This window comes from Notolepis coatsorum, assembly GCF_963971535.1.
Source record: "Notolepis coatsorum genome assembly, chromosome: 7".
Lineage (NCBI taxonomy): Eukaryota > Metazoa > Chordata > Actinopteri > Aulopiformes > Paralepididae > Notolepis > Notolepis coatsorum.
Window position 1 is genome coordinate 120,322,331 of NC_140171.1, and position 131,593 is coordinate 120,453,923.

The 131,593-nt window shown below is 46.2% G+C and overlaps 1 protein-coding gene across 1 annotated transcript; it reads right to left on the reverse strand.

Moving 5' to 3' along the window:
- Positions 1 to 33,634: 33,634 nt before the first annotated feature.
- LOC311231982 (uncharacterized protein) lies at positions 33,635 to 73,240 on the reverse strand. The gene is made up of 13 exons (XM_084318629.1): positions 73,178 to 73,240; positions 70,908 to 71,015; positions 64,866 to 65,027; positions 51,110 to 51,187; positions 48,993 to 50,904; positions 48,417 to 48,470; positions 48,206 to 48,307; positions 46,791 to 47,859; positions 46,150 to 46,368; positions 44,312 to 44,372; positions 37,314 to 37,435; positions 35,909 to 36,060; positions 33,635 to 35,242 (listed from the first exon to the last, which is right to left on the reverse strand). The coding sequence occupies exons 2-13, from the start codon at positions 70,980 to 70,982 to the stop codon at positions 35,142 to 35,144; spliced, it is 4,107 nt and encodes a 1,368-aa protein (XP_084174755.1). The 5' UTR covers positions 70,983 to 71,015; positions 73,178 to 73,240; the 3' UTR covers positions 33,635 to 35,141.
- Between the last annotated feature and the right edge of the window lie 58,353 nt (positions 73,241 to 131,593).

Below are 131,593 nucleotides of genomic sequence, written 5' to 3' on the forward strand. Positions count from 1 at the left end.
AACCCCACTCAAGCGACCACCTTTTCACCTCATTTACTGCTTCTTGCATTTTACATACTATATAATTGAGATTCCTCCCCCTTTTCCATATAGCCCCATCATCCGCAAACAGCGCTACCTTAATGGACCCTTCCAAATTCTTAAAAACATCATTAATCATTATCGCAAATATCACTGGACTAATAATACTTCCTTGTGGAGTCCCATTCTCTACTATATATTCCTTACTAAACACACCATTAATTCTTACCACTATATCCGGGGTTACGTCTTAAAGGGACAGTGTTATTTAAAGCGACGTAAGGGTTTTTATGTTCTAGAACGCCCCCCCCCCCAGCCTATTCTCAACTGAATAACCTACAAAAAAAAAAAAAAAAAAAAACGACTTAAAAATTGCAGCTTCATATAACAATTTTAACTCCCGTTTAGCTACTAATTAAAGGGGAATGTCACCCATTTAAAAAAGAAAATCACATAAACATTGATTGATTGATTGAATTGATTGATTGAAAAGTTTATTAACAGATTGCAGAATGGGTACAGTACAGTACAGCTCAATACATACAATTGTTAAGAGGATGCAGACCTGAGAAAGACTTTCGTCTTGTTTCCATCAGGGTCCCCCATTTTCAATTCATCATATGACACACATGACATACAGATAGACAGTACTGCTACATCTATACATTTATGACATACCAGATTTGCAAATACAGTACTGTTTGTGATACTAAAAAAATCCAGAAAAAGAGTGTATATACATTTGACATAGAAACTGTGCATTGGGGGAGGTTGGGTAGGTGGGGTGGGGCTGTACATTGGAGGTGGGGGGGGGGTGGTTGGGTAGGGGGGGGGGACACTACATATGGCACTACATAATCTGACTGCACTCTCTTGGGTCCTCAGAAATACACCCCCCAAGTGTGAAGTCAATCGGACTATTCTCCTCAGTTTCTAGTGAACTTCTACTGGTTGCGCTATAGAAAGCATATACTCACTAACTGCATCAGTCTAGTATGGCAACTGCTCTGCCTAAAATGCAAGTCTCACACAGACATGCAGAGATTTCTTACAATATAGTTAGATGGAGGGCGGTCAGGTGGCGTAACGGAGATTGCATTCGTCACCAAACCCCGGAGCGTCTAGATTCGCCTGTTCGAATCCAGCTCACAGCTCCGGGGTTGTCACCAGCTTGGCTGGCCGTTCACACTAATACAATTGGCAGTATTAGAAGGTGGGAGAAGCTGGCGGGGTGGGTCCGGGTCGTTGTAAACAGCGACTCCTACAGTTCGGTCGGGGCGCCTGCTAAGCGTGGATAGGACTTGAGTGGGATAGTGCATGTGATCCTTCCACACGCTACGCCCTCTCAATGAGAATCCGCGCTGCCAGGTGAAAAGAAGCGGTTGATTGGCTGGACGTGTGTCGGAGGAAGCACGTGATAGCCTCCACTCTCCCAGACCGACTGTGGGGGGTAAGTGCGCAGCGACCAGGAAGGGGGATTGGGAATTGGCATAACAACTAACATTGGGATGGGAGAAAAATCGGAGGAAAATGGAGGGGGAAAAAGACCAATAAAAAAAAAAAACAATATAGTTAGATGTTCTTCCTGTGCCCCAGGACATGCATTCTGTATTTGTGAACACATACCGCTCTCCTAAATCTAGGAATCAGAAAGGCCTTTCACACCGGCTGGGCTCCGTGCCGGAGCCGGTTCCTGAACGTAATCTCGAACCGGCCGGCGCGTTCACACCGGGAATAATTGGTTCGGAACATGAAAAATCGGTGCTCAGTATTTTCTTAGAGGGCCGAACTAAAGCCTCCGTCATGTTCCGAACCAATTATTCACGGTGTGAACGCGCCGGCCGGTTCGAGATTACGTGAAAGGCCTAACAGAGAACCAATCACGGATGTCAAAGAGGCAAATCTTTCCTGTGACAAAATGGTATCCAATGTAATAAAAAAAGTCAACCAACAAACTAGATTCTTGTACCGGATCTCCTCTCTGGTCAACAAGAATACCCTGAAGACTCTAGCAGGAGCACTCATTCAAGGGTACGACGACTATGCTTGCACCTCATGGTACCAAAGCACCTCAAAGTTGCTAAAAACAAAATTACAAACATCACAAAATCACTGGTCAGACTACTGCTTGACCTTACTACTAGAACCCACCTCACCCCTGCCCACTTTGACAACCTAGGATGGCTTAGAGTAGACGACAGAGTACAGCAACTTGCAATGGGCCTGGTCTACAAGATACACTACACCACTAAGGTACCCATGTACATGTCAAAATACTTCCCAAAGGTCAGTGAATACCACAAACACAACACCAGAGGGAGCTCCACAAATCATGTTAAACCCAGATTCGGCTCAAACAAGGGACTAAACACGTTTCGCAATTATGCCACATCAATGTGGAACGCCCTACCCACAGCCGTAAAATAATGTGAGTCCCTACCCATGTTTCAGGCGGCTGGGTGGCGCAGCGGACATTGTGCTCGTCACCAACGCATGAGACACCGGTATCGAATCCGGCTGTCGGCGTTGCCCCCGGCTTGGGCCGGCCGTCATACTAACTCAATTGGCAGAGTTAGCGAGTGGGAAGTCGATGGGTGGTAATCTGGACGTTGTAAACAGCGACTCCTACAGGTCGGTTGGGGCACCTGCACAGCAGAGACAGGAAAATGGCGGGGGCAGTGTGAGCCTCCTACACATTACTCCTCGCCAAATGAGAGTCCGCGCTGGCAGGTGAAAAGATGCGACTGGCTGCCTACACATGTATCGGAGGGGACATGCGATGGGCTTCTATCCTCCCTACAACCGGCCAGTGGGGGGCACATGCGAGCAACGATCAAGACAGGGGAGGGGAGAATTGGCACGGCTAAATTGGGATGGGAGAAAAATAGAAAAAGAGGAGAAAAAGTGGATACAAAATAAATAAAATGTGGAACGCCCTACCCACAGCTGTAAGGGAATGTGAATCACGAAACTGGCCCCTGTAAACGTCCAAACTCAACCCCCTCCAATGTACAGCCCCCCCCCCCACCTCCAATGTACAGCCCCCCCCCCCCCCCAACTACCCAACCCCCCCCCCCCTCCAATGTACAGTTTCTTCCCCCTCAAATGTATATACTCTTTTTTTAGACTCTTTTTGTATCACAAACAGTACTGTATTTGTAGATCTGGTATGTCATAAATGTCTAGATGTAGCAGTACTGTCTATCTGTATGTCATATGTTACGATGAATTGAAAATGGGGGACCCTGATGTAAACAAGACAAAAGTCTTTCTCTGGTCTGCATCCCCTTAACAATTGTGTGTATTGAGCCGTACTGTATTGAATTTGTACCCATTCTGCAATCTGTTAAATAAAGTTTTCATTCATTCATTCTCATCTCCTCTCTCATCTATGCGTCTCCTCTCCGACACCCGAGACAGCAGGGACCACTTTTTTTTTTTCAAGTCAAGAGTTTTATTTGTCACGGCATACGAGTATACAATGAAATGCGGGTGGTCTTGCCCGCAACGATGTGCAATACAGTAGTACAACATATAATAGAATCCAATACAAAAAACATTGTGTAATAACAGGTAACAGGCAACATGGTGTGACATCTCGGCATTTGTACATAGTTATTTACAGAGTATATAGGACATGCTAGGTAGCTTTGGTAGTGCAATACACTGTCAGCTGTACTGTATTGTACCCATTCTGCAATCTGTTAATAAAATTTTCAATCAATCACTGGGATGTAAAATCTAGGGCTGCTCCACAATGTATAGGACTCTGACTTTATGAGGCCATAACATTTTTGTGAGCTCTTACACCCAAATGAGGTTTATATTCGAGCATTGCTGTGCGTGAACCAGAATGAATTAAAAACTCATTCCCATCAATAGCATTTAAAGCTAAAATCCAGTCAATATAAGTCAGTTGAAAGAATTGGCAACTGTTGTGCTCTTTATAACAGTGGAGTTATAGGAATGTGTACCTCTCCCTTGAAGCCCTGGGCTCTTTTCCTGCTTCTCCTTTGTTGAACAGCCTATCTGTGAGGTTTTGTCCGCTGCTCACCTACTCTCTCTGTTCCTTTAAGCCTACTGTTTAGGAATTCCCTTCTCACTCACTCTCACTAGCCCCCACCCTCTCGTTCGTTACTCTCGTTTGCTCTCAGCGGCCACACCCTTGTACTACCTGTCATTATGTGTTTGATTGGTCTGGTGCCGAACTCACACTTTTAGTTCGATTATCAATTACCTCTCGCACCTGTGGTGCATTTTAATTAGTTCCCCTGTGGCTTTTAAGTACCTGGCTCTTCCCCTCTGTTCCTCGTGGGGTCGTGTTGTAACATGCCGTAACATTCGGTATCATATTCTCTATCATCAAGACTCCTTCGGGAGGTCCTCTGTTCTGTCTATGCTGTTTTTATCTCCGGCGTAAAGATGTGCTCCAGCCTTCGCCTCCTGTCGCCGTTGCCTGAGGGAGAGACTGGACTGCGCTCCCTAGACTTCCACGGGAGGTATCCCAGTGATCCACTTCAGACCTCCGCGCAGCAGTCGTCCTGACGCACATCCAGACCTCCGCGCTGCAGACGCCCAGACACCATCCAGACCTCCGAGCTTGGCACGCTCTTCCGCGCAGACGCACTCCAGATGCGTCCTCTGTACCGGCGCGCACTCCAAGCAGTGGCGCACCACTCTGACCTCCGCTCGGACAACCGGCTCCCCGGTGGCGACGCTCTCGCCCCGCTGCTGTTCCAGCACTCATTACGCACTACGTCTGGGTGAGTTTTTTACTGACTGTCTTGATCAAATTCCGTTTTCGTGTGTTTCTATAACACTGAAGATTACTACCTTTTTTATCAGACAGTCACTCACCCAGCGATCGCCTTTTTGTTGTTCTCACTGGGATAATATTTTGGGACTTTACATCTCCCACTGTGTGTTGTTCACACCGAAGATATTATTCACATTGGATTGTTTTTTGGACTTCACTCTCAGTGTCTATTTTTACACGAAGATATTCACTTGGGATTGTGTTTTGGAACTTTGCTCACTGTGTGTATTTACACGAAGATTAGTTCACTTGGATAACTTTTGTATTTGGGTCCAAGTCACCTCTCCTGTTCTCCTGCTCGTTCTACCTGCACCCTTGTTGACTCGCTCCCTCTCTCTCTCTCTCGGTCCCGCAACACCTCGGAGATTCTGCCGAGAGAAGTCTGCAGAGCGGCTCAGACGTCAGCATCTGCTACCCCCTTCTACCACCACGGGAGAAGCTGCAGAGCAGCAGAACATTTTCCCCCTTGCTTGTGTACCTGTCTTGTTAGACTTGCCTATTTCTGTGCTCATTATTGCTTTTTCCAAGACCTGACCCCCTTTACTCTTTCCCAGTTATGCAGCTCCTGCCCTCGCCCTGTTCCAAGGCCTTACCCTGTTTTTCCCTAGTCCTCCCAGTCCTCCCTGTCCCCAGCCCGCCTCCGCGGGCCTCTGTCCCTTTCTCCCCTCTCTAGTCCTCCTAGTCCTCCCCCTCCGGTCCTCCTAGTTCCGCCCTGTTTCCTTTAGCCTTCCCTTGCCTTCCCCTTAGCCAGCTCGCCTCTTAAAGGCACTGTACCTTTCCCTTCTTGTTATTCCAGTATTTTGTGTTTCTCCCTTAAAGGGACAGTGCCGTTTTTTCCTTCTGTTCAATAAATGCCCTGTTCTTGGCTTACTCTCATACCTGTCTTGTGTTGTGCGATTGGGGTCGGTTACAAACCATAACAGTACGACCCCACCAAATCGACGACCCCAGCCAGCACAGACGGTGTATGTTGAGTTTGCGCTTTTTTTTTTCTTGTTCCCTCTAGTTCCCCTCTAGCTTCCCTGTTAGCCCTGTTAGCTTGTTAGTCTCCCCGGTTAGCTTCCCTGTTAGCCCTGTTTGGCTCCCCTGCAGCGTGTTAGGCCTCTTCTACCAGCATGGCCCCTGTCTGCTAGCTTTGCCCCGGCTGCTAGCACAGCCTCTATGTTAATGCAGCCCTTGCTGCTGGCATGGGCCCTGTACCTAGCCATGCCCTGGCAGCTAACCCAGTCCCTCAGCAGAGCCCCAGTCTGCTAGCTTAGCCCCGGCTGCTAGCACAGCCTCTATGTTAATGCAGCCTTTGCTGCTGGCATAGGCCCTGTAGCTAGCCATGCCCTGGTAGCTAATCCAGTCCCTCTGCATGGCCCTAGTCTGCTTGCTTGGCCCCGGCTGTTAGCACAGCCTCTATGTTGATGCAGCCCTTGCAGCTAGCATAGGCCCTGTAGCTAGCCAGGCCCAGGCAGCTAACCCGGTCCCTCTGCATGGCCTCCACTTTTTGTGTAGCTTTCCCACTGCTAGGACTGCCCTTTCAGCTAGCAAGGTCAGTTTTCCCACTGCTAGGACTGCCCTTTCAGCTAGCAAGGTCAGTTTTCCCACTGCTAGGTCTGCCCCTTCAGCTAGCAAGGTCGGTTCCCCACAGCTAGGACTGTCCTTCCAGCTAGCTTGTTCTCTCATGCTGGTCCAGCCCTGTCTGCTAGCCTAGCTCCGGCAGCTTGCGCAGCCTCTATGTTGATGTAGCATTACAGCTAGCATAGGCCCTGTAGCTATCAGTGCCCTGGCGGCTAACCTTCCCTCTGCTAGCCCTTTTCCCAGTGCTCCTCTTGGTTACCACTCAGCTCCTCTAGTTACCCCTCAGCTCCTCTGGTTACCCCTCGGCTACCCTGTTCTTTTGCTAGCCCCACTTTTGTTGTGGCTTCCCCTGCTGGCTTGGCCCAGTACCTTTTGTTTTTTTTTGCCTTGTTTTGCCCCCTGCCGCTCTGTCTGTATTTTTGGGTCGCCGGGTGGCTCCCGTTGAGGGGGGGGTACTGTGAGGTTTTGTCCGCTGCTCACCTACTCTCTCTGTTCCTTTAAGCCTACTGTTTAGGAATTCCCTTCTCACTCACTCTCACTAGCCCCCACCCTCTCGTTCGTTACTCTCGTTTGCTCTCAGCGGCCACACCCTTGTACTACCTGTCATTATGTGTTTGATTGGTCTGGTGCCGAACTCACACTTTTAGTTCGATTATCAATTACCTCTCGCACCTGTGGTGCATTTTAATTAGTTCCCCTGTGGCTTTTAAGTACCTGGCTCTTCCCCTCTGTTCCTCGTGGGGTCGTGTTGTAACATGCCGTAACATTCGGTATCATATTCTCTATCATCAAGACTCCTTCGGGAGGTCCTCTGTTCTGTCTATGCTGTTTTTATCTCCGGCGTAAAGATGTGCTCCAGCCTTCGCCTCCTGTCGCCGTTGCCTGAGGGAGAGACTGGACTGCGCTCCCTAGACTTCCACGGGAGGTATCCCAGTGATCCACTTCAGACCTCCGCGCAGCAGTCGTCCTGACGCACATCCAGACCTCCGCGCTGCAGACGCCCAGACACCATCCAGACCTCCGAGCTTGGCACGCTCTTCCGCGCAGACGCACTCCAGATGCGTCCTCTGTACCGGCGCGCACTCCAAGCAGTGGCGCACCACTCTGACCTCCGCTCGGACAACCGGCTCCCCGGTGGCGACGCTCTCGCCCCGCTGCTGTTCCAGCACTCATTACGCACTACGTCTGGGTGAGTTTTTTACTGACTGTCTTGATCAAATTCCGTTTTCGTGTGTTTCTATAACACTGAAGATTACTACCTTTTTTATCAGACAGTCACTCACCCAGCGATCGCCTTTTTGTTGTTCTCACTGGGATAATATTTTGGGACTTTACATCTCCCACTGTGTGTTGTTCACACCGAAGATATTATTCACATTGGATTGTTTTTTGGACTTCACTCTCAGTGTCTATTTTTACACGAAGATATTCACTTGGGATTGTGTTTTGGAACTTTGCTCACTGTGTGTATTTACACGAAGATTAGTTCACTTGGATAACTTTTGTATTTGGGTCCAAGTCACCTCTCCTGCTCGTTCTACCTGCACCCTTGTTGACTCGCTCCCTCTCTCTCTCTCTCGGTCCCGCAACACCTCGGAGATTCTGCCGAGAGAAGTCTGCAGAGCGGCTCAGACGTCAGCATCTGCTACCCCCTTCTACCACCACGGGAGAAGCTGCAGAGCAGCAGAACATTTTCCCCCTTGCTTGTGTACCTGTCTTGTTAGACTTGCCTATTTCTGTGCTCATTATTGCTTTTTCCAAGACCTGACCCCCTTTACTCTTTCCCAGTTATGCAGCTCCTGCCCTCGCCCTGTTCCAAGGCCTTACCCTGTTTTTCCCTAGTCCTCCCAGTCCTCCCTGTCCCCAGCCCGCCTCCGCGGGCCTCTGTCCCTTTCTCCCCTCTCTAGTCTTCCTAGTCCTCCCCCTCCGGTCCTCCTAGTTCCGCCCTGTTTCCTTTAGCCTTCCCTTGCCTTCCCCTTAGCCAGCTCGCCTCTTAAAGGCACTGTACCTTTCCCTTCTTGTTATTCCAGTATTTTGTGTCTCTCCCTTAAAGGGACAGTGCCGTTTTTTCCTTCTGTTCAATAAATGCCCTGTTCTTGGCTTACTCTCATACCTGTCTTGTGTTGTGCGATTGGGGTCGGTTACAAACCATAACACTATCGCCTGTGACAATCATTTGAATGAATACCAATGCCCTTGATTGTTGTTGCCACCATTTCATCAGCCACTCTTTGTCACAAGTTCAAGTTTCTTTATTAGTTGTCATACAGAAGTACAGAATACTTTTATACAAAATGCTTCTTTCTGTTACGCTCCAGAGACTGTGCTAGACAAAAAAGATAAGTATAAAATAAAATAAGTATAGCAGTAAAAAATAGAAGTCACGTACGTAGACACAAGTGTTCAATATGTACATATGTACAATGTTCAATGCAGAGTAGAAGTAACTGAGTTACCATACAATATACTATACAATATACTAATATACAATATACTATATAGTGCAAAGAAGAAATGGGATGAGGTACAATTTACAGTAAGGTGTACTGAGGTATGGGTTGTAGTGCAAATTCTTTGCCAATAAATATAGTGTGTTTAGGTGTTCTAAAGTGTGTAAGTGGGTGCTGCAGTGAGTTGTTTGTTTAAAGTGAGTGTGTGCGTGTGGATGTGTGAGCTGTGAGTGCATTTGATGGTTGTTGTATAGTGTTATTGTTCGTTGAGCAACCTGATGGCCTGGGGATAGAAGTTTCTCCTGAGTCTTTCTGTGCTTGCCATGAGACTCCGGTATCTGTGCTTGCCGTTTGATCAATATGCGCATGCAGTGCAGCTGAATGGTTTCGTTCCATTTGTCAACACTGCCCTACTATAGGTTAATTAGCGGGTTTTGTATCAGATTTTTATCATCAATTACTAACGTCCTCGTATGGAATCCTCCCCCTAGACTTAGTCTGGAGGAGGGATATACCAGACCTGGAAATAAATTTTGATTGGCAAGAAGTCTGGGCAAACGTTCGAATTGCGTCACGTAACCCGGACCATCAACAAATTAATCTTAACTATATTCATAGGACATACCTGACTCCTATAAGATTGAACAGAATGGGACTTAAACAAGACTCCAGATGCTCCTTATGTACAAATGGGGATGAGGGTACATTTATGCACATGTACTGGGATTGCCCACCAGTTAAGATATTCTGGAAAGAAGTGTCCCAGCAATTATCAAATTTCTTAATTCTGAATATACCTGTACACCCCTCTGTATTGCTGTTGAATGATGTTTTTGAGTTTGCAGTCCCTATACAGCTAAAGAGATTAGTTTTATCTGGTATCACAGCGGCTGAAAAGCTGATAGCATCACGATGGTTTCAACCGGAAAAAATTTGTCGGAAGGTTTGGGTTCTTACATATCTCGATGTGATTTATCTAGAAATATATACAGCAAGAATTTTAGGTGTCAGTGAAACCAAAATTGCAATGTGGTTAGAAGTGGTGGAGAGAATAAAAGCTAGCATATGAATTGTAGTGCCTGGTTAGGAGCAAATGATAATGGATGGATTATCCAAGTGGGGGTCCGGGGGGGGGGGGGGGGGAGCGAGCGAGAGCATATGTATGTAGGGTATTAGATAGCAAGTATTAGGTGTATATCTCGTATACTACATTTATTTAAATGGTGATTTCATTGGATATGTACTGTTAATTAATGCTTGTATATCTAATTTTATGTTATGTTTAAAAAAATAAATAAAAAGAAAACACAAAAAAAAAAAGTTAATTAGCGGGTTTTGTTTATTATTATTATTATTATTATTATTATTATTATTATTATTATTATTATTATTATTATTATTATTATTATTATTATTATTATTATTATTATTATTATTATTATTATTATTATTATTATTATTATTATTATTATTATTATTATTATCATGATCATTATCACTTGTTCTCTTTTTTTTTAACTATTTGCATTACTATTGCAGCTTGTTATTATGCGTTTTCGCGTGAGAAATTAAATAAAGTATGCAAACTCTGTGATTCAAGTATAATAATATAGTCTATCAAAACGAATATTGTAAAAACTGCAGTTTGTCACACTAATCTTCTTAGTTTCAAGGCTCATTTCATGCACATAGCTTTTTTTTTTTATCCACTTTTTCTCCCATTTTTCTATATTTTCTCCCATCCCAATTTCGTAACATCCAATTCAACCCTCCCCTGTCATGAACGCTGTTTCTTGCCTCCCACAAGCCGGCTGCAATGTGGACTAAGTCATACATAGCACAAGTCCCCTCCGGTACTTGAGGTAACAGCAGTCGCATCTTTTCACCTGCGCAGCTCGATCTCTCAGTGGCGAGGAGTAACGCGTGGGAGGCTCACGCTGCCCCCGACACTTCCTGATTCTACTGCGCAGGCGCACCAACCGACCTGTAGGAGTCGCTGTCCACAACGCCCGATCCCCACCCATCAGTTTCCCACCCCCTAATACGGCCAATGTGTATTAGTACGGACGACCAGCTAAACTGAAAGCTAATGTGGAGCGCTGGGCTCGAACAGGCAAGCCCAGCGTCTCCAGATTTCGTGGCGAGCGCCTTGCCCACTAGGCCACGTAGCCGCCCCTATCATGCACATAGCTTTATACGTCGACGCCGTGATCGGAGGCCCGATGACCGGGCCACACTGTCTAACAGACTCATATTATTAATTTAGCAAAGATATATGGCTTAGGTATTTAAAAACATTGTCACGAGCCCAGACTGTTGTTCTTGACTTTGTCTCACAGACCAAAACTCATTAAACTAACTACTAGGGTTTAAATTCTGCACGTCAATCCGCCGAACATATGACTAAAACACATTATTCATCTTTCTCTTTTCTTTTTCTTTCCCCCCCTCTCGCGTTCTCGACCAGATAACAGATTGTCTAACATTCAAGGTGGACTGAGGGGAGAGAATCTAAGTATTTTGGCATTGTATCTTGAATCTTGCGTTTGCATGCTTTTGTGTGTGTGCATTCATGCATATCTATTTATTATTTCACCTAAAGCCTATGTGTGTGTGTGTGTGTGTGTGTGTGTGTGTGTGTGTGTGTGTGTGTGTGTGTTTGTGTGTGTGTGTGTGTGTGTGTGTGTGTGTGTGTGTGTGTGTGTGTGTGTGTGTGTGTGTGTGTGTGTGTGTGTGTGTGTGTGTGTGTGAGCACACATGCATATCTACTTCCTATTATTTAATCTAAAGCCTATTCGAGTATACTGTGGACATATACTTTATAGGCTAAATGTGGCCATCATGTTATTGGCTCTCCAAGTATGCGGGTTTTTGACAATTAGGGTGGTGTTAGGCTTGCAAATGCATGCACATGGCTGCATGAATGTGTGTGAGTGCACATGCATTCGTGCAGTGTGTGTGTATGTGTGTGTGTGAATGCACAGTTTAAGAAGCATGCACTTATTATTATTTCACCCATAAGCCCATTTACAGCGAATGTATGTGCAGTATGTATGTGCAGCATGTAGGAATGCATTTAATTTATTTAGCTTAAAGCCCCACTGCGTTTGTAAGTGCAACACGAATACAGAATTTATTCTTTCATCTAAAGTATTTTTCTCTTTTCTTTCTGTATATCTTTTTTTGCGTATATGCATGCATAAGCATGCACTTATTTTTATTTCACCAAAAAAAGCCCATTTACAGCGTATGTATGTGCAGCGGAATGCATTTAATTTATTTAGCTTAAAGCCCCACTGCGTTTGTAAGTGCAACACGAATACAGCATTTATTCTTTCATCTGCACAGTGGGTTTCGCGGAATAGGTTTTACTCGGGCTGAGTCCATTTGAGCCCAGGTGAGTAAAGTTGTGCTCAGTTTGGGTGGGGTTTACTCAGTTTGAGTGAGATTTGCGCAGCGAAATTTACTGTGTAAAGTCTTTTTCTCTTTTCTTTCTGTATATATTTTTTGCGTATATGCTTGGGCTGCAGGTGTAAGCACGCACTTATTATTATTATTTCACCCAAAGCCCACATGCGTGTATGTGCAGAATTAATGCATGCAGGCATTCATCATTATTTCTCTTAAAGCCCATTTACTGTATACACGTGCAATGCACTCATTTATTATTTCATTTAAAGCCTGCTAATTATGTTACATTTACTCATGGCCACGCATGTCTGATGTCATAGCTTCAGTTTAATTAGATTTAGTTTAAAAAGTTGTAAACATTTATCTGCTGGACAGAGACCACGGAAATCGGGAGACACAGGGGTGACAACATGCACATCCCACACCAGGTGGGATGGTTAGTTTGTATTGTCAACTAATGTATGTTTTGATGTTATGTTTTGTTGGATGTGTCTGTCTCTCTCTCTCCCCTCCACCCCCTCCCCCTCTTTTTCCCCTTTGTTTTCTGTTATTGCCCTTTGTTTTCTGTTTTATCTCCTTTTGTATACAATGCGGACACAGTTTGTATTTATTCAATGCGCTCACCTCACCTCTACCTCAATTTTTATTTATCTCTTAGATGTGATCTATGAGTAATCCTAATGTATTTCAAAGAGGATCAGTCGGGGCTCCTATTAGGATGGTGAGTTGGAATGTGCGCGGACTCGGAGGGCTACTGAAACAAGTCAGAGTGCTGTCACACCTTAAGAGCCTTAACACAGACAGGGGGGACACAGGGACCCCCCGAACGCCTTGGGAGCACTTTATGTAGAGTTTATGTTTTTTATTTATGTTAATCATTATATGTATTCAGTAAAGAGAGCGGAGGCTACGACCGGAGGTAAAAATATGTGTGACATGGGGGGGACTGACAGACGAACAAAGAAGAAAGATGACAAAGGTTAAAGGTATAAAAATTATGTCGTTAAATGTTAATAGAATGAATAATCCGATAAAGAGGAGCAAAGTGATGTTGAAATGTAGAAAAAGTGAGATGAAAGTGATTTTTTTGCAAGAGACACATTTGATAGCACAGGAACATGAGAAACTGAAAAGATTTGGATATGAGAATGCATACTATAGTTCCTTTAAACGGACCCTGAGGAGAGGAGTAGCCACGTTAATCAAGAACACAGTAAAATTTGAATTGATCAAAGAAGTAAGAGACAAGGAGGGGAGATTTGTTCTGGTGAAGGGGAAAATGGAGGGTCAAATGGTTATGTTAGTGAATGTTTATGCACCCCCAGAGAGTGAGAGGTATTTATATGAGACCATTTTTGATATGATAGCGATGGAACTAGAAGGGATATTGATATGCGCGGGAGATTTTAATGTGGTATTGAATCACGACTTGGACACCACGAGTACTAGAAAAGGAAGGCCGCAAATCAGCAGGTATATGAATATACAAATGACGGAAATGGGAATTACAGATGTTTGGAGGGGGATGCACGCCCTGGACAGGGAATACACACATTACTCACACCCACACGTGACATATGCGAGAATAGACAATTTTTTTATGACGACGGGGGACAGTTACAGGGTGCGGGAGAGCAGAATAGGAGTAGCGGACATATCGGATCACAGTGCCATATATCTGACAGTAGATCTGGAGGGGAGACAGAGGAACACGATCTGGAGACTGAATGTGTTATGGTTTGTAACCGACCCCAATCGCACAACACAAGACAGGTATGAGAGTAAGCCAAGAACTGGGCATTTATTGAAACACACAGAAAACGGCACTGTCCCTTTAAGGGAGAACACAAATTACTGGAAAACAAGAAATGGGAAAAAGGCACAGTGCCTCTAGGAGGCGAGCTGGCTAAGGGGAAGGCTAAGGGAACAGGACAGGGCAAGGGACAAGGGCAGGAACAGGGAGGACTAGGAGGACTGGACGGGATGACTAGGAGGACTAGGAGGACTGGACAGGGAGGGCTAGGAGGACTAGAGAGGGGAAACAGGGACAGAGGCTCGCGGAGGCGGGCTGGGGAGAGGGAGGACTGGAAGGACTAAACAGGGAGGACTAGGATGACTAGGAGGACTGGAAGGACTGGACAGGGAGGACTAGGAGGACTAGACGGACTGGACGGACTGGACAGGGAGGACTAGAGAGGGGAAACAGGGACAGAGGCCCGCGGAGGCGGGCTGGGGACAGGGAGGACTAGGAGGGCTAGAAGGACTGGACAGGGAGGACTAGGAGGACTAGAGAATGGAAAACAGACAAAGACTGGGATACAAGCATTAGAAGAATGTTGCTGCTCTGCAGCTTCTCCCGGGAAGGTTCGTCTGAGGAATCAGACAGTGACGTCAGAGCCGCTCTGCAGAATCCTCTCGGCAGCTCTCAGAGGTGGTAACGGGACAGAGAGGGAGAGAGAGAGCGGGTTAGCTCAGAGTACAGTTGGGAACAGAGCAGGTGACAGGAGAAGTGACTTGTCCCAAAACAGAGTAATCCAAGTGACTGAATCTTCGGTGTAAATACACACTGTGAGTAATGTCCCGACAACAATCCACGTGATAGAATCTTCGGTGTGAATACACACAGTGAGCAAAGTTCAAGCAAATATTATCCCAAATGAACAATCCAAAAAGCAGGCACAGGGTGAGTGACAGTCAGAACAAAAAGCAGGATCTCTTCAGTGTTTAACACACACGAAAAATGATAGGGTCAAAAAGACAGTCTTGCAAACTCACCCAGGCGCTGTGCGTAAAGAGAGCAGGATCAAAACAGGGGGAGCGCGTCGCTACGGGGAACGGGTTGTCCAGCGTCGTTACCGGGAACGGGTTGTCCAAGCGGAGGTCTGAGTGGTGCGCGACTAGAGTGCGTCAGGATGCGCGTCTGGATGCGCGTCTGGAGTGAAGAGCGCGTCAGGCTCGGAGGTCTGGATGAGCGTCTGGAGTGCGTCTGGATGCGCGTCTGGATGCGTGTCAGGAGTGAAGAGCGCGTCAGGCTCGGAGGTCTGGATGGTGCGCGTCTGCTTGGAGTACGCGCCGGTACGGAGAGCCCATCTGCTGCGCGGAGGTCTGGAGTGGAACACCGGAATACCTCCCGTAGAGGTTTAGAGAGCGCAGTACGGTGTCTCCTTCCAGGCAAACGGCGACAGGTGGCGAAGGCTTGAGCGCATCTGGCGCGGAGGTCTGGGGTGGAACACTGGAATACCTCCCTTAGAGAATTAGAGAGCGCAGTACAATATCTCCCTCCAGGCAACGACGACAGGTGGCCAAAGCTTGCACCTCGTCTCACGCCGGAGATAAACAGCATACAGACAGAAACAGAACTCCCGTAGGAGCCTATAGACAGAGAACCTCCCGAAGGAGTTAGGTGATAGAGATATGATACGGAACGACCCGACAAGGCCAGAGGGGAAGAGCGAGGTACTTAAAGCCCAAAGGGGAACTAATTAGAATACACGTCAGGTGCGTGAAGGTAATTGATACTTGAAACTAGAAGTGTGTGTTCGGCACCAGACCAATCAAACACATAATGACAGGTAGTCCAAGGGTGTGGCTGCTGAAGAGCAAACGAACGTGAGGGTGGGGGCTAGTGAAGTGAGGAGACAGGGAATTAAAGTACAGGGAACAGGAATTAAAGGTCCAGGGAGAGGAGAACCTCACAGAATGTGGGAATATTAAATAACAAGGGGGTGGTGAGTCAGATTAAGGAAGAGATAGCCAGGTATAAGGAGGAAAATGACAACGGGGAGGTCGACCCGAACATTCTATGGGACACACTGAAGGTGGTGATAAGGGGGAAATTGATGGAGAAGACAGCACTGCTGAAGAAGGCCAGAACGGAGACATATCACAATCTGATAGGGAAGCTGAAGGATCTAGAGGGGAGACACCAGATATCGAAAGAACAGGAAACGCTCGGAGAAATCAAAGAAGTAAGGGCCAGGATAAATAGGGAATTATTGACGGAAATAGAAAAGAAAGCGAGGTTTATGAAACAGACGTACTATGAAGGGGGACCAAAGGCGACCAGACTGTTGGCTAGGAGAATCAGGACGCAACAGAAGTTAAACACGATACACACAATAAGGGATACAAAGACTAATGAAATATTGAGGGACCCAGCTGAAATAGAGAGGACATTTAGAGAATACTATGAGACACTATACACACAACCAAAGGCAGCGGGAGAAGAGGAAATAGAAACTTTTCTGGAGAATCTGGAGTTACCATCGATAGGGAGAGAACAGAATGAAGAATTAAATAAAATAATTACGGAACGGGAACTGGAAGAGGCAATTAGTAGAGCTAAAAACAACAAATCTCCGGGGAGCGACGGATTCCCATCGGAATTCTACAAGACATTTAGAACAGAATTAGCGCCCATGTTAGGGGCGGCATTCAGGCACACGATGGAAGAGGGCAAAATGCCTCCCTCGTGGAAGGAAGCCGTAATCACCACGATACCGAAGGAAGGGAAGGATAGAGAATTATGTAGTAGTTTCAGACCTGTGTCCATACTCAACGTGGATTATAAGATGTATACATCAATAATATCAAAGAGATTCGAGACGTTTATGCCAGACATTATAGATGAAGATCAAACTGGATTCATTAAAGGGAGACAGACACAGGACAACGTGAGAAAGACATTACACATAGTGGAGGAGATACAAAAACAAGGTGGTAGTGCGGTACTGATTAGCCTAGATGCAGAAAAGACATTCGACAGTGTGAGTTGGAAATTTTTATATAAGGCATTGGTGAAATTCGGGCTAAACGGAAGGGCAATGAAGATGATCAAGGCACTATATCAGGAACCGACAGCGAGAATTAAGGTGAATGGCAGCCTGACGGATAGAATCAGATTAGAGAGGGCTACCAGACAGGGATGTTGTCTCTCACCAACGCTCTTCGCCGTTTTCATAGAACCACTGGCACAACTGATCAGACAGGCCGAGGACATCAAGGGAGTAAGGATAAAGGGAACGGAATATAAACTAGGCCTATTTGCGGACGACGTGATAGTATACATGAGGCAACCAGACAAGAGCTTCCCGGCACTGATGGATCTACTGAAGGAATACGGCCACTACTCAGGATACAAACTAAACGTGACAAAGACACAGACATTAGCATGGAACTTTACCCCAACGACGGAAATTAGGGAAGAGTACGGGATAAGGTGGGACATGGACAAGATTAAATACCTAGGGGTGAACATCACGAGAGGGGTGGGGAAACTGTTTGAGGCAAACTATACACAGATAAATCAGAACATCAAGAGAGACATAGAGAGATGGACAGTAATGCCCTTGGACTTCAATTCAAGAATAGAGGTCATTAAGATGAACATACTATCAAGGTTACTATACCTGTTTCAGTCACTACCGATACAAATACCACAGAATCAATTCAGGGAGTGGGACAGACTGATATCGAGGTTCATATGGGCGGGGAGAAGACCACGGGTCAGATATAAAACACTACAACTACCAAAGGAAAAGGGAGGGATGGCAGTACCCAGCCTACAAGACTATTATTATGCAGCACAACTGAGAGCAGTGACGTGCTGGTGTAACGACAGATATGAGGCAAGATGGAAAGACATTGAAAAAGAAGGGGAGGGATACAAGGTACAGGCTCTGGTGGGGGATAGGGAACTATTCAAAGAAAAAGAGGGACTGTTAGATCCAATCACCAAGTGCACCTTGACCATATGGAACAGAGTAGTAAAAACACACAAATTGGAGAAGCAGTCAGGGGTTCTGAGATGGGTAGCACATGACAAGAGATTCAAACCAGGGAGGTTGGACCATGGATTCAGAAGGTGGGAGAGGGGGGGGGGGGGGGGGGGGCAACAGCGATATGCAAAATGATAGAGAAGGGGGAAATGCAAACCCTACAAAAATTAAAGGAGAAATTTGGACTAGAAAACAGGGACCACTTCAGATATCTACAGGTTAGAGATTACTACAATAAAGAAATAAGAGGAGACAAGGACGAAGAACAGAATGGAATAATCGAGATGATAGTGTGGGCATACGAAGGGGGGAAAGGAAGGGTAATTTCAGCACTGTACCAGGCTATAATGAACAGCAAGGGACACACGACCGATTATATAAGGGAGAAATGGGAGAGAGAATTAGAGATAGAAATAACAGAGAAGGAATGGGGTAGCATATGCGAGGTACAGCATTCAACAACAGCATCAAGGGTATGGAAAGAATTTGGATGGAAAAACATAATCAGATTATTTATAACCCCAGAGTTGAAGGGAAAGTATGCACCAACACAAAGGACATGCTGGAGGATGTGTGGGAAGGAGGGGGCAAATCACACACACATATTCTGGGGATGTCAGAAGCTGAAGGGGTATTGGGAGGAGATAGGGGAGGCACTGATCAGAATATTAGGATACGGGTTACCACAAACGGGACTGGTGCTTTACTTAGGGGACCTGACGCACGAGGGAATACAAGGGGGGGACAAGTATTTAATAAAGATAATGTTGATATCGGCCAGAAAAGCAATAACGAGACTGTGGTACAAAGAAGATCCACCGACAATAGCACAATGGGTAGGGATAGTAGAGGAGATACAGGATATGGAGAGGATAACACAGATGCTGAGGCTACAGGAAGAGAAATTTGGGGAAAGATGGGGAAAGTGGGAGGATTATAAGGGGAACGAAAACGACATCACAGAGGAAGAAACAAATGCAACACAAGAGGGCGAAGGGTAAAGGAGGAAAGAGGTTCAAGGAGGGTCTCTGAACCCATGTCGCACATTTTTGCTTTAGTTAGTATTTTCTATTTCTATTATTTGGGTATGACAATTGTTTTATGTTTTTTCAATTTATTATTTATGTCTGTGGAACTTTTGCTTAAGTCGGTATTTTTTATTTCTGTTTTTGGGTATTCAAATCTTTTCTTTATTGTTTATGTCTGTTTAACAGTGTTGTACATTATGTCTATGTATTATGTACCTGGAAGACCGACTGATATGAAAATAATATTCAGAGATGATGTTGTTTGTATGCTTGTAATCCAAAAATGCAAATAAAAATTGAGTAAAAAAAAAAAAGAGAGCCTTAACACAGACATTGCTTTCCTGCAGGAGACTCACTTGCGTCTAAATGAGTCTAACAGAATGAGCAAACCCTGGATTGGACAAATTTTCCATTCTGCCTTTAACAGCAAATCCAGGGGCGCCTCAATTTTGGTCAACAAGAGAATTCAGTTCTCCCCGGCACAGACTATCTCCGACCCAGAAGGCCGATATGTTATAGTGAGTGGGAAACTATATCAGACCCCAGTAGTTCTGGTGAGTGTCTATGCCCCTAACTGGGACAATCCAAATTTCATGACATCCCTCTTCTCTAAAATTCCTAATTTGGACAATCATAATCTTATCTTGGGGGGTGATCTGAATCTTGTGATTGACCCTAAGGCAGACCGCTCTCACCCTAAAACATTAATACCCTCGGCCATGTCAAAGACATTGTCATCCATCATGAGTCAGCTGGGTTGTATAGACCCGTGGCGATTTCTTCATCCGTCTGCAAAGGAATTCTCTTTTTTTTCTAAGGTCCACCAATGCTACTCCCGTATCGATTACTTCTTTGTAGACAAAGATCTTCTCTCTTCTGTTAAGTCCACCGAATACTCTGCCATTATTATATCGGACCACGCACCTCACATCTTAGACGTGAGACTTTTGCCCAATACAAGAAGACAATGGAGGTTCAATATAGGATTGCTTGCCGATGACAAGTTCTGTGATTTTATCATGGAAAAGATCAATATTTATCTGGAGTTTAACAGGAATGACTCAACGTCACCCTCCTTGCTGTGGGAAGCTTTAAAAGCCTCAATGAGAGGTGAGATTATGTCATATAGTGCCTATATGTCCAGGAAGAGTAAGCAGCGACAGCAAGAGCTAATTGATGCAATCCTCAGATAGAGAGTATGCCAGATCCCCCAGCCCAGAGCTATATGCCAGCAGAGTGAAGGTGCAAACAGAATTCGACTTACTCTCCACAAGCAAAGCAGAATACCTTCTTAGACAGACTAAAGGCACATACTATGAGTATGGCAATAAAGCTAGCCGACTACTAGCTCTCCAACTTAAGCGTCAGTCAACCTCACATGTTATTTCTCAAGTCTATGACTCCAGTCATTCTCTAACCAACGACCCCTCTGAGATAAACTCAGTCTTCACTTCTTTCTATTCAAATCTCTATAAATCCGAACCACCTGCCAATAATACTAGAATGGATACTTTTTTTGATGGTCTAGATTTCCCCACTATAGATCCGAACTGTAAGAATAGCTTGGAGAGCCCTATACAATTAGAGGAAATTGTTTCTTGTCTTAAATTAATGCAAAACAACAAAGCACCAGGCCCAGATGGTTTCCCAGTTGATTTTTATAAGAAGTTTTCTCAGTTATTCGCCCCTTTAATTTTTAGACATGTTTAATTACTCATTGGAACAAGGCTCCCTTCCTCCACTTCTGAATCAGGCCACAATCTCACTCATACTCAAGAAAGACAAGAAACCAGAAGAGTGCAGCAGCTGGAGACCAATAAGTTTGTTGAATTCAGACGTAAAGCTGCTGGCAAAAGTTCTGGCACACCGTTTGGACCCTTGTCTCCCAGATATCATTTCTGAAGACCAAACAGGCTTTGTCAGGGGAAGGCAACTATCAACCAATATCAGTAGGCTGTTAAATATTGTGCTCTCCCCTGACAACTCGCAAACGGCGGAACTGTTTATTGCACTGGACGCAGAAAAAGCCTTCGACCGCGTTGAGTGGGAATATTTGTTCTCGGTTTTAAGGAAATTTGGTTTCGGGCCGAAATGTATCTCTTGTGTAACTGAGGGGTTACAAAACCCTGACTGTAACTGAGGGGTACAATTCCCTGACTATTAATCAAGTATTGGTATCATTAAACCACTACCGTGTTATGTACATTACTGGCCTTACTGTACACAAGTATATGATGAGAACTTCTCCACAATGAAACGGTTTCCACACAAATACTTGTTTAGAATATTTATTACATCAAATGGTATTACATAATATACTTTATATTGAATGCGCTTATAAGGCAAAGAATGTGCGTAGGCAAATCAATAATGAATATTAGTAATTATCTCTGGTACTCAGGGGAGATACTGGAAAGGGGTACTACCGGTTGTAAGCCAGCAGGGGGAGGCAATGCTCCATACAAAGTCAATGGGTTCAACAGGGGCTTCAACAAGGCAACTGGATACGGTATATTACTCCCTGCTCCGCGGGGAAAAGCAGCCGCTGTAATTCCAGTGTGCAGCAGCGTAGGTGGAAGCCGTGGAGTCTCTGCTCCAACAGAGACGGGCTCGAATGATGTCCTCACGGGCATGTGTAGATCCCACAGTAGCAGCGGGTGTAGACGGTTCTCTGCTCCAGCAGCTTGGTCAAAGCAATGAAGAATAATAATCCTTGCCGGAAAGTGGCTCTGCAATCACCGGTGTAGGTATCCTCCGTGGTGCGTGGTGGTTCACAGTTGAACTTGACGTTACTATCCTTATTAGCACGCGGCAATAAGTGCTCTATGTAGACACACAATTACCCACTTCACGTGGTCTTTGACTCGTAATGAAGGCTTTTACTATTAAGGAGTGAACGATACGTTGAACAAACGTATTAGGATAACACGAGACTCTATCTTGGGGCAATACGAGCCCTACTCTGCCCACGTTGCGTAGTGGGGAGAGACGTCACTTGGATAACTGGAACTGAACGAGACTGAACGGGACAAGGGACTAAGAGGAATTCTACATTTCTTGCGCCCTATTTATATGTACGGTGGACAAGTAGTGCCGCTCTGCTTTTGGTAGCCGTATTCCTACGCGGAACCGGGGCTAGTTGGGACATGTTCGTCGGCACTATTGAACTTGACTCAAGGGGCCTGTCTGCTGGCGCCAGGTTCTTGTCCAATGAGAGAATGAACTATTATGGGCTGTAGTAGACTAAAGGGATATTCAGTGTATATGTACAAAGAATATACAAGGGATATCAAACGATATACAAATATTATGCAATATATATCAATCAATAAATACATATATTCGGTTTAATCTGACCCTTTGTAACACTGACTGTATTAAAGATTGTGATAGATTAAACCACTGCTAGGTATGTACTTTAATTACTGGCCAGACAGTACATCGAATATAGATGGTGAACACTCATAATAACACGGCATTGACAAAGAAATAGTATTTGAGGGTATTTTATTATTATGCAACATTAGGTTACAGAATGAGAATTAGGGTCGCGCTTGTATGGCGAAGAATATGCATAAAGTCAGTCAGTAGCATGAGTCACTGGGAATAGCAGGATTCCTACGATGGGTCTAGGCTGACGCCACCTGGCGTATAATAGCAATTATAGAAGGCAACGCTGGTACCGCCTGGAGACACTGGGTTCCTCTCAGAGTTGTAAGGTCTAGAGGATAGAGGAATGTTCGGATACTCAGTCTGATTCAATGAAGAATAAAGGGACTCCACGTACAGAAGTCAGTCCTTGTACATCCAACGATCAGCAGCAAAAGCAATAACTGTAATCCAAATGCTCGATAGCAAACGATGATAGCTAGCCAGCCTCTGTCCATGAGGCCAGCCCGAGTGTAATCCTCACGAGGTTAAATCCCAAACGATAGTGGAAATCAACGAGGCTCTTCTCCGGGTAACACGTTCCAAATCAATATAATCCAACCAGTAATGGTTCTGCAATCGCCGCCGCTGGTTCTCCTGTGCACATGTCCAACAGGTTCTCCGACTAGGCCTCCTCGGGTACTAGCGACGTATTTAGGCCACGCACCCTGGCTAAGGTTCACTAGCTAACACGAACGAACCGTTAGGTAATGCTACACACGAACGAACTGTGGTTGCACGATATACAATAATGAACGACTATTTACTTCACATTAAACTAGGTCGAACTTGACGTTACTGCATTAAACTCTGACACTTTACTATTCTATTCGCACATGTTCTCAACGCACGGTTGCTCACTTCACTGTTACAGAACACAGACATACTTTAGACGAACTTGTCACACTGCTTGCTTAGACAAACTGCTGCTGTTCGCACCTGCGCCAGCATATATACTTAAGTGGTTATCTAGTCCCAAACCTCAGTTCTTGTCTGGAATCAATACGCTGTCTCCGGGCATGTTACGACATGCCTGGGCTTGTCTTTGAACCTGACTTTGGGGGAGACTGCTTGGCGCCACCGTCAGGGGGCATTATCCATAAGGAAAGCGAATATTACTATGGTTCGAACGCAGGTTTAAAGGGATATACCGTGTATATATAAATAATATACAATGTATATAAAACAATAAATGTAGATTCTCAGCTTTAATCTGGCCCTTCACAACAGCCGCCTCCTAATTAGTCCGCACCTAATTAGTTAAGGGAGACAGATTAATAGTCCAGTCAACTGATCAATATCTGTTGTGAGGAGTGGGTCAATCTACAATGTCAGTGGGTCATGGTCGTCATCAGGGGGGTCAGTGAGCTCTGGCAACTCTATCAGCTTCGCCAAGGGCCGGGTGTAAGTCCGCCCTTGGACAATAACTTCTGCCGCTCTGACATTCCCGTCGGCACCAGTGATCACTTTGCTTACGCGGCCGGCCACGCCACGCAGCTCGGGGTAGTGACTGGTCCATGATCATAACGACTGTGTCCACCTTCAGGTTGTCCCTGTCCTTTACCCACTTCTGACGGGCTGGACGGGAGGGTAGGTCGCTTAGGAGGAAGCGGGCCCGAGACTGGTTGATCTGTGCTTGGCTGTGTCTCCACATCCTCCGTCTGTTCCTCTTGTTCGGTCTGTACCCCGTCTGAGGAGGGGCCGGTTCCGGCCGCCCCATCGAGAGGTAGTTTGGGTTGCTGGGTTCGAGGTCAGCTACGTCGCTTGGAGCGCAGCTGAGGGGGGTGGAGTTCGGAACTCCCTCTTCTTGAGCCCACGGTTCTCTCCCAGGCTTCTCGTCTAATGTCAATAGCCTCTCAACGGGCTGTACGAGAGAGTGGCCTGTGTCGCTCACCTTTGCGTACAGGCAGCGTGTAGACGTGGGTTGGCTGGAAGGCCCGGAGAGAGGGCCTTGGAGCGTCCAGCCCAGGCGGGTCTTGACCGCGACTGGGCATCCTTTGGGTCCGATGTGGGCCGCCTCGATTGGGGTCGGTGTGGCGCCGTCGATGAGCGGTATAGGTGTGCATACTTCGCCATCAGCTGTGGGATGGGGTAGTTGTAGCTTGACAGACCTATGTCATGGCCTGTAAATGCTTTAGTGATGCTGTACCGCTTCTCGGGCTGCCCGACCGCTGCTATTGTGAATGAGACGTTCTTGCCCTTTATGGTTTTTAGGTCTCTCTGAATAGTGCGGATTGTCATTGTTTCTTTGGTACCCCGCAGGCCCAACTGGGCTGCGGCGGAAGCGAGGAGGAGAGTCTTTTCCGACCCATCATCTAGGACGGCGTAAGTGTCCATGACCTTGTCCTCGTAGCTCAGGAGCACTCTGACCACTTTGATGAGCACTCGGGGGCTCCCGCTATGCTTGGGGTCTATGTGGAGCACTCCTGTTGGTCGGTTGCCTTGTCGGGCTAATCTTCGCTGGTGGGCCCCGCACAGTGATGCGCAGTGAGCGGCGCCCGCCATGTACGCCTCACGCCACTGATAAATTTCGGCGGGGTTCAGTGTCTTGTATTCGTTGCACTGTGCCAGCCGGTGTCCGCCGTCGCAGTAAGTACAGGCGATCTGCCATTCCTCTTTAGCGAAGGACCCACTGTAATTCGTCGGCGGTGGCGCCGACTCGTGGTAGTACGGGTGGTGCTGTGGGTCCCCGTGTCTGCTGCAACAGTCAGGACACCAGGGGGTGGTTTCAGGACTGGTCTGTGGTGACACCGCCTCGGCCTGGTACATCACCGTGACGGGCCTACTTTGTGGTCCTGGCGGACGCTTGTTGGTCTCATGCAGGACGTCTAGATGGGCGCCGTCACACTTGCCGCATCTTTTCTTCAGGCGGCAATCGGCTGCCATGTGGCCGCGCGCGCAGCGGAAGCAGCGGCGTTTGTCCTTAAGCCACTGACCTATTTCGGCTGTGGTTAAGTCTTTGAAGGCGTCGCACTGTGACAGCTGGTGTTCACTGTCACAGTACTGACAGACAGCCTTCCACTTCTCCTTGTGGGGGTTGTGGCTCGTGTGCCGTGACACAACCTCGGCCTGGTGCATCACGGTCACGGACCGGCGGTTGTCGTTGAACCTTCTCGGTCCATCTCTAGGGTCAGACCCACTCCACACGAATGTGTCCAATCGTAGACTGCCGACCTCCCTGGCGAGGAAATCAGCCAGGTCTAGGAGGGATGGTTCTGGGCCGTTGGGGTCACTGTGGTCTCTCTGCCGCCGAAAACGCTCTTGACGGGCTGGAGGGAGCTTCTCCAGTATCCGCTCCACGTTAGAATTTGCATACAATTCATATCTCCCCTTCTCCTTTTGGGACCCCAGCATCCCCACAAGGGATTGTACCTTGATAGAGAGGTCATCGAGTGCTCTATTGTCTTTGGCTGGGGGGAGGCGGTCGATATCTCGTATTTCTTGGATCACGTAATCCCATATGCGTCCATAGCGCGCGTCGAGGGCCACCAGAGCATCTGAGTAGGGGGTTCCTGAGTTCGAATATGCCAGCGCTATGTTATGCGCTCTGGGCACTTTAAGATGCTTGAGGAGGATGGCATATTTATAAGACTCGTCGTGGACATCAGACATTATAGTCTCTAAACACATGCGTAATTCTGTGTACTGTGCTCTGTCCTCGCGCGTAAAGTCTGGGAACGTCGGTGTTCCAAGGTAAGATGCCATGGATGGCTGGGACACCGATGAGCGTAGGGGGAGAGGCCTCCTTGGCGAGTCTCCCCGTACGTGGGGTCGTGGGTTAGTGCTGGGTGGGTACCAGAGGCCGGGCCCCCAGGTGCTGCTCCTCGGTGCTGACTGTGTATTAAACTCAACCCTGGGTTGGATCGGGGGTTTGTAAGGCAGTGGCTCGGGGCTGAGGTCGGGGCTGTACTGGGCCTCTTGGTCCAAAGTAGGTTCGTGCTGGTGGGCTCGATGTCCCTCCTCTTCCTCCGCGAGGTCTTGGAGTCTTCTAGTTAGTCTCTCGGCGACGTAGGCCGGTTCCTCCCGCTGGCTGGGTCCCGTATAGACCGGTCGGGGAGGGGGCTCGGCGACGTAGACAGGTTCTTCCTGTTGGCTGGGTCCCGTATAGACCGGTCGGGGAAGGGGCTCGGCGACGTAAGCAGGTTCTTCCTGCTGGCTGGGTCCCGTATAGATTTGTCGGGTAGGGGAAGGTGCCCTCGACCCGTGTCGTGATGATCTCCGGGAGCTCCGTGTGGAGGAGTGGGGGGTCGCCCTCTGGATCAATTGTTCTATCATCTGCGCCTGCAGACGGTCTCTCTCCGCTTCGCGCTGTGCATTGGCGGCGTCGCACTGTGCATCGCGTTGCGCGTTGGTGCGGTCTCGCTGAATGTTCTCTTCAACCTGGAGGCGCCTCTCTTCCAGTCTGATAGTCATCGCTGCGTCAGCCTGGAGGCGACTCTCTTCCAGTCGGATGCGTTCTCTTTCGTTCTGTTGTTGCGCTTGGAGATGTTCGCGCTCCACTGCAGATTGTTCGCGCGCACTAAGGGCTTGTGCTTGGAGTTGCCCGTGGAGGCGCTCTCGTTCCGCTGCAGAGTGTTCGCGCTCACTAAGCGTCTGTGCTTGAAGACGGTCGCGCTCACCCTGGATACGGTCTCTTTCGGTTGAAGCTGTCAGCGTGGCGATGAAGGCTTGCGCCAGTCTCTGGTCAGCCTCGCTGGGGGATGACACTGACGGAGGTGATCGGGCGCTGACAGGGCTTGGTGGAGACCTGTTCTCCTGGCGCGCTCCGAGGTCTATCTCTTGAGCGCGGTACTCTTCTCTTGGTTGCGCGCCGAGGTCTGTCTCGGGTACGCGCTCTTGGGTTGGTTGTGCGCCGGGGTCTATCCCTGGAGCGCTTTCTTTATCCTGGGGCGCTCCGGGGTCTATCCCGGTGACGCTGTCTGGAGGTATAGTCACGTCATGTCCCGCTTGGTCCCCCCCCGTGAGCTAAGTCAGTTTCGTTTGAACCCACTGGGGTCTCTACTGGCAGGGCCGCCAAGTCGATAGAAGTGGGCATGCTTAAACTATCCGTTTTATCCGTATTTAACGTCTGTTTAGATAAGCTAGGGGGTAAAACGAAAACGAAGTCCTCCAGATATGGAGGTGGCTGACGTTTGCGCTGCGGGCGTTCTAGCTTGGGGGAGCCGTTTGGAGAGTGTCCACCGCTGGCCATGTCAATATTAATATTATATTAAATATTACTGATACCCTCCGGCTCGAAGGACCAATTGTAACTGAGGGGTTACAAAACCCTGACTGTATTAAAGATTGTGATAGATTAAACCACTGCTAGGTATGTACTTTAATTACTGGCCAGACAGTACATCGAATATAGATGGTGAACACTCATAATAACACGGCATTGACAAAGAAATAGTATTTGAGGGTATTTTATTATTATGCAACATTAGGTTACAGAATGAGAATTAGGGTCGCGCTTGTATGGCGAAGAATATGCATAAAGTCAGTCAGTAGCATGAGTCACTGGGAATAGCAGGATTCCTACGATGGGTCTAGGCTGACGCCACCTGGCGTATAATAGCAATTATAGAAGGCAACGCTGGTACCGCCTGGAGACACTGGGTTCCTCTCAGAGTTGTAAGGTCTAGAGGATAGAGGAATGTTCGGATACTCAGTCTGATTCAATGAAGAATAAAGGGACTCCACGTACAGAAGTCAGTCCTTGTACATCCAACGATCAGCAGCAAAAGCAATAACTGTAATCCAAATGCTCGATAGCAAACGATGATAGCTAGCCAGCCTCTGTCCATGAGGCCAGCCCGAGTGTAATCCTCACGAGGTTAAATCCCAAACGATAGTGGAAATCAACGAGGCTCTTCTCCGGGTAACGCGTTCCAAATCAATATAATCCAACCAGTAATGGTTCTGCAATCGCCGCCGCTGGTTCTCCTGTGCACATGTCCAACAGGTTCTCCGACTAGGCCTCCTCGGGTACTGGCGACGTATTTAGGCCACGCACCCTGGCTAAGGTTCACTAGCTAACACGAACGAACCGTTAGGTAATGCTACACACGAACGAACTGTGGTTGCACGATATACAATAATGAACGACTATTTACTTCACATTAAACTAGGTCGAACTTGACGTTACTGCATTAAACTCTGACACTTTACTATTCTATTCGCACATGTTCTCAACGCACGGTTGCTCACTTCACTGTTACCGAACACAGACAGACTTTAGACGAACTTGTCACACTGCTTGCTTAGACGAACTGCTGCTGTTCGCACCTGCGCCAGCATATACTTAAGTGGTTATCTAGTCCCAAACCTCAGTTCTTGTCTGGAATCAATACGCTGTCTCCGGGCATGTTACAACATGCCTGGGCTTGTCTTTGAACCTGACTTTGGGGGAGACTGCTTGGCGCCACCGTCAGGGGGCATTATCCATAAGGAAAGCGAATATTACTATGGTTCGAACGCAGGTTTAAAGGGATATACCGTGTATATATAAATAATATACAATGTATATAAAACAATAAATGTAGATTCTCAGCTTTAATCTGGCCCTTCACAACATCTTGGATACAACTTCTATACTCCGCCCCTACTGCCTGTGTAATCACCAATTCTCAGAGGTCTGATTATTTCCCCTTAACGAGAGGAACACGACAAGGCTGCCCACTCTCTCCTCTGCTCTTTGCCTTAGCAATTGAACCACTATCAATCGCCCTCAAGTCCTCCCTGCTTTTCACTGGTATTTATAGAGCTGGATGGGAACATCGGGTATCTCTCTAATAGTCTCTATGCTGAAGACCTCTTGCTCTATGTCTCGGATCCGTGCAACTCTGCAGAAAATATCTTACAAAGTGTTCTCCTATAAATGAGGCAGCTAAGCAAATTCTCAAAAGCTCTTTACCTTTTCGTTTGTCGCAGAATGGTTTCCGTTACCTGGGCATTAACATAGCTCACTCCCTCTCTTCGTTAATTAGGGACAACATCACAAAATTAGTTGTGGATATTAAATCTGACTTGATACGGTGGGACTCTCTCCCTATCTCTTTGGCAGGCAGAATTAACTCTGTTAAAATGAATATTCTGCCAAGATTTTTGTTCCTTTTCCAATCCCTTCCGGTGTTCTTACCTAAATCATTTTTTAAAATGTTAGACAAAACTATTTCTACTTTCATTTGGGCGGGTAAGAGCCCAAGGGCACGCAGAGCGCTTCTCCAGAGAAGCAAAAGTGAAGGTGGTCTTGCACTGCCCAACCTTTTACACTACTCTTGGGCAGCAAACCTTCAGAGAATTCAAAAATGGTACAATTTCCCTAATCTCAACTGGTGCATAATGGAGAGCCACTCTGCGTGTCTGTCATCTCTAATGGCGCTTGTCTGTGCCCCCCTGACCTCTCGTTGTCCTGATCACATAAAAAACCCGGTAGTACTTTCCACACTGAAAATCTGGAACCAGTTTAGGAAACACTTTAGGCTTAAGACAGCTTCTCTGCACAGCCCAATCTGCAACAACCACCTTTTTAAACCTTCCAGCTCAGATACAGCTTTTAACCTATGGAGAGAGAGAGGCCTGACCTGTTTTGTAGACCTATATCTAGAGGGCTCATTTGCCTCTTTCGAAGATCTCCAAGCTAAGTTTAACTTACCCCATTCCAGGCACGTTGGAACTTTAAATCGGCAGGGGGTGCGGCCTATCTGAGATTTCTTTTTCAGAACGCTGTGAGAGGAACGTTCGTTGTTTAGAATGGCTTTGAAATAAGTTATTTCTAATGACCCTTTAACTGAAAATGACGTGAGACGTGAGGCAAACGAGAAGAACATAATAATTGTTTTATTTGGACTTTTCAAGCCTGAAGAAATAAAAACAAACACACCTCTGAATACCTCACTTGGCTCCATCTCCAAGTCTGTATGACACATTTCTATGGGTTAGCTTCAATGTTAGATTGAATGCATCTCCTACAACGACACTGTCATGCCTAAATTAAGACGTTGCAGCTGATACCAATTGTATTATCAATGCACGGCTAATTAAGTGTTTTATATTACATCGGTCCGCAACCCGATGGTTGGGGACCCCTGCTCCGTTATGCACAAGTTTATAGACTTTCGGAGTGCGTATATTATTCAATGAGACTGCCAGCCAGCTTTTGCTCGACGGAAAAATACAATTTCAATTGTGACGAGAGAAGATCATCTCCCGAGTCAGATACAATTGAACACAATTAATGTTTTGCGGCAAATTTTCACCCCGCAATGGATTTTGGTGCGTCTATGAACACACACACTATGAATTGAAAATGGGGGACCCTGATGTAAACAAGACAAATGTCTTTCTCTGGTCTGCATCCCCTTAATTGTGTGTATTGAGCCGTACTGTATTGAATTTTTACCCATTCTGCAATCTGTTAAATAAAGTTTTCATTCATTCATTCTCATCTCCTCTCTCATCTATGCGTCTCCTCTCCGACACCCGAGACAGCAGGGACCACTGTCAGCCAGTGGCCACTCCCCTCAGACGCAAGTGTATTCCACACAGCGAGGAAAATAATACAGTCCGGCAATCTAACAAGAATTAACGTATTTACAAGTGTGTCAGTGTAATGGTGAAGTCAAGTGCTTTGAGCAGGATCAACTTATAACTTATATTATATATAGTTACAGTATATAAAAATACCGTTTTTACTTTTGTGCAGTAACTGAAGCTGCCACTAGGGGGGGCTGCCGCACCTGCCGCACCCCCTGTTCCAACGTGCCTGCCCCATTCTCACCTATTCCGCTATCTTCAGGCCCGTGACTACGCTCGTACCCACCTTGTACCTTTTCCTCAGTCCCCAACAGGCTCAGTGGTGAACAAAATACTCTCTCTTCCCAAGGCACAAGGCGGGATCTCTACCCTATATGATCTCATATCTTCACTGGAAGTGTTCTCACTTGCCGGGGTTAGAGGTAAATGGGAAGCGGAGCTCGACCTGGCTGATGCACAGTGGGACGAGGCAGTCTTTAGGGTCAATAACACATCATCGTGTGCTCGTCTAAGTTTAATTCAGTTTAAGATCTTGCACAGGGTCCACTTTACAAAAGCTAGACTTAACAACCTTTTTCCAGACACACCCGATATCTGTGACAGGTCCAGCCAATCACACCCATATGTTTTTCTCCTGCCCCAAGCTGGCTGAGTTCTGGTCTTGTTTTTTCGATACGCTAGGCAAAGCCCTAAACATCAACCTAGAGCCATGCCCCTTGGTAGCCATCTTTGGGGTGCCCCTTACATCTGCTGGTTTCTCCAGGAAGGAACTAGATGTCATAGCTTTCGCTTCACTCATAGCCCGTAGACGTATCCTCCTGCAGTGGAAAAGCCCAAGCTCACCGTCCACCTCCTCCTGGCTCAAGGACTTGATGTCATATCTTTCATCGGAAAAGGTAAAGTACTCTCTAAGAGGCTCAATTGCAAATTTTTATGACAGATGGCAACCTCTAATCACATTCACAAACACTCTCACATCCCTGGACCCTGACTGATCCTAAAGAAATAGAAATACTGATTCTAAAGAAATACTTCTTTTCTGAGGCGAGCACCTTAGATACCCTGTTGTAAACCCCGCCCACTGTATATTCTATCCTGGTTATTTATTATTATCATCACCATTATTATTTAAATTTTTAATTTAACTTATTATCATTATTATTTTAATTTAATTTTAATTTAACTTTCTTTTTGCCTGTTTTCGACTTTGTTTAGTTCTTGTCCTTCGTTTTTTGTCGTCCCTGTTTAATTTCAGTCCTGTCCGTGTCTCGTCATGTCCCATAAAAGCAAAAAAAATAAACATCGTGATATGTTATACATTGATAACTAACTTTTGCTTCTCTGTACCACCTATGTTTCACCAATAAAATATATATATAAAAAAAAAAGAGACTCCGGTATCGCTTGCCTCAAAGAGGCAGTTGTTTGGGTGGCTGGAGTCTTTGATAATTCTCTTAGCATTACCCATGCACCGCTTGTTGTAAATGTTCTGGAGAGTGGGAAGCCCCCCTCCAATTGGTGCAAATTATTTGTTGGCAAGCTATTCTTATTATAGCTCTATATAGCCTAATGCTAGCTGGTGGATCAGGTGAATAGTGTTTTAAGGGTAGGGTGTTGAATTGCAAGACCTCACACACGCAGTCACACACGCAACCTGGTATTTTTAGACAAAGCCCCAATTTTGCCGCTTGCTTATCCTAAAGGCAGTAGGGTGATGTTAATGCACTTTGTATTGTTTTTGTTGCTAGTAAATTATGGAGTGGAATGGCCCTGCCAGCTAAATAACAAGGAGAACCTAATGGAACGTGAACCTGCTGAATCTCCTATGCCTGATTGATTGAAAACTTTATTAGCAGATTGCAGAATGGGTACAATATAGTACAGCTCAATACTAACAACTGCCAAGAGGATGAAGACCAGAAAGACTTTCGTCTTGTTTACATAAGGGTCCTCCATTTTAAATTCATCAAGCCTATAGAACATACTTGGGATAAAGCTGAACTTCAGTCCCAGGTTTGAGAAAAGAGCTTTTAAAAGAGATTATTTCTATTATCTGTTCCTGCCTGTACCCCCCCTCCCCCATGCTGCCATGACACCTGCATTTCCCCAAGGGGATCGATGAAGGAACACTTGACTTGGAACATATGCCCACATGGAAGCAGCTGGCCTCTGAAGAGGAACTTGTAGGATATAGAGCTGCTCAGAAGGAGACTAGTCAATGACCCTGAGATCTGCAACTTGACTCGCACCATACTGGACCAACAGTTCAATATCAGAGACAAGACCACACGGGAAAACAAGCTGTGAGACACAGAGTGTTATGCTATTAATAAGGCAACCGTTTGTGCAGCACACTGTATAAAGTGTCAGTTTCAGAAATAAATACTAGAACTAAAATATGCAATCTGTTTTCCACAAATGGGTTATTTGCAATGACTAGGTTTACATAAAGGCTTATAAGCCTTTAATTAGTGCAAATTTGTTTTTCCAAATTACAAAATTATATCATATAAATACCTCAAACCGATAAAACTAACTAAATTAACAACAATACTGAACTTCGCCCCAAATGAATGACCAAACAAACACTTTGTATTGTTATTTTTGTACCTTTACTGACAATTCAACAGATTTTCTTCCCAGGCATATAAATGAATGGGTCCGATAACAGAGTTACCACCTGAATGCATGCACTTTCATGCGCATTTCTAGACTTGGTAATTTTTTTTGCAAAAAAGAAATCAGAGAATCACTCAATTATTCAATCTGTTTAGTTTAGGACCTCCCTTGGGAGGACCATGATCCACACCAAGATCAACTGAAGTAGACACAAGATCAGGGTACACAATAATGGATTCTATTTTATTGTAGATATTTTGCATACAAACATATAAAACTTAGAACAGCGATACGGAATACAAACAAAATATTTAGAATTCCATTATTAGTAATGTTTCTTCTATGTATATATATTTTTTTCTATAAATTTTTTGCTAAATTTTTTTTTACAACTTTGTACAAATCACTAAAACAAAAATATCATACTTTTGCAGGCAAAGTATAAAAGTGTATTGAAAATAAAAAATGCAGTGCTACAAAAGTACGAGCGTGAAGCTCTGAGGTAAACGGGGAAGCTTAACACCACATCTGCTCTTTCTACGCTCCTGCTACCTCTTTAACACTTTAAGTGCCGAAAACGTGTTTAGGCGTCTTTCCTAGCCATGCTCAAGTTGCCGAGGACGCCCTAACTCGTCTTTAATATCAATATTTCAAAAATCTGTGATCGAAATCATATTTTTCCTCCGCAGCCCTGAGACACAGTGCTGGTCTCCTCTCAACCCTCTAGCGGTTCAAGAGCGCCATCTGGTGGCCGATCGGCAGATCGCCCAACAGGAAGTCACCCTTTGAACCAGTAGTACTCATCCAAATGTGGTCCGGCCACTCTCTATAGCTCCCGCGACTCCATCTTGAAACACTGGATAATAGATTGCTCGCCCTAACTCAATAAACAACGTTATTTGGACGTATATACTATTATACAACCTGGAAATGGATCGGATATTTCTACATCCCATAATAGGAATATTTCAGTTCCACGCTCATCGTCCAGCGGCGCGAGGAAGCCACGGTAAGATTCAGCGTTATTCTCTAACGTCTTCTTTACTAACTGCTATGATGAACATATGACCCACATTAGATGAATGGTATAACGTTGCCCACGGAATTATAAACGCCCCCTCGCCCATCCGGTCAACATCAGATGACGTGTAGTAACTTCTAGAAGTACCTCCAGTTGACATTTTTTATCTGACACAGATCGCTATCAAACTGTATTTCATCATCAATATAATGCATTTGGAGCTATAAATCATGTTCTGGAGAAAGCTGCAGAAAAAGATAAAAACATACTTATACTTTAGACCATATTTTAGTATGAATATGTGAATGAAAAAGTTTAACGTTCATACTCCCTGAACAATACATATAGGACATTGAATGGGCCCTAATAATGGCAATCTAGCAATAGAATTTAAAAAGTTATAGCCCTGCAAATAAGGGGAACTTCTCCATAGACAAATAGAGCTGGCAAGGGATGGTATATCATGAATTTAACCTTCGGCAGTTAAAGTGTTAACCCGCTCTGAGCTTGCTTCAGTAATGAATCGAAGTCCAGCTCCCCAAACTTGTTCTTGGTAGAAGTCGGCTCCTCATCTCTATTACAATCTGAAAGGGACAGAAATACGTTTTAAAAGGGATGTTTAACATGCTTGGATCTTTTCTTCTAGCTTCCACACCAAGAGTAAACTGGTGACAAGCCTGGTGTAACATTCAATAAAACCATTTTATTTACACTGACTCCAGTCATCACAATGACTCAATAAAATTGGGGGTGGGGGGGAATCGGTACAGCGATATATTGCAATATTATATCGATACACTGACGGCAGTTATCGATACAAAATAAATACAATTAACTAAAATAATAATAAAAAATACATATAATAACTTTTTTTTGCTTGACCACCCCATTTTGCACCAACAACTATTGGAGTGAGGTGAATGGACTGAAAACGTTATCTTATTAGCTAAAACAATGTATATAATATTTTATTGCAGATGGTAAAGTTTTCCATTGGGGACATAATTTGCAGGTGAAAAAAGGTAATACATGTCAATATATCGCAATATAGTATCCTGGTATTGTGATAATATCGCACCGTGGGGCCTCTGGTGATTCCCACCCCTATGTATAAGTTACTGAACAGGCCATGCATACAGGAGCACACCGTGTTTGATTGACAGAGCAGCGAGGACTGAATGCAAGCAGAAGAAAGAAACCACTGTGTACAACAGAGGTTCCCTCAGCTTTTCCCTGCAGGCCAGGCTCACCTAAATCAGCGTAGTTTGACTTGCAGAACTGTCGTCGCCCACCGAAGCAGATTTCAAAAGGAAGCTCGTCAGGCCTCCTCACTTTAACGCCGTTCTCTATGGCTGTAAACGCATCCTCCATGTTGTAGAAGGTGACAAAGGCAAAATCATCGCTATGGGAACAAAAGAGGAAGGGTTTGAATAATGATAGGGGGGTTAAACACTGTAAATATATATGAAAGGAGAGTTTTAATCCTGTTCATGGTGCAACTCACACCTCTGGCTCAACAAGAGGCCAGGACAATTATTGTAAAAAGAAAATGATGGAGTGGAATACATGTGAATTGATTGGCCCTAATTAAAATGTCTTCATGTCCCAAAATGTCCTCTGAAGAGGCACTTGTTTGTCTTACTCCAAAGCCCCAGTGTTACCACCGCTTACTAACACGTTTTGACAAGAATTTCTCCAGACCCAAATATAAGGTCTGCAGAACCATTGTACAACAATTGTTGCTTTGATCTCTAGTAATAATAATAATAATAATAATAATAATAATAATAATAATAATAATAATAATAATAATAATAATTCATTGCATTTATAAAGCACTTCTCAGTAACCCAAAGTCGCTGACATTAGGTGGGGAAAACTAAGAAACAAAAGGAACTTTGGGGGGCTTTGAAGGTGAGGAGTAGTGTTTTGAGGCAGTGATGAATTTGAGCAATGTTGCAGAGGTGGAAGTAAGAGGTTTTGACAATAGAGCGGACATGGGGGTCAAATGAGAGGGTGGGGTCAAGGGTGACACCAAGGTTGCGGACTAGGGGGGAGGGGGTGATGGTAGAATCATTGATAGAGTGTTATGGGTCCGTAGTAATACTATCTGCCTTATCATCTACTGTACCTTACTCTTCCCCTTTACTGTTGTATGTGTGATAGGAGTACATGTACAAGTGTTTACATGCAACCCCCCCCCCCCTTTGCTGTGTGTGTACATGAATGTGTGTCTGTACATGTATGTGTGTATATATATATCTATGTTCATAGGAGTACATATATTATACATGCGTTTACTTTACATGCAATCTCACTACCCTCCTCTGTGTGTGTGTGTGTGTATGTGTGTGTGTGTGTGTGTATATAGAGGGGGAGGGAGGGAAAATATTGTCAATCAGACTTGGGTTGGATAGGGCTGAATGGTCTTTATTTATTTCTACACATTTATCATCTTTGCTTACCTAAATATTTATACTCTGCCGCTGCCAGGCAGAGGAGCCAAGAACAAAACAATTCCACTCCTCTATGCTGTAACAGTATATGAATGATGTGACAATAAAATCCAAATCCAATTGACTAAATAATTTCTGCAGACCTCCTGGCAGAGGAGCAGCGCTGTGGCTAGTGGGAGCCATCCTGTATATTATTTACCCTCCGTCTCTGAAGTGAAGTGAAACGCTGTCCACCTCCCCGAACAACGAGAAGCGCTCCCTCAGCTCATCGTGGGTCATGGACCTGCGGATGCGGCCCACGTACAGCACCCTGCGCTCGTCCTGCAGAAAGATGGGACCAATTATTTATCCATTCTCGTTTCACATTAATGGATAACTTAATCAATGGCACAAATTGATTATTGATTGCAATTTGAAACATATTGGTTTAGAAGCAAGTATTATTTTTCAAGCTGATTTTCATTACGTATCGACAAATAACTCCATAAATGGTACAAACACAATGATTATGAAATGATTTAAAGCATTAAAAGATTGGTCAAAGACTACAGGGGTAATTGATTTATGGCGTTCACTTAATCCCATGACCCGAAAGTACTCCTGTCGTTCGGCGAGACACAACACATTATCCAGAATTGATTACGTCTTTGCATCCCCGAGAATATTTGATAAATATGAAGTGGAAATGATACCCAATGCTCTTTCAGATCACTGTTATTTAATCCTGAAAGCAACATTTGGTATACTATCTTCCCGGGCCCCAAGATGGCATTTTAATACTATGCTGCTTAACAACAAGGAATTCATTACACAACTCAAAGAAGCTCTCACAGTATTCTTACGGGATAATGCAAACGCGGTGCAAGACCCCAGAATATTATGGATGTCGGTAAAGGGTATGATCAAGGATTTCACGGATAGATTTTCCTCCATATTGCGCAAAAATCAATGCACAAAACTGTCTGAAATGGAAACGCTTTACTCAACGTTATTTAATTCTTTAAAATACAACAACTCTACTGGACTAGAAAATCAAGTTAACATTCTAAAGACAGAGATCAATGCAATATACAGACAAAAATCGGAAATGCAAATACGCAGCACAAGACAACAGCAGTATTTCCAAGGTTCTAAACCTAGTCACCTATTAGCCATGCGATTAAGAATTAATGCAAAATTTGCAGATATAACTGCCATTAGAAAACAACAAGTACTTGTGACAGACCCCAAAATAATAAACGATACATTCAAAGAATTCTACTCCGACTTGTATAATTCAGAAACGACCTTTGATCAAAACAAATTAGACACATATCTTAATCAAATTATTCTCCCTAAACTTTCGGAGGACGACGCTAAACAGTTAGAAGCACCGATCACATTAGAAGAACTCAAGGCCATATCCGGAATGAAAAACGGTAAGGCTCCGGGAAAAGACGGTATCCCATCAGAATTGTACCTTTCTTGTTGGGACATATTTGGACCCTTATTACTAAATATGATCTTATACTCAAGTCAAGGAGGGGAGCTTCCATAAACACCACAATATCGCACTCATTTCAGTCCTTCTCAAAAAAGACAAGGACCCCACTGAGTGCGGTAGTTACAGACCTTTAAGCCTCCTCGGAACCGATGTCAAACTGTACTCTAAGATATTGGCCATCAGATTGCAAAAGCATATGACGTCTTTAGTTCATCCGGACCAAACTGGCTTCATAAGAGGTCGCCTGATCAATGATAACATAAGGCGAATTCTGCACGTACTAGATGCAGACAAAGAGGACACCACACCTAAGGCGATGCTATCCCTGGATGCTATGAAAGCATTTGACAGGCTGGAATGGTCGTTTCTATGGGCAGTATTAGAAAGGATGGGGTTAGGAAAAGGATTCATTGATATGATTAAAGTACTATACAAGGACCCATCGGCCATGATTACAACAGGCACATTCATCTCCGAAATCTTTCCGGTATCACGCTCAGCCAGACAGGGTTGCCCTCTTAGTCCCGGACTATTCGATCTATCATTAGAGCCTTTAGCACAATATATAAGACAATCCCAACACATAGAACCAATCGTAATCAAGGGCACACAACATAAAATTAGTTTATATGCGGACGACGTAATATTGTTCATGCAAAACCCCAACACCACATTGCCGCATCTACTCAAGTTGATAGAGAACTTTGGTGATTTATCGGGATTTAAAATAAATTGGCCGAAGTCGGCTTTCCTTCCTCTTAAAGGATAACTCCACTATTTTGGGAAATTAGCTTATTTAACATCTTCCCTGGAGTTAGACAAGAAGATGCATACCTTTTTTGTCTCTGTGCGTGCATTTTAGCTTTGGGAATAGATGCTCCGTTAGCATAGCTTAGCTTCATCACTGGAAGTGAGGCAGGACAGTAGCCTTACAGTGTATTGCAAGGTCTGACATTGACCAAACTTGATATGCATGACCTTGGTGGGCTCTAGGTCAACTCCTGAAAAGGGGGTCAATGTCAGACCTTGCAATCAAAAGTTAGGGATTGCAAAGTCTGACATTGACCCCCTTTTCAGGAGTTGACCTAGAGCCCACCAAGGTCATGCATATCAAGTTTGGTCAATGTCAGACCTTGCAATACACTGTAAGGCTACTGTCCTGCTTCACTTCCAGTGATGAAGCTAAGCTATGCTAACGGAGCATCTATTCCCAAAGCTAAAATGCACGCACAGAGACAAAAAAGGTATGCATCTTCTTGTCTAACTCCAGGGAAGATGTTAAATAAGCTAATTTCCCAAAATAGTGGAGTTATCCTTTAACATCTGAGCAAAAAAAGACACATCCCTCCCAGGTGCGATACCCATGGTTAAACATTTTAGATGCTTGGGTGTGGAAATATTTCCCACCATAAGGCAAACGGTGAAGCACAATTACACAAAAATACAGAACAAAATCAAAGACGACCTGGACAGGTGGGCAAAACTTAAAAACTCAGTACAGGCAAGGGTATCAATAGTTAAGATGGATGTATTACCAAGAATCAACTTCATCAGCTCAATGCTACCGTTACCTCCTCCAGAGGGCTACTGGAAAAGATTACAATCCTCCACATACAAATTTATTTGGAATAACAAACCACCTCGCATAAAAAGATCCACCGCACAGAGAAATAAAGCAGACGGCGGCATGGCAGTTCCAGATTTTTTACAATATTTTAAGGCTTTCACATTAAGACCATTGACAATATGGTTTGATCCCCAGGCTTTGGTATCTTGGAGAGAATTGGAAGAAAACATAGTAGCCCCACAGAGACTGAAGGACATAGCACACACTAAACTTTCAATCAAGCACTGTGAGCGGGAATTTGGCCCCATAATTACCCATGCAATCAGAACATGGAAACACAAAAAAAATATCCTAACCCTCAAAAATGGCATAATCACACTCCCATATTCAATAACAATGCACTCTTAATGCGAAAACGTCCTATAAGATTCCCTATATGGGAAGAGCAAGGCATACACTCATTAGGGGATATTTTTAATAACCAGGGCTTCTGTAGTTATGGAGAAATATGCACAAAGTTTAACCTCACCGAGTCCACATGGCTTTTTTACATACAGTTACGCCTATGTTTGAGGTCTCACGGTGTTCCATTACACATACCAGTTGAACACCACAGATACCACAAATTTTTCTATGAAAGAGAAACATTGGGAGGTTTTGTATCAGGTTTTTATTATCAATTACTAACGTCCTCGTATGAAACCCTTCAACTAGACACTGTCTGGAGGAGGGATATTCCAGACCTGGAAAGTGACTTTGATTGGCAAGAAGCATGGGCAAATGTCCGTCTTACATCAAGGAACCCGGACCATCAACAAATCAATCTTAACTATATTCACAGGACATACTTGACTCCTATAAGGCTGAACAGAATGGGCCTGAAACAAGACTCAAAATGCTCCCAATGTACAAATGGAGACGAAGGGACATTTATGCACATGTATTGGGACTGCCCACCAGTTAAGGCATTCTGGAAAGATGTGACCCATCAATTATCAAAACTCGTATCTTGGAATATACCAGTACACCCCTCTGTATTGCTTTTAAATGATGTTTTTGAGTTTGCAGTAAATCCACAGCTAAAGAGATTGGTCTTATCGGGTATCACAGTTGCTAAAAAAACTGATCGCATCACGCTGGTTTCAACCGGAAAAAATGTGCCGGAAAGTTTGGTCTCTTACATATCTAGATGTGATATATCAAGAAATATCTACAGCAAGAATTCTGGGTCTCAACGAATCCAAAATGTCAATGTGGGTAGAAGTGGTGGAGAGAATAAAAGCTAGCTTATAATGGTAGTGTCTGGTTAGGAGTGAGGGATAATGGAGGTACTATCCAAGGAGGGGTCCGGGAGGGGGGGGTTCGAGCTGGAGAATATGTGTGTAGGGTTTTAGAAAAAAGGTATTAGGGGTATGTTCTATATAAACATTTATATAATTGTAATTTCGCTGGATATACACTGTATACGGTTAAAATGTTATTATAGACTTTTTTTTTTTTATCTTGTTTCTGTACTTGCATGTAATTTTAACCACCTTGACTGTTAGTTTCATTATGCATTATGTGTTGAGTACTGACTTTTAATAATTTTTGTTTTGCAATAATAAAAAAAATATATAAAAAAAAAAAAAATGAAATGATTTAAAGGGGCCCAATTGTGAAAATGTCCTTTTCCTGTGTGTTGCATCGTTTCTACAGAATGAATAATAATAATAATAATAATAATAATAATAATGCAGGACCTGCTCAGAGGTCTTTAATTGGCATTGGCAATTATCCTCAACACACACACACACACACGCATGCATTGTCTGTAGGATCGCTGATGCGATTCGTCTCTGCGATTAACCCATCCCGTCGTCCTTCCCCCCCAAGGGCAGCCGGGAGCAGACAGGCGTCAACGTGAGCCGCGCCAGGGGACCAATCCAAGTGCTCCTGTTCGTCTTCGTCAAGGACGCCACAGCGTTAGCGATCTGTTGTTGTGCATGTTTTTCCATTGGGTTTATCTTATCGGGGGGGAAACCCTTGCGAGCATGGGGAGAACATGCAAACTCCACACAGAAAGGCCTGGGAGATACCCCACCTGGGTACCTGGCATCATGGAAACCTGGTCCCCAAGCGGGAATCGAACCCTGGACCTTCTTGCTGTGAGGCGACAGTGTTAACCACTACACCACCGTGGTTGTCCCAACACAGCGAACATGTTAAATATGTACATAGTGCTTGTAACTGAGGGGTACAATTCCCTGACTGTATTAATAAGTATGGTATCATTAAACCACTACTGTCTTATGTACATTACTACTGGCCATACAGTACACAGATATATGATATGAACACCTCCACAATGACACGGTTCCACACAAAGCTGTGTTATAATAATATTTATTAGCAGCAATGATAGTATATAACAATACTTTACGTAGGGTTGCGCTTATAAGGCAAAGGAATGTGCGTGAGCAAATCAATAACGTAAGTCCATTCTCATATTACGCAGGAGATAATGAATACCACCTGTATCTTAGGAATTATATCTATGGTACACTAGTAAGACAGCGGGAGATACTAGTAGGGTTCCTCCGGTTGTAGGCCAGCAAGGGGAGAGGATTTGTCGGTAACGAAAGTCTGGATCAACGGGGACTCAATAAGCTCCTGCTACGGGAGACGGTACATTACTCCCTTGATCGGCAGACGAAAGCAGCAGCTATTCTCCGGTATGCGGTGCAGCATGGAAGAAAGCTAGCCAGCCTCAGGCGTCTTAGAGGCGGGCTCGACGATGCTCCTCACAGGGTAAATCCCACACAGTTGTGGGTGTAGACGATTCTCCGCTCCATCAGATACAGGACCAAAGCAAATATAATCCAGCCGAAAAGGGCTATGTAGTCGTCGGGTAGGTTATCCAGTGTACATAATCCACACGGTCCTCGTCTAGGGCTCCTCGGGTGAAGGCGCCAGGGTAAGCTGCCCAGCCTGGATAAGCACACTAGCTGGTGCGAGGAAGCGTTGGTGATGCTGGTCACTGTAGAACGGTAGCCGCACAATACACTATACATAAATAGACTATTACTGAATTAATAGAATAGGTCGAACTCGACGGTACAGCGTTAAACTCTGATACTTCAGTTATTAATTCGCACGCGGTCTCAATGCTCTATTTGGGGCCAAACGGGCCCTACTTCACCGCACGTTGTATCGTGGGTGAGGCTTCACTTGGGTAACTCGAACTACTTCTGTATTCACCTGCGCCATATTTATACGTTAGGCGAACAAACTAGTACCAGCCTTATTCCTGTCTCGTATTCTTACGCAGAGCCGTTCATGTGCAGGCATGTCTTGGTCGGTGACTTTGAACTAGGCCTTGGGGGTATGGCAGTGGCGCCTAGGGGACCGCTGTCCAATAGGAGAACGAAATATTATGGTCTGTACTAGGTTAAAGGGATATTCCGTGTATATGTACAAAGAATACACAAGGGATATCAGACGGTATACAAATATTATGCAATATATATCAAGTAGTAAATATATATATTCGGTTTAATCTGATCCTTCGTAACAGTGCTGTTTCTGCAGTTCTGTGACAGAACCTCTTGAAACGAGCCGCTCAGAATTCGCAGCCACAATCGCCGTAGTTATAACGTGCGTGTGAAAAGATCTTGTGTACAAAATGGCAGCTTGCTCGTAAATCTGCTCTTTTCTACCTTAAGTTGAACCTAAAACATGCTTCTGACAACATCTTAATGGCAAGTTTGATAATGCTATCACTGGATCTTGAGCCATATTTCATTTGCAACATCTAGTTTGACACTTTGATCTGAATTTCCTTCGACGGTACAGGCCTGTGCATGACTGCTAGATGCATTTGTATGATAAAAGTGGCTTCCTCCTTACAGGCATAGAAGCAGCCTCTTGAGAACAAGACCGAGGCTTAGAATGCATAATCTGAGTGATCTTCTTTCAAGCAAAAAACATCAAAGACATGTTTAGGGGTCCTCAAAGATCTATATTAACTTGTTGAAAAGGACTAAAATATGTCTCCTTTAAGAACATATTTTTCCAAGCTGAATCTAATTTCGTATTAATGTACAACAAAATAAAACAGTACAAACACATCAGTTATATCAGCCCAGTATTCTTGTACGTTACTTACTATGGCTCTCAGTTTTTGAATCCTCAACTTGTGCCGTCTCCTCTGCTGCGTAGATTCAGTGCTGCCGTTTCGATAATAGGTTGGGCAGAAGAAATGAGAAAGATGGGAGAGGAATACACATTATGTTTTAATGGCCCAATCCATAATCCAAATGTAAACAAATGTGTAGCACCACCACAAAAATGATTATAAATAGGAATGAATGTAGTTTACCGTAATTTTCTAGCTAATTGTCCAACACCAGACAGCAGGTGAATATGAGTTTTAAAATTGTATTTGCTGCATCTCGAGGCTGTACAGCGTGTGTTTAGGTTGTATTTGCTGCATCTCGAGGCTGTACAGCGTGTGTTTAGGTTGTATTTGCTGTATCTCGAGGCTGTACAGCATGTGTTTAGGTTGTATTTGCTGTATCAAGGGTGTACAGCGTGTGTTTAGGTTGTATTTGCTGTATCTTGAGGCTGTACAGCATGTGTTTAGGTTGTATTTGCTGTATCAAGGGTGTACAGCGTGTGTTTAGGTTGTATTTGCTGTATCTCGAGGCTGTACAGCATGTGTTTAGGTTGTATTTGCTGTATCAAGGCTGTATAGCGTGTGTTTAGGTTGTATTTGCTGTATCTCGAGGCTGTATAGGGTGTGTTTAGGTTGGTAATATTTGTTAACACTAGTAAAACAGCCTTATATTCTGATTAACAGGGTTGAGAAATACCACAAAACACAATTTCTTTAGAGGCGATAATTTTTTTTATTATCTAATTAATTACAATACAGGATTTGTAATGAATTAATCTAATTAATCGCATTTTAATCGCATAACCATTTTAGGCCTGATATTCTATAATCATATTTCAAATTGCATGTTTCTGGATGGCAGAATTCAGTACTGTATCTACAAAACCTTCCGTTTAATCATGGTGTTATTCACAGTCAAAGATAAAAAAAAAAAAAAAATTTATTGATATTCTCACTTGGTTCATTACAATTTACTCAGGCCTAGTAACAGACACAGTATTTCTGACACTGGGAATACATTCCCTGAGATCCATAGATGTCCCTAGAATCAGATACCAAGAACATGCAAATGGACCATTTAAAAAGAAGTCTGTAAATGTGTATTCTACGTTCTTATGGAATGAATGAGATAAAAAAATATTTAACGCGATAAACTGACAGCCCTAAAATAAACATCCCTCCATCTCTTCTAACTAACCTGTAAATATTTCTAACTAACCTGTAAATATCTCTTCAAACTAACCTGTAAACATCTCTAACTAACCTGTAAACATATCTTCTAACTAACCTGTAAACATCCCTTCTAACTAACCTGTAAATATCCCTTCTAACTAACCTGTAAATATCTCTTCTAACTAACCTGTAAACATCTCTTCTAACTGACCTGTAAACATCTCTTCTAACTGACCTGTAAACATATCTTCTAACTAACCTGTAAACACCCCTTCTAACTAACCTGTAAACATATCTTCTAACTAACCTGTAAACATCTCTTCTAACTAAACCTGTAAATATCTTTTCTAACTAACCTGTAAATATCTCTTCTAACTCACCTGTAAACATCTCTAACTAACCTGTAAATATCTCTTCTAACTCACCTGTAAATATCGCTTCTAACTCACCTGTAAACATCTCTAACTAACCTGTAAATATCTCTTCTAACTCACCTGTAAACATCTCTAACTCACCTGTAAACATCTCTTATAACTCACCTGTAAACATCTCTTCTAACTCACCTGTAAACATCTCTAACTCACCTGTAAACATCTCTTCTAACTCACCTGTAAACATCTCTTCTAACTCACCTGTAAACATCTCTTCTAACTCACCTGTAAACATCTCTCCACCTCTTCCGCTGATTATGAGGGGACAGTGACCTGGAACAAGACCTGGACTGGGACCAGGACTTAGACCTCGACCTGCTGGGCCAGCGAGATCGTGATCTGGGGCGGGGTAACCTGTACCGACGGGGTGGGGAGGGAGAGATGGACCGAGAGCCACAAGGAGAGGATGAACAGGAGCTGCTCTCTGAACGTTTGGGACGTAGCCTGAAACGTAGAGTGAGATAGAGAATTGGAGCGATTCATATGGATGGCACAAGAAAAAAGAAAAGTAACCACACCACACAGAACACATGGATAGAAATGGCCTATCCTTGTGTATTAGATGGCTTCCATAGAATTGAGATAATGTTGTCATGGAAACAAACTAGCATTGTTTTTTTTGTAATCTCTTTTGTCATCACTACTGCCACTGGATTGGTCTCAAACTTAGTTTGTCCGAAGAAAGCAACAGTTGTGATTGGAGGATCAAAAAAAAGAGGGCACCACCAAACCAAGACTTATTTTCATGACCGCATTATCAAGCATACTGTATCAAGCAAGATGTTACCAGCCAAAAGGTCCATTAAAAAATATAGATCTGAAATGGAATGGCCATTCTATTTAATTCATATTCTATGGATCACTACCTCTTCCTTTGTGGAGAGCGAGACCTGGAAGAAGATGAAGAGGACGATGATGAAGACGACGACGACCACGAAGAAGAGGAAAAAGAGCTGAAGCTTGAATCGGAACTAGGGGACCTCCTCCGGGACCTCCCAGATGCCCTGCTCTGCCTCCCTCTGCCAGGAGGGCTGGGGGGAGGAGTATTGGGACGGCATGTCTCTCTCCCGTCTTCCTGTGCATTACATTGAGAAGCACACTCTGACCGAGGTGTATTGCTGTCTGAAGAGAGCAGGGCAGAGTCTGTGAGAAGCGCCTCCTCTGAACAAGCCCTTGGGTCCACTGGGAGTGGCTGCTGCACTAACTGTGCAGAGTTCTGAGCAGGTGCTGAAGTGGTGTTAGTTCCACAGGCTGTGGCGTTTTCCTTGCATGTAGAGCTGGCACTTGGGTCAGTAGTCACATGGGTCTTATTTGGGTAGCTAGCGATAACATTAGGGGTAGATGTCTGTTTTTTGCTGCATAGCGTAACACTGGTAATGGAACGATCCTGAGATACACAGTAGTCGTGGTCTGCGGATACCGATAACGCTGAATGCGCCTGAGAAGGGGTGGCAGGGGACTTTGTGTGACTAGTGTGTGCCTTCTTGGGTGGTAGAGGACGGGGGTCTATTATTTGAATGGCCTTGGACGGGACAGTTTTCGGCATTGCGGTGTGCTTTCGCTGGAGGGACAGAGCACTCCTCCACCGCTGTTCGGCAGGGGTGTAGTCCCGAGTGCTGAGAACGACATCAGTGCCGAGAGGTTCTGGAGTGTCTACAGACTCCAGAGTTTGAAGAGGCTGAACGATCATGAGCGTTTCTGCAACTCTGCGCGGTTCCGATGTGCTGAATTCCTGAGGTTCCACACGTGGCGTTCTAAATGTTCTGTGGCCTCCAACAGGTTCCACAATTGGATTTCTTTCCAAGTCTCCGAATATCGGGAGGTTCAGAGACAGAGGTGCGCTGACCAGTTCTGGAAGATCAGCTGGGTTGCATTCTGAAGCCAATGAGGGTTTCTTAGTGGCAAGGAGACAGACGCTCAGCAACCTAAGCATTTCTGAAAGGAACAATATTTTAAGTATTAGTTCACAGTCGCATAAAAACTATCCTTTTAACAGCATAGAACAAACTCCTTTTTTTCTTAATGCGTTAATATGTCGATCCTTTGAAATGTCACTAAATCGTTCATAAAATGAAAACAAGAATGATAACCATCCAAATGAAAACAAACTGCCGAAAGTCTAACCATCTTCTTGGTGAGATACGCTGTATGTACCAACTAAAACATTTTTTTTTAATGCATTTTGATGCTGTAAATTTTTTTGTGTGCATTTTAAACGTTATGATGACTTATGTTCTAAAACTAAATGGCTGACCTCGCATCGACTGGGTCTCTAACTTACCCAATGTGCTGCCCTGCAAAGGTCTGGTCTCAAGTTCACATGTTGTGGAAATGTTCTCACGTTTGTCTTCAAGGTCGCTATCCCATTCACCCTCTTGTTTGGCTGGAGACATAAGGATGAAAGGAGAGACAAAACAGGTGAGCATATCAAACTACATGATGAACACAATGTCGGAACTCAACATCCAGGTAGAAATGCGTTAATAGTTCACCTTGTGTTTCCTCAAACTGTTCCAGCAGGCTAGTCAGATCAGTGGCTTCTATTCCTGAAAAGCATGAAGAAAAGAAATGAGAAGAAAATCATTGATTTCCCTTCTACTACAAATGTCCTTTATCGGCAGTGACATTGGACTTAACTTAAAGGAACACGCCAACATTTTGGGAAATTGGCTTACCGTCTTCTCCAGAGAGAGACAAGAAGATAGATACCAGTTTCCTCTCTGTGCGTTCAGTAGAAAGCTATCTGGCTGCATGTTAGCCTAGCTTAGCACAATGAATGGAAGTGGACACGGTTAGCCTTCGGGAGAGGTGACAATTCCTAGGCTAACCGGCATGTCCGCTTCCATTCATGACCTGATGATCTGGCTAAGCTAGGCTAACGTGCAGCCAGATAGCTTTCTATTGAACGCGCAGAGAGAAAACTGGTATCTATCTTCTTGTCTCTCCCTGGAGAAGACGATAAGCTAATTTCCCAAAATGTTGGTGTGTTCCTTTAACACATCTACCTGGTTTAATGCTTTCATCAACTCAGATCTTATCTAATGTAAAATGATGGACTGACAGCTTACCCGAGGTGCTTGTTGGAGTCTGGAGATCGCTGCTCTTCTGCGGAGGGCAGGGCAGCTGCTCGGGGGGAAGCAGAAATCCAAGGGACGCCTCTGTAACCGTCTCCTTCTCCGGGACGGGAGCGTCGACGGTAGTGAGTCGCAGGAAGGAAGGACACTTGCCTCGTCTCATCTGATGTGGACTTGAGGACCGAAGAATCTTTGGTAAAGGCTTGGTTTCTTTTATTAGGCTTTGATTGCACTGCTGGGGCTGTGGTTTCCCACACCCTGGAAGGGGTTCCGCCCATGTTGTGGTACGACATGGTGGCTGAGACGTAGAAGAGAGAGGTTCTTCGTTTGGAGGTGGTTTGGAAAACTGATTTCGGATCTCCCGAAGGAGGCTGGCGCTGTCCGGGACAGGGTCCTGGTTTAGTGATAACACTTTAGGCTTAGGCTCTGGGATGGACGGCTCTGCTTTAGGGAATTGTTTGGTGAATGTCTTCTGCATCTCTCGAAGGAGTCTGGTGCTCTCAAGGTTGGGATCCCTGTTAATGAACACCACTTTGGGCTTGGGCTCTGAGGAGGACTGGGTGATGGATGGCAGCGCTTGTTGGTCAGCCCATGTGCTGGACGGAGAAGTAACAGGCAATGGGAGTAGGACAGGATTAGGGGGGTCACTAGTCAACAATTTTGGCTTCTTTTCTGGACTTGTCCTGCTTTGTGGAACATCTGCAATTGGGACGGAGCTGGGCTTTGAAACTGGACAAACAGGTGAGATTAACTTGGTCTCAGTCCTTCGGCGCTTCAATCCACGATTAAGTACATTGTTAGAAACTTTAGAGTCCACAGAGGAGACCTGGAGAGGACAAGACGATGAGGACTTGAACAGGGTCCTTTTAGGTCCATTGAAATGATCGTCACCAATTCCTGTGTTGAATGCATGGTGGTGTATTGCCTCTGGTCCCCATTTGTTATGTCTCAGTCCCTCTAAACAGGGAATGGGTGACAGCTCTGTAGGAGGCTCAGGTACGGAGGGCCACTTAGTGGTGTAGTTCTCCTGTTTCTCCACCAGGGGCAGTCTCTTCTCCAGACGTAGCTCTCTGTACTGTTGAAGGCTGAGAGATTTGGGCTTGGTTTCACCTCGTGGCGCCTCAGGAACCTCAGCCTGGACGCCACTGTCTTCTGGAGGTCTCGCCGGGTGCTCTAGTGCTTTGAGAACGGGGGTTTCAGTCATTTTGTTGCAGTCGAGTGGAGCCGACGCGGTTACTTCATCTGTCAGCTCACTCAAGTCTGGGAGCTCGTTCAGGTTGAACTCGTCTTCTAGGGGCGGTTCAAAGGAAGTCACAAGAACGGGGCCAAAGCTTACCCTTTTCTTCTCCCTGGGTGCTGGAGTTCTGGACGTGTCCGATTTCACCAGCATACTCTTTAGAGGTTTCACCTCACTTTCATCTCCCTCCTCTTCCGCTTCCGTGTATTTCAAAGGTCTTTCATCATCAGATACATCAACGTCTATCTCCTCGTCGCTCTCACCAGAGGGTTTCTTGTACATCCATACCTCTCCCTGCAGGGACGTGTTGTGATCCATGCCCAGTTTTCCCCATGGAGAAACTCCTTGTGTGGCTGAGTTCCCCAAACCCTTCCTCTCCTCTTCCACACACACCTTTAGACTGTAGGGGTGCATTAGTTTCACCAGGTTGACTAAAGACATTGAGGTGAAGACCTCGATTTCAGTCTCCGTTTTCTGAGGTCCAACTTCAACTGGATTTATGGAGTGAGAGGAGTTCTTCTGGCTGGTCCGTTTGAACCCGTGATGCAGGCCGTGGACCTCCCCATTCCTCCCGTCCTCCTTTTCTCCATCACTCTGTTGGGTGTAGACCATATTCGGGGATCTGACGGGTAATCTAGGCCTTCTCAGTCTGTCTGCAATGGATTCTTCCTAATGAGGAAGATAATGTTAAAGGATGGGTCATCTGCACTAACATGGGTCAGAATAGGGGCACACAGACTTTTTCCAGACACTCTTAGTTGAGCTTGTGCCTATGGTTAAAAGAACACTCCATGAATAGAAGGCAACATATGTATACATTATATGTAAACCAATACACATTTCCAGGAGGTTTAATTGAAGCCCTAGTTTGTACCTTGGTTGAGGTGGAGGAGGGTGACAGGGAGGAGGAACAGACTGGTGAAGTTCTGGCTAGACTCAGCAGCCTCCTCAACTGAAACAGCAAAAGATACAGGAAGGAAATGAAAAACAAGACATTGATAAAGAAAAATGTAATCTATGTTATAAAATAAGCAAATTATATTGACTGCTGTAGTGTGTTGGTCATGTTTAGCACTGAGCAGAATATTGACCTTTTAAGGTGTATATATATATATATATATATATATATATATATATATATATATATATATATATATATATATTATAGCTGTGGTCAGCCCAATATAATCAAATATAAAAATGTTATAATTGTGCTTTGGGGCGCCAGACAGGCTAAACCTGTCAACAAATCAAATAAGCAAAATAAAGCTTACTGTCCAATACCGGTTAGCTCTAGTAACCTCCACTACAAAAAATTTGCTTGTGATAAGGGTATGAATAAGAGGCAGGCAAACAGTATTTAGTGAAATGATATATGCGGTATTCAATAACACAAAAGCAAGTGCAACCAGATACATAAAACACAAGTGCAAAACGGCAATAAGGAAAACAAAACCAACAGTCCAGATTGTGTGTGCTCAGTGAGTGTGTGGGGGGTAGCAGGCTGGAGTAGGCTGAAGTGGTGACTGAGGAGAGCTTGGAGATTTGTAGGGGGAAGCTGGGAGAACAGGGACACTGGAGATCTTGAGTAAAGGTGGTCAAGTCCGGGATAGTTGGGGGTTTGAAGAGACAATTCAAAGAAAAAATAAAAGAAAATGATAAATCTTTTATTTTTTTTTATGTTGTGGGACTTGTACAGCACTTTATTCAACTTTGTCAGTGCTGTAAAGTTTAAACCTTTTTAAATCTTAGACAAACAAAACACTTTGCTTTCATGAAATATTGTAAGCCGTCATTTGAGGCTTTATAAAAGCAGCACAATGAACACAAATCTGTCAGTGGAGAGTCTGACCTAATCTTAAATAACAAACAGCATTGCTTGTTGTAATTAAAGAGGCAGAGTTGATTTTGCACCAAAAAATTTAAAATAAAAAAAATCCTTTTTTTTAACACTTTGGTTGCCTAAGGTTAAATTAATGATATACCATAGATTGCCAGCGCTATTTGTCTATGGAGAAAGTCCCCTTCTTTGCAGGGCTATAACGTTTTAAATTCTATTGCTACATTGCCATTATTAGGGCCCATTCAAAGTCCTATATGTATTGTTCATTGTGTAGCAACGTTAAACTTTTTCATTCACATATTCATAGTAAAGTATGGTCTAATGTATAAGTATGTTTTCATCTCTTTCTGCAGCTTTCTCCAGAACGTGATATATAGCCCCAAATGCATTATATTGATGATGAAATACAGTTTGATGGCAATCAGCGCGATATAAAAAATTCCAACTAGACGTACTTCTAGAAGTTACTACACGTCATCTGATGTTGACCGGATGGGCGAGGGGGCGTTTATAATTCCGTGGGCAGCGTTATACCAATCATCTAATGTGGGTCAAATGTTGATAATATCAGTTATTATCGAAGACGGTAACGTTACACGCTGAAACTCACCCCAGTCTCCGCGCGCCGTTGGGCGATCATCGTCGAGTAGAAATGTTATCATTATGGGATATATTTTTACCCGGTCCATCTCCAGCTTGTATAATGGTATATATCCGTCCAAATCATGTTGTTTATCGAGTTATTGGCAATCGATCACCGTGTAGCGTGACGAGCCAGAGTCCCATGAACCATAGCGAGCGCCCGGAAGTACTACGGTCGTCATGACAACCTCTATTCAACATCCTGTTTTGGCGATTGCGCCGATCGGCCACCAGATGGCGCTCCTGAACCGCCAGAGAGCTCAGTGGGTCCTGCTGGTGGATCTCAGGCCAGCGGAGGGACATTATGAATCCGATCGCAGATTTTTGAAATATTGATATAAGGACGCTGTACAGCGTCCCCCGGCAACTTTAGCATGGCCAGCAAAGACGTGAAAAGACGTGTCCCGGCACTCAAAGTGTTAATAATAAAATTTTATTTTCATATTCGAATCCCATGCCCATCGAACGAAGCTTCGAAGTATTTAACACTTTGACTGCCATGAAACGTCTTTTCACATCATTGCTGGCCATGCTCAAGTTGCCGGGGGACGCTGTACAGCGTCCTTATATCAATATTTAAAAAATCTGCGATCGGATTCATATGTCCCCTCCGCTGGCCTGAGATCCACCAGCAGGACCCACTGAGCTCTCTGGCGGTTCAGGAGCGCCCTCTGGTGGCCGATCGGCGCAATCGCCAAACAGGATGTTGAATAGAGGTTGTCCTAGACGACCGTAGTACTTCCGGCGCTCGCTATAGGTCCCGCGACTCTGGCTCGTCACACTACACAGTGATCGATTGCCAATAACTCGATAAACAACATGATTTGGACGTATATACCATTATACAAGCTGGAGATGGACCGGGTAAATTTACATCCCATAATGATAAGATTTCAACTCGACGATGATCGCCCAACGGCGCGCGGAGACTGGGGTGAGTTTCAGCGTGTAACGTTACCGTCTTCGATACTAACTGCTATTATCAACATTTGACCCACATTAGATGATTGGTATAATTTGGGGCTATAGATCACGTTCTGGAGAAAGCTGCAGAAAGAGATGAAAACATACTTATACATTAGACCATACTTTACTATGAATATGTGAATGAAAAAGTTTAACGTTGCTACACAATGAACAATACATATAGGACTTTGAATGGGCCCTAATAATGGCAATGTAGCAATAGAATTTAAAAAGTTATAGCCATGCAAAGAAGGGGTACTTCTCCATAGACAAATAGAGCCGGCAACCTATGGTATATCATTAATTTAACCCAAGGCAACCAAAGTGTTAAGACAGCCCTACATTGGTCTTTACTTAAAAAAATATCTTATCTTTAACACATCACGAGAGGTCGCTGTGGGCCGTGTGGGCCAGCGCTTAATGAATGGGGATACATGCCGGTGTTTGCAGTGCTAAAACTATATTAAATTTTATAGCTATGGATCTAATAATATAGTCGATTGTCATGGAGTTTCTTCCGGTCAAGATGCAAAAAACTGATTTTTTCATCCATACATTCCCGTTTTATACCATGGTGAATATGAGTATAGTTTTAGAATAATTCTGTGTAATTCCAGGAAACGCAGCCAAGCAGCGTTTACTGCATTTCACTATAAATCGTGCCATTGCTCGATTGGATCAACAATCAATCTGAAATCAAGGCTAAATTATCGGTATTATGTTTCATCATGCATGCATGAAAGGGTGGGGGGGAGGTTCTATGCTTTGATCGTCACCAATGGCATACGTTGTGGAGTAACGTTAGCACTTTCGGATCACAATGAAGGCATGCTCGGATCAACGCAAGATTGATAACATATAGCCCTTACCTTGACTAGGATGTACTGTAAAAAGAATATTCCAGGGGAGCTCCAGTAGCTCACCACGTACCGCGAGTGCTATTTCAGCGCCGTGGACAACCGCGCTCGCGCAGATCTGGGGCTGAGCGCGTTCGAATCCTGGACGGCAGCCGTGCCTTTCCCAGAGTGTCTTTCCCCCCATCTGAACCCTTTCAGCCTGCTTCTGTCGGTCGAACTTGACCAAGTATGAATGCGACGAAAAAGCGATAAACGCTAAAAAAAAGTATAAAAAAAAAAAAAAAAAAAAAAAATATATTCCAATTATCTGATCGCCATTCCAAGTATTGATGTCGATCGTGTTGCCAACATGATCCACGAAAGCACATGAATCTGCGGTGGTTGGTTCTCCCCAATCCATGTGTTATAAACGTTACTCCTCCCCGAATAGGAAAACCCGGACCGGACTTCTTAGATTGACGTACAGGCGGAGCCAGATAGATTCCAAGGATGTGCAATACCGGCCGCAAGGCGTTAGGTGGCGGTATTTGGATGTTTGCGATCTCAGACCCATTCAGGATAACCTGCACAGGCTGCCTCGATGGATTATGAATGGCAATAGCGAATAAAAGAAATAACGACCCAGAAACGAGAATCTTCGTTTCTGGCACTGAACCATTGGGCCACAGAAACGAGAATTCTCGTGAACGGCACCCAAAGGGTTAATGAGTAGCTAGATATAAATAGATGTCTATATCCAAGACTAGAAAATAATCTCACACATATCCCAAGGCTCTAAACTGTTTTGCACATATTCATTTAGTTTGACAGTTATTGAGAGTTAATGAGTTTGAATATCTCCTCCCGTGATGACATCAGAGGACACTGAATCCTTGTGTTGTGTTAATTACAGCTCAATGAAATGATGTAGATGAAAAAATAGCAACCCCTATTGCAATCCTTATCTCTATTTTTCATCTACATCATTTTCATGGAGGGCCACCTGTTGTGGAAAACCTTGATCATTAATCACCAAATTACAACTAACCCATAACAGTACACATATTAGTAGACTCCTACTGCAGGTTAGAGGAACCACAGAGGAACCCCTATGGACGCTGCAACGAGTGAGCATTAGAGCACCATAGACTGAATTTGGTCGTTAAAGAACCCAGGGCGCCTGTTGTGAAGGGCCAGATTAAACCGAATATATATATTTATTTACATATATATATTTAATTGTATTTGTATATTCTCTAATATTCCCTGATATCCCTTGTATATTCCTTGTACAATATGCATTGAATATCCATTCTAGCCTACTGAACATCCCATAATAGTCTCCATTCTACTATTGGTCGAGACCTTGGTGCCAGGCTGCCATACCCCTCAGACCCAGTTCAAACGTACCGCTCCACATGTACGAACAAGTCCTAGTTCCGCGTAGGAATCTGACTACCGCACCACTAATGGGACTATTTGTTCATAGTGCGTATATATACTGCGCTACTAAAGTAGGACTTTCTTTTCAGTCCAGTTTCTTACCCTCCAATAGAGTCACAGACGTAAAGCCTCCCCGCGACGCCACGTGTGGGAGTAAGGCCAAGTTCGCCTACCATCGGTATTGAGACATCGTGTATATTAATATTTGAATAGTCATATTTGGCACTATATCGTCGAGTTGGACGTAGTCTATTAAGCTAATAATAGTCTGTTAATATATAGTGCTTCGTGCGGTGAGAATACTACCGTAGTCAGTACCCCATCGTTTCGGGCAGAGAACTGGCTGATTACCCAGGGTGGTTGACCCCACGTGAAGCTGCACCCGAGGAGCCCCAGAGCCGACGAGCGAGTGGACCTGTATACCGGATTATTCTACCGACGACAGCCCGCCTTCCCAGGCACGGATTATGCTTTGTATACTTTGATTATTCCATGGATAAAGACCCCCGACACTGCCGTGTTGGAACCCCCCCCCCTGGAGAGGACGCAAGGTGAGGAGACGCTCTGCAAGACGAGGTCGCTTCACGTCTCTCCCCCGTGGACCGGAGAGAGCCGGCCCACAAAGAGTCCACCTGCTTTCATCTGTGGTCCAAGGATCGCCGGCGCATCGAACGGCACTACAATGGGTTCACCTGGGATACCCTTGGCCGGATGAGGCAGCCGGATTCTACCCCCCCCCCCCCTCCTACTCCTGTCGGCTTACAAGCGACCGGATTAACCCCCCCTAGTGTGTCCAGTATATAATCATTAAAGTATCATTGCTGTTATTCCTTAAACTATTCCAGGTCGTATATGTACCACCTGCACCTTTAGAGATTGGACATTCTCTATTGATATACCGACGAATACTCTTGCCATAAAAGTGCATACTATTTCCATTCATAAATGTGATTGATTTGATTAAGTGCTTGCTCTACACACCATCGCTGTGTAGAAATAAAGACCTATTTCTAATTCGTACATTTGTGTTGGATCCGTTTCATCTACGTGACAGTGTTCATCATAATATATTTATGCCGTGTACTGGGTGGCCGAATATTAAGTACAAAGGTAGTGGTAGTAAGTATCATATCTAGTAATACAGTCAGGGAATTGTACCCCTCAGTTACAATTGGTCCTTCGAGCCGGAGGGTAATTAGTGTAATATTAATATAGTGTTATTAATATTGAAATGGCCTATGATGAACACTCCACGAAACGATCCTCCTAGGGCCTAACAAAATTAATAGTTGGTTTCAGGTTGGTTGTCAGTTTGGCCATGGGTAGGTAGGGAATTTATTTTATTTTATTTTTTTATTTTATTCTTTCCCACGGCGACTATGGATAGGGAATTTCTTTATTTAATTAAAATGTTCACAACAACATGGATGCATGTACTCTGCCAGCATGTTTAATATCCATAATACTAAATGTTTGACTAAGATTTCTATGAAACTTTATTAAAAAAAAAAAAAAAAAAAAAAACGTTTTTTTTTTATTTTTTTTATAATTTTTTCCAAAAACTCATAAAATATATTGGGTCGCACCTAAATCGGCAGGGTCGGTCGGCAACCTGAAACCAACTATTAATTTTGTTAGGCCTAACCAACGCCCGCAGCGCGAACGACGGCTCCCTCAGTACTTAGAGGCCTACGCTGTCAGTCAACAACCTAGTCTTCTACTAACAGTAAACGCGGTAAAACTAGAAAGTAAAAGTATGTCTAACCCCAACGCCCAGACTACCCCGACCATAGAGGCCCCTACGGGCTCTAATGTAACTGACCAAGTTCACGGTGGGGACCAGTGGGAACCAGACATGACTTCACACCCCGCCAGTACTGAAGAAGTAGTCCCCGATGAGTCCCGGGAGGAATACAACGCTACCGAGAGAGAACTCGGCACGGAAGAAGACGGGGAGAGCACCGTGGAGATAGAGCTCCAAGGCTCCGCAAGGAGTACCCCGAGGGAAGGCTCCCCTATACAACCGCCTTCTCCCAGCGAGGCAGAGAGGACCCTACAGCAGGCCTTCCTCATCAGCCTGAACGCCGCTGCTGAACGCGACCGACTGCAGATCCAGCAGCGAAGCGAACACGAGCAGATACGTCTAGAAATAAGACGCATTCAGATGGAAGAGAATGTGGCCCGAGAACGAGCCGGTGCTCAACGGGACGCAGCGCGCGACAGACAGCAGTCGCAACTAATAGAACAGCTGATCAGACGGACAACACCCTCTCCCTCCGCCAGAGGCTCCAGGAACTCGTCTAGACACACCTCCAGGGCGGCATCCCCTAGCCGAGTAAACAACCCTGAACTTGACCAACAGACGAGGTCTATACCCCCCACAGACCACCTCCCCCCACCGGTCCAAGCGAGACCTAGCAACCGGGAAGGAGCAGCATATCCTGTGGAGAGGCTAAACCAGAGACTACAAGCACTGGATGACCTAACTGAAGACGAAGAGGAAGAGGAGGAGAACCACGCCCGAAGACAGCACAGTACTCTACCGGACCAGGAGGTCCGGTACAGCCCAGGCTATACTCCCGCGGAGCTGCGCTACAGACCCCCGACTCTATACACGGGTGAGCACGACGCACGACCCGCACCGAGGAACAGCACCTGGACAAGCGGGCCATGGTACACTGCCGGTACCAGCCCATACCAAGGAGCGGGAGGAGACTCGCCTAGGAGGCCTCTCCCCCAACGCTCGCCGATGTATCCACAGTCAGCGTCATACATTGGCACGCCTATGGTACCCGACTTCACCCAAGAGAACCGGGCCCAGTATACAGAACTCCGCATGTGTCTGGAGACCATGTTGGTGGATGTATTGGATGAACGCCACAAATACGCCATCCTACTGAAGCACTTAAAGGTGCCCCGCGCACATAATATAGCGCTCGCCTACGCGACTTCCACCACCCCATACACAGCAGCGCTGGTAGCATTGGACCAGAGGTATGGGCGCATATGGGATTACGTGATCCAGGAGATCCGACACATCGACCGCTTACCCCCAGAAATAGACAATCGAGCACTGGACGACCTGTCCATCAGAGTGCAGTCCCTGGTAGGGATGTTGGGAGCGCAAAGAGAGAAGGGGAGGCATGAACTTTACGCCAACTCAAATGTGGAAAGGATTCTGGAGAAGCTGCCGCCCGCTCGTCAGGAGCGCTTTAGGCGGCAGAGGGACCACAGAGACCCGAATGGCCCCGAACCGAACCTCCTCGATCTAGCAGACTTCCTGGCGAGAGAAGTCAGCAGCCTACGGCTAGATACATTCGGACGGAGCACCCCTGGCTCCAGAGAAGGAACCAGACGACTAAATGATGGAAGAAGATCGGTGACCGTGATGCACCAATCGGAGTCAGTACCGAGCAGCAGGAGCCACAGTACCCCCTCCAGAACGGAGAAGTGGAAGATAGTGTGCCCCTACTGTGAGAAAGAACACTGGCTAGCGCAATGTGACTCCTTCCCCAAGCTGAACGCGGAGGAAGCAAGTCAATGGATAAAGTCCAACAAGCGCTGTTTTCGCTGTGCGCGCTCACACATGGCAGCCGAATGCCGCTTAAAGAAAAGGTGCACCAAGTGCGATGGAGCCCATCTGGACATACTTCACGACAGTAACAGACGGCGCCCTTCACCCGCACCATCCAGCCGCAAAGCGAGCGTCATGTACATCGATCCCGCCAGCAGCAGTGGAGCCCGAGTACTCCTAAAAGTAGTGCGTGTGACACTAAGCTACCAGAATAAAGTCCTGGACACTTACGCCGTCCTCGATGACGGGTCAGAGAAGACCCTGCTGCTCGCCTCCGCTGCGGCCCAGCTAGGGCTGCGGGGAAGCGAAACCCAAATGACAATTCGGACAATAAGACGAGATTTGAAGACGATAAAGGGCGAGAATGTCTCATTCTCTATCGCAGCAAGCGGCCAGCCTGAGCGACGGTACCAGATTACAGACGCTTTCACCAGCCAAGAAATAGGACTGTCGCGGTACACATACCCCGTCGCCAAGCTGATGGAGAAATATGCACATCTGCGCAAGTTACCGATCCCGCTCATAGACAATGCTATGCCGACCCTGTTGATAGGCTCCGACCATGCAGACCTCATTGTCCCGATAGACCGGGTTCATACCGGACCCCGAGGCTGTCCTGCAGCAGTCGAGACCCGTTTGGGATGGACTCTCCAAGGCCCGCTCGCCAAATCTCTCAACCGAAGTACAGCCACTAGATGTCTCCACTCCCGAGTCACAGAGGGAGAAACCGCACTCCTGCAACACGTAGAGCGGCTATGGACCTTGGAACAAATGCCCTTTAAGAACGGAAAGAAAGAAATTCGCTCTAAAGATGACATTTACGCCATTCACCTCCTCGAGACAGGGACCAAGAGAGTCCCGGTCAACGGCGTGTTGAGATACGCCACGCCACTCCTGCGGCGAGAAGGAATGCCTACTTTCCACGCCAAGACAGACGCCACAGAACGGTACCTGCTGAACACGGAGCGGCGCTTAGCCAAGAACCCCGCCCAAGAGAGTGTATACCGCGCTGAGATTGAGAAGCTCATCACAGCGGGACACGTCACAAGGATGGACATTAAAGAGGCTGACCAGACCACTGAATCGTGGTACGTGCCTCACCACAAGGTCCATCACAACGGTAAAGACCGCATAGTATTTAACTGCAGCTACCAGATCGGATCCCAAAATCTGAATAAAGAGTTACTGCCCGGTCCCACACTCGGCCCCTCCCTACTCGGCGTTCTACTCCGCTTCCGCCAGGAAAAGGTGGCCATCAGCGGGGACATTAAAGGAATGTTCCTGCAGGTGAGATTAGTAGAGGCGGACAAGCCCCTGTTACGGTTCCTATGGAGAGAGAAGCCAGGAGATGAGCACCCAGCCATCTACCAATGGGAAGTCCTCCCCTTCGGAACGACGTGCAGCCCCTGCTGTGCTACATTTGCACTACAGAAACATGTAGCAGAGGACCCAGCAGCGGACGAAGAGGTCCGACACAGCGTAAAGAACAGCTTCTACGTAGACAACTGTCTACAAAGCCTTTCAACCCAAGAAGAAGCCGAGGCTCTCCTGATTAAACTCCGCGCCTCATTGATCAAAGGCGGCTTTGATCTCAGGCAGTGGGCCAGCAGCGATCCGCAAGTACTGCGCAGCCTCTCCTCCGAGGACAAGGCAGCCAGCAGCGAGACCTGGATGGCTACAATCCCGGGAGAAGCCCAGGAGATGACCCTGGGATTGGTGTGGCGATTCAAAACAGATTCGCTTCACTACAGACACAAGCCCCTGACTACGGAGCAGGGAAGGCCGGCGGCGGCGCCGACCACCAGACGGAGTGTGTACACAACACTCGCCCGACAATATGACCCGCTAGGATGTATTCTACCGTACACCACCAGGGCAAAAATGATTGTACGAGCATTGTGGGACAAGGACCAGGGCTGGGACGACCCCATTCCCGCACACCTTGCATCCACCTGGAGAGAGTGGGAGATGGAGCTCCACTCACTCCCAGGCGTTAATATGCGCCGAAGCTACTTCCCACCCACGGTGAGGCCAGAGACATGTAAAATGGACTTACACGTCTTCAGTGACGCCTCAGAGGTCGCATACGGATCAGTAGCCTACTTACGGGCCCAAGAGAAGGGGGGAGAGATCTACACAGCATTTGTCCTCGCCCGCTCGAGAATAGCCCCACGCAAGCAACAATCTATCCCACGTCTAGAGCTCTGCGCAGCCCTAGCCGGAGCGCACCTAGCCACGCTCATCCAACGTGAGCTCACCATACCGGTGTCTAGAACAATCCTGTGGTCAGATTCCACGACGGTACTCGCCTGGATCAAATCGGACTCATGCAAGTACAAAGTCTTCGTGGGAGTCAGAGTCACAGAGATTCAAGACTTAACCGAAGAGTTAACCGGAGAAACAGAGTGGCGCTACGTTGATACAAAACAGAACCCAGCTGACGTCATCACCCGGGGGATGCCCCTGGATGACCTCACCCGTCGCAATGTCTACAGTGACTGCCCCGCATTCCTAAGACTCCCGGAAGGACAGTGGCCCATGCCTATCCCGAGGGAAGCAAGTCCAGAGGAGGTGGAAAATAAGAAGTCTGTGTTCTGTGGATTGAGCACCGTAGCCTCCACCGACCCTAACATAGACGATTGCACGTCCATAGAGAGTGCACAACAAAGAACATTCCTGCGGTACCACCCGGAGTGCAAGTCCCCCGCTGATATGTCAGCAGCTAACTACGAGGAAGCAGAATTGCTTCTACTGCAGCGAGCCCAGAGAGACTCGTTCCCCGATGGATTGGCCTGTCTACAGGGAGGAAAGCCCGTCCCATCCGACAGCAGATTAATTCATCTGGCCCCCGAGAGCGACGCTCATACCCTCATCAGAGTGGGTGGTCGCCTAAGCAGTTATCCCAACACACTCCTGATGGGGCGGCTAGATCCTGCATTACCACAGACAATGTACCGGCCTGAAGAAGCGAACGGCCGACGAATGTGGAGGTACAGCCAAGTATTAGCCGACAAGTTTTGGAACAGTTTCCTACTGCACTACCTACCGTCTCTACAGACCCGCCAGAAGTGGGTAAAGGAGAGAGACAATTTGACAGAAGGAACAGTCGTCATGATTATTGATCAATCACTGCCCAGAGCTATGTGGCCGGCCGGCCGCGTAAGCAAAGTGATCACCGGTGCCGACGGCAAGGTCCGAGCAGCTGAAGTGCTCGTCCAGGGTCGCACTTACACCCGTCCCGTGGCGAGGCTCATAGAACTGCCTCGACTCCCAGACACAATCGATGATGACCATGACCCTATAACCCTATGACTTTGTGAAGTTGACTGACCCCTACAGCAAACCCTTATGTGTAAATAGACAACGCGATTAATCTGTCTCTGTTTAACTGATTAGGTCTGGGACCTATTCAGGGGGTGGCTGTTGTGAAGGGCCAGATTAAACCGAATATATATATTTATTTACATATATATATTTAATTGTATTTGTATATTCTCTAATATTCCCTGATATCCCTTGTATATTCCTTGTACAATATGCATTGAATATCCATTCTAGCCTACTGAACATCCCATAATAGTCTCCATTCTACTATTGGTCGAGACCTTGGTGCCAGGCTGCCATACCCCTCAGACCCAGTTCAAACGTACCGCTCCACATGTACGAACAAGTCCTAGTTCCGCGTAGGAATCTGACTACCGCACCACTAATGGGACTATTTGTTCATAGTGCGTATATATACTGCGCTACTAAAGTAGGACTTTCTTTTCAGTCCAGTTTCTTACCCTCCAATAGAGTCACAGACGTAAAGCCTCCCCGCGACGCCACGTGTGGGAGTAAGGCCAAGTTCGCCTACCATCGGTATTGAGACATCGTGTATATTAATATTTGAATAGTCATATTTGGCACTATATCGTCGAGTTGGACGTAGTCTATTAAGCTAATAATAGTCTGTTAATATATAGTGCTTCGTGCGGTGAGAATACTACCGTAGTCAGTACCCCATCGTTTCGGGCAGAGAACTGGCTGATTACCCAGGGTGGTTGACCCCACGTGAAGCTGCACCCGAGGAGCCCCAGAGCCGACGAGCGAGTGGACCTGTATACCGGATTATTCTACCGACGACAGCCCGCCTTCCCAGGCACGGATTATGCTTTGTATACTTTGATTATTCCATGGATAAAGACCCCCGACACTGCCGTGTGTTGGAACCCCCCCCCCCTGGAGAGGACGCAAGGTGAGGAGACGCTCTGCAAGACGAGGTCGCTTCACGTCTCTCCCCCGTGGACCGGAGAGAGCCGGCCCACAAAGAGTCCACCTGCTTTCATCTGTGGTCCAAGGATCGCCGGTGCATCGAACGGCACTACAGTGGGTTCACCTGGGATACCCTTGGCCGGATGAGGCAGCCGGATTCTACCCCCCCCCCTCCTACTCCTGTCGGCTTACAAGCGACCGGATTAACCCCCCCTAGTGTGTCCAGTATATAATCATTAAAGTATCATTGCTGTTATTCCTTAAACTATTCCAGGTAGTATATGTACCACCTGCGCCTTTAGAGATTGGACATTCTCTATTGATATACCGACGAATACTCTTGCCATAAAAGTGCATACTATTTCCATTCATAAATGTGATTGATTTGATTAAGTGCTTGCTCTACACACCATCGCTGTGTAGAAATAAAGACCTATTTCTAATTCGTACATTTGTGTTGGATCCGTTTCATCTACGTGACAGTGTTCATCATAATATATTTATGCCGTGTACTGGGTGGCCGAATATTAAGTACAAAGGTAGTGGTAGTAAGTATCATATCTAGTAATACAGTCAGGGAATTGTACCCCTCAGTTACAGCGCCTATCGCAAGGAGTAGGGGGTTCCCCCGACGTTCCTGGCCAAATTCCCAATCAGGTCTCTGACATCAAGGCCACCTAATCATCCCTCCCCCTTAATTGTCTGATATCCATCCCTGTCTCCTGAGCCCTTCAGCCATTGTATAGTGTGATGTGTGCCTGGTGCCAGTGTATGGCAGCCATTGAGCCTGCGTAGTGCGTAGCCCAAGGTTGGGTGCTACCAGTGGTGGTGAAGGAGGCAATTTCCACCCTACATTGTGGGGAGCGCTTTGGGTGTCTAGAAAAAGCGCTATATAAATGTAATGATCATTCATTCATTCATTCATTCATTATTCATTCATTCATTCATAGGTGAGCCAGACTGAATGCTGTGGCTTTGGAATAGTGTCTGTCCAAATATCAAAACACTATCTCCAACCCCACTTTTGGGGGTAGCAGTTTATTGCCATTTATTTGGTGATGACTGGACCCACCGGAGAGCTGTCCCTGTGTTTCTGGTTGGCGAGGAGCTCAGGTTCTGGCAGGGTGTCGAAGGGAGACAGGGTCCCCTCATCATCCTCCACAATGTCCAGGATCTCCGTCAGAGCCGTTAGCAAGGTAGACTCACTCTCCTCTTCTTCTGCTCTGCTCTTGGCCTGCGAAGGGGCATCAATAGCACAACTGTCACCAACATGCACTGATGAGGATTGCAAGGAGCAGCGCCGACGCACCACTTTCGGTCAGAATGTATTGTCACTTTGTCAGTGCAGGGAAGTATGTCATGGAACAGTTTACCTACCACCATGCGAGAATGTCCAACTTTTACTACTTTTAAACTCAAAGTAAAAAAAAAGTTTCTAGAACACCAAGCATGTGACCATATATAGGACCTTTATGGTCTTGGTCCTTTTAGCTTTGTAGCCATTTGTAAATTAGTGTTATTTTGTTTTTAACATGTATTTATATTGCTCTGTTTTTGTATATTATTTGTTTTGTTTGGGGACTGATGATGAAAATTAGCATCCCTTGCTAAATCCTGTGTATTTACAGTGCATTATATGTATTGTCCATTAATACATGCTGTCCCTTCCAAATAAACGAATAAATGAAATGAAAGAATAAGTGTCAAGTACTTTAGAACTTCTCTCACCACATTGATTACTTACACAACACATTAAAGTTGTCCAAAATTATATATTTTTCAATATATATCGATACTGAATATTTAAAATATATTTGATACTCATTTGCCACAATATCGTTACCAGTTGCCGGTGCCTGCATTTCTCTTGACACACTACAAGGTGCTGTCGGTGGGTGGGTGACACACACACACACACACACGCACGCACGCACACTGAAATGCTTCGTGTTTGAGACGAATGAACAGGGAAAGGCAAAGGATACTTAAGATGCTACAGAGCAGCGCAGGGTGCCAAGTGCCAACGCAACAGATTTATCAAAGCACCTAACATTAACTCATTCACTGCTGTTGTGCTTGAGAACACCTCTATACTAAAGCATAAGAAGGTGGTATACATTTTTACTTAATTTCTTTTAAGACCTAATCTAACATCAAAAAATCATCTTTCTAAGCATTTTGATATTTCTCTCATAGTATTAGAGAAGCTGAGAAGTTCAGCCCGTGATGAAAACAGCACACAAATTGTGCTGGATCTACAAGTCAGACAAACAATGTTCAGAACACCCTCACCTTGGCAGAGAAGGGTCCAATCGTTTTTTTTTTTTTTTTTTTACCTTGATTTCAACAACAGGAGAGCAAGAATGAGTCATATTCTGCCAATACCTCAACAACATCTCCCATTGAGGTGAATGGAACCGGTGCCTGCTCTAGTCTTCTAAGAGTGGGGGTGGAGAGCAGTATGCCAGCACTTTGTGAAACCCATGTGATGCATTCCAGGAAATAAATGGGAGTTCAATCCTCTTAATGAAGTATCTGGTAAAACCCTCTGTACGTTAACTCATTGTTACAATGCAGTCATTTTTCTCTGTTGCTCTGATATTATTTACAGCCTAGTAAAATAGACCTGCTAAGAGGCCGTTGCTCAGTAAGTCATGGTATAATGTGGATATACATGGCTATCGACCAACCAGAGGGCTGCATCAGACCTATCCCTTATATAATTGTACAAAGAGGTAGCTCCTTAGATGTTTCTCTCTCTCTGCGTTTTTTACTTCCTTGTTTACATTCAGAAACTCACCGCTTTCCGTAGGTCCTTCCTTTGATAGTTTTAACATGACCAGGAGATAGATTTAAACTAGGATTATCACCATACCAGTACAGGAGATAGATTTAAACTAGAATTATCACCATATTACCAGTATAGGAGATATATTTAAACTAGGATTATCACCAGGTAAACAAACTACAGATAGCTAGCGTTGACGCTGCCATTTTGGTTCTGGGCGATTTCAACAGCGCGCGTCTTAACTCTTTCAGTGCCAATCACGAGATTTCTTGTGTTTTTTTATAGGTGGTTGCTAGCCACTCACGAGATTTCTCGGATTTTTTATTTTTTTTGCGATCTGAAAAATTATTGCATCACCCGAGCCTACCCGAGTATAGCCGAGGGGCGCCGACGATCACTGTGGAAAAAAGCGCCCCCTGTCGTCTCCCAGATGACATAAGTGATTTTGGAATGGACTCAATGAAAATGAATGGGGAAAAAAATCCGGTACTCCACATTTTCCAGTTCACTGATCCAGCCGGGGTTACTAGAGTTCATTCTGGAGCCTCAGATCCCCGCGGATCATGGAGTTCTACTGTATCGCGTTGGATCCATACACGTATCGATTTTTTCGAATGGTGATCAGGAATTGGAATATACCAGTTGGATACCATCTGATGTCAGGTAAGGACTCTATGTTATCAGTGGTAGGATAATCAGAGTAAGTTTGATGAAGTTATAAGCTGTTTTGTGAAATGGGCTCTTTCGGTTTCACTGTAAAAGTCCGAGAGGAAATCAACGGGGCGATTATCAGTGCGCGGCCGTAATGTGCGTGCGTGCACGTATAATATTGATCATCTAGCGTTTATTTGAAAACGATTCATAAAAAGGCCGACGAATATCAACGTTGTGGAATATTCCACTAAAAGACGATTTTCATAGAATGCTCCAGAATGAGCTGTTTTTTATATCAAAACGGGGGCTTTTCTAACTGCTCTGAAACGGCAACGACGCGATAAAAAAACAATCTGCCTTCACAGCACTGACTGGAAAATAGTCTTTGATAATGCGATGGGCAGATTAGACACATAGCCATAATTTAAAACATAGATTAGGCGATATTAACGTTAACATTGGCGCCAATGGTGGCATTCAAGCGGTAAAACGGAAAACCAGGCGTGGCGCTGAAAGTGTTAAAAAGGTGTTGCCGAATTTCTATCAGCATGTGACCTGTCCCACCAGAGGCGAGAACATATTAGACCATGTATACTCGCAATTTAAGAATGGGTACAAGTCACAGGCTCTTAGTCCATTCGGTAAGTCCGATCACGCCGCCATCTTTCTTTTGCCAAAGTACAAACAAAGTCTCAAGCGAACGCCGGTAGTATCGCGAGAGGTTAAGCGTTGGACCGTGACGTCAGAGGAGACACTCCAAGCTGCGCTTGAATGCACAGACTGGAGTGTATTCCGTGATAACACAGCCAATATTAACGAATACACTGAAACGGTGCTTGACTTTGTCTGTACTCTGGTAGAAGAAATAATCCCCTCTACCACAATTAGAATATACCCAAATCAAAAGCCCTGGGTAGATAAATCCGTCCGTGAGGCTCTGAAAGTGCGCACCTCAGCCTACAACACCGGGCTGGCGACAGGCAACATGGAAGAACACAAGACGGCAAGATACAATGTCAGGAGAGCAGTAATAGAGGCAAAACGGCGTTACAGGGATAAAGTTGAACTTCAGTTTGAACAGGCTGACTCTAGAGGTATGTGGCAGGGCCTCAGAACAATGACAGACTACAAAGGCACCTCCCTCAAACTGAACAGTGACATCTCCTTAGCAAATGATCTCAATTCCTTCTATGCGAGGTTTGAGGTTGTGAATAACAACACCAGCCTACAAACCACGGCAATGGGGGGGGGGGGGGGGGGGGTCTGCTGATGGAGACTCAGTGTTCAGGGTAACAGAGCATGAGGTGAGGCGGACCTTTAAAAAAGTGAATATCAGGAAGGCAGCAGGACCGGACGGCATCCCCGGCCGCGTCCTAAAAGTCTGTGCCGACCAACTGGCCCCGGTATTCACTGACATCTTTAACCTGTCCTTGGAACAGGCTGTCATCCCCACCTGTCTGAAGAAGTCCACCATCATCCCTGTACCCAAAAAATCTACGCCCGCTTGCCTCAACGACTACCGCCCTGTAGCCCTCACCTCCCTAGCCATGAAGTGCTTTGAGAAGCTAGTGAAGGGCTACATCTGTTCCTCCCTCCCCATCAACCTGGACCCCCTGCAATTTGCATATCGCCCCAACAGGTCCACGGAGGACGCCATAGCCCATGTGCTGCACACAGCAGCATCACACCTGGACAAGAGGCAGGGGAACTATGTGAGAATGCTGTTCATCGACTACAGCTCAGCATTCAATACCATAGTCCCCTCCAAACTCATAGCCAAGCTCAGGGACCTGGGCTTGAACTATGACCTCTGCCAGTGGGTCTTGGACTTCCTGACGGGCAGACCCCAGGTGGTAAGAGCAGGCAACTGCACCTCCTCATCCATCACGCTCAACATAGGGGCCCCCCAGGGCTGTGTTCTGAGCCCCCTTCTCTACTCCCTGTACACACATGACTGCGTGGCACAGCGGAACAACAACACAATCATCAAATTTGCTGATGACACAGTAGTGGTGGGCCTGATCTCTGCCAACGACGAGAGGGCCTACCTGGAAGAGGTAGAGAATCTGTCACAGTGGTGTCAGGAGAACTGCCTCTCCCTGAACGTCAGCAAAACAAAAGAGATGATTGTGGACTTCAGGAGGTCGGGGGTCAAGGACTACAGCCCCCTCAGCATCGACGGGGCACCGGTTGAGAGAGTGAACAGTTTCAAGTACCTCGGAGCCCACATATCCGAGGACTTGACATGGACCACACACATTGACAGTGTTGTGAAGAAGGCACGACAACGCCTCTACTTCCTCAGGCGCCTAAGGAAGTTCCAAGTCAGTCAGAAGATCCTTAGGAACTTCTACTCATGTACAATAGAGAGCATCCTGACTGGCAACATCACCTCCTGGTTTGGGAATAGCACTGCACAAGACCGTAGCAGACTACAAAGAGTGACACGTTCAGCCGAACGCACAATTGGAGGGGGGCTTCCCACCCTCCAGAACATTTACAACAAGCGGTGCAGGGGGAAGGCTAAGAGAATCATCAAGGACTCCAGCCACCCGAACAACTGCCTCTTTGAACTGCTGCGGTCAGGCAAGCGATACCGGAGTCTTAAGGCGAGCACAGAAAGACTCAGAAGAAGCTTCTATCCCCAGGCCATCAGGCTGCTAAACGAACAATAAACACTATGCAACAACAACCATCAAATGCACACAGCACACACACCCACACACTCACTTAAACAAACAACACACTGCAGCACCCACTCTCCACACTTTAGATCACACAAACACACTTTATATTTATTGATAAAGGATTTGCACTACAACTCGCACACCTACTGTAAATTGTACCTAAATTGCACCTCATCCCATTTCTGCCTTGCACTATATAGTATTGTATATTAGTACACTGCATAGTATATTGTATATTATATGGTAACTCAGTTACGTCTATTCTGCATCGAACATTGTACATATGTCTATACTGAACACTGTGACATCATTTTTTACTTCTAATTTACATGCTATACTATGTTATTTTATTTCATACTTATCTTGTCTTGCACAGTCTCTGGAGCGTAACAGTAAGAAGCATTTTGTATAAAAGTATTCTGTACTTCTGTATGACAACTATTAAAGAAACTTGAGAAAACCATAGCAGTACAGGAGATATATTAAAACTAGGATTATCACCATACCAGTATAGGAGTAGGAGATGGATTTAAAATAAGACTATCACCATACCAGTACAGGAGATAGATTTAAAATACCATGCTAGGCTGATACCTGTACTTGGTACCTTTGGATTCCCCAGGATCTCTAGTTCCACATGATACCAGTATCTTCACGCTGGGCCCACTAGAGCTAATAAAATGGAAATCTGTAACATAAACGGCCGATACAAATGTTATTAATTTTGGTCGACCTCTACAAAATACTATATATTTAGCAATACGCTTCAATCATTTATTTGGCCAATTATAAGTCTTACAACCTTAAAAATATAGGTTTTATAGTCAAAGTGACGTTTTTCAACGTTAACTCATTTAGAATGTTAACAAGGCAGGTATGGGGCTCGACAATCAGGAAGCCTTAGGCAGGACTGAGCATTCCTAAATGTTAAGGCAGTAAATTAGTTAAGCTAGGATTATCACCAGCATGGTCCTTTAATACAGACCTCTGAAGCAGGAGTGGAGTCTTCAAAGATGGCCAAGATGGAGTGGTCCACACAGGACTCTGTGTCCATCTCCATGCTTTCCTCAACCTCCTTACTCAGGAGGACCACCTTCCCCAGAGAGAGAAAAAGAGAGCCATAAAGAGACAAATAAGTTGAATCTATGTAGTAAGAAAACAGAACAATAAAATCTCCATTATCGTGTTATTTTATTCACTAGAAGAGCATTGGTTCTCAAGCGTATTCATGTCAAAGACCCCCAAATTGACATGTAATAAGTCAGGGACCCCCATTTGAAAAGATCATTGTTTTTAGATGTGATTTGGTGCATAATTCCAGTATATACTGTGTAGGTGAGGATATAACAGTGGAGAGAGTGAAACCTATTATCACAATAGTCATTCTTACTCTCATTGGTTAAACTTCTAGTGAATAAAATATTTGTGAAATTCAACTTTTCCCCCTTTTCTTGAGGGACCCCCGTACCTCACGTTGAGAACCACTGCACTAGAGCACACTTGCGTTGCACACATAGCAGATGAGATGATGCTGACTGGTCAGTGTAATGGGAGCATGTCTATGTTCCCCGGGTCCTATGTTCCCCGGGTTCTATGTTCCCCGCTTTGATTGATTGATAGATTGAAAATTTTAGACCACCAGGCACCAGCCCTGATTCCAAACTCTAACCTTAACCAGTTCGAACGAGGGCCTAAGCTTAACCGTTCGAAACAAGGCGGACATTAATAATTAATAAAATAATAAAAATGTATAAAATGTTCAATCTATTAATCAATCAAAGCGGGGAACATAGAACCCGGGGAACATAGGACCCGGGGAACATAGGGATGATCCCAGTCACCCAGTGTAATGAGATGAAAGTAAAAAATGTCAGAAGATGATTGCCATCCAAAATATTTATTTGTCCTGCTTTTTGCAGTCTGAGAGTGCATGCAAGGTTTTTCATTTCAGAATTACTAGCAGATATTAGGCTACAGTTTGTTTCAGGTGACTTCTTCATTATTAGGGGACTATATTTCCCCGAGGCATAGAGGGATGTATTTTAGCTAGTGGCTAGGAACAGAACTTTCACATGAAAAGGAAATCTTGACTGGGTTATTAGACCGACCGACCGACCGACCGACCCACAGCCGTAAAACATGTGAATCCCTACCCACCTTCAAAACCGCTCTCAAAGAGCACCTACGGGAGGCTGTGATTCGAAACTGGCCCACCTCGTATGTATATATTTACTGTTAGGATTAGATGATTAGATTAGATTTTTATATCTGTATGTTGTGTATGTCATAAATGTCATCTAGATCCACAAAAGAATTGATTGCACGGAGCAAGTTGCACCCAGTTACAATTCATTATGAATTGAAAATGGGGGACCCTGATGTAAACAACAAGACGCAAGTCTCTCTGGTCTGCATCCCCTTAACAAGTTTCAAGTTTCTTTACAATTGTGTATTGTCATTGAGTTGTACTGTACTCTGTACCCATTCTGCAATCTGTTAAAGTTTTCAATCAATCAAACAAACCTAGGATTGTCTGTGAAACTGACTGTAAATGTACATGGGATTTAAAAATACTACTGGAGCTATTGTTTATTAACCCGCTATACTCCAGGATAGGACGTGTAAGAAACCCCAAGAGGCGGGGTTTGAGCTATCGTGCCTACGCACTCTGGCCTGGGTTTAGGAACTGGAGCAATGATGGAAATAACATCAGTGTAGAACAGTGGAAGGGTGATGGACTCGTCCCCCTTGCGTGACAAAATACAAATGTGTGTAGGAAGAAAACAAACTACAACATGGAAACGCATGTTAAAATATTCGGGTGGACACGCCAACACTGAAAGGTACATGGGTCGGTTCGGACATTGACAACTGTGCGCCGCTTCCTGTGGGTGAAAACATCGGAACATTGAGTTCCGAGTAGAAAACTATGATCAAATCTCCCCGTGTGAAATATACTATAACGACGTTAGCGTTAGTAACGATAGGATACCCTTACGAAAAACAGAGACAACATAATTGTATGTATTTGAAACAGCGCAATGAGCCAACTCCGTCCCGAGTTGCATGCCACCTTCATTACTGATACCAGTAGCAGTAGTAGTCATGTTAGCGAGCTAGCTAGTGTGTGGTCATATCCACGTGTCGCCACGCATACATGTGGCCATTGCGCAACCCTAAAACACGTCAGAGACTCAATTTGTATTCTTCTTCATTTCATTTGTTGTAAACATTTTAAATGAAGCAAGCCGTTACCTCATTGAGTGTGGCGTGGGCTAGAAATTCGGTGTTACCGGCACTGACATTCCTCTCTTTTCCTCTCCACTGCATCGCCATCTTGCAGTTCCGCACATGGTCAGCTGGCAGAGTCGACACGTGGTCGGTGGCACAGAGCACGTGTACTGATCTGGAATCAGATTATTTGATCGTGTCGTGCATAGCGTGCCGTGAAGAGATGAGAGAATATCTGATCCTATGTCAGTTGTACATTTATACCAGTAGTTATAGTCTGTTCGTCAGTACAGTTTCCGAATGAATGAATGAATGAAAACTTTATTTAACAGATTGCAGAATGGGTACAATACGGGATGCAGACCAGAGAAAGACGTTTGTCTTGTTTACATCAGGGTCCCCCATTTTCTATTCATAGTGACATTTATGACATACACAACATACATGACATTTATGGCATAGGGACATACATGACATACAGGTATATAATACTGTTACATTTGTGACATATATGATATGCAAATATACAGTACTGTTACCCATAGATCCTGACAGAGAGTATACATATGATGGGGAGGAGACTGTACATTAGGAGGGGGTGGGTGGGAGAGAAATATACATACGCTGGGGAGAGAATATATACATACGGTGGGGAGGAGACTGTACATTAGGAGGGGGTGGGTGGGTGGGTGGGAGAGAAATATACATACGGTGGGGAGAGAATATATACATACGGTGGGGAGGAGACTGTCTATTAGGTTGGGGTGGGGGGGTTTGGACATTTACGTGGCCAGTTTAGAATTGCAGCCTCCCGTAGGTGCGCTTTTAGAGCGGTTTTGAAAGTGGGTAGTGATTCACATTCCTTTACAGCTTTGGGTAGGGCGTTCCACATTAATGTGGCATAATTGCGAAACATGTTTAGTCCCTTGTTTGAGCCGAATCTGGGTTTAATATGATTTGTTGAGCTTCCTCTGGTGTTGTGGTCGTGGTATTCACTGACCTTTGGGAAGTATTTTGACATGTACATGGGTGTCAGGATCCTAGGCCCGGTCCTGGCTGGACTGGGCAGGATGGTAACACTGGGCAGTATCCTCCACCTAACTTTGGGCAATGCCCTCTATCTGACATTGGCCCTCGGCCTGACATTGGCGCCCTACCACCCTCTAGTGGTGACAAACAATCGGTGCGCTCCAGTACACTGGACATCCTGACTACTGTGTTAACTATAATTAATAGTTTGATTAATGTGGTGTCATGGTGTGTACTGTCATTGTCTTTCCCTTCCCTGGTGTGATGTCATGCACTGTTTTGGGTTGTTAGGAGTTGCTTTTGTGTTTAGTTGTGTTTAGTTGTTCTTTGCTTATTGTCTAGGTGTTGTTGTGATTCTGTGTTGGCCAGGTGTTCTTAATTGTTAATTAGTCAGGGTATTTAGGTGTCTGTCTGTCTCCCCTTCGTTGTGGCGACATTCCTCCAGTTACCCCCTGTTCCTCCACGTCGTGTCGCACCGTTCTCCCTCTAGTAAGTCTTAGTGTTGTTGTTTTTGTATTGTGAAGTTTGTTATTTAGTTTCTGTATTCTCCTTGTATTGCACTGGATTCTACAGTAAACACCCTTCTCCAAGCTTCACTCCTCGCCTCTGCCTCCTCCATTCCTTCCCTTTCTGTATTATTGCATTCAACCTAACTGTTGTGAAGGGCCAGATTAAACCGAATATATATATTTATTTATATATATATATTTAATTGTATTTGTATATTCTCTAATATTCCATGATATCCCTTGTATATTCCTTGTACAATATGCATTGAATATCCATTCTAGCCTACTGAACATCCCATAATAGTCTCCATTCTACTATTGGTCGAGACCTTGGTGCCAGGCTGCCATACCCCTCAGACCCAGTTCAAACGTACCGCTCCACATGTACGAACAAGTCCTAGTTCCGCGTAGGAATCTGACTACCGCACCACTAATGGGACTATTTGTTCATAGTGCGTATATATACTGCGCTACTAAAGTAGGACTTCCCTTTTCAGTCCAGTTTCTTACCCTCCAATAGAGTCACAGACGTAAAGCCTCCCCGCGACGCCACGTGTGGGAGTAAGGCCAAGTTCGCCTACCATCGGTATTGAGACATCGTGTATATTAATATTTGAATAGTCATATTTGGCACTATATCGTCGAGTTGGACGTAGTCTATTAAGCTAATAATAGTCTGTTAATATATAGTGCTTCGTGCGGTGAGAATACTACCGTAGTCAGTACCCCATCGTTTCGGGCAGAGAACTGGCTGCTTATCCAGGGTGGTTGACCCCACGTGAAGCTGCACCCGAGGAGCCCCAGAGCCGACGAGCGAGTGGACCTGTATACCGGATTATTCTACCGACGACAGCCCGCCTTCCCAGGCACGGATTATGCTTTGTATACTTTGATTATTCCATGGATAAAGACCCCCGACACTGCCGTGTGTTGGAACCCCCCCCCCTGGAGAGGACGCAAGGTGAGGAGACGCTCTGCAAGACGAGGTCGCTTCACGTCTCTCCTCCGTGGACCGGAGAACGCCGGCCCACAAAGAGTCCACCTGCTTTCATCTGTGGTCCAAGGATCGCCGGCGCATTGAACGGCACTACAGTGGGTTCACCTGGGATACCCTTGGCCGGATGAGGCAGCCGGATTCTACCCCCCCCCCCCTCCTACTCCTGTCGGCTTACAATCGACCGGATTAACCCCCCCTAGTGTGTCCAGTATATAATCATTAAAGTATCATTGCTGTTATTCCTTAAACTATTCCAGGTCGTATATGTACCACCTGCGCCTTCAGAGATTGGACATTCTCTATTGATATACCGACGAATACTCTTGCCATAAAAGTGCATACTAATTCCATTCATAAATGTGATTGATTTGATTAAGTGCTTGCTCTACACACCATCGCTGTGTAGAAATAAAGACCTATTTCTAATTCGTACATTTGTGTTGGATCCGTTTCATCTACGTGACAGTGTTCATCATAATATATTTATGCCGTGTACTGGGTGGCCGAATATTAAGTACAAAGGTAGTGGTAGTAAGTATCATATCTAGTAATACAGTCAGGGAATTGTACCCCTCAGTTACAATTGGTCCTTCGAGCCGGAGGGTAATCAGTGTAATATTAATATAGTGTTATTAATATTGAAATGGCCTATGATGAACACTCCACGAAACGATCCTCCTAACCAACGCCCGCAGCGCGAACGACGGCTCCCTCAGTACTTAGAGGCTTACGCTGTCAGTCAACAACCTAGTCTTCTACTAACAGTAAACGCGGTAAAACTAGAAAGTAAAAGTATGTCTAACCCCAACGCCCAGACTACCCCGACCATAGAGGCCCCTACGGGCTCTAATGTAACTGACCAAGTTCACGGTGGGGACCAGTGGGAACCAGACATGACTTCACACCCCGCCAGTACTGAAGAAGTAGTCCCCGATGAGTCCCGGGAGGAATACAACGCTACCGAGAGAGAACTCGGCACGGAAGAAGACGGGGAGAGCACCGTGGAGATAGAGCTCCAAGGCTCCGCAAGGAGTACCCCGAGGGAAGGCTCCCCTATACAACCGCCTTCCCCCAGCGAGGCAGAGAGGACCCTACAGCAGGCCTTCCTCATCAGCCTGAACGCCGCTGCTGAACGCGACCGACTGCAGATCCAGCAGCGGAGCGAAGAAAAGCATATACGTCTAGAACTAAGACGCATTCAGAGAGAAGAGAATGTGGCCCAAGACCGAGCAGACAGCCAGCGAGCAGCTGCTGGTGCTCTACGGGACGCAGAGCGCGACAGACAGCAAGCGCAACTAATAGAACAGCTGATCAGACGGACAACACCCTCTCCCTCCGCCAGAGGCTCCAGGAACTCGTCTAGACACACCTCCAGGGCGGCATCCCCTAGCCGAGTAAACAACCCTGAACTTGACCAACAGACGAGGTCTATACCCCCCACAGACCACCTCCCCCCACCGGTCCAAGCGAGACCTAGCAACCGGGAAGGAGCAGCATATCCTGTGGAGAGGCTAAACCAGAGACTACAAGCACTGGATGACCTAACTGAAGACGAAGAGGAAGAGGAGGAGAACCACGCCCGACGACAGCACAGTACTCTACCGGACCAGGAGGTCCGGTACAGCCCAGGCTATACTCCCGCGGAGCTGCGCTACAGACCCCCGACTCTATACACGGGTGAGCACGACGCACGACCCGCACCGAGGAACAGCACCTGGACAAGCGGGCCATGGTACACTGCCGGTACCAGCCCATACCAAGGAGCGGGAGGAGACTCGCCTAGGAGGCCTCTCCCCCAACGCTCGCCGATGTATCCACAGTCAGCGTCATACATTGGCACGCCTATGGTACCCGACTTCACCCAAGAGAACCGGGCCCAGTATACGGAACTCCGCATGTGTCTGGAGACCATGTTGGTGGATGTATTGGATGAACGCCACAAATACGCCATCCTACTGAAGCACTTAAAGGTACCCCGCGCACATAATATAGCGCTCGCCTACGCGACTTCCACCACCCCATACACCGCAGCGCTGGTAGCATTGGACCAGAGGTATGGGCGCATATGGGATTACGTGATCCAGGAGATCCGACACATCGACCGCTTACCCCCAGCAATAGACAATCGAGCACTGGACGACCTGTCCATCAGAGTGCAGTCCCTGGTAGGGATGTTGGGAGCGCAGAGAGAGAAGGGGAGGCATGAACTTTACGCCAACTCAAATGTGGAAAGGATCTTGGAGAAGCTGCCGCCCGCTCGACAGGAGCGTTTTAGGCGACAGAGGGACCACCGAGACCCGAATGGCCCCGAACCGAACCTCCTCGATCTAGCAGACTTCCTGGCGAGAGAAGTCAGCAGCCTACGGCTAGATACATTCGGACGGAGCACCCCTGGCTCCAGAGAAGGAACCAGACGACTAAATGATGGAAGAAGATCGGTGACTGTGATGCACCAATCGGAGTCAGTACCGAGCAGCAGGAGCCACAGTACCCCCTCCAGAACGGAGAAGTGGAAGATAGTGTGCCCCTACTGTGAGAAAGAACACTGGCTGGCGCGATGTGACTCCTTCCCCAGGCTGAACGCGGAGGAGGCAGGTCAATGGATGGAGTCCAGCGGGCGCTGTTTTCGCTGTGCGCGCTCACACATGGCAGCCGAGTGCCGCTTGGAGAGGGGGTGCACCGGGTGCGATGGAGCCCATCTGGACGTGCTTCACGGCAGTGGCGGACGGCGCCCTTCGCCCGCACCGTCCGGCAGCGGAGCGAGCGTCATGTGCATCGATCCCGCCGGCAGCAGTGGAGCCCGGGTGCTCCTAGGGGTGGTGCGTGTGACACTAGGCTACCAGAGTGGGGTCCTGGACACTTGCGCCGTCCTCGATGACGGGTCGGAGAGGGCCCTTCTGCTCGCCTCCGCTGCGGCCCAGCTGGGGCTGCGGGGAAGCGAGACCCAGATGACGGTTCGGACAGTGGGACGGGATTTGGGGACGATGGGGGGCGAGAGTGTCTCATTATCTGTCGCAGCAGGCGGCCAGCCTGGGCGACGGTGCCGGATTGCAGACGCTTTCGCCAGCCAAGAAATGGGACTGTCGCGGTACACATACCCCGTCGCCAAGCTGATGGAGAAATATGCACATCTGCGCAAGCTACCGATCCCGCTCATAGACAATGCTATGCCGACCCTGTTGATAGGCTCTGACCATGCAGACATCATTGTCCCGATAGACCGGGTTCATACCGGACCCCGAGGCTGTCCTGCAGCAGTCGAGACCCGTTTGGGATGGACTCTCCAAGGCCCGCTCGCCAAATCTCTCAACCGAAGTACAGCCACTAGATGTCTCCACTCCCGAGTCACAGAGGGAGAAACCGCACTCCTGCAACACGTAGAGCGGCTATGGACCTTGGAACAAATGCCCTTTAAGAACGGAAAGAAAGACATTCGCTCTAAAGATGACATTTACGCCATTCACCTCCTCGAGACAGGGACCAAGAGAGTCCCGGTCAACGGCGTGTTGAGATACGCCACGCCACTCCTGCGGCGAGAAGGAATGCCTACTTTCCACGCCAAGACAGACGCCATAGAACGGTACCTGCTGAACACGGAGCGGCGCTTAGCCAAGAACCCCGCCCAAGAGAGTGTATACCGCGCTGAGATTGAGAAGCTCATCACAGCGGGACACGTCACAAAGATGGACATTAAAGAGGCTGACCAGACCACTGAATCGTGGTACGTGCCTCACCACAAGGTCCATCACAACGGTAAAGACCGCATAGTATTTAACTGCAGCTACCAGATCGGATCCCAAAATCTGAATAAAGAGTTACTGCCCGGTCCCACACTCGGCCCCTCCCTACTCGGCGTTCTACTCCGCTTCCGCCAGGAAAGGGTGGCCATCAGCGGGGACATTAAAGGAATGTTCCTGCAGGTGAGATTAGTAGAGGCGGACAAGCCCCTGTTACGGTTCCTATGGAGAGAGAAGCCAGGAGATGAGCACCCAGCCATCTACCAATGGGAAGTCCTCCCCTTCGGAACGACGTGCAGCCCCTGCTGTGCTACATTTGCACTACAGAAACATGTAGCAGAGGACCCAGCAGCGGACGAAGAGGTCCGACACAGCGTAAAGAACAGCTTCTACGTAGACAACTGTCTACAAAGCCTTTCAACCCAGGAAGAAGCCGAGGCTCTCCTGATTAAACTCCGCGCCTCATTGATCAAAGGCGGCTTTGATCTCAGGCAGTGGGCCAGCAGCGATCCGCAAGTACTGCGCAGCCTCTCCTCCGAGGACAAGGCAGCCAGCAGCGAGACCTGGATGGCTACAATCCCGGGAGAAGCCCAGGAGATGACCCTGGGATTGGTGTGGCGATTCAAAACAGATTCGCTTCACTACAGACACAAGCCCCTGACTACGGAGCAGGGAAGGCCGGCGGCGGCGCCGACCACCAGACGGAGTGTGTACACAACACTCGCCCGACAATATGACCCGCTAGGATGTATTCTACCATACACCACCAGGGCAAAAATGATTGTACGAGCATTGTGGGACAAGGACCAGGGCTGGGACGACCCCATTCCCGCACACCTTACATCCACCTGGAGAGAGTGGGAGATGGAGCTCCACTCACTCCCAGGCGTTAATATGCGCCGAAGCTACTTCCCACCCACGGTGAGGCCAGAGACATGTAAAATGGACTTACACGTCTTCAGTGACGCCTCAGAGGCCTCTGCCTCCTCCATTCCTTCCCTTTCTGTATTATTGCATTCAACCTAACCCTGTCGTGACACATGGGTACCTTAGTCGTATAGTGTATCTTGTAGACCAGGCCCATTGCAAGTTGCTGTACTCTGTCGTCTACTCTAAGCCATCCTAGGTAGTCAAAGTGGGCCTACGTCAAACTATTTTTTTATACTATTTTTTTGTATCACAAACAGTACTGTATGTGTAAATCTGGTATGTCATAAATGTATAGATGTAGCAGTACTGTCTATCTGTATGTTGTGTATTTCATATATATGTTATGATGAATTGAAAATGGGGGACCCTGATGTAAACAAGACGAAAGTCTTTCTCTGGTCTGCATCCCCTTAACAATTGTGTGTATTGAGCTGTACTGTATTGTACCCATTCTCTCTCTCTAGGTCGCATTCTGCAATCAATCAATCAATTCAAAAGTCATACAAAATCTGTTTTCCACTATCTTGAATACTGTAAATAGCGCCTTGTACAAACTCACATAATCACACAAACAAATAAAACGCACAATCAAATCAAATAAATGATTTCAGAATTAACTTTACTTGTTCCCAACTTTACTTGTTTATTTGGATCAAAGGCGACACTATGAATTGAAAATGGGGGACCCTGATGTAAACAAGACAAACGTCTTTCTCTGGTCTGCATCCCCTTAACAATTGTTTATTGTATTGAGCCGTACTGTATTGTACCCATTCTGCAATCTGTTAAATAAAGTTTTCATTCATTCATTCATTCAGTGTCTATGACATAGGCCTACATCCATGGGAATGTCAACGTGGATATTATGATGGCAACCTGTCAAACTGGAACAATCAATCCATTCAAACATCTTAATCTTTGAAAATGTCAATAATACTGATTAAGCTTGAAGTAATTCAAGTCAAGTCAAGTCAAGAGTTTTATTTGTCACGGCATACAAGTATACAATGAAATGCGGGGGGTCTTGCCCGCAACGATTGTGCATAATACAATAATAATAATATAATAAGAATCCAATAGGATGAGAACGACATTTGTGCAATAATACAAGTAATCAAAGTAGGGCATATATCGGTATATGTACATTAGGGCTGCACGATTTTGGGAAATAATCTAATTGCGATTATTCTGACAGATATTGCGATTGCGATTTGCGATGCGATTATAACATATTTAAAAAAAAATTTACAAGAAGAATGTTGCTGCTTTCTGTAGTCGGGTCCCAACTGCAAAATTACTGTATTACCCTGTATTATACACTTTTACTATCATGTAGACTATTCTGCTTTGTGTTTACATGTGATGTATTGTATACATGCACATTTATTATGTTCTTGTGTGATGTATCGCACATTTTATTGCTGTGTGATGTATTGCAAATGTTATTGCTGTCATCTTGGCCAGGTCTACCTTGCAAAGGAGATCTTGTATCTCAATGGGACTTCCTGGTTAAAAAAAAAAAAAAAAAAAAAAAAAAATTATTGCAGGCTTGGCGATTTGATAATTGCATCATTCCAAATCGCGATTTCGATTAAAAAACGATTAATCGTGCAGCCCTAATGTACATGAGTTTTTACAAGAGCATGGTAAGACATGCTAGGTCCTGTGATGAGGCACTGGGTCTTTATGTACACTGCTATACAATGCTATAATATTATACAATCTCAAGTTATACTATACTATTTTTAAAGTGACCTTTCCTTTTGTAAAGTGACCATAAGTGTGAGCGTGTGCAGCATGTGTGTGTGCGTTCATGTTAAAGTGACTGTTAGTGTGTGAGCGTATACAGTATGTGTGTTGTGTGTGTGCTCATGTGTGCTTGTGTGTGGAGAGTTCAGTGTTCAAGACTCTGATAGCCTGGGGGAAGAAGCTGAGCTGAAGTATCTCTGTCCTAGTTACTGGTGTTCGCAGGCGTTTGCCTGACCTCAGCAGCTTGAACAGGCTGTTGTTGGGGTAGTGAGGGTCTTTCATTATTCTGCAGGCTCTGGATTTGCACCTCTTGTTATATAGGACCTGCAGGGGTGGTAGTGCAATACCCGTAGTACGCTCGGCTGAGCGTACCACTCTCTGTAGGGCCTTCTTGTCCTGTGCCGTGCTGTTTCCATACCAGGCAGTGATGTTTCCAGTCAAGATGCTCTCCACAGCTTCGGAGTAGAAGGACTGGAGTATCTTCCCCGATACTCTGAACTTCCTTAACTGTCTCTGTCTCAGGTGGTAGAGGCGCTGCTTCGCCTTTTTTACGACTGAGTCTATGTGTGTTGTCCATGTCAGATCCTCTGAGATGTGGACCCCCAGGTACTTGAAGCTGCTCACCCTGTCCACGGTAGACCCGTTTATCCTCAGTGGTGTGTGTGTCCCCTGCTGTTTTCTCCTAAAATCCACGATCAGCTCCTTGGTTTTACCAATGTTCAGGAGCAGGCTGTTTTCCTGGCACCAGCGTTCCAGTACCTCAACCTCCTCCCGGTAGGCCTTCTCGTCGTTGTCAGATATCAGTCCCACCACCACGGTGTCGTCCGCAAACTTCACTATGGAGTTGGAGCTGAACTTGGCCACACAGTCATGTGTGTATAGTGAATACAGCAGGGGGCTCAGGACACAGCCCTGGGGGGACCCGATACTCAGGGTGATGGTATTGGAGGTCTGACCCCCCACCCTGACCGCCTGGGGCCTTTCACTCAGAAAGTCCAGTATCCAGGGCAGGCTCTCAGAGCGGAGCTCAGACCCAGCTCGATCAGCTTGTCCACCAGTCTGGTGGGGACTATGGTGTTGAACGCTGAGCTGTAGTCAATGAACAACAGTCTCACATAGCCCCCCTTCTGGCAGTCTAGTTGAGAGAGGGTGCTGTGCAGTACTTGGGAGACCGCATCATCAGTGGACCTGTTTGGCCTGTATGCAAATTGCATAGGGTCCATATCACTGGGGAGGGAGGCTGGCACAAATGTGATCCTTAACCAGCCTCTCAAAACATTTCAATTGTAGTTTATGAAAACTATTTGTGTTCTTTGCAACTGTAAAGTTAGGAAATGACATGCTCTCAAATGCAAACATCCACCAAGGCCTAACCTCAACTTTGCTTTTACTTTCACACTCATCATTTGACTGAGTAGATGACAGAAATAAAAGTTGACTGTATTGGCAGTCGTAACACTTTGAGTGCCAGCAGGGGGCGCACGATTTATCGCTTGAATGCCAGCCTTTTTAGACTGATTTTCCGATATTTCATGATTTTCACAGAGCTATTTCTATATTCTATATTATGGCTATGTGTCTAATACGCCCATCGCTTATCAATGACTTGCTTGCAGTCAACATGTACGAAACAGATTGTTTTTTCATTGGTACATTTCCGTTTTATACCATTTTGAAAAACGCTTGTTTTTGAAATTTCCAGAAAATAAAAAAGATTCTGTGATAAACGCCCTTTAGTGGAATACACAAAACACATTGTCATTTTCCGGCCTATTTATGAATTGTTCTCAAATAAACGCTAGATTATCGATAGTATATGTGTACTTATGCACGCTAGAGAAGCGGGATGAAAAATCGATTATATATTTCCTGGTCAGCACACACACACACACACATACACATATAGGGGCACGTTGAGATATATGTGAAAAAAAAATCTGATTACCCCAAGACTGGTAAAATAGATTCCTTACCTCACATCAGATGTTCTGCAAAAAGATTATTCCAATTCCTGATCGCCATTCCAAATATCGATCGCGTTTATTGATCCAACGTTAGGTACTCGAAACACATATTCCATGCTGTTCTTTTCTCATCCATTTTCATTGAGTCCAATCCAATGGATGCATTACCATCCGGGAGACGATAGGGGGTGGTATTTTCCCTGTTCGAGCTCAGAGCCAGTCCCAATGGTAACGTGAGGCTAGATTGATGAAAAATGAATGGATATCACTAATAAAAGCAATAACGATTAATAAACGAGACTTCTTGTCATTGGCACTCAACGCATGGCATGAAATAACGAGTTTTCTCGTGGCTGGCACTCAAAGTGTTAAAGACCCAGGCTGTAAATAACTGAGGTTCTATGAGTCCCGAATGACTGCCAGAGGGCGGTGCTTAAAGCACTGGATCTTCTTTATTGCGCATGTGCAGTCTATTATTTATACCATAATAGTCACATGTGACCCCTGATGACCTGAGCTAGGGTATATATTTCACTGTTTCGACAGAGTGCAGTCATTCCTAGGGCCACCGTAACAGACAAAGAGTTGGTCTGACTGGCGTAAGCTTGCGGTAACTTTTTGATTGATTGATTTAAAACTTTATTAACAGATTGCAGAATGGGTACAATACAGTACAGCTCAATACTAACAACTGCTAAGAGGATGAAGACCAGAAACCAAAACTTTCGTCTTGTTTACATAAGGGTCCTCCATTTTCAATTCATCAAGACATTTATGACATACAAGACATACAAATATACGGTACTGTGTAGTGTTACGATACTGGAATTTCGACTTCGATACGATACCTTGAAAAGTATCGATATTCGATACCATTTTCGATACCAAAATAAAAATGTATATATATATATATATATATTTTTTTTAAACAAATTTTGCTTTTGTTGCTGGTTGATTCTCCTCAGCTTCTCTCTGGTACTATAAGAGAAGATAAATATAACACTTTAAAACCATTTGTTTTTCTTTAGATCAGACATTTAAAAATAACTAAATTATCTAATCTAAATCAAACCCCTCTTAAAAACAAAAACCTGTTTAACCTAGCCATCTATAAAACATCATGCTAAAACTGAAACAAACTCCCCTAAAGAAAGAAATACATAGCAAACATGACTCAGTTATGCAATAGTGCTGCTGCTTTTTATTTGGTTAAAACAACAACTACAACAATTTTCATGACGGCGAGAGAGAGAGAGAGAGGGAGAGAGAGAGAGAGAGAGAGAGAGAGAGAGATTGATTTCTCCGGAGCTATGCTCGGACTCGGAGCATTTATTAACGTTACATTTTCAACAAGATTGCTGCTGCTTAAACACTTCATGGAAACGGGGTAACGTTATGTCGAGTTCATACGTGTACTAGTGTAGTTAGTATGAACTCGACTTAACGTTACTCCGTTTCCATGAAGTAATTATAAAGGTGGCCAGCTAGCTAGCATAAGCTAACGTTAGCTAATAGCTGTATCGTTGGCACTGCTCCAGTCGCTGCTGCTGGTTCTCTCTCCACTAGGGGCGCTATACCAAAACATTTTGCAAACATGTACAGTACCACGCAACCAACTCATGGCAAGACGTGAGCGATTCGACTCACGCTCACGGCAATGAATCGGCTCGTATGAACGAGTCGCTCAGCTGTTACTACAACAACACACAACCAGTCAAATAAAGTATAGTCTAATTCACAACTTGAAACACAATATATAAATAGAAAAGTTAGAAACAAAACTCGCTCCGTCTCCAAACACACTCAGATCTCTCCCTCTCTCTCCTTCTCTCTCTCACACACAGCGTGACGTGGAATCGATTCGTTACACAATCAGACCTAGTATATGTAGTATTATATACCAAGAATAACTTCAGTATGAGTACAGGGCTGTACACATATTTTGCATATTGTTAAACAAGCCAAGGCTAGCTATTAAACTATCGATATGAATCGAAAATCTGGGACCCTGATGTAAACAAGACAAACGTCTTTCTCAGGTCTGCATCCCCTTAACAATTGTGTGTATTGAGCCGTACTGTATTGTACCCATTCTGCAATCTGTTAATAAAGTTTTCATTCATTCATTCATTCAAACATAGATGATATTGAACAAGCCATAATCCACGCATTTTCAATCCAAAAGAAAGAGAGAGAGAGAGAGAAGAGAGAGAGAGAGAGAGAGAGAGAGAGAGAGAGAGAGAGAGAGAGAGAGAGAGAGAGAGAGAAGCCAGCGTTAGCTGAGTGGCTGAGAGAGAGAGAGAGAAGCGTTATCTGAGTGGCAGAGAGAGAGAGAGAGAGAGAGAGAGAGAAATATCGCTAATCTACCTTGTTGTTGGCAAAAGGGCTTGTTGATAAAGTATATCCACTCCATGGCATTGTCCATCCAGCCTGTGTTGATGTCCATCCATTGTCCATGCATGTCCCTCCACACTGCATCCATAATATAGCTTGTTAATAGCCAACAAGTACTGTGAGTGCCTTTGTCCATGTCCGCCTCGAACAGCCTGCAAACTACCTGGCGTTCTATCGCCACGCTCTAAGACAAACTCTAACCTTAACCAACTTTGAAAGAGTGCCTAAGCCTAACCGTTGAAAGAACTTGCCATCACGCTCCAAGACAAACAGCTGCATCTCACAACAACACAACTATCTCTACCAAGCTAGAATAAGCTAGAATTGGAACATTAGAAAGTGGATTCGGCCAATCAGAGATCGTCTCCGCGAAATGCTGCTACGGAAAAAAATACTGGCGTCGGCCAATCAGAGAGCGTCTCCGCGAAATGCGGCTACAGAAATTCTTGACTGCTGCTGCCTAGACCGCTTCAAATCGCGCCCGGATTCCAACATAATAGTCATATTTCAACGCACAACGCGTTACGCACTGATTGGCTGTTACGGATACAGCGATCACACAGTGACGCGCACTCAGAGCGCTATCGCGTCTAGCCCGGGCAGAAAAAAAAAAAAAAAAAAAGTGAGTCACTTCCTGTTTAAGAAAACGAGTATTTATTATTTTATTTATTAACGTTATATTGTGCATTGGAAACACAAACATACTTAAAATGAGTAAATATTATTCATTTTAAACATGTTTATATTATTTATAGGGCTATAAAACAAAAAAATAAAAAATAATTGTTCTTGTTATTCTCTCATATAACCAGGGCAGGTTCTGAGGGGGGGCGGCGCCCTAGCGCCCCCCAGTGGCGGCCGCCACTGCACTGCTCTGTAACAACGCTTGCAAATGGGCATCGTGGCATCTTTAGCTTTTCCCGAAACGGGGTAACGCTATGTCGAGTTCATACGTGTACTAGTGTAGTTAGTATGAACTCGACTTAACGTTACTCCGTTTCCATGAAGTAATTATAAAGGTAGCTAGCTAGCATAAGCTAACGTTAGCTAATAGCTGTATCGTTGGCACTGCTCTGTAACAACGCTTTAGCTTTTCCTTCGTCGTTTACTTCAAACCCGAAGTACTTCCAAACAGCACTTCTGCTGTTTTCTTTATCCACAAGCACAAGTTGCGGAGGCTCTGCACTGGCCATATTCTGAGCTAAAATCTTTGTTTACAAACTGAAGACAGGTCTGTGAGGAGGAGGAGGGGCAAGCGTGCTCTGCAACAGCGTGTGTCTGTCTGTCAACAACTTGCGGTAGAACACTGCGAGCAAGCCAGCTGGTATCGATACTGCAGAAAGTATCGATATTTCGGGAAATGAGTATCGAAACCGTTTTAAATATTCAGTATCGATATTTCGATATTTTTGACAACACTAGTACTGTGTAAGGAAAAGAGATACAAAAAAAAAATTCATCCGAAGGGGGAGAAACTGTACATTGGAGGGGGTTGGGTGGACGTTGCAAAAACGTCAACAAAGAAAAACCAAGAATCTCCGGCCCTGAGAGAGGATGGACCTCAGGTAGGAAGTATGACGCAGTGTGGTCGTGAAAGCCGGAAACATCCGGAAGCTACCCTGCCGACCACCATTATCTCAAGCAGGGCCATTACCACCATCGGAACATGGAATGTAAGGACCATGTATGAAGCCGGAAAGACTGCGCAGGTGGCTGCCGAGATGAGGAATTACAATCTTGCCATACTCGGAATCAGTGAATCAAGGTGGATCGGATCCGTCCAGAAGAGGCTCGCCACAGGCGAGATGACACTGTACTCAGGCCATGAAGAGGACGATGCACACCATACCCAGGGAGTGGCCTTAATGCTGTCCAAGGCTGCCCAGAGAGCACTTATTGGATGGGAGGCACATGGTCCCAGGATCATTGCAGCTTCCTTTAGAACTATGAAGGCAAAAATAAACATGAACATTATCCAGTGCTATGCCCCTACAAATGACAGCAATGAAGAGAGAAAAGAAGAATACTACAGCAGACTACAGGACATCATTAAAAAATACCCAGAAAGAGACATCAACATCATAATGGAAGACTTCAATGCCAAGGTAGGAAGTGACAACAGAGGCTACGAGGAGACAATGGGAAAGCAAGGTATAGGAGAGATGAACAACAACGGGGAGAGATTCGCAAACCTATGCGCCACTAACAACCTGGTCATCGGCGGAAGCATTTTCCCCCACAAAAGGATACACAAAGCTACTTGGATCTCACCGGACCTCAACACCGAAAACCAGTATAGACCATGTGTGCATCACGAAGAAGTTCAGGAGGTCCCTTCAAGATGTATGTGTTAGGAGAGGAGCTGATGTTGCCTCAGACCACCACCTCCTGGTTGCCCGGCTGAAGCTGAAATTAAAGAAAAACTGGACGGGAGGCGTGAATATTAAAGGCAACCAACTTGTGTTCAGCTTTTCGTTCAGCGTTTCTCTGATTGGCCACACGGCCAATCAATCAATCCACTAGCACACGCCCTTGCGGCAAGAGAGACGCGGCAAGCGCTGGTCGAACCAGCGGTGTTCTGTTGTGTGACTGTACTACAGCGGTGTTCTGTCACACAACAGAACACCGCAGAACTTCTGTTGTGTGACTGTACTAAACTCTTCCACCACATGACCGACATTTGACATACAGTACACCTCCTATCTATGTTGGGATTATGTTTGGTCATGACAAAACAATAAAAATCGCTACTGTTAGTAATGCTGCCACCACCCACTTCAATGACAGAGCTCTCATATTTGCGAATGCATAAACTATATCTTAAATTATGGCGATGTGTCTAATATGGCTGTCGCGAAGTCATTGATAAGCGACAGCCATATTAGACACATAGCCATAATTTAAGATATAGTTTATGCATTCGCAAAATATGAGAGCGCGCCGCTGTCATTGAAGGGCTTCCTACAACAGAGCACCGCCGCTGCTGCTGCTGAAGCTGTATCAAGCCGGCGGCGGCGCACGGAAGCCGGGGATAAACCACTGCGTCGCCCCGCTGGCGCTTCAGGCTCAGCAGCCTCCACGGGCGAAATAACATATAACGTTACAGTTCCACACTGATGTACAGTGAGTGTCTAATATGGCTGTCGCGAAGTCATGCCTCTCCCTCTGAAAGCCCATCCACGCTGCTCACCATTGTATTTTGCGCCATCTGACAATATCATAATGATGTGTTTTCTATATTATATCCACAATCATTCATCTAAAAAATTGTATGGGCTTTGATTAAACATGTAACCTACACCTACTGTAACTTACTGTACCTCTGCTTCCTACAGCACAGCAGGTAATGGCGTTAATCAATGGAACGCGAAACATAATAACGTTACGCTTTCTAGTTCAGCGCATTTCATAACTGTATGGGCTTTGTTTATACACGAGTGAATCTGGTAGTTGGTTGTTAAAAACGCGAAACATAATAACGTTACGCTTTCTAGTTCAGCGCATTTCATAACTGTATGGGCTTTGTTTATACACGAGTGAATCTGGTAGTTGGTTGTTAAAAACGCGAAACATAATAACGTTACGCTTTCCAGTTCAGCGCATTTCATAACTGTATGGGCTTTGTTTATACACAAGTGAAACAGCAGCCCAACACAAGTGCGTTGGAACAGCAGCCCATGGTACACAAGTTGGTTGCCCGCGCTGCCGCTCGCTTGCGCTCCTTGGATTTCATTTGGGACGTGGGACGACTGCGCTTGCCTGCGCGTGGGGGCGGGGGGGCGCGGCCAATCAGAGAAAAGCCGAACACAAGTTGGTTGCCTTTAATATTCACGCGGACGGGAGAGAAGAATCGGAGACAAACATTCAACACAGCACTTCTGAGAGACCCAACCAAGTTAGAAGAATACAAACCCACAAGCCCTGCAAGAGTTAATGGAAGAAGAGGAGGAAAAACATCGACAACAAGTGGAAGTCTGTGAAGGAAGCAGTAAGTACAACGTGCAAAGAAGTACTGGGCCAGAAGAAACACAACCATAAGGAGTGGATATCAGCAGAGTCATTGAGGAAGATAGAGGAGAGGAAAGGGAAGAAGGCACTAATCAACAACAGTCGCACAAGAGCCGAAAAGGTCAAAGCACAAAACCAGTACACAGAAGCCACAAAAAGGGTTAAGAAAAGCATCAAGGCAGACAAGAAGGACTATATAGAGAGTCTTGCGGCAGAGGCTGAAGAAGCAGCTAGACATGGACATTTGAAAGACTTATATAACACCACCAAGAAGCTGTCAGGAAGGTTTAGTAAACCAGAAAGACCAGTTAAGGACAAAGATGGACAGCCAATCATCGGAGAGGAAAGACAAAAGGAAAGATGGGTAGAACATTTTGAGGAACTGCTAAACAGACCAGCACCACAGGACCCACCAGACATCCAGCAAGCTGACAGGGATCTGCTGATAGACTGCAGTGTGCCAACAAAGGAAGAGATCCGCAAAGCCATCAAGAAGCTGAGGAACGGCAAGACTGCAGGACCCGACGGTATTCCGGCAGAAGCACTCAAGGCCGATATAGAGACGATGGAAGAGATGCTCCATCCTCTCTTCAAGAAGATATGGGAAGAAGAACACATCCCATCAGAATGGAAGGAGGGCTACCTCGTCAAAATACCAAAGAAAGGAGATATGAGCCAATGTGCAAACTACAGAGGGATCACACTACTCTCCATCCCAGGAAAAGCATTCAACAGGATTATACCGGACAGGATGAAGGACGCCGTCGACCCAAAGCTACGAGACCTCCGGGTGGGCTTCCGCAAAAACAGATCCTGCACAGACCAGATTGCAACACTGCGGATAATACTGGAGCAGTCATTAGAGTGGAATTCACCCCTATTCATTAATTTCATTGACTACGAAAAGGCTTTAGACAGCGTGAATAGAGAGACCCTCTGGAAGCTACTCAGACACTACGGAGTGCCAGAGAAGTACAGAAATATCATCAGGAACTCCTATGAGGGGATGACCTGCAGGGTGATTCATGGCGGTCAACCCACTGACGCCTTCCAGGTAAAAACTGGAGTGAGACAGGGCTGTTTGTTGTCACCATTTCTGTTCCTGCTGGCAATAGACTGGGTCATGAAGCAATCCACGGCAGAGAAATGAAATGGCATACAATGGACATTATGGACGCAGTTAGAAGACCTCGACTTTGCAGATGACCTGGCCCTTCTCTCTCACACCCAGCAGCAGATGCAGGAAAAGACAAGTACCATCGCTGACAACTCTACTCGGCTTGGGCTTAACATCCACAGAGGGAAGAGCAAGGTCATGCTAACAACACATCACCCATCATTCTGGAAGGAGAAGCGTTGGAAGAGGTAGTCAACTTCACCTACCTGGGCAGCATGGTTAACAAGCAAGGTGGAACAGATGCTGATGTGAGAGCTAGGATTGGCAAGGCCAGAGGAGCCTTTCTCCAACTAAAGAACATCTGGGGCTCAAGAGACATTTCCATCACAACCAAGATCAGGATCTTTAACACGTGAAGTCAGTCCTACTCTATGGCGCTGAGACCTGGAGGACCACTGTCACCACAACCAATAAACTACAAGTTTTCCTAAACACCTGTCTGCGCCGAATCCTCCAGATTCGCTGGCCTAACACCATCAGCAACAAAGACCTGTGGCAACAAACACAACAACAGCCAGCAGAGAAAGAGATTCTCCAACGGTGTTGGAGATGGATTGGCCATACACTCCGTAAACCATCCCTGAGCATCACAAGACAATCTCTCAGGTGGAACCCCCAAGGGAAAAGAAAGAGAGGCCGACCACGAAACACCTGGCGCCGAGATTTGGAAGATGATGCCAAGAAGATGGGACACACCTGGGGCCAGCTTGAGAGGTTGGCTCAGGATCGGGATGCTTGGAGAACCCTTGTTGACGGCCTATGCCCCAAATGGGGTAAAAGGCGTAAGTAAGTAAGGGTGGGGGGGGGGGGGGGGATTTAGACATTTACATATCATTTCACATATCATAGGCTCTTAGGGTCCGTACCAGACATAACCGACTCAATTTGTCACCCCTCTCTCCTACTGGGGGGTTAAACTGCACCAGCTGGATAGGCTGGTTTAGGTGCGAGTGTGAGTGCACCTTCGAGAGGAATGCTGTATTCATCCACAGCGTGACACCAGAGCCGTCTGAGTTCCACCTCAGACACGAGGCACTCACTGACAAGGCAGGTAGCTCACCTACACGTTTTGCTGATGTGATGGCAAGGAGAAATGCAGCCTTAGCTGACAACCACCTCAGCTCCGCCCGTGGCAAGGGCTCAATAGGAGGTAGACATGGAGTATCCAGCACTCCTCGGTAGGGATGGGTACCGAATTCGATACTTTTAAAGGTACCTACTGAAACACGTCGGTACTACCGAGTATCGATTCATGTGAGATCCAACGGTGCCAATTTTCGGTTATTTATTTTGTTTACCGCAAAACGAAACCACACGTTAAGCGGTTCAGCTTGTGCAAACCAAGCGTTGGCACTTTGTGTGTGTGTGTGTGTGCGCGAGCGTGAGAGAGAGCATGTGTGCGAGCGAGCATGAGAGTTAGTTACTTACTAAGTGTAGTAAGATGACAGAGGCCCGCTAACATACGCTACACCATAGATATATATAATAAACATAATTATGCGTTACACTGCCCCAGAGCATTCTAAAAAGATTCATTATAACTTGGCTCTGCACTGCCCCAGGTGAGAGACAACCAGACGTGTCGTGAAGACCCGCCCTACTCTGCCTCTGATTCGCAGACTGTGGGTGGTGGAATGTGATTGGACTAGTGATGCACCGATGTGAAAATTGTGGCCGATACCGATAACCGATATTAATATTGCTGTTCTGGCCGATACCGATATTTACCGATGTCGATATCTCTGTATAGAAAACACTTTTTTATGATAATCAAATAAAGAGCTATTTTCCAAAACGCATATTTTTTTTTACTTTTGTAACTTATTTTCAGAAATGACTGATATTTTGAAACTATTTAAGTCCAAAACATGTAAAAAGAAGAAAAAAAAGATAAAGATAAAAAAAAAAAAAAAAAAATTAAAAAAAATGTTTATTTTTTTATTTTTTGTTTTTTTAATATCGGCCCTATCTTGATATCGGACCGATACCGATGTGTAAAAAAACGGCCATATCGTCCGATATTATATCGGCGGCCGATATATCGTGCATCACTAGATTGGACCGAAGCAGAGTTCAGTTGACAGACACACACAGACAGTGGAGCAGACAGTCGACATACAGGCACTGCAGAGACGCTGCTCCTGCTTGCAGTTGAGATAGCGGAGAATTTCGACTCGTTGCATGTTGGCGCTGTCTCGCAGATAATACATACTGTATGAAAAGAATAATTTGATATGTGTGTGACTGACTGTATATATATGTTCTAAATAAATAATAATAATAACTATTTGTATAGCACCTTTCATACAGGGGATTGCAGTTCAAAGTGCTTTACATCAGTAAGATGTAAATAATAATAAAGTAATAATAATACATTAATAATTTATTAAATATTAAGTTTGGATTTTTTTTACAACTGAGGTAGGTAGATTACATTTTTAGAGACTAAAGTACCGAAAAAAGGTACCGTTGGGTACCGGTATCGATTCACAGGTACCGGTACCGTATCGGTTCAAATGTGAACGGTACTACCCATCCCTACTCCTCGGGGGGGGGGGGGGGGGGTAAAATCTCAGAGCCCATTTTAAGAAGAAAGACACCAGCCTGAAGAACTATCTGAAGCATTGGAAGCATTTGAGGAATTGGCAGGAAAGCGTAAGAACCTTCCAGTCAGATGTGGGCTATCAAGGAGAACAAGAGGGGGCAGTGGGTCGATGCTTCTGAGGGACATCTCCGCCATTAGGGCCTCTCCCTCCATGGGGATAGAGCGAGGAGGCATCTGTTGTGACACCCTGAACCTCTTGTGCCTGTGCCACTTCTCCAAGTGAAGGCTGTTCAGCCACCCCTGCAGGGGGCGCAATGACAGTAAGCCCAGGGGAACAACAGTTGAAGCAGCTGTTAGTTTGCTCAATAGGTTAAGGAACAGGATGTAGAGAAATAACCTGCCCCTTTGGAAGAGGAGGTGGAGGCTGTCTTCTGAGAGGGGTTCCGGCAGCTCCTGTCTAAGTTCACCATGAGACCCAGCCAGGCCACGTGAGACAAGAGGAGCACCGTGTCCTGGGTTGTCTGAGACCAGGACGGCGCACATATCAGCCAGTCACCCAGACATGGCAGAATCTTCGTATCCTGAGACTGCAGGGGTGAGAGAGCTTCTGCCTGGTGAACACCAGTGGGAATGGACGCACCCTGAACTGAAAGTGATGGCCCTGAAAGGCAAAATGCACAACAGGGAACATGAAAATGAGCGTTCTATAAGTCGATGGATGTGAACCATTCCTCTTGAGCAACAGTTCGCAGAATGTCCGCTGTGCTCGGTATGTGGAATGGCAAAGGGGATCTACAGGCTCGATAGCGCCCTTGGCCAGGAGGGTGGGTAGTTCCTGGCTCAGCTAGGGTTCTTTTTGCTGGGTTGCTGATAATGGTCATTCTGACCCGGCCAGAGGCTTGGGGCTGGCATTGGAATTGAAGCTTGTACCCCTGGGCTAGGGTGGAAACTACCCAGAGGTCCGAGGTGTGAGCAGCCCAGTAACCTTAGCACTTGCCTCTCTAGCCTCTGGAGGTCCGGCCCCTGAGTGGGGTGCTGAGGCAGACGGCAGCCAATAGTGTGAGCCTGTGAACTCGAGCAAGCATGATGTGAGAGAGGGAGTTACCAATATGCCCAATGCCCGCCACTGCATCATAGGCTTTAGACAGTAGGTAGTCTGTGACCCGACATTGGGGTAAAGGGCACCTGACATCTGGCCTCAGAGCCTCCTCAGGAGACACTATGAAGGAAGCAACAGTAGCCTCAATAGTTGGCATGCGGTCAAGACCAAACCTTGACACATCCTGCATGGCTACCAGAGTTCGGCCATCAGTCGAGGGATGGGAGTGAACCCTAGTGTCCCTCCAGCATGCATGTAACTCTCTCAGATATTCCTCAGAGGGAGGAACAGTAAAGGTGGTGGGAGCCAGACTGTGCCTGAAAAAAGCACTCGCAGAAGCTGGTGCTGACTGCGGTATATCCAGCCGTAGGTGGCCCAAGGCCATATGAATGATGGTGGCCCCCTGGAACTATTCTCTGTACCAGCCAAGGAGCTATGAGCTGATTCTGAATGAGAGCCTGGCTCTGAGGTATTGGAGGCCCCTTCTTCCTTATAGTTATTAAAGTAAGTGGCTGAAGCTGCCACTGGAACAATGTCCTCCTCCGAAACAACACCGACATGGGTGGATTCGGTGGATCAATATTCACTGCATCAGAATGGTGTGTTGTGGAAAATTCTATTATCAAGTTCAGTGAGCTTACAGACATTTTGATTGAGTCAAAGCTATTTCCAAAGAAAGTAGTTTATTTCTGTTCTGTGATCACAGAAGTTCCTCAGTTCATAGTCAGAAAGCACACTTGTACACATGAGCAGAAATGAGACAGAATTGTGGTCACACTCACGTTTATACAATAACATGGAACACAAAGAATGGATTGCACAGTGCTAATTGCACCCTTACTCATACTTACCTGCGCAGTGATTGATTGATTGAACATTTTATTAACAGATTGCAGAATGGGTACAATACAGTACGGCTCAATACACACAATTGTAAAGGGGATGCAGACCAGAGAAAATGTTTCGTCTTGTGTACATATGGGTCCCCCAGTAAGGGTGCAATTAGCACCGTGCAATCCATTCTTTTTTTAAAACTTTGACCAGTCACCTGGTTCTTTTAGCGTTTATCGCTTTTTCTTCGCATTCATACTTGGTCAAGTTCGACCGACAGAGCAGGCTGAAAGGGTTCAGATGGGGGGGAAAGACACTCTGGGAAAGGCACGGCTGCCGTCCGGGATTCGAACGCGCTCAGCCCCAGATCCGCGCGAGCGCGGTTGTCCACGGCGCTGAAATAGCACTCGCGGTACGTGGTGAGCTACTGGAGCTCCCCGTGCAATCCATTCTTTGTGGATCCCGCCCAAGGTTTGCATACAGGAAAAAAACTGTTCTCATGGGAAATGCACAGGATGATGAGCTGCACCTGGGCCTAGCAGAACCTAAGATATTTTGTTATGAGAGAATTGGTTGTTAAAGTGGAATTTAGGCCCAGTAAGCTGGTTTAATCATACAAGCAGTAAAGGGATAGTACACAAAATATTGTACAAATAATGTAAGAGGATGAACATGTGATCTTTCTATAATAGGTGTGATAGGAGGAGAGACAGCTAGGTTGAGCTGGAGTCAGCTGATCTGTTGAGGGGAGGCCAATATCCAACACAAGTTCTACCTCAGCCAGTCTAGCAGCCCTCAATGCCCGGGGCATATACTGTAGCTGCAATTCATGCATGGGTCTTCCGAGAGGCCCTCTTTTAGGTGCTCTAGAGACCGAGACAATTATGACGACATCGGTTGTATGCTGGGAGTGAGGACACTGCCTTTGCCGACAAAGGATGTTGTCAATATACACAAAGTTAGCTTGAGTAAAAGCACTGCTGCTAATTATAAGGGTAATATATCCCGTATCCTGTGGGGACAGGACAGGAAATAATATATAGAGGGAGAGCGATGCAGGGAACCCTATGCTGTACCGACGTACCGTATGGTGTACTGTATGCTAGGAGCGGGGAGGGAAAGCGCTGCCTTCACCAACAAGGTTGTTGTCAATATTCATCAAGTCAGCTGTGAGTGAAAGCCGTATGCTGGGAGCGTCCATGTTAATGCGATCCTTGGTTGTCCAATTCGGTAGGTGCTGCTGTGGAGGAAAACTAGGGTCCTAGAAATGCAGTCCTATTCATGTTCGCATCCCAATTTGTTTTTCTTAGCTGCGACCAGTGGCTTGTATACAGTAAGTAACTCTGTCGTCAGTTGTTGGTCAGTCTGTCTGTCCACCCAAAAGATAATATTTTTTTTATAAACATAAATACAATTTTAATAAAGTTTGTCATTAGAATGGTACATGCTAGAGACATTAAATTGTCCACAGAGATAGACGTTGGGATGTTTATGCATCACAACTAATATCACTTCAATTGACAGATGGTGGCACTATAACATACGGTTATTATATACAACATGGCAGCCTCCCGTACGTGAGGGACACGGGCGACCCGATGCCACTGGTGATGGCCGACGGAAACAACGCCGGCAGAGGCCCGCGACCGTTGCCACCACCACCACCGCCGCTGCTGCTGGGCCTTCGTCCAAGAAGGCCAGAAGTGGAGGGAGTGCCTCGTCCGCCGCAGCCAGCCGGCCCACGCCCGGAGGTGACGGTAGGGATCGATGTGACCAGGCGCCCTAGAGTATAGCGAGCGCTCTGCGCTCAAGTGGAACACATCCCATAGCCAGTCTAATACTGAATACATTTCTTCACATGTACACACCCATCCACCTGGCCACGCCCCCATCCGCTCCTCTACATAAGCGGATGTGGCCATACTAACAGCTCCTTCCCAAGTCTTTCACCACCGAAGGCGAAGACCACGGGGTCCTCAGTGAGTCAGCGCAGAGCGCTCGCTATACTCATATAACATGGTTATAGGATAACCGTATGTTATATATCGTATAGCTTACACTCTGCTCTCAAGTGGAGCAGAGCGGAAGCTCGACAAATGTACCCGCTGAGGCACCCCACAACCATCAGAACCGGGGAGGACCCGAGCCCCCGGACCCCCCTAGTGGAGGACGGGAGGGAATCGGATCCGACTGTGCGAAGAGGGTTTATCAACTCAAACGCACAGGGTGAGCAGATCGTGGGACTTACCTTCCCACAGAAGAACCCACGACTACACAGGCGCGCAACCCATATGCCACTAGGGAACGAACGGGAAGGAAAGAAAACCTGTTACAACCCCTAATATCACGGGGTCAAGGTCAAGAACCCAACCCCGTGGCAAGGCCGTAGCAGCGGAGCGCGAAGGAGGACCCAGCCCCAGGAAGGGTCAGGACCCCCCGGAAAAAAGGGGGCCTGGTGAGGCCAACGACGCCGCAGCATCGAGACCCCACCAGGCGGTCACTAGTGACACCCCCCCCCCACATCGCCAGCATATCGGACAGGGCCCATCCAAGAGCAGGCCCTTCCCCCCTACAGCACGCCACCCTGAAGCCCTCAAGAGGCTAGACCCCCACAGGGGGACCAGGCAGCGCACCGGGGAGACAACCCCCAAAGAGGTTGATCCCTCAATCCAGGCAACAGGCCAGAAGGACTCGACCTGTGCCTGGAGCACTGCGGACTAGACAGGCGCCTAAGGGGTCTGCTGAAAACAGCACACCGGCGGAAGGGGCGTTCGGTATGCTGTGCACCATGTCGTAGCCTCCACAAAAAAACCCACCCTCTAGAGGGGCCGAGGCAGAGAAGGCTGACATGATTGGCATATACGTCATGAAAGGTGCGGGGGCACACTCGCAGGCAGACGGGGTCAAGCCCGGCCTAACCCGAGAGTCGACTCCGCTACCAACACACCTGGAAACCAACCACCACCTAACAGGAGGCGGTTGTTCCTATAACCCCCCCAAGAAAAAAACTCCAAAACACAACTGCGGGTATACACCGGCTATACAGCAGTACGAGTGTCTCAGTTCTCAAGAAGGGGTTAACCCAGGCCAACAGGTTGACGAGAACGAGTCCGGACCTGGGCCCGGCGGACCGGGACGTATACAGGGATGCCAGAGGGGCACGAAACCCACCTCGACAGCCCCCTCCCAGCCCCGCCAAGCAGGAGAAGAGAGGGGCGAAAAAAAGAATGGAGAAGGACCAGGCTCCTTTAGCACAGTGCAAGGTACAACACAATATGGACCAAGCAATAGTGAAGGATAACACGCAGTGATATAACCACGAACACCTCCATAACATCAACCCCTGCAACGCCCGGGCCAACCCGGCATTTTCCCCCCGAAAAAGCACAAGTCCTTCAGGGTACCAGAACAGCAGATCTGCGCCCCGGCGGACAGCGGGTTAACTGACCTGGTCCGGCGTGACCAGAACCAGTCCCGTGTCCTAATCACGCCACCATCCCCAGTACTAAGAGGGGGGTAGGTACGCGTGTCGATCTAAAACATCACAGAGGGCGCCACCAAGACGGTCAGAACATAAAAGCACCGCGCCCGGTGGCCCACCCCTATAGCGTGAGACCCCTCCACCAATGCTTTGATCTATTCCGTTATCTCCCCCCAGAGATTAACGAGAATTCATCGAGACTAACCCAGTACACAGGCGCTCGGAAGAGACAAACTCCATCCCAGTTGCCCCATGAAAACGCTGTTACAATGAATGAGCAACCAAGGCGTGCAAGCCCACGCGTGATTCCACACAGAAGCACCCAGGGCCAGCACTATGTACACGTCGAGACCCAAAACATATCAATGGTAATTCTAACAAGAACCCAGATAACGTTCCCTCCAAGCCGCCTGGGAGAGCGGCAGGAAGCCGGCCAAGAGACACAGATATGGGTCCCATATGACGCGTCTGAGGGAAAAACACCCCTGTCAAACCTGCTCTGTATAAAAGAGAGGAGACAGGGAACCCCCAGAGAGACTTCCCACGTGAGTAACAATTTGAAAAGATATATGTAACATTGAGCTACGTGACCAAAAGCTCAAGACATATGCAACAGAGCGCAGAGCAGAAAACGTTTGTTTAAGTTCACACGCATCGCAAAACCCATCTTGACAACAACAGAGGTCCACAACATGAAGCCTGAAAATAACTCACGGAAGTCTCACAACCAATAGAAACGCGCCCAGTGACGTACTCTATGGCGGGGGAATTCCGTGAGCCACCTGGCCAAAAAAGGCATGGGACCAGGGAACTCCCCCCTCCCTACCCTGTGACGCGCTGACCAAACAGTGCGACAGGAAGCCCGAAGGACAGAAGGCCCAACCCCCTGACCAATCAGAAAAAAGGGGAGGAGGGGTTCATCAGTTCACCCCCTCATGACCCCACACCCCGGATATGATGAAAAACAACCAGCAGCGATGATACCCGCGTAGCCAGCATGCTATATGAAAAGCGTATATCCACAAGGATAAGCTAAACCAATGCACGCCAGCCACAGACGAAAACTTGTTTGCGAACAGGTTTTGTATACAAGGCTGTAGGCTCATGTGCGAACACGTCACCCGTGTTTTATGTTTTAAGAAAAAACACATACGTTTAAGAGAGGGTCAAGACCTCGGTACAAGCTACATATACGAGCACTTCTGTAGGCTCTAACCAAGTTGTGGACTCGATGCCATGTTTCCAATGTAACAGAATACACACAACCCCCTCAGACAAACGGTAAAATTTACCACTATAAGAAGAACACAGACTTCTTCATGATGAGGGAAGACAAGTCTTTCGACCGAGTGCTAGCCACAGGCCTTGCCAAGCACACATATATATAGCGACCAGAACGATTTATAAGAAAACTGTCCTACTCACTTAAACAACACACAACCCCACAGCTAGGTGAGGGTTAATACACCGTATCCCCAATATATAACAGTGAATAAAAACACAGTTTGTAACAAAAAACAGTCCCTCACCAGGAGGGACCTTTTATTTAGTAACAAAAATCATATGTTGGGGCGGGGAAGGGAACGGGTAAACAGGGGAGAGTCACTAGCGGCGCCTGCCGCGTGCAGCACGGTGCTTGCCCCCATGGGGAGCCGGTCCGGAGGGACGGTTCTAGGGCGCCTGGTCACATCGATCCCTACCGTCACCTCCGGGCGTGGGCCGGCTGGCTGCGGCGGACGAGGCACTCCCTCCACTTCTGGCCTTCTTGGACGAAGGCCCAGCAGCAGCGGCGGTGGTGGTGGTGGCAACGGTCGCGGGCCTCTGCCGGCGTTGTTTCCGTCGGCCATCACCAGTGGCATCGGGTCGCCCGTGTCCCTCACGTACGGGAGGCTGCCATGTTGGGCGCCACCATCCGACGCGGCAGATAGCTGGGCATCTTGTCTCAGGGTCGGAGGTTCTAACCCAACACCGGAGAACAAGGGACCCCAAGGAGACGCAACACTCCCTGCCACACCCGAGGGGGAGAATGATACGAATCCATTGGGGCATCAAACAAGAGCGCTCTCGCCCCCTCCATGTGATCCTCAGTTTCCATCTGAAACGGAGACAGGGCAAGAGCACCCTCGTTCGGCTCCAGCACCTCCCCAAAGCCAGGCCGTTCGCCCCTGCAGCTCGGCGCCCTACAACGGGAGCGAGCAGAGGCGAAGAGCCTGCGTCGCAAATGTCCAGGCACCAGAGGAGCTGGCCGACCGTCCACTGGCGGGGGAACCAGGGCCGGAACTAGGCCATCTCACGGGAGACGGCGGTTCAACGGCCCCTCGGAGAGGCAGACTCACCACCGGGCGCCCCTTGGGCGTATCCGACTGCCACCGCGTACCGTGGAGTCAGAGCACCCCCACGACGCACGGCGGACGCGGCAATGGAGAAACGCTGGTGTAGGGTGACGTTGTGAGCGTTCGAACCCCCCGAAGGTGCAGACATTATGACCTAGCTTTTCTCGAAAATTGGCGAAAGAGAGAAAAAATAAGATACAATGTCCACGTACTGTAGCTCCTTTCTAACAACTATTTCGGCACTAAACTCAAGTGGTGTATACAGACACTTGTCGGTGGTGAAAATAGGGAATGAGCTGTTAGTATGGCCACATCCCCGCTTATGTAGGAGCGGATGGGGGTGTGGCCAGGCGGATGGGTGTGTACATGTGAAGACATTTATTCAGTATTAGACTGGCTATGGGATGTCTTCCACTTGAGCGCAGAGCGTAAGCTATACGATATATAACTATGTCAAAATACTATGGTATAGTTCTACCGATCCTCAACTTTTCTTTCCTTTGATGTTATTTATGTAAGCCTGGGGGGGTATTCAGGATGCCGTGGAGTAGGGGTGATGGGTGGGGGGTACTTACTGGAGTGTAGCAATATAATTTCATGTTATCATTTCTTTGATGAAATGAAGAAATTATTATTTGATGAAATGCATCTACTTTATAATTTATTTATAATAGACATACCTCATACACAGTAAATCCGTTTGACATGAGTCCTTGTGCTCATATCCACCTACCCATGGTCTACAACTGTTCTAATAGGACCAGTCATGTCCTTCATATTGGCTTTCCATCGTTTAGAATTTTTGGAGAGAAAAAAAACTCCCAGGCTGCTCACCCGGTTATCATGAAACATACTTTATAGCATCTAGGGACCAACGTCTCGATGCTTAGTTCAGAAAGGTGTGAGGTCAACATTTAACCGCCACACCCAATACAATTTCAAAGAAATTATTTATAAACAGGAAGGCTCATGTTACTTGTGTGACCATAGACTGTAGAAAGACTGTCAATTAGACCCATAGGGGCGCTATTCACAAACATTACATGACATAAATGTTCCACATTGATAGATGGGTCTATTGATCTATCTCAAGCCCGCCCTCTTTTCTTGATCCTCCAATCACAACAGTGTTGGAGGATCAAGAAAGGAGGCTGGGGTTTGAGATAAATCGCACTAATCTGCCAGTGTTATATGGTGGTGCAATAAGGTCAAAATGTTTGAATTTGAAAAGCCATAACACCATAACCATAAGCCGTAATACCGTTAATCTGATTGACGCAAGGCTTTGTACAAATATCCAGGACAGTTCAGCCTGTATTTGTGAACATGCATCCCTCTCTCCTGAAGCTAGAAGGAGAAGATAGTTAGAAGATCTAGGGCTGCTCTATAGACAACAATGAGGTTTATATTCTAGCATTGCTAGAAGGTCTGGAACAGAATTAAAACCTCATTTGGTGTAAGAGCTCACAAACATGTTATGGCCTCTTAAAGTCAGTGACCCATTCATTGTCTTCCAATCACAATTGTTACTTCCCTAGGACAAAGAAGCAACAGTTGTGATTGGAGGATCAAGAGGGCGGGGTTTGAGATTTGTCAATTGGGATTGAAATGTTGTCTAATAAAAGAGCCATAGATCCTCTCTCTTCATCCTCGTCCTCTTGAAATAAAACAGGTTTGAGGAAAATCTCACATAATAACAAAGTAATTATTGTTGAACTGTCCCCGAATTGTAATTAATGTGCCGGTGTAAGGAAGTTCTTAAAGTGCTATAACCAATATGTTTGAAACCTCATGTGAGACGACAGCTCAGTGTTCTGTGGACTGAGTGTGACTGGGGCTGCTTCATCAAGGGGAATAATTGCCAGCAATCTTTTAAATCTTTTTTTTATTTAACATACGGTTATCCTATAACCATAGTTATATGAGTATAGTGAGCGCTCTGCACTCTAGTGGAACCACATCCCTTTATCAATCTAATACTGAATAATTTTTCTCCACATGTACACACCCATCCGCCTGGCCACACCCACATCCGCTCCTCTACATAAGCGGGGTCGTGGCCATACTAACAGCTCCTACCCAAGCCTTTCACCACCAAAGGCGAAGACCACGGGGTCCTCAGTGAGTCAGTGCAGAGCGCTCGCTATACTCATAATAGGATAACTGTACGTTATATTATCGTATAGCTTACGCTCTGCACTCTAGTGGAACACAGGCGCTGAGCAGAGCGGAAGCTCGACAAATGTACCCGCTGAGGCCCCCCACAACCATCAGAACCGGGGAGGACCCGAGCCCCCAGACCCCCCTAGAGGGGGACGGGAGGGAATCGGATCCGACTGTGCGAAGAGGGTTTAGCACCTCAATGCACAGGGTGAGCAGATCGTGTGACTTACCTTCACACAGAAGGACCCGCGACCACTCAGGCGCGCATCCCACATGCCACTAGGGAACGAACAGGAAGGGGGAAAAAAACGTTACAGCCCCTAACATCACGGGGTCAAAGGTCAAGAACCCAACCCCGGGGCAAGGCCATAGCAGCGGAGCACGGAGGAGGACCCAGCCCCAGGAACAGCCTGAGGGCCAGGACCCCCCGGAAAGGGGGCCTGGTGAGGCCAACGATGCCGTAGCATCGAGACCCCACCAGACGGTCACTAGTGACACCACCCCCAACATCGCCAGAGTATCGGACAGGGCCCAATCCAAGAGCAGGCCCTTCCCCCCCTACAGCACGCAGCCCTGAAGCACTCTACAGAGGCTACAACCCCACAACACTGTGGGGCCAGTCGGCGCACCGGGGAGACAACCCCAAAGAGGTTGATCCCTCAATCCCGGCAACAGGCCAAGAGCATAACTTGACCTGTGCCCGGAGCACTGCGGACTAGACAGGCGCCTAAGGGGGTCTACTGTGAAACAGCACCCCGGCGGAAGGGTCGTTCGGTATGCTGTGCACCATGTCGCAGCCTCCACAAAACCCGACCCCATAGAGAGGTCGAGGTCCACGAGAAGGCTGACATGATTGGTAGACGTCATGAAAAGTGCGGGGGCACACTCACAGGTAGATGGGGTCAAGCCCGACCTAAACCCGAGAGTCGACTCTGCTACCAACACACCGGGGAATCAACGACCCCCCTATGTTTAGTTTAACAGGAGGCGGTTGTTCCCTTAACCCCCCCAAGAAAAAAACTCCGAAACACAACTGCGCGTATACACCGGCTATACAGGCAGTACAAGTGTTTCAGTTTTCAAGAAGGGGTTAACCCAGGCCAACAGGTCGACGAGAACGAGTCCGGACCTGGGCCCGGCGGACCGCAACGTACACAGGGATGCCAAAGCTTCTTTCTTTCACCATAGGATCGAGGCCTCTGCCAAGAATCTTCGCAAACTGCATGCTACCATGTCCTCCCTCCTCCCTCCCCCCCCCACCCCCTTCTCCCTCATCTTTTTCTGCCAAAGACTTTGCGATCTTCTTTGAGGAAAAAGTGGAGAACATCCGCAGCTCCTTCTCCCAACCCCCACCCATTCCAAACACTGAATCGAGAACCTCATCCTTCACTCTGTCATCTTTCTCTCCCATTACAGAAGCCGAGACCCTGACACTGGTAACGTCGAACCGTCCGACTACATGCCAGCTGTACCGGCTACCCTCCCCACTCCTCCAGACCATAGCACCGGACATCCTCCCATTCCTAACTGCAACCATCAACTCCTCACTCAACTCGGGGGTGGTCCCCACCTCCCTAAAACAAGCCAGAGTCACGCCCCTCATAAAAAAACCAACCCTGAACCCCACCGTCATAGGCAACTATCGTCCTGTCTCTCTTCTCTCCTTCCTTTCTAAAACACTTGAACGTGCTGTATCCAACCAACTTACTGCTTATCTCTTACAGAATGACCTCCTAGACCCTAATCAGTCTGGCTTCCGGACTGGCCACTCCACAGAAACGGCCCTCATTGCGGTCACAGAGGCACTTCACTTAGCAAAAGCGAAAGGTCTCTCCTCTGTCCTGATTCTCCTAGATCTATCTGCACCCTTCGACACAGTCAACCATCAGATCCTCCTCGCGGCCCTCGCAGGAATGGGAGTGGCTGGATCTGCGCTGACATGGCTGACATCATACCTCAATGACCGCTCCTACCAAGTGTCATGGAGAGGGACTCTGTCGGCCACCCGCCCCCTGCGGACGGGTGTCCCCCAGGGCTCGGTCCTAGGACCCCTTCTCTTCTCCCTCTACACTAAATCACTGGGTAACATTATCACGTCTCATGGCTTCTCATATCATTGTTATGCCGATGATACTCAACTCTTCCTCTCCTTCCCTCCCTCAGATATCCACGTCTCTGAGCGGATCTCGGCCTGTCTGTCCGACATCTCCGCCTGGATGACGACCAACCACCTCAAACTGAACCTAAGCAAAACAGAATTGCTCCACCTGCCGGCCAAATCCTCCCCCCTGACCGACCTCTCCATCACAGTCGAGAATGCAGCTGTGACCGCGTCACCGACCGCCAAGAACCTTGGTGTTGTCCTCGACGACCAGTTGAACTTCTCTGCTCACATCGCAGCGACAACCAGAACCTGCCGATTCCTCCTGAGCAACGTCAGAAGGATCCGCCCCTTCCTGACAAAAGAAGCCACCCAACTCCTCGTCCAATCAACAGTCATCTCCCGCCTCGACTACTGCAACGCACTGCTAGCTGGCCTCCCGGCCGCGTGTATCCTTTCCGCAACGGAATTCGGTTTCCGGGTTCCTCTGATTGGCCGCGACCCCCACGTGACCCGCCCCCCTATCCACCGCTCTGCGCTGCCGCTGCCGCGTGCGGCAGAGCGAGCGGCCGCGGACTCGCTCGCTTCCTCAATTTATACGCATGGAAGTATTGACTGAATGAATGAATGAAAACTTTATTTAACAGATTGCAGAATGGGTACAATACAGTACGGCTCAATACACACAATTGTTAAGGGGATGCAGACCTGAGAAAGACTTTGTCTTGTTTACATCAGGGTCCCCCATTTTCAATTCATATAGAACGACTACGCCGTAACAAATCATTAAAAAAAGATACCGTTAACTGGAATATGTTGTGCCTTTACACATATGTTGGATTATGTAATTGGTTTGTCATGACAAAAAAATTAAAAAAATCGCGATTTACCCGCTGGCTACAACAACACTCGGCCGACTGTCCACTGGCGGGTGTTATGGGAAATGTTAAAGGACAAAACGATGAGCCGTTTGTATAAATCATTCTGAGTCGTTATTAAAAATAGAAACATAGTTTATTTCATCTGTGGCCACAAAATGAAAGTTCAGTTTACAGTCAGAGACAACATGTGTTCACACACTGAATCTGACCAGCAAAGTGACCAAGAGGTCTGGTCACACCGTACATTATACACAGAAATAGACGTAACATTAGAACAGAAGATATGATGATGAAAGTATAAACAAACTGGGTTCTCAGTAGGCAGGAACAACAAGACCTTGCTTTGGCTGGCTGGAAAGATAACCTTGGTACTTTGGAGTCTCTGCTAGAGACACACACACATTATACTACAGTAGCTGATCATTTTGAACCAGTCAAGCTGTACAAAGACAAAATGATATCTCAACACAGATCTATAATGACATGATAATATTTCCCACGACACAGCGGAACCAGGCCGGAACCAGGCCATCTCACAGGAGATGGAGGCTCAATGGCCCCTCGGCGAGGCAAACTCACCACCAGGCGCCGCCCAGGCGTATCTGGCTGCCACGACCGCGGAGCCAGAGACGCCCCATGACGCACGGAGGACGCGCCGATGGTGAAGCGCTGGTGAAGGGTGACGTTGCGAGCGTCTAAACCCTCAGAAGGTGCAAACATTATCTCTTAGCTTTTCTCGTAAAATTGCGAGAGAGAGGCGGTCAGGTGGCGTAGCGGAGATTGCGCTCGTCACCAATGCAAGAGGCTGCGGTCTCGACTCTCGGAGTCAGCATTGCCTTGGCTTGGGCTGATCGCTATACTAACTCGTTTGGCTGGGTTAGGGGGAGGGAAGCCGTGGGTTGGAAACTGGCGTTGTGGACAGCGACGTCTACAGGTCAGGTCTGGGCGCTTGCTCAGCGGAGGCAGGACTTGAGGAAGGCAGCGTGACCTCCCACGCGTTACACTTCACCAATGAGAGCCCTCGCTGCCAGGTGAGAAGAGAGCCACTGGCTGTCGCCGCACGTGTCGGAGGAAGCGTGCGGGTACTTCAGGGTTCCCTTGTACCGACCAGTAGGAGAACATGCGCACAACAACCAGGTAGGGGAGGGGGGGGGGAATTGGCACAACGACCAAATTGGGACGGGGAGAAAACAGAGAAAAATTGGAGAAAGAGAGATACAATTTTTATTTATTTATTTTTAAAGAATTGCGAGAGATAAAAACAAGATACAATGTCCACGTAGCTCCTTTCCAACAACTATTTCGGCACTAAACTCAAAGTGGTGTATATAGTCACTTCTACAGTGGTGAAAATAGGGAAGGAGCTGTTAGTATGGCCACAACCCCGCTTATGTAGAGGAGCGGATGTGGGTGTGGCCAGGCGGATGGGGTGTACATGTGGAAAAAAATTATTCAGTATTAGATTGATAAAGGGATGTGGTTCCACTAGAGTGCAGCGCATAAGGCCGTAAGCTATACGATAATATAACCTTTATTTAACCAGGCAGGTCAAATTCTTGTTTACAATGACACCCTGGCGAGAGGACAAAAAGGTCTCTCGAAGGGTAACAGGGAAAGGGGATAAAATAATTAAATAGAAAAGAGACAGACATACATCACAGAGGTAAGGGAAATAATTAAAACACACATCAAACAAACAACCATATAAAATTACATGGTATGTAATCACATGAATTAGAAAAGATCATTTACAGTTAAAAGGCTGGGTGACAGACAGTTGCAGGTGTGTGTGTAAAACAACTCTGCAATAGAGTAGTAGTGAGGGGGATCAGTTCTCGTGTCAGAAACGTTATATGGGTGTGTACGCTTTTTGTAGCCTACACTTCTCCCAAGCCGAGCAGGCCATCCACACCTTTTATTTATTTATTTTTACTTTATTCACTTTTAACAACAGGAATGAGAAAGTGACATTAAGTCAGGAATTGTATTCCGTCGTCGACTAAAAACACACTTTTTCAATCAATATCTGAAATGAAAAAATAAATAATTATAATAATAAAAAAAATAACTAGTATAATAACTTTTACTATCACTCTTTTACTAAGGAATCTACCTTGCCTATATTATGACCTACTATGCTAATATGCAAGTCTGTAGCACTCAAATTCGACACTGTTTGATGAACAATGTTACTTACCCTTAGCTTTTGATAGAAGGGTCAGCTAAATGACTAAATGTAAATGTAAATAAAAAGGTAAGCAGACAAATGCTTGGTGAAGGATTATGATTGGTAGGTAGTGTGAAATATATTTTTGTATTCAGTCAATTTATTTGGTATAGTCCACATACTATGTACTGTATTGAATGTACATCTCCACAAATAAACATACATGTGTGAATAGAGTTATTGGTGAGTTTTCGCTTTTTATCGTGGCTGATAAAAGGTAGGAAACTCAACTGTAAATAACCATGTGTCTCCACTAGATGGTGCTACACTACATGTTCCGACCGTGTTCACTTGCTTTCATTGCCATTCCTGCACAAAAACCTGACAAAGGTCGCTGAATGTTGCCTCACAGGAACAATTCATCCTTGTATATAAAATGGCAACAGCATTAACATTAGCATCTCGAGGAGGGACCACGTCAAATATCTTGAACCTTGTCCCGCTCTGCCTGTGGCTGATGCTGATCACAGGTTCACAATATATTATACACAATATATGGTATTTTTCTTTTCTATAACATCACCTCAGTTTGTGTCGTGTTTCCTACTGTTATTCCTGCTCCTCCCATGTCTGTGTCAGTTTATCTCTCACATATCAGCAAGGAGCTGACCTTTTGGCTGAATGTCACTGTGGAACAATCAGTGACTACGATATCAGCAGGGAAGGGAAAATGTTTCCCCAGGCAAACTCACACGCAGGGTTAGAGTAATGGATCGCAGTAATCTGATTACAAAAAAAAGGTCATTGGAATCCATTACAGAAACTATTTTAAATTACAGCTGCTTTTTTAAATGATTGGTGATTACCTCTTGGCTGTAAAGGGGTATTTTACGCAGTTTAAATCTGATCATGGTTGTGAATGAGATTAATGATGGTGTTCAAATCACTGGGATAAATTATTAATTTCACTTAATATTTCATGGATTTTGGAAGAAAAGCAATCCAAAAGTGATTGAAAGTAATTTCATTACATTACTATGTTTGCATATTCCAGTGGATTACGTTACTGATAACAAATTCAGGCAGATAATCAGTAATCAAAGTACATTTTGAAAGTAACCAACTTTGCCCACACGCCAACATGGACTACAATATAGTCCGCTTATTTTTATCCACAGTCTATATCTACCTGTTAGGGTTGTCCCTTCATAGTCAGCTAGTCGATTGTTTTGGTCTTAGTCGGCCAAAACGTTTTCAGACGATTGGTAATTTTTTATGTGTGTGTCTGTTCTGTGCTGAATGAGGAGAAAATCACATCTCTGTTAAACTTCTTTAATCTCTGTTAAGATTTAAAGAGCTCCCTCTGCATGACCGCATGTGGGAAACTCAATCTTTCAGATCTGTCTATTAAATCAACTTATTGATTAATCAACAAAGTCCTATGACCATTAGTCTAACCATAAGCATTTCTCCTTAAATTCCCGGTGAAATGATGTCTGTGTTTTTGCCTTAATTTCTCCACAGCAGCCTTGACGTGTGATGACGGTGAAATGGAGAGAGACACGTTGATGTTCACTTCATCTGCAGCCCTGCGGACCAGCGGGAAGAGCGTCGTATACGATGGGAGGCCCGGAAGTGGGATTACGTAAAAAATCATTGATGATCATAAAACTGAAGAAGGTAAAAAAATGCACTTTTAGCTACGACCAGCTGCTCTGTTGGTTGGTCAGTCGGTCCACACAAGTGTCCCCACCCTCCAGCGCGGTGGTTCTCAAACTTTATCACGTCAAGTGACAAAATGGCATCCAAGGTAATAAAAAAAGTCAACCAACAAACTAGATTATTGTACCGGATCTCCTCTCTGGTAAACAAGAATACCCTGAAGACTCTGGCAGGAGCACTCATTCAAGGGTACTACGACTATGCTTGCACCTCATGGTACCAAAGTACCTCAAACGCGCTAAAAACAAGATTACAAACATCACAAAACAAACTGGTCAGACTACTGCTTGACCTTACTCCTAGAACCCACCTCACCCCTGCCCACTTTGACAACCTAGGATGGCTTAGAGTAGACGACAGAGTACAGCAACTTGCAATGGGCCTGGTCTACAAGATACATTATACGACTAAGGTACCCATGTACATGTCAAAATACTTCCCAAAGGTCAGTGAATACCACGACCACAACACCAGAGGAAGCTCAACAAATCATGTTAAACCCAGATTCGGCTCAAACAAGGGACTAAACACGTTTCGCAATTATGCCACATCAATGTGGAACGCCCTACCCAAAGCTGTAAAGGAATGTGAATCCCTACCCAATTCGAAACTGGCCACCGTAAATGTCCAAACCCCCCCACCCCCACCTAATAGACAGTCCCCTCCCCACCGTATGTATATTCTTTCCCCACCGTATGTATATTTCTCTCCCACCCACCCCCGCCTAATGTACAGTCTCCTCCCCACCGTATGTATATATTCTCTCCCCACTGTGTGTATATTTCTCTCCCACCCACCCACCCCCTCCTAATGTACAGTCCCCTCCCCATCATATGTATATACTCTTATCAGGATCTATGGGTAACAGTACTGTATATTTGCATATCGTATAAGTCACAAATGTAACAGTACTAAATACCTGTATGTCATGTATGTCCCTATGCCATAAATGTCATGATGTCATATATGTTGTGTATGTCATAAATGTCACTATGAATTGAAAATGGGGGACCCTGATGTAAACAAGACAAACGTCTTTCTCTGGTCTGCATCCCCTTAACAATTGTGTGTATTGAGCCGTACTGTATTGTACCCATTCTGCAATCTGTTAAATAAAATTTTCATTCATTCAAGGACCCATAAACTCACACAGAATAAACCACGGACCCCCATTTCAGAAGATCTTTGCTTTTAGATTATTTCATTAGAGAAGGCGTGTGAAACCCATAACCAAAATAGCCATACATTCTGTCATTGTGTTACTACTGGGTGAAATTATCGTGAAAATAAATGATTCCCCTTTTTGTTGGGGACCCCCTGGAACCCCCTTAAGGACCCCTGGGGGTCTCCGCTTTGAGAACCACTGCTCTAGCGGCCATAGTGTTCGCCCTAGGAGGCTGAAATCTGGCATGGATGTCAAGTGTGTGTGCGTGTCAGTGTGTGTGTGCGTGTCAGTGTGTGTGTGTGCGTGTGTGTGTGTGTGTGTGTGTGTGTCAAGTCGAGTGGTCCTTTATTAATCCCCTTGGGGATATTCAGGAATAATTATAGTAATAATAATAATAATAATAATAGTAATAATAGTAATACTACTACTACTACTACTACTACTACTACTACTACTACTACTACTACTACTACTACTGTTACAAAGGGTCAGATTAAACCGAATATATATATTTATTACTTGAGATATATTGTATAATATTTGTATATCGTCTGATATCCCTTGTATATTCTTTGTACATATACACGGAATATCCCTTTACCTAGGTACAGGCCAGACCATAATATTCGTTCTCCTATCGGACAGCGACCCCCTAGGCGCCAACGGCCATACCCCCAATGTCTAGTTCAAAGCCACCGCTAAGACATGTCTCAACATGCCCAGGTTTGCGCAGTAATACGAGACAGAAATGAGGTTGGCACTAGATTATTCACCTTACGTATAAATACGGCGCAGGTGGATACAGAAGCACTTAGTAACTAAAAAGCTGAAGCCTTCACCACGATACAACGTGCTGTGAAGTGGGCCCGTTTTTGCCCCTAAATAGAGCCTTGAGACCGCGTGCGAATTGATAGCTAAAGTGTCAGAGTTTAACGCTGTATCGTCGAGTTCGACTTATTCTATTATAAAGTAATAGTCTATTATGTATAGTGTATCGTGCGGCTACCGTTCTACAGTGACCAGCATTACCACCGGTTCATCGTACCGAGCTAGTGTGCTTATCCAGGCTGGGCGGCCTAACCTCGTGCCGCCATCCGAGGAGTCCTAGACGAGAACCGTGTGGATATGTACACTGGATAACCTACACCGACGAATGCAGAGCCTTTTCTGGCTAGATTATATTGCTTTGGTACCTAGCCCGCCTCTAGGACCCAGAGGCTGGCTAGCTTTCATCCATGCTGCAATGCATACAGGAGTATAGCTGTTGCTTTGTCTAAGGACCAAGGGATTATTGCACCGTCTCCTGTACCTGGAGTCTCTTTATTCCTCGTTGATCCAGACTTTTGCTCCCGACAATTCCTCTCCCCTGCTGGCTTACAACCGGAGGGAACCCCCTTAGTATCTCCAGCTGACCTACGAGTGTGCCTTATATAATTCTTATGCTACAGGTGGTATTAATTATACCCATCGTAATATGCTCATGGACTTACGCTCTTGACCTATTTAAGTGTTCTTCGCCATATAAGCGCGACTCATAATTCTCAATACTGTAATCTACTATTGCTGCTCTTCTAATAAATATTCTAAACAGGACTTTCTTTGTTAAGCCGTGTTATTGTGTGGGTGTTCATCATATATACCGTGTACTGTATGGCCAGTAATTAAAGTACATAACTAAGTAGTGGTTTAATGATACCATACTCTCAATACAGTCAGGGAATTGTACCCCTCAGTTACAACTACTACTACTACTACTACTAATAATAATAATAATAGAGCATAGATTAGATTCAAATGTATTAGACAGGCAGCGTGGCTACATGAGTATAGCTCCAGACTCATGATCGGAAGATCGCCGGTTCGAGCCCCGATCAAGGCTGCTGTCGGAAAGTGGTGTTGTTGTCCAGCAGGGGGCACTCTGTCCTCTGGACTTGTCAGTAACAATGCCCCTGTTACGGTGATAGGGACACCATACAGCTGCGAGTGCCGTCCTTCGGATGAGATGCTAAACCGAGGTCCTGACTGAATTTGGTCGTTAAAGAACCCAGGACGCCTATCGTAAAGAGTAGGGGGCTCCCCGATGTTCCTGGCCAAATTCTGACATCAAGGCCACCTAATCATCCCTTCCCCTTAATTGGCTAATATCGATCCCTGTCTCCTGAGCCGTTCAGCCATTGTGTAGTGTGATGTGTGCCGGCTGCCAGTGTATGGCAGCCATTGAGCCTGCATAGCCCAAGGTTGGGTGCTACCAGTGGTGGTGAAGGAGGCAATTTCCACCCTACATTGTAAAGCGCTTTGAGTGTCTAGAAAAGCGCTATATAAATGCAATTAATTAATTAATATATCACAAGTAGCCTACAGTACAACGAAAAGAAGTTTGGCATCTAACCAGGGTACAAGTGTAGCAGTAAAGTGCAACAATGTACAGGTGGTTAAACTGGGTACAATATAGAGCAGGGGTCAGCAACCTTTTTGACATGAAGTGCCTGTTTGAAATATAGTTGTAACTAGTGTGCCATATCAACAATATTCCATGCATCGTAATTTTTTCCCCTCATAATCAGGTATTTTTAATGATAATTTTTACATTATTACATCATTATTGTTATTGTTATTATTAACAATATTATTATGATGGTTGTATCAACCCTAAATCTGAGTTGGAGGGGGGGGGAATGCAATGCAGACAAACAGCTGCATACCATAGACCATTTCACTCACATTTGCCCATTTATTTTTGGACACATCCAAAATGCCACGTGGGCTGCCTCCACCATCGGTGTGTGTACTGTACGTGTGCTGTACTGTACGTTAAACAAGACGAAAGTCTTTCTCTGGTCTGCATCCCCTTAACAATTGTATGTATTGAGCTGTACTGTACTGTACCCATTCTGCAATCTGTTAATAAAGTTTTCAATCAATCAATCAATCAATGCTGTGTCGTAGCTCCACCTACAGGCCTAATGGAGAACACCACAATGTGTGAATGAATGGGTGAATGTGAGGTATAACCAGTGATGCGTTGCTCATGGGACGAGATTGCACTCCGTGCAACCAAAGTTTTGCACGGATGTACACGCGTGTGCACACAGGAATGCGCTGCACTCGACTGATGCGCCAACTCGCAGTACACACCTGGCTACTTTGCATATCAATAGCGCCGGTCGTCAGGTGTTACATTCCATTCGTAGAGGCAATTAGGCATTGTTTTTAGTCTGTCCTTATGCAAGGGAACATTTATGTACGTGGCGTCATTAGCGTGCGTGCAACCAGTGTTGATATGAGCATCGCAACACTGGGTATAACGTGTAAAGAAGTTTTCGATTGATCGCAAGACTACACTGTAAAAAAAACCCAATAAGTTACCAGAACTTAAAAAGATTGAGTTCAGTTACTGTGCATTAAGGTTTTCAGTTTTCAATCCATAATAAGTTAACAGAAAGCGCGTTATGCGACGCTCTACAGCTCTTTCGCTGACTTCCTCGCAGAACAGCTGTTTCCGTATTTATAATATTGGAAACGCCGCGCTGTGAGCGCTGTGAAGCACCTCTGTATTAAATGCTGACAGCACCTCTGTATTAAATGCCGACTCATCAATCAATCAATAACAACATTAACGATAACGTTAACGTTAGCATTAGGCTAACGCCAAGCTGTAATGTTACCAGTCTCGCGTCTATCTGCTAACGTTAGCATTAGGTAATAACCGGTTTAAAATGGATGGTGATTACCTCACGTTGTGTCTATTCTGCTAGCATTAACGTTACTAGTACAAACAATCAAACCAAAACATTGACATCTAACTTATCTTTAGATATTTACTCAACCTGGGCGGCTACGTGGCGTAGTGGGCAAGGCGCTCGCCACAAAATCTGGAGACGCTGGGGCTCGCCTGTTCCCCTGTGTGCACAAAGACGTGATAAACAGTGTTCCTCTTTGATATCTCGCCCGGACTAATGATGCGAGGTGCTCTTCTTCCTCCGGCTTCGATATGGACCATTAACGTGACATTGAATCATCTTTCTTCCTGCCTTGAGTGTCCCATAGTGGGACCAGTTTGCGGTCGCCAGCAGGGGGCGGTGGTGGCAGGCGGAGCGAAGGAGAAAGGAGCAGCGAGTGAGAAGCTAGTTACCTGGAGGGCGGAACAGGAGGAAGTCCTCTTCGACAGTGAACTCGAACGTGAGTGGACGTGTGCTCTCGAAGAGCCCCGTTGAAGAGCAACGGGAGATAACAAGTACTTTGCTATAACACGGGTTATCCCAGAAGCGATAGAGAAGTGTGTGAATAAGTGAAACGGGTTATCCTAGAAGTACAAGCGATAGAGAAGTGTGTGAATAAGCAAAACGGAAAGAAGAACCAACTTCAGTACATAACGTGTTATCCTAGAAGTTGAAGCGGTATATTAGCTTGCTGCTAACGGCTATAGTGACTGAGTACACCACAAGGCGAGCGTCGCTGAAGACAGGTGGTGCCTATAGCACGTTGCGTTAGCTGTATAGGCGACAGCAGGAGGGTCCACCAAGACCCACAGTTTAGCTGTGTTTAAGGTAGCAAACAGTTTAGAGCGCACCAGCTCAGTCAGCAGCCCCGCAGTGGACGTCTCGTCGACGCAGCCGAGGACACCTCTTCTTCCAGCAGAGGTCGCCACAACACAGCACGCTCCTCCAGTTCAGCCACTGCCCCTGCTGCCTACCCCCGCCCGCTGGCTGTTCTTGCGGGATCGCCCGACGGCCATCTTGTCACCCGGACGAGGGGTGGTGAGAGTGGACCCGCCATCTCGGTTAAGTACAGCGGTACTTCGTGTGCCAAAACAATATTCATTTGAAGCGAACGCTAGCAACCAGCGTCAAGGGGTACCCCAAACATTATAAGCCGGCTTTAGCTTAGGTCTTTTATTTGGTAACGTGGGCCCACATGTGATTTATTTTTGTATGGTAATAATATTGTGATGTTCTTGAATTCCCATTGAACTCCTTAATATGTGCCTGGGTCTTCCCCTACTCAAAGCGGGGCTCTTGAATTAATGTACTGAGCACTAGGTGCCTATTTTGGGAATAGCGTCGCCTGTATTGTGAGTGAGAGCACTCTGTGCCTACAGTGATTATACTGCATATGAACCACATGAAGTTATAATCTGTAATTGCTACTTGACCCGGCCTTATATAAAGAAGACGGAGCACGGTGTGTGTGTCTATTACTGAGCCTTGTTCTAACCTTTGTTGACCGGGTAAATATATGACTATCAGCATTACTATTTAACCCTTCCCACCCTATTCGTATCACATGGTTAAAGGTCTCTACAGGTTGTCAAGGAAGGGTACTGCTTTGGGGGAGCACAATATCTTTAGTCAACTAAGGGTGGTTTCTCACTCACTGCTCTGTGTCGAATCAGAGCCGGCTCGCATCAGAAAATGGTGTGTCTGTCTGAGTGAGAACGCTGTCCCCCGTCCCCGCCCCCCGCTGATTCGTCCCCGGGGGCGCTGAACCTGGACCGCTGAAATAGGTGGTCTCAGGTGCGCGCTGAGTGGGGGCGGTTAGGCCTGGCAATTTTGTTTGCCATTGCTATGTCTATACATTGTTCAATGCATTTATTTCTATAGACCAGTGATGCCCAACCAGTCGGCCATGGTCGACCAGTAGATCAATGACATGCAATATAATTGCCACAAGCGATGGGATAATGTTAGCTTCTGAACAGGCTAGCTAACTAGCGTTTAGCCGTTAGCCATTGCTGTATACTATACTTTCTTGTTCGAATGCATTTATTTCTATTAGACCAGTGGTGCCCAACCAGTCGGCCGTGGTCGACCAGTAGATCGCTCAAAACGCTCAAAAGCGGACTCTACAACACCATCCATTCGTGATAAAATGGGGTGGGTTATATTGACAAGGCTTGACAACAGAGGTTCAAATGTAACTTCATATTTATTGGCAATTTGTTCATTTTATATCAACATCCAGAGTCCGCAGTCGTGTTAAGACATTCCCGTTTACATTTTCGGTCGACCAGTAGATCAATGACATTCAATATAATCGATGCGAGCAATGTTACTAGTAAAACTAGCGTTAGCCGTTAGCTTAGCGTTATTGTTAACCCTGCAAAACGATCAAAAGCGGACTCTACAACAGAGTTCCATTCGTGAGAAAAGGGGGGTGGGTTATATTGACAAGGCTTGACAACAGAGGTTCAAATATAACTTCATATTTATTAGTTATTTGTTTCTTTATATCAACATCCATTCTCCAGTCTCCGTGTTAACACTTCCTGTGTTTACATTTCGAGCGTGACATCATCGACTACGGCAAGCTTACAAGCTCAAAACGCAAACCGTAAACAAAACCCAGAGCGCACCCAGACTGAAGTGTGTACACAAACTAGAGGGGGGAGAGGGGGGGGGGAGTTCGGCACGGAACTCGGAATGAGGACGGCACGGAGCTGATTTCGACCCCGATGTTGAGTGAGAAAGCCCCCTAACAGTCACCAGGTGTGGGAGGGCTAACGGAGGTACTGGGGGAAGTGAGAGTGTGTGGGGAGCTACTGCTGACCGCCATGGAAGGCGAGGAGGACCAGAGTACCACCCCCCAGGTTAGTAAATCCTGGGCCCCATCCGCTCCTGCTGCCCGCCCTCCAGTTCGACGTTCCGGGCCCAAAGACGGGGGTTCAGATAGATTAGAATCTACTGCATCCCGCTACCAGGTGGCCGTGTACAACCACTCCCATAAAGCAGGGATAATCCACCCTGCTACATTTAGATAATAAAGTACTCAACCTCTACTGTCTTTAACTATGAACAAACACAACACTCTAACTTACCATCTTTAGATAATAAAGTACTCAACCTCTACTGTCTTTAACTATGAACAAACACAACACTCTAACTTACCATCTTTAGATAATAAAGTACTCAACCTCTACTGTCTTTAACTATGAACAAACACAACACTCTAACTTACCATCTTTAGATAATAAAGTACTCAACCTCTACTGTCTTTAACTATGAACAAACACAATACTCTATGTTCTGGTCTTATGGTTTGTCCAGCAAGGCAATCACTGGACTGAACCTCTGCTGCAGCTTATGGCTGCTTGTATCGGGTCTATGGCAGGGTCGTAGCACACGTTAAGAGGGGGAGACGTGACAATCTGAGATCGTCTCAAGTTAAAGTCTTCTTGTGGTATGCTTTCACAGGGAGATCCTGATATAGAACTGAGTGTGCTTAGGGCTCAGACCCATGCTCTTACAGTAGGACTGAGTGTACTTGGGGCTCAGACCCATGCTCTTACAGTAGGACGGAGTGTACTTGGGGCTCAGAGTGACCCATGCTCTTACAGTAGGACTGAGTGTACTTAGGGCTCAGAGTGACCCATGCTCTTACAGTAGAACTGAGTGTACTTAGGGCTCAGAGTGACCCATGCTCTTACAGTAGGACGGAGTGTACTTGGGGCTCAGACCCATGCTCTTACAGTAGGACTGAGTGTACTTGGGGCTCAGACCCATGCTCTTACAGTAGGACTGAGTGTACTTACTGTAGGGCTCAGACCCATGCTCTTACAGTAGGACTGAGTGTACTTACTGTAGGGCTCAGACCCATGCTCTTACAGTAGGACTGAGTGTACTTGGGGCTCAGAGTGACCCATGCTCTTACAGTAGGACTGAGTGTACTTAGGGCTCAGAGTGACCCATGATCTTACAGTAGAACTGAGTGTACTTAGGGCTCAGAGTGACCCATGCTCTTACAGTAGGACGGAGTGTACTTGGGGCTCAGACCCATGCTCTTACTGTAGGACGGAGTGTACTTGGGGCTCAGAGTGACCCATGCTCTTACAGTAGGACGGAGTGTACTTGGGGCTCAGACCCATGCTCTTACAGTAGGACGGAGTGTACTTGGGGCTCAGACCCATGCTCTTACAGTAGGACTGAGTGTACTTGTGGCTCAGAGTGACCCATGCTCTTACAGTAGAACTGAGTGTACTTGTCTACACTCTACTCGGTTGAGTACTTTATTATCTAAAGATGGTAAGTTAGAGTGTTGTGTTTGTTCATAGTTAAAGACAGTAGAGGTTGAGTACTTTATTATCTAAGGATGGTAAGTTAGAGTGTTGTGTTTGTTCATAGTTAAAGACAGTAGAGGTTGAGTACTTTATTATCTAAAGATGGTAAGTTAGAGTGTTGTGTTTGTTCATAGTTAAAGACAGTAGAGGTTGAGTACTTTATTATCTAAAGATGGTAAGTTAGAGTGTTGTGTTTGTTCATAGTTAAAGACAGTAGAGGTTGAGTACTTTATTAGCTAAAGATGTTAAGTTAGAGTGTTGTGTTCATTCATAGTTAGACATTAGAGGTTGAGTAAATATCTAAAGATAAGTTAGATGTCAATGTTTTGGTTTGATTGTTTGTACTAGTAACATTAATGCTAGCAGAATAGACACAACGTGAGGTAATCACCATCCATTTGAAACCGGTTATTACCTAATGCTAACGTTAGCAGATAGACGCAAGACTGGTAACATTACAGCTTGGCATTAGCCTAATGCTAACGTTAACGTTAGGGATGCATCGATATGAAAATTGGCCACCGATACCGATACCGATTGTTCAACTAACACAATCGGCCGATACCGATACCGATATTTGTGGCAAAAAATAAGTATTTGTAATTTTTTTTTATATTATTTCTTTTTTTAATGAAACTACTGTATATTTGTATGTGTATGTTTGTATTTGTAGGCCTCTTTACTTACTTAAACAAAGGAAACATCAAGAAATATGTTTATGGTATTAATTCCACCATGCCATGTAGCACTATCCCTCTCCCAGTATCGTCTGGCGGCCTGCAGATGGATACTATTCTCTCAACCAGCGCTCTCAACCAATGCAATTGAACCATTTTGATTGACAGTCGATTCGGCCAATTACGTCACACCGCTAGCACCCACCTCCTGCTGTTCTTACCACCAATCGGCAAGCGTTTATTCATTTTCTACTTCCGGGCATGCCGCCATTGATCTGCTTGCGAGAACCACAACAAGCTAATACGTTAGCTGCCCGCCGACCAGCGCTCCACAAGATGACCAAACGAGACACAATGATTTTACTGCAACAAATGTTATAATAAAACAAAGCCTTTCTATACATTTGTCTGGTTGAAAGCTTTATTAACAGATTGCAGAATGGGTAGTTGGGTACGGAATGAGCAACGGAATGGAACTGAGCTATGAACGGAGTAATGCCTTGCTTACTTGCTATCTTCGGGTAAATAATATGCTGATGTTATTGAACGTGTAACACTAACTATATAACGTTAATGCCACAAAACGAATGTTTGTGTCATTTTAACAGCAGATACTTTCTTAAATGCCATCTTCCCGAGAGAGGGGTGTTGACGGGGAGCTGTGATGGGTTCGCTTGGTTGTGTTATTAATAGCATTGAACAGCTAACCGAAAGCTAGCGTTAACTAACGTTAAAGGTTTAGCCATAATGTTACCTTGGCTAAAGTTGGGGCTATTCATAATCCAGAAATAATGGCTGCAGACCTGCAAGCAAAGTACAGCAAGTTGGCAAAGGAGTATTCCAACGTAAATCACATTTTCACCAGTAACGTTAGTCTTCCATCTCCCGGTAGCTCATGCTAGCTAACCTAGCTCATGTTAACGTAGTCACTGAGCGACCACCTCGCGTACACAATTAATGACATGTTGCGGACAGCCATATCGGTGACAATGTTTAGCTTTTAGTGCCAAATGATAAGAGTCTGAAGCGGAGTCTCAAAAGAGAATGTTGAATATTTAGTAGTAACTTTGATGCAGTAGCTTGTGTGTGTGTGTGTGGGGGACTGGGGGCGGCGCCGTTGTGCAGGACGCGACTGAATTTATCGGCTACTGCCATCGGCACATTTGAGCTTAGCGGCCGATAGGCCGATTGCAGTCAACAAGGCACTTATCGGCCGATACCGATACCCGACCGATACATCGGTGCACCCCTAGTTAACGTTATCGTTAATGTTGTTATTGATTGATTGATGAGTCGGCATTTAATACAGAGGTGCTTCACAGCGCGTCGTTTCCAATATTATAAATACAGAAACAGCTGTTCTGCGAGGAAGTCAGCGAAAGAGCTGTAGAGCGTCGCATAACGCACGTCGATAAGGGGCTGTGTAATAGGGTAGGGTCACGTGGGGTCAGTGGCCAATCAGAGCAACGCGGAAACGCAGTTCTGTTGTAGAAGGCATTCACGCCCCCTGGCCTTCTCCCCCCTCTCTCCCTCCTCCATCCACCCTCCCTTCATCCAGCTCCTCTCTCTCTATACCTCTCTAACCCCCCTGGCCTTCTCCCCTCTCTCTCCCTCCTCCATCCACCCTCCCTTCATCCAGCTCCTCTCTCTCTATACCTCTCTAACCCCCCTGGCCTTCTCCCCTCTCTCTCCCTCCTCCATCCACCCTCCCTTCATCCAGCTCCTCTCTCTCTATACCTCTCTAACCCCCTGGCCTTCTCCCCTCTCTCTCTACTATCTTCTACATCTTGAAACACATACTGTCTGAAACGGGGCCAAAGCATCTTGGTCTTAGATGGGTGGAGTGTGTGTGTATGTGTCTGTGTGTGTGTGTGTGTGTGTGTGTTGGTGTGTGTATGTGTCTGTGTGTGTTGGTGTGTGTGTGTTTGTGTGTGTGTCTGTGTATGTGTGTGTGTGTGTGTCTGTGTGTTAGGGAGGGATTTCTGTGTAAGTGGGTCACCTTACTGCAGCATCCAGTCTCTGCGTCACTACGTTGCCACACACACACACACACACACACACACACACACACACACACACACACACACACACACACACATTGTACCGTCCCTCCACCCACTGCCCCCTTTTTCCACTTAGGCCTCTGATTTTGGCAGGAAACCTAAAGTACCCTGAAATGGAGAAAAACATACGTCTCTCGCTCTCGCGCTCACTCTCTCTCGCTCTCTCTCTCTATCACTCTCTCTCGCTCGCTCTCGCTCTCTCTCTCTCACTATTGCTCCCTCCTGTCTTTGCCTCTCAATTTTTCTCATGCAAGTACACACGTGTACACACATTCTCTCTCTCTTGCTCTCTCTCTCTCACACGCACACACACGCGCACGCACACTTTCTCTAATTCCCTCATGTCTTCTGGAGTGCCAGAACTTACTCTCATTCTTGGGAAAGAAAGAATAAAAATGAAGAGAAAGATTGAAAGAGTGTTTCCCAAATTTTTGTTCATCTCAGTTTTCCCACTCTATCCTCCCCTTGTCCTCTCCCTCCCTCCTATTCTCTCTCTAATTTTCTACTCCCCACTCTCCTCCCCCTCTCTCCTTTCCTTCTCTCCTCTTATCGCTCTCCCTTCTCTCTCTTATTCCTGTTACAAACTGGCTCAAGCTCGCAACAAGAAGGCACAATTTAAGAAATAACAAAGAATTTTAATTTTAATTAAATTAACTAAATGAGCAGCCAATATATATGAGTATCAGTGTCAGTCAGCAGTGTGTGGATGAGTGTATGGTGCAGTATGAATGTTGTAGGTGTAAAAGCAAAGAAAGCTACAAAAAACAAATGAACCAAAAACAGCAACCAAACAACCAAACAACCAAAGAACCAAAAACAAATGGGGAGTTCGCCAGAGAACCAGAGGCAGCCTCACTCTATTATCCTGACTGCGTGATTTTTTCCCATAGCCTCTGTTTGCGAAGACGCTCTCTGATTGGCTAGGCCGCGTACAGCGAAGGAGAAAATACCCTCTCTGACTGGTTTAGCTCCGAAGGGTCTCTTCCGCCTTGTACATATTCTCTGCTTCGAAGTGGTTATGCTTAGGCATTCTTTCGAAGTGGTTATGCTTAGGCATTCTTTCGAAGTGGTTATGCTTAGGCATTCTTTCGAAGTGGTTATGCTTAGGCCCTCTTTCGAAGTGGTTATGCTTAGGCCCTCTTTCTAAGTGGTTATGCTTAGGCATTCTTTCAACATGGTTATGCTTAGAGTTAGGGTTAGGGTTAACCAATCGGAGAGCGTCTTTTTCTTCTTCGCTGCAATCAAAGAGCGTCTTCGCTCACAGAGGCTACAGAAAAAAATTACGCATCCTGACTGGGACACCTCTATACTTTAAGCAAGTGGCTTGTCCTTCCGCATTCCCGTTTTGCGCTCTGATTGGCCACGCACGCTTCTGGTCATGTGACATGTGCGCCAATCGTGGGACGGCAAGTTTTTGGACGGTTAAGCTTAGGCGCTCTTTCGAAGTTGGTTAAGGTTAGAGTTTGTCTTAGAGCAGGGCGATAGAACGCCTGCCCTGATTCCAAACCTTAACCAACTGCGAAAGAGTCGCCTAAGCTTAACCAGTGATAAACTAGGCGTTTGCAGGCTGTTAGACCCGGAAATAGGCGCAGAACTTGCCGTCCCGCGATTGGCGCACATGTCACATGACCAGAAACGTGCATGGCCAATCAGAGCGCAAAACGGGAACGCGGAAGGACAAGCCACTTGGTTAAAGTATAGACGCGACTGGGACACACCGACTCAGGTGTGCCCCAATTAGGCCTGACGAGCCCCCAGCTCTGCAGAGCAGAGCAAGCAAACACAATGTGGGGAGGGGCGTCACACTCCCTTCTTCATCTATCTCCCCCCTCTCTCTCTCTCCCTCCCCCTCTTTCTCTCTTTCTCTCTCTCTCTCTCTCTCCTTCCCCCCTTTCTCTCTTTCTCTCTTTCCCTCTCTCCCTCTCTCCCTTCTTCATCTATCTCCCCCTCTCTCTCTCTCTCTCTCTCTCTCTCTCTCTCTCTCTCTCTCTCTCTCTCTCTCTCTCTCTCTCTCTCTCTCTGCCATGTGGCAGCCTCTGTGCAGTGTGTTTGTGTCTTCCAGTCATGTTGGCTGCCCAGTCATGCAATATTCTGTGTGTGTGTGTGTGTGTGTGTGTGTGTGTGTGTGTGTGTGTGTGTGTGTGTGTGCAGGAGGGGGGGGGCACGTTATGTGCATGCCCATGTGCATGTGTGTGCCATTTCCTTTCAGATATAGTGTGTCACGGAGGCTGTGTGTTATAAAAAGGCACTGTGATCTTTAACCTGACACCTTCTCTACAGGGAGAGCAGGACACACACACACACACACACACACACACACACACACACACACACACGTAGAGAGAGGAGGCTTTGAGAGGGAGCAGGAGGAGTGGACTGCTGAGTTAAGGAGTTCTGTTGCCGCTGCCCTCGTCAGTTTTCTCTTTACTTCAAGTAATTTTTCTCTTTCTTTTCCCCCTCTATCTCTCTCTCTCTCTCTCTCTCTCTCTCTCTCTCTCTCTCTCTCTCTTGCTTTTCTCACAGCCGAGAATAAGAGGAATGTTCTCCCTCACGGTGCTGACAACATCTGCTAGTGAGAGACACAGGATCTGAGAGAGGGAGAGAGAGAGAGAGAGAGAGGGGGAGAGAGAGGGGGAGAGAGAGGGAGAGAGAGAGACAGAGAGAGAGAAGACATGATTTGACTGAAGGAGACAACCCCCTCATCTGCCACACAACAGAGGTGAGAGGCTGTCTGGCCTGGGGTAGTGACCTACAGGTGGACACATACACACACACACACGCACGCACGCACGCACACACGCACGCACGCACGCACGCACCCACGCACACACACACACACATACACACACACACACCAACACACACACACACAAACTCTCTCTCTCTCTTCTCTCTCTCTATTTCTCTTACACATTCACACACACACACACACACACACACACACACACACACACACACACACACACACACACACACACACACTTGGCGTGGTAATAGAAGCCTGCATCAATAATGTAGCTAAGAGAATCAGAATGCAGATTGTTATCTCCAGGAGGAGATCATGTAATCGGTCTGGTGTGTGTGTGTATGTGTGTTTGTACGTGTATGTGTGTGTATGTGTATGTGTATGTGTACAGTATGTGTATGTGTTTGTGTGTGAGTGTGTATCCATGTATCCGTATCTCGCAAACTACAAGGCTGATTGGTCTAATATTTTTGTGCACAATTATGACTATATGAACAAGGACCTCTCGTGGTTTTGGTGATCCAAGACCCTTTCCACGTACTTTATTAGAATACATTTCCATCATTGTCCATTGAAATAGATATTTAGTAAAAAGTTACACCCTTTGGACACAAGAGGGCGATACTACACAGGTTCGCTGCTCAGAGCCTCCGGTAATCAGCTCTCCACTGCCTGTTTACAACATGGAAATGCCATAGTGAACCTTGTGTATTTGTTGATATACCTATGCATTAAAAAAATTATTTCCCCAGTGGATCTTTTAGTTGCATCAATATTGTGCTGTCAGAACAGTCTCAAAAGTATTTAATGTTTGCTATTGCCTATTAGGCTATCGTCATCTTATCAACCAGGAAAATGCTCACGTGAAACAGTTCCATGCAAGAAACTCATAATAGAAGTTGATAAATATAGTAATCTATGCACAACAATTCATTTTTCAGCAAATCTCTTAGTTACAACAACATTGTGTAAGCTAAGCAGGGTTGTGCTTATACTGTAGGTGAAGTATTTCCAATGTTCAGTATTTCTACATGTCCACTGTCTCTGGGGAAGGAGAGGGTCAGCCTGCAGGAGGTGCCTGTTTGTGAGTCAACAGTTGATATGTGGCACAATTACATGGAATAAGCGCTTCCCACTCAGGGCATTTTGGGGTAGAAAACATCATAGCCTTCTACAAAAACCTAGGGGTCCGCAAAGATGACTTCAAACTTGAAATGGTAACAACAGATGAAGTACTAAAAAAACTGAGCGCCCTCCAACCTAACAAGGCCACTGGCCATGACAATATCCCCTCCAAATTCCTCAGAGACTCAGCAGCCGCCATCACCCTAGTCATCACCCACATAATAAACCTCTCCATAAAACAGGGACACGTCCCCAAAGACTTCAAAATTACTAGAGTAACCCCCCTGCACAAAAAAGGCAGCAAATTAGACCCAGGCAACTACCGCCCTGTTTCTATTCTTACCTCCATCTCGAAAGTCATGGAAAAAATTGTCTACGAACAGGTCGAAAAGTACCTGGCGTAAAAAATAAACAATCTACGAATTCCAATCTGGCTTCAGAACATCCCACTCCACTGACACATGCCTTCTCTATTTGAACGACCACATCAAACAAGAGGTGGACGCTGGCAAATACTGCGGCATTCTCATGCTGGACCTCCAAAAGGCTTTCGACACGGTCAATCACTCCATTTTGATTGACAAACTAAAAGCAATTGGTTTTGATAGTTCATCAGTGAGCTGGATGCAATCCTACCTGGAGGGGAGAGAACAGAATGGTGGACAGTGAGCTGTGGTGTTCCACAAGGAAGCATACTAGGACCGCTACTGTTCCTAATTTATGCAAATGACATGTCATCAGCTTGTTGTGACTGCAACTTGTTCCTGTTCGCGGACGACTCAGCCCTGCTGGTCTCTGACAGGGACAAGTTACAGGTTGAAACAGCCCTCGGCAGAATCTGCACCTGGCTCACTGATAACAAACTATCATTACACCTGGGAAAAACAGAGTCCATTCTCTTTGGATCAAATAACAAACTCAGCAAGGCCAACGGCTTCTCTGTTACAGTGGGTGACAATATTGTCACAAGGAAAGATGAAATTACATACCTGGGTTCAGGCCCGGACTGGCCATCGGGACGTTCGGGACGAATCCCGATGGGCCGGAAGTAAAGTGGGCTGGTCCAAAAAAAAAAATTTATGGGGGGGTTCGACTGGCCCATTTAGTTCACTCCGATCGGCCCACTTTGGTAGGGTAGGGCTGAAAAAGTTAGAAAATTGCCACAGAAATCATAAATCAAATCAAATTTATTTATAAGGCCCGACAACACACGTTAATGTCCCCATGGGCCGTACAGGTCTTCTTTAAACAAGTCAAGAAGAAAACATAACAATAAGTCAAGAACAGAACAAGAACACCATAAGGTCCAAAAATGTTTAGATGAATGCAAATAAATGAAAGAATGAAAGAATGCAAGCACTCCCAGACATACCCCACGCGAAGGTAAGGAAAAACTCACCAAAACCTAACAATAGGGAAAAAAGCTCCACAGGCAGTGTGGAGGAGAGAAACCTTAGAAGGGCCATTCAAGGGGGGATCTCCCTTCTTAGATGTTGGTGATAGTAGTGTTGCAGACGGACAGTTGGTAAGCATGCACTCATGTGTGTAGTGAAACACAGATGAGTGCATGCAATAGCAACTGAACATTTTGAAAAATTAAAGATAGAGCTAATAGAGATAGCAACTGAACATTTTGAAAGATTAAAGATAGAGCTGATAGCGGATCTATTTGAGGCACAGGGGCGGCGCAAAGAGGGTCACGTCCTCCCCGTCTTAGTCACGGGACATTCAACACTCCGGTCATTGCTCAGGGACAGCCGGAGACAGGGAGATAGGGGGCGGCGCAGAGAGGGTCGCGAACTCCCCGACATCATCGCGGGACGTCCGGCACTCCGGTCACCACTACGAGACCTCCGGAGACAGGGGGGCACGCAGAGGGGGTCGCAACCTCCCGGCCTTCATCACGGGACGTCCGACACTCCGGTCAGCACTCCAGGACAGCAAGTCATAGGGGGACAGGGAGACGGGACAGGCGTTAGACAGCTCATGTGATTGTAGTGGGCGGACATAGCAATAGATACAAGTGGTAAGCATATATGTGAATGGAGTAGATATATGAAGTAAGCATATTATGTGAATAGAATAGAAGTACTTAACCCAGCAATGAAACCGCGTTGACTGTTAATCTGTTAACAGTCTGTTAATACTGTTAATCAGTTGACAGGACCACGGACAGACGGCGGTAAATAACTGATCCAAGGCCTCGGAGGTGCATGTAGAGCAGTCACTACAATCTTGGCCAAGACCCCGAGGCATCCATCACCTTAGTCAGCGCCAGGAGACGGGCACTCAGAGAGATGGGGGAGGGAAGGGGGGGGAAGGGGGGGGGGAGGGAAAGAGTTAGAGAGTTCCCATGTTTGTGGTGCTGCAAAAGAGCAGACATGTAGTACCCTGTAGTGCCATGTAGTACCATGTAGTACCCTGTAGGGCCATGTAGTACCCTGTAGTACCCTGTAGTGCCCTGTAGTACCCTGTAGTACCCTGTAGTGCCATGTAGTACCCTGTAGTGCCCTGTAGTACCATGTAGTACCATGTAGTACCCTGTAGTGCCATGTAGTGCCATGTAGTACCCTGTACCCTAACTAAACTAGACAGATTAATCTAAAGGTCAGTCCCCGACCAGGTGAGATCAGGGTAGGTTGAAGGAGAGAGAGAAAAGATGAGTCTTAAGCAGGGATTTAAAAGCTTCGACAGAGCAGGCGTCCCTGATGACGGCAGGTAATTTGTTCCACAGGTAGGGAGCGCGGTAGACAAAGGCTCTGTGGCCGGCGGATTTCTTTTTAACCCTAGGGATCGATAGAAGCCCCGCATTTTGTGAGCGCAGAGCACGAGCGGGCGAGAATCGGGAGATGAGATCGGATAGATAGAGCGGTGCAAGCCCATTTAAAATTTTGTAGGTGAGGAGTAGCACTTTAAAGTCAGATCGGGCTTGGATAGGAAGCCAGTGTAGGGCGGACAAAACTGGTGTGATGTGATCAAATTTTCGAGTTCTAGTTAGTATCCGTGCAGCCGCATTTTGCACGAGTTGAAGATTTTTGATGCTTGAATTAGGTAGGCCTGAAAAAAGTGCATTACAGTAGTCCAGACGTGATGAGACAAAAGCATGAATCAGGGTTTCAGCATCAGCCAGAGTTAAAATGGGGCGAATTTTTGCGATATTACGAAGATGGAAGAATGCAATTTTGGTGACATTTTTTATATGTTCATTAAATGAGAGGGAGGAATCAAAAATGACTCAGAGGTTTTTTATGGTGGAGCTCTGGGATACATGACAGGTATCAAAGTTGAGGGAGATGTCCTGAAACAGGCCTCTGTGGTTTGGGGGGCCAACAATTAACATCTCAGTTTTATCTGCATTAAGGAGTAGAAAGTTTTGCGACATCCATTTTTTGACGGCAAGCAAGCAGGCCTCAAGGTTTTGTAGTTGGGAGGAATCATTTGGCTTAATAGGTATATATAATTGGGTGTCATCAGCGTAAAAATGAAAGTTTATGCCAAATTTGCGTATGATATCGCCGAGGGGTAGCATGTAAATCGAAAATAGCAAAGGGCCCAGGACAGAGCCTTGTGGGACACCACATTGCACTGGGAGGGTCTCAGATGTTAAATCATTATAGACCACGCAGTGTGTTCTATCAGTTAAATAGGATTTAAACCAAGCTAGGGCGAGACCCCGAATGCCAACATGATTCTCAAGCCGATTTTCAGGAAAGATGCTTAAAAATTGCCTACTAGCTCTTGCAGTGATTTCAGTCATCTCCCAGGCTACATGGCCTGTACGGCGGGCCGGTGTGGGCCAGTGTGAGTCGGTGTGTGAGTCGGTGTGTGGGCCGGTGTGTGGGCCGGTATGTGGGCGGTGTGTGGGCCAGTGTGTGAGTCGGTGTGTGGGCCGGTGTGTGGGCCGATGTGTGGGCCAGTGTGTGAGTCGGTGTGTGGGCCACTAATGTGGGCCGGTGTGTGGGCCGGTGTGTGGGCCGGTGTGTGAGTCGGTGTGTGGGCCGGTGTGTGGGCCGGTATGTGGGCGGTGTGTGGGCCAGTGTGTGGGCCGGTGTGTGGGCCGGTGTGTGGGCCGGTGTGTGGGCCAGTGTGTGAGTCGGTGTGTGGGCCACTAATGTGGGCCAGTGTGTGGGCCGGTATGTGGGCGGTGTGTGGGCCGGTGTGTGGGCCGGTGTGTGGGCCGGTGTGTGGGCCAGTGTGTGGGCCGGTGTGTGGGCCGGTGTGTGGGCCGGTGTGTGGGCCAGTGTGTGAGTCGGTGTGTGGGCCACTAATGTGGGCCAGTGTGTGGGCCGGTGTGTGGGCCGGTGTGTGGGCATGTGTGTGGGCCAGTGTGTGAGTTGTGTGTGGGCCACTAATGTGGGCCAGTGTGTGAGTCGGTGTGTGCGCCACTAATGTGGGCCGGTATGTGGGCCGGTGTGTGGGCCGGTGTGTGAGTCGGTGTGTGGGCCAGTGTGTGAGTCGGTGTGTGGGCCAGTGTGTGGGCCAGTGTGTGGGCCAGTGTGTGAGTCGGTGTGTGGGCCAGTGTGTGGGCCAGTGTGTGGGCCAGTGTGTGGGCCAGTGTGTGAGTCGGTGTGTGGGCCACTAATGTGGGCCGGTATGTGGGCTGGTGTGTGGGCCGGTGTGTGAGTCGGTGTGTGGGCCAGTGTGTGGGCCGATGTGTGTGTGGCTAGTGTGTGGGCCAGTGTGTGGGCCAGTGTGTGGGCCAGTGTGTGGGCCGGTGTGTGGGCCAGTGTGTGGGCCAGTGTGTGGGCCAGTGTGTGGGCCGGTGTGTGGGCCAGTGTGTGGGCCAGTGTGTGG

Bases quoted from the DNA above. Each gene is read 5' to 3' on its own strand.
- LOC311231982 (XM_084318629.1), bottom strand. From the start codon at position 70,982: ATGGAGATGGACACAGAGTCCTGTGTGGACCACTCCATCTTGGCCATC. The intron at 65,028-70,907 runs GTCTGTATTAAA...GCCCCTTCGCAG, and splicing joins ACTCCACTCCTGCTTCAGAG to GCCAAGAGCAGAGCAGAAGA. The intron at 44,373-46,149 runs GTGAGTTAGAAG...TCGAAACGGCAG, and splicing joins AGGTGGAGAGATGTTTACAG to CACTGAATCTACGCAGCAGA.